Source organism: Syngnathus acus, chromosome 12 (assembly GCF_901709675.1).
Source record: "Syngnathus acus chromosome 12, fSynAcu1.2, whole genome shotgun sequence".
Taxonomy (NCBI): Eukaryota; Metazoa; Chordata; class Actinopteri; order Syngnathiformes; family Syngnathidae; genus Syngnathus; species Syngnathus acus.
In genome coordinates, this window is record NC_051097.1 from 5,200,714 (window position 1) to 5,344,892 (window position 144,179).

Here is a 144,179-nt window from a genome sequence, read left to right on the forward strand (position 1 = left end):
GTCCCTAGGACAAGCCGAGGAACCGAATACAAGCACAAGGACCATAACGTACTCTCAATCTTGCACGTAGTATGCAAATTAGTTTCTGGATGATTCCAGGAGCTCTGTTCAGTACAGCGATAAAATGAAAAAAAAAAGTCTGTTTCCTAAAACGTTGAGTGGCTCAAAATGAGATTTGCTGTGTGCCTCTTTGCACCAAATGAAGTAGCTTTTAGCTTTAATAGCGAATTGAACTCCCAATATTGTTCCTAAATATTCTCCCAATTTCACCATCATTCACAATTCATCCTCCTCTAAGAAATCCCCCTTCTTTCAATTATCATGCAAAACATTCTGGATTAGTTATAAATTGTCAGTAAAAGATAATTACTATTGAAGCTGGTTCTGCCTTTGCAAACAATGCTCAGTCCAGACTCTAACCGTGAACAGACCTTGCAACATTGATTTTATTCCCATCAGAAATATGCACCTTGTCAGCTCATAGCAGCAATAATGGATGTAGCAATTACTGCCTGAACGGCACGTCACAAGAAGTGTAAATTCTGTTAATTAGACGCATTTTAAGGAGACCAAGTCTATTAGTAAGCCATTCACAGCTCCTTCACAGTTGCAAATGGTTCTCCTGTTTCCAAATGAATCCCTCGTGGGTGGTTTGATATTGTGATTGTCAATTGATTTTCTTAAGACTATGATTGTTTTTTGATATTTAAACAATGACACTTTTTATTATGAATGTTGAACATTTGGTCGCCTTTGTCATGGTATTGTAGCGTGTACGGAATTCAAGGGTCATTAATCAATGTTCATTCATTAAAAGAAACACTATCAATGTCAGCAATATACAAACAAATATGAAATCAAGCTACTTTTTTTTTTAATATATGATCATAGGTCTAGTAATCTCTAATCATATTGCATGGGTCGAGCCTCATCGTACAGAACATGTCTTGCTGCCATCCTCTACCGATCCCCAAAGGAGACAAAAATAGTGAATCGCAAATTTGCCAGAGTCCACCACTTCATGCCACTAAATTACTATGTGATTTCATAATATTATTTAAAACTCATAACATCAAAGAATGTCAACATGGCCCTTGCACTCTTCAGTTTTTGTATGTGTATCCTTCGAAGGAAAAAGTTTGATACTCCTGCCTTGGGTGATAGCTAAGTTTAAGTACAAAAACACGACTGGCGTTTGCATTCTGATTGAGTAGCTGCTTGTTTGGACTTGCAAATTGGTAATGACAGATAAAAGATGTCCAGGGAGTTCTGTCCACTTGCTTCTCGAGACTGCTTTTAAGAAAGCCGTTAGTGTGAGTTTGACATGATTATGAGATGGGATGATGGCGATCAAGGCACATCAGTTGCTTTTACATGACAACACTCCACTCTGCCTGCATCACCGAGGGGAAAAATCCGACTTGCTCTGTATACTAAGCAGACCCGTCACCTTTCAAAACGCCAATTGTGACATCAAGGTATCGTTAGAGCTTTCATTGTCTTCATTTTACACATCCCGGGGCTTTATTTGTCTGCCCTTTTGACAGATTGTAGGATTTATCATCCGTGTTTTTCCCCCCTATTAGACTAACTTGGAAATTACGGCTTTAAGGGATGAGAAATGAGTGCCAACCTGTCCCTTGATAAGACAAGGCTCTGAGGAAATTCTTTCAGTGACATTTTAGTTTGAGCTGCAGGAGACCATGTTCTTAGCAATGCAGACTGGATTTTTGGGAAAAAGAAAAATAATCTTTGGGTGAGATTTACTGGATGGATATTACATTAGACCATTAAAAAAAACCAGACTGTTTACAGAGAGCCTAAAAACGCAAATGGGCTCTAAAATCAAAGTTATTAAAATTATAGTATTCCAGTTTCCATGGAAACAAGAAAAACATTCTTGAGTAAAAACAGTACCCTGGAGATCCAGACTCACTGTACCAGCGATTGAGTCTGCTCATCATCGCATCAAACACATTTCTTACAGTGTAGTGAACCAGTCTGTGAAGAAGAAGAAAAAAAAAAATCTTTGAAATAAATGATTACAGTGTTGTCAGCTGCTGGGGTTTTAATGACTCTGTGTTTCTGGACATTAAAACTGAATTTAGTGCTAAATGAAATGAACTATCACCGATTAATAGTGACGTTGCGGTAGGACTGGGTGATGAGAGAGAGAGAAAGAGATTTTTTCATTAATTGTTAAAAATAATGACTCGAGGGGGGGGGTCTGAATTTAACATGCAACATATAAAAAACAACATAAATAAGGAAAAATAATAAATAAACAGGAATGTATTTTTAAAAATGTGTTTAGTAGAACTGGCTGAATAATGTTTCTTTATGTTTGGAGGCAGAAACTGCTGCTTTGTGTTTGGAGGCTGCTGCATAATGCTGACGTTTGAAGTATGAAGAAATTAAGTATAGTAAGTTTCCTCATAGGTTGGCTTACCAAGCTATGAAAATTTTGTATGTACTGTGGTGTGTGAAGCATTCCATTTTTAAATACATTATGGATTCAGAAAAATGTTTCTCAGTAATGATCACAATTTTGGGGGGGATATTGACAACAACACGGTCATCCCATCCATAAAACATAGCCTAAAAACTGTTTCACACACACACACACATGCATTCACACATTTGTTAATGCAGTCCAGGAGTATTTGGACTGAAAATTGTTTTGCTCTGTACGCTACCATCTTTTTCACAGAAAGGTTTTGTCCTTGGCTGTCTATTTTATTTGCTGAATGCTGATTTGCTTTTGTTCATTGTCATGCTTAGAAGTCCCAAAAAACGAGCTGGTTTACCCCACGGGGTTTATGCTTATAAATAAATGCATCAAATGTTTTACTTTCTTCATGCAAATACATGTGTGGTCTCCGCATGCAAAATAGAACCGTCCGAAAGCGTGTTGTGTCAGATTGCCTCAGACATCCTCGGCCAAAGAAGGCAAATTGTGTTTCTGTGGAGGTTAAGCCCACCGGCTTTAGAATCAATCTAATTGAGAGAAAAGGCCTTTGCTGTCAAGCCCCTTGGGCTCTTTTAAACATTGCTCCAGTTCTAGCATTAAGCAGGCTTCCTCCCTGATGCCTTCCCTACGACCAATCCTCGGACAAATCCCTAAGCTGTGCCAATGATCTCGATGCATAGGTGTGTGAGTGTGTGTGTGTTGGGGTGGGGCTTTGCAACGGAAGGTCACGGTATTCTCAGACCAGCCGAGAGGTAAGACACGGTCACGGCTGAATTATGAGATGGCACGCGGCAGGGCATGAAAAAATTGCACAGCAGGTCGATCTCTTCAAGGCTTCATTGTTGGACGGTTCCACTGTTAAAAGCTCATCTAAAGCAATTGCTACAGCATATTACTTATATCATTTGTGATACAGTCTCATACATGAATCACTGGCAGTTATGGAAAGATTAGCAACATGATCCACAAATCCAAAACCTCTTTTATAGTACCCTGCTTTCCCCTTGAGTATATCATGATAACATTCTATGAAAAATCCATGCTAATTGCAAATATTAAAACTAAACAAGCATTCTTCCTTTGAATATGATAATCCTTTGCATGGCTCGAGGAAAAAAGGCAATTTGGACGTGAGCTAAAGCAGAACGACCTATAATGCCGTATCGGACTGCTGGTATTTGCAAACATGTAGAAGAATTTAGCTTGTGAAATGTTGTACAGTAAACTTATGATGCAATATGACATTGCATTTTTAAAAAACTTCCCCACAACTTTTAGTTGATGTACAAGGATGCCTGGTACTCCTAAAACTGTGCACTATTTATTGTGGGGCTTTTCAAAGTTTATTTATCCATTAGTGTAGTAATGATGTGCTTTTCCTCTGCAACGATAATCTTTAATTACTGCAGCAGAAACCATCAACTTCATGATGGTAGCTTGAGGGTAAAGACCCTTGCAGATTAAAAATGAAAAGTCTGGGGACCACAAATGTGACACCATATTTATGTTGATTTAAATGTTAGCAGAAAGAATGCAGCTGAACACCACCACAGTGCTAGGACACAGTTTGTGCTTCATTCAATGCCACACAGTATAAAATCAGCTATGATAGAACATAGCTTCTGGGATGCTGTTTTGGTTAGCAACAGAGTTCCACTGTAGTTGGTTTAACCTTAGATAATAACAACAGCAGCGGGCCAAATAAAATGATGTGGCGGGCCGTATCTGGCCCCCGGGCCTTGGGTTTGATAGCTGTGATTTACAGTATAGCCACCTGGGATTACTTGTGACTTGGTGGTGAAAAGGTCTATTGCTTTTCTCTCAAAGATAAAATGCAAATATGGCACAAATTCCAATTAACGTCATGACACCAACTTCAAATGGATGCATACTGATGATGCGATGAATCATTGTTTGGCGCCTGATATTTTCTTCTAAATATCATTGCTGTAAGAATCGCATCCCGATGTGCCGTAATTATTGTGTATTGTTTATATGTGCATCAATAAAATACATATTTGAAATAGATTCACTCCCTCTAACCAAGATTGTGTGCACCATAAGAGAGTGTGAACATTCAATAAATAACAGTACAACACAACCATTCCAAGCTGTGCACTATGCTTTTATCTTTAAGACTGCAAAAATCTTACAGCTTACGAAATAAAAACAGGCTTTACTCTTTGAACAACAATGAAACCAAAATTCATTTCTGGCCCACAAGAAATAGTTTTTTACTTTATTCCTTTTTTCTGCGAGTTGGCTACTATCCTTTAAGCACCTTCACCTTCATTGACAATAGTAGTAACTACGATGTAGGCAGGAAATCTTTGGGTACAAAAAAAAATTACCTTCACTCCTATGACCTAAAGTGTTAGTAATAGAAAGCATTTTATCAGAACGGTAACTGGCTCTAAGGTTGGAGAATTCGGAGGACTCTCACCAGCAATGAATGTACAAGTATTTAGAATGTTTTAGTTTTTGTTTTTTTTGCCTGCCAAGAAGAGGTGATATGTATTTCCCAGAAAATAATTAAATAAATGATGAAATTTGTCAATGACCAAAAGTGTGGTCTGGGGTCCAAGCTGCCCATCCCTTATACTTTAACAAAAGTTTATTAAACTTCAGGCTAAGCAAAAAAAAAAATCATATACTAGATAATTATTTTGGTATTAAAACCTTCTCATGTACCAGTACCCCAGTATTCCTACTTGCCAGTACCCCATTTTAGTCAGACCTGCGAAGGACTTTCATAGCCGCTCAGGTGTATTATTATGATTATTATGATTATTATGATTATTATGATTATTTTATAAAAGTGATTGGGATGTTTCTAGAAGAGAGCACCCCCACAATACTGAAAATTAAAAAATGTACAAGGCTTCACTTTTTATGAGAGTTTGCAATAAGTGGATTCTTGGACTCTTTCTGGCGGCCATTCAGGGAAACAAACAGTAGCGTCGTCAAGGCAAAAGCTAATGCACTTAGGCGAGGACATTAGAAAGACATCCTATTTTATTAATGCGGTCAATACAGTCCATTAGGCCACGGATTTAGCTGCCACAAAGCTCTCGCTCCTCCATTAATATCTTGCTCCTCCAGCTCATTCTAATCTGTTTTTTTTTTGGAGTGGGAGGGAAGAAGGCTGAGCAACATCTCAATAATTTTAAGTTTTGAGCCTTGATATGTGTTCAAATATTCGTTAACCCTGGTCAAATAACTAGCACTTTTACTTGAATTAAAGTAGTTTAAGTATTTCAGTTTTTTATAGTTTTTTAAGGTGGCACGGTGGGGCACTGGTTAGCACGTCTGCCTCACAGTTAGGAGGGTGCGGGTTCGATTCCACCTCTGGCCCTCCCTGTGTGGAGTTTGCATGTTCTCCCCGTGCCAAAAACATGCATGGTAGGCTGATTGAGCACTCCATATTGTCCGTAATGTTTGGGGGTGGGGGCGAGATTGGATAATTGGCATTTCTATTCACTGAAATGAGAAAACAGTTTGAGATATGAGTGTTTTGAGCTGCAAGCATGCTCAAAGAACAACTCAAACTTGCATCTCAAGGCACCTCTGATAAGCAATTTCCAGGTCACCTAACTTCCCAATAGACCCATTGACCTTGCAAAATGGAGGAAAGGATATTCATAGAATGCAGTGTCAGTTAATCGTTAAAGCTCCAAACATCAATGAACGTCGACCGCCGTGTCCGTACAGAACCTATAGAAATGTGCATTGTTCACAACGTTATACGGTAGCATCTTGAAGGTCAATTCATTTTATCGATAGGAATATTCATCCATTTTCAACCACATTCGTTGTCATTAGGGTCTCGGGTTGTCTGGAACCCAGTTGATTTTGGGTGTATGAAATCATATTGGTGGTTGCGGCACTTGATACACAACATATGCAGCACATGGACCCATCCCCAAAAAGGAATGACGTAAAAACACAAAACTTAAGACGTGTCCTTGTGCCATTCTTGCATAACCATGCAGGTCCACAATTCCCCCAAGATTGTGGAGGCATTCCTTCCTCTAAAATCAAGCTCCATGTGCCAGATATTTGCGTATGACAGTAATGACTCTTTAAGAGCTCAGCACAAGTCTATTTCCTTCGCTGCTTGACAAGGTCGAGGAGAGAGAAAAAAACGATTGTCTAGCGCTTGGAATCAACACCACTCTCGCTCTCACAATAGTGCTATTTCTGATAATCCCGACAAACATCATGGCAGCCGTCATCCCCACAATAGAATACATGTTAGAAAATGTGTTTGGTGAGAAGTGAAAGGGTTATGTCTTCTCTCCAAGCTGAAATGTACCATGAGGTTAGATTTTGTTCGCCCGAGGTAATCTAACACTTGTGCTGAATGATGCATTCAGGTAAATATGTAGTTCATGGACAAATTTGTATCGAGGTACACTTTTTTTACTTATCACAAGGGGAAGAAAATAGACCTCGGATCCTCACTGAATCTCATCTTATTCGGATATTTTGTATCAGAACAGGCATATTCGAAGCAGTAGGAGTAAATCAAAATATTGCTTGAATAATGTTGAAGTCACATATTTTTTGCTTTTCATCCAAACCCAAATACCCCTTTTGACTTTTCTAACAGAAGTTTAGCAAAAGTCTCTCACTGAGCAGGATATTGCCAATCTTGCAAATGAGTGAGCTCATACCTGGCAGCATTGAGAAAGAGAGCTCTGGAGATCCATGCAGCAAGCAAGACTTTTCCAATGAAGCATTGGCCGCAGAGGAAGTCAATATTAGGACTGGAAAGACACTGCGCTGTGAAAAAGAGAAAGCTTCTGATTGTGTTTAACGACTTTGGGACCAAGGAAGAAAGATTGTCCAGGACCGAGGTGGTTGACATCTATAACGCAATGACCCCACAAGGGAAATCACGGGATAGAACAACTTTTTTTGGACTCACCTGAGAGGTAGTGGGAACAAGACTCTTGACTGCTGACTTTCGAGGCTGGAGATCAGAGTAGCGTAAGCCCCGGCCAAGCTGGGCAATCGGCGAGGCTGCAAACTGGAAGCCAACTGGCCGGGTGTCATCTGGGAGATCTCGGCGACAAGAAGAGCCAAGATGAGAGCTTTCGGCTTGGGGAAATGGTGTTGGAGGAGAAGATTTGGCATCAATTATAGTGACTACCGCTTTGACTTAATTGTGCTGAAAATGTGTTACTTACTTTCTTGGAGCTCATTTAGTCCTTTGTCGACGGGTGCTCAGTCTGCTTGGTCTTGGGTGGCCTGAAAATAATGATGGGAATGCTCATTGATGAAAAACAATTACCGTATTTTCCGGACTATAAGGCGCACCGGACTATAAGGTGCACCTTCAATGAAGGGCCCACTTTAAAACTTTGTCTTATATAAGGCGCACCGGACTATAAGGCACACCATTTATGCATCATGTCAGATTTTTAATCCAAATCAAATCATTCTCCATTTTATCTTTTTTATTTCAACTTCAGACGCAACAAATTACTTTATAATCACAAAATAATGATCCATAGTCTTTTTGATTCATGATTCATAGTCTTCAGCGGGCCACTTATGATTGATTTCGTGACACAATGCTTCGGGACAGTTTAAATTTAGGAATTTGGTCCATATATAAGGCGCACCGATTTATAAGGCGCACTGTCGGCTTTTGAAAAAAGTTTAGGTTTTTAGGTGCGCCTTATAGTCCGGAAAATACGGTACTGTCACTAGCGTGAGTTTAGCTCTTAGCTTTCTCCCACATTCCCAAAACATTTCACTGACCCTAACTTCATAGCTTCAACTTCATTTATGTGAAAGGTTGCGCGAGCTCACCCAAAACATGCCAATCAGCAGTATAGGAAATTGATTAAATTAATTTTTCATTTGAATTTATAAGGGACTCCAAAATATGGGTGAATAATGCCAAGATGAAACTTGAGACTTTACAGTTAGAGGGCAGGGCAAACCCCTGGTCCATTACGTTCCCTGTGGACGTATTGACTTCTAGACAATATTATAGGAATATCAACAACCCACTTAGCAAATAGATATTTGTGTCAGACGAGATCAGCAAAAGTGGATACTGGGATGCGAAACGAGAGCTAGAAGCAGGAGGTAGGCAGCGTTCCAGGCTGCGGTAACCTTGATGACACCCTTCATTATGGGTGTGCCGGCTGACATCCTGACAGCGGCGTCCGGCACCAGATGGAGGGGAGGGACACACACACAAGCATTCGCATCCTTTCGCCTGACCCATCCTTTAAAGAGAGCCCACGAGTTGCCGGTCAGGAATGAAGCGGGAGAGTTGTGTCGGCGCCTGGGCTTTTTGACCGGCTCAGCCCGCCAAAGCCGCCCTCGTCCTTGCGCCCGGGCAGCAGGCGGCCTCCATCGCCGCTCGACCTTGCCATATCAAAAAACCTAAGTCCCACTCTACGTGAATACATGAGAACCCTCCTTCCAACAGCCTCCGAACGCCCCCCACGGAGACGTCAACTTTGGTATGCTTCATCATAAATTTAAATTGTCCCTGTAGGGAGAAAGCATGCTCAGTGAAGATTGACAGCTGGTGCAAAAACTCCTTTAAAGGCAACCCGTTTAATGTTGACTAAAGTTTAGACAACTCCTACAGATGATGGCAATTAGGGAGATTTTTACACAAGTCAAGGGTTGGATTGCTCTTAAAAATTTCAAGTTGCTTTCTAAGCCACATTGCAGAGAAGCTATAGTATCACTCAGTCATTCCTGACAGTGGTGCAGTGCTGCAGGAAATAAAGTCATGGTGGACTGATCAAAGGTGGCATTGCCAGTTAAGTCCCTTTTTGAGGGCATTTGGAGCCAGCATAGGGGGCTGCCATGCTTCTTTGTCTCCCTGGCAGCCACTTTGATGGAAGCCCCCCTGGGGTGGTTCACTCTTACTTACACGAGTGAAGAGTCACATCAAAGCGCATTGAAAGGGGGTTTAAGGGGAGAGCGGAGCATGAAAAATAAGAGCTGATCAATGGAGATGATAGAAATGAACGATGAGACATTGATTTAGATCTCAATGGACATGCAGTGTTCGGGAACAATATGGTACAAAAGGGTCGCTGCCAGGGTTGGGGTTTCAAATTGGATTTCAAGACACGTCAATGGTTCAAAATTAGTTTCGTAAAAGGGTTAGTTTTAATTTAGACATTTGAGCTCGGGTTTGGAACGAGGGTGGTAAACCAGGGCTTCAATCTATGGTTAGGTTTTTCAAATGAAGTTTCAAGACATGTTAAGGGTTTTATGAATAAAACATTTTGATGACCCAAGGAAAATACATTCTTTAAAGAAGTAGTTGGTTAAATTAGACTTCTAATTTCATACCAGAAAAATTTAACATTGGCCATTTCACGTTGAGCACAGGCAGCCTTGTCAGCATTGTTTTATTTTATTATTTCAATGACTGGCAGTGGTGCTGTTTCCTGCCTGTTGGTGCCAACAGCGAGAGGCTCACATTAAACCTGCTCAATTTTGGCGGCAGATGGCAAAACTGCGTGCGCTCCCAAGGGGGGTCTGATGCCAGCCTGGCTTCTGCGAAGATTGCCAACTGGAAAGTTACCGCTTTTTGTGTGCACTTGACGTCGGACATCACATCGATGTAGCAATACTAGCCAGGGTTAATGTTTCCAATTTGGTTTTAGTGTGAATGTTTAACAGGATGATTTCAAATTTCACAATTTCACAGTTCAAATTAGGCTTCAAGCCAGTGTAAGGTTCTCAATCTAGGTTTTAAGTGAGTGGTATTGTTTCAAAATAGAGTTTCAAGGCAGCTTTGGGATTTCAGGTCAAGTTTGATATTTCAAATAGTTTGGGTGTCAAATTAAGGTTTCAGCCAGGATAAGGGTTTAAAACAAAGATTTGATTTTAAGCCTGGGTTAGGTTCTCTAGACAGTGTCAGGGTCCAAATAAGGGTTCAGGTTTAAAATAAGTCTTTCAAAGCAGCATTAGGATTTCAAACCTGGTTTGGCGTTTGCTGCCTGGTTCAAAAGTTGCATTTCAAGCTAGGCATGTACATTCATTGGAATAAAGGATATGATAGTGTTTCACTTCCAATAATAATCGGGTAACACACAAAGAGGCCACAGCATCTTTTGTGTTCTATTTAAAATAAAACTGAGCTCAACGATTAGCATCGGGTGAACCGAGCACCTTTTGACAGCGGGGTGAGCGTGCCATCCCGCTAAATTCCTTAATTACCTTTAGCCATTCGGGAATCACTCAAACTTGCGAAAATGTGCCTGGGCCACATGAGGTTAATTGGGCATTTAGCACCCAAAGAGCTAGACTCAACCCCCAAGGACCAGCTTGTCCCTGAAACAGACACAAGTCCTTATTAGTAAAAGTAGCACAGTGACCCTTTGCAATATGAAATAACTACTTTCTTGTCTTTGGTTGCCCCTCCCACCCACTTACTTCCCTTCCAGATACTCGTAAACGGATGAATGCCTCCACGTAATCCTATTCCGCCCCGGTACTGTCCTTTGGAAGAGATGGGAGGGAAAGGACATAAAGGTGTCCCTATTTTAATAGTATTCAATTTTTAAGGAGAGCGGAAAAATAAGATATTTTGTTTGTTCGATTCGACTATAACGGCTTTTCCCTCACAAATGAAACCAAAATATGAGCAAATGTAATTATTGCACAGATGCTCCGAGACAGGATTGTTTACACAAAGGCATTAAGAAGCTAACTTCTGAGCTCATTTGAACTCCCTTCACGAGGAAAGCAGCAGCACCGAAGCCTGTAAATAGACTCTCTGAAGAATTCAAGTATAAAGTATTAAAGATTTAAAGATGGTCTTACATAATGTGGCGTTGGCGTCATTCCTGTAGATTAAAATGGTTGCTTCATCAATCAGTCCATCTTGTTTCTTGACATTTTTCTGCTTTTCTCATTACAATGATTTTCATTTTGTTTCCCTTCACCTTTACGTGACATAAATTGTATTAGTCTCATATTAGACCGCAAGGATTTTGTTGTTTTGGACAATCCGGACATAAGCTTTTATGATGAGGTAAGCACTGACACTTTTCCCCAAATTCCCAGCTAATAAAATTGAAAGCTTCCATTGTGATCCATCTTAACGTTCGCTAAGGTCAGTCCCATTTTTTCCTCCTCCCAAAATGCGATCCGACCATGCAGCTGGCGAGGCTCAGCACAAAGCAAAAACACACAATGGTGAATCCAATAACCTTAAAAGTCTTGACACCATTACACTTTGTGTGCACAGCTGTCTGCACAACCTTAGTTGACTTTTACAGAAAATGAAAGACAGAGAATGTCTTGACACATAATGCTATCGGAAGGAACTACACATTGATTAAAAAAAAAAAGTTATGAAGCCAACTCAAAACTTTTAACCTAAAATTTCAAGATCGCAAAAAATCTGAATTTTTCTTTTAAATTACCTTGATATCCCAAGATAACAATTTACTTTAAAATTGCATGAGATTAATGGCGGTATTATATTCTTCTAATTTCTAATTCCTGATCTTAAAACAGCCAAAATAGGACGGCCGATATCAGTATTGGCCACCGTCGAGAGTACCGATGTCACGGGAAAAAATAGATAAATTCCAAGCACCACTCGCATGACTATTTCGTTGTCAACTTTTTCACCGAGCAAGCAAAGTGCCTCAACATGCAAGCTGATTTGGGCGCGTTCAGACAATTGCCTCATAATGCTCCCACTTTTCTGGTTTGTGGCTTCCAATTACATCTACAGATGAAGAGCAAAGGATAAAATAATAAATAAAATAAAAAGAACAATAGAATTTTTTTTGCAATGCAAAAATACACTGGAACAAAAGTTATGAGAATATAAAAAAAAAAGATTTCTTCGAGTTTCCCCAAATTAGTCTCATTGTGTTGTGCTACTTTGCATTTTTGAAATGTTGCGATGGCCAATTTACTGCCTTTTGTCACAAATGGCTTAGTTTGCTCTTTGCTAAAACGTTAAAATGGGAGAAGGGAGCATATTTATCTCTTGCTAAATCAAAAATTGTTTACAAAGAAGAGACACTAAAACCTGAAGTCATTTGAATCCAGACAACACTTTGCATTTAATATACTTTTAATGCTCGAAATGTCATGTTGTTTTTGTCACCAAAGTGGCTCGTGTGACTGTCATACCAATTCATCAGACAAAAACAACAGCCTTAAGGTGTTTGTGTTGTGTGTCTTCAATTATCAGGAGAGCTGCCTGGCAGCAAGCTTGTGTGCAATTCCATTCAAGACAAATGGTAACTAACGAGGGTGTCGTCTGAGGTTAGTGTGCAGCAACTAACTGTTAACCCCAACTGTTCCACTGGTGCCCTTTATTTATTTACATGTTTGTCTTTTTCCCCCTCTACTCACTCGTTCCCTAACAAGCTGGGATGTGTCATAATTGCTCCATTGGCACCCGGCAACTAAGTGGAATATGGCGGATTTAAAGAAGGCATTTATCGGCCGGCGGTGGAAAATGGAGTTTACAACCACCCATGTAAAAACAAAAACAAAAAAGCATCTATTTTATATGTGTCAAAGACAAGGCTCGGGGGCCAGATACGGCCCGCCACATCATTTTATGTGGCCCCCGAAGACAAATTGTGCATCAACTTCATCAGTCAATACTAAAGTTACAAAATGTCTTCACTTTAAAAAAAATACAGATATTGCTAGCAATTTTTGTTACCATTGATCTTTTCAAAATATTTAAACAATTTTTACTAGTCTCCAGTTTCAAACTTAGTTATTCATCAGTTTGAAAACTATGACTATTGATTGATTGATTGATATCTTTATTTCGAACATCCAAAACAAAAAAGAAAAACAAAAAAAAAAAAACAAATAACACTCTAAAGTGCCACATAAGTCCATACAAAACAAAAAAAAATAAACCAACAAATAGAAGTAAATACATTAAATAAATTAATTAATTAGTAATAATAATACATAAGTAAATAAAAAACTATGATGCGGCCCGTGACAAAAATGAGTTTGACACCACTGATCTATTTGAATGGATTGAATGTGTGACACACACAGTAGGCAATTGTCCGAACCAAGTTGCAATCGTATAAGAAGTAGTGGAAAGTTTAGCAATTGATTTACTTAGTGCGACACATCCACATTTATTAATTCATCTTAAGTGGATGACGCACCCGGTGACTAATTCGACCACTGCGTCTATTCAAGGGATGGTATAAAAGCAACTAACTGTTTTGTCCCTGATGAGAAAAAAAGAGTTGTCTATCTGGGAACATATTTATTTAGCTTAAGCGAATGAAGCACCCCAGTAGGCAACTGAATGTACCATGATACAGTCAACTGCATCAACGGGGAGAAGAAAAGGGAGCAATTGATTAAAGCTCACTTGAGGTGCTTGGATAACAATGGCTGGTCAATTAGCTCAGTTGGGGCGGGGGTGTTAAAAGGCACAGTGGGAAACCTCGTGTGTTGTTCATTTCCTACTGACTGATGGGAGAAAAACGCTAATGCAACAAAAGGGCTCCACTTTAATCTTACAGATTTTAAAGACTAACAAAAAAGGCTTCCAGATATTGGCTAATCAAATTGAAGTCTTTGTTTTGCTTTAAAGGGCTTTCGGGCGGGGTGTGTGAAGGGGCTCGTTTCAGGCACAAGCATTGGACTGATGGCTTACATAAAAGGTGCTTTTTCTCCAACTCAAGTGGAGTGTTCACACAATAGGTTGCCTCTAAAGGCATTTTTCTTGGCTTTCTTATCCTTCCAGCTACAGGCTGAATGGACGTGTGACACCATGAATTGTGCCACAAAGAAATCCAAGCAGCCTTTTCCTAAAACCTGCTCTCTTTCTAAACTATTAGATTAATTACTCTATTCAAGTCACATTTATTTATATAAGTGAAACACAAAAGAGTTTCAAAGTGTTTCATAAATCCACAGTTCAGAGATCAAATACATCCCCTGGTTTAAGTCCCCCACTGGGCCGAGCAAGGAAGAATTCCAAGAGAAAACATTTGAAAAAGGAAGAAACCTTGAGAAGGGAACACATGCGGAGCGATCCTATTCCCAGGACGGCGTGACTGCATTGAATGATCACATTATCCTGCATGATAAACAAATGTGATGTAATGTTAGTTTCAACAGTGTGAAAGTCCATTTGATGATATGATGGGCCGCAGGTAGATACCGCTGGGGAAGCGGTCCTCCTCCCTCAGGTGATCAGGATGCCGACAACTCCGCCACCAGTCACCTAGCCCTGAGTGACAGAGCAGCAAAAGGTTGAGTACCAATCCCTGCGGGACTCCGCAGGAGACGTTACAATACTCGCATTACTCACAAGCCACAATGACATGAATTACATTGTATGTCCTGTCTGATGCATGAGATCCCTAACCCTTTTAGGTCTTTAATACCCAGATAAAATTACAACATAACAGTTGGTAAAATTTAGTCAAAGATACTACAAAAAGTCTCGGAGCAGATACACAGTACCGTATTTTCCGGACTATAAGGCGCACCGGACTATAACGGGCACCTTCAATGAATGGCCCATTTTAAAACTTTGTCCTCATATAAGGCGCACCGGACTATAAGGCGCACAATTAATGCATCATGTCCGATTTTAATCCAAATCAAATCATTCTCCATTTTATCTTTTTTATTTCAACTTCAGACGCAACAAATTACTTTATAATCACAAAATAATGATCCATAGTCTTTTTGATTCATGATTCATAGTCTTCAGCGGGCCACTTATGATTGATTTCATGACACAATGCTTCGGGCCAGTTTAAATTTAGGAATTTGGTCCATATATAAGGCGCACCGGACTATAAGGCGCACTGTCAGCTTTTGAGAAAATGTTTGGTTTTTAGGTGCGCCTTATAGTCCGGAAAATACGGTACATTTTTACATACCACCTAAGTACCATGTAAGGCTGTACAGTGTTGTGTTGTGATTACAGACAAATGCCATGACCAGATATTACTTACGTTCTTCCATTTTCTATCACGCTTGTCCTCATTAGTGTTGCAGATGAGCTGAAGCACTGCTTGCCATGAGCCAAACACAGGGCGCATATCCTTAAACAAGCATGCAAAATCTCTGAAGAAGGAAGATGAAAAATAAAAACAAGCATGCCAAATATTATTAAATATAGCTTTTTTTTAATGAGAAATAGATTATAATATGAAACATTCATTGAAAGAAGCTGATATGACCTCAACAAAACGGAGGAAAAAAAAACATTTACATTGGCAAGGTATTAGATGCGAAATTTTTAGGACACATTTAATGGATACATGTAAGCAACACGACATAGCATGATGCAAGACGCGTAAATGACTGCCGTTAAATTTGTTCTACTGTATACATTGCAAGTAGCGGAACATTTGCAAACTGTTCTTGTCTGGGCGCAAAATTCAAAATTAGTTTCTCATTCATTATGTATTAGGTGCATTTTGAGGTTCCCCTTAAAAGTTTTTAAATTCCCATATATCACTCACCTTAATCAAAATGACTAACTTCACCCCCATAAATGTGAAAAATAGCCACATTTTTAAAGTAGGTTGGCGTAATTTCACTGTATACAAATGGTTTTACGCTGTCAGTATATGATATAGAAAACAAAATAAACACCATAGACGTGCATGTTTTACGGACCTTCCTGTTGCTCAACAACAAAAGTTAAATGGTCCCGATAACACAAAAACATTCTCAAAGTGTGATGGGCCTGATGAGAACCACTCTATACTTTGCACTAATACACTGGACTAATTAGGTTACTGCAACAAGCATAGTACTGCAAAAAGTATCGTGAATAACTGGGGATAGAATTTAATTTAGAAAGCAAAAGCTCCTTAACAGGAGATTGTCATTGAGAGATATTTTGACCAGTTCTAAATATGTTAAAGGGATAAATAACAGGCACTTAATCATAAGAATAATCAATTTAATAGAATTATAGGGTATAATTTCTTGGGAATTGTCCAATGTAGTGCCAATGAAACAGGGACCAACAGTATTTACCGCGTCTTTTATAAGCCTCGACTTTCTGATTTGACATCCACTCACGGGAGGCAGTCAGGCACAGTTTCAGCAGTTAGCACACTCGCGTATGAAAGCATCTGCGAGATTTGAACATTGAACACAAAAGCCAAAGAAAAGTAAAAAAACAGCATAAATAGTCAAGACGCCTGCTTTCAGTGTTGGAAGAGTCAACTAATATACTATATAAGAGATGATTATTGTTAGCATGCAAATGCTGCACTTGGGATGTTTCGCCACATTTTACCATTTCCATATTAGCATGCTACTAAGCTGAAAATTCGTAGTTGAGTTGCATAAACTAATATGATAATGACACTAAAATGTTAGTTTGTATGGGGCGGATGGAACCTTTTACATAACAGCTTTGTACGTTTAACATTGAAAACTTTCCAAAGTCTACCGCGTGAAATGATAACCGAGTCAAAGTGGAATTTGACTCACGCAAGCCGATAACATAAAGCAATTATGGGATCAATGGGATATCACAAATTCACATTAAAGGAGACATGTTTTTTTTTTTACCACTAAAAACAGTTCGAAGATCGGCATCAAGTATCACCAATTTTCTCATCCTTTTTTTTTTGCAGCCTTGATGACAAGTTTGGAATTAGTCTCATCTACCTCTCATGTGTAGCTTCGGTTAATGTGCGGTAACTTTCCTGCTCTGCTTAGCTTTTAACTTTGACATAATAGTTATGTTTAGTCCATCGTAATTCAAAAATGTTATGTCGTCACTCAGCCTACTTGCCAAATCATGGGAAAAAAAAAATCAGTGTGAAGGTATTATTTTGCAAATTCTACATAAAATCTTGCTCAGACACATTTTAGAAATAGATAGCTCACAAATGATTTACACTTACCAAGTGGACAGGCACATCAGAAAACCAACTGTGTGTATACAAGTGATTAAAAGGTCAATTTTCCATGTTACGTCCACTTTAAATACTGTTAATTGCGGGCAAAATTAGGAAAAAAAACGTCACTAAACTGCAAATCTAGGTATGGATTTCGGAAATTTGTGCCTCTGCAATAGCCACAAGACTTTGTGTCTCATTCACAGTGAAGCAGCAATATATAGCAAGATCCAACAACCAAATAAAATTAAATCTCAAGAGATTTGTTTTGCAATTAGCTGGATCTCTTTTTTGTGCCAATAGAATATAATGACACCAGGTCACCAGGTATATCAACCAGCAAAACACATGAGAGAAACAATATAATTTCCATGTCCAACAAATGGGATTAATACATTAGTCATCTGGGATGGAATAAAAACAAAAATACAGGCAGTAGTGAAAATATTCCAAATTAAAATATATGATTTTACATGTGAATATCTTTTTTTGCAGCACATGTGGCTCGCCAAAATACTATTTGCTGGGTTTTTGTCTCAAATCAACTGAGAGACAAGTAAATCGTGTTGTGATCAACCCTTATTCTAGCTTTGGGGTGGAAGGGGTGGGGGCGTCTATGGCTTTTAGTCAGCGTGCCTCATGGATGAATGCTAACATTTTGGTGCTCAAGAAAAAGCTTCACAAACCAGCAGTCACAACATTGTTACTATTTTTTTGTTTGTTTGTCCGTTTTACGCAAAGCAGTACAAAATTAGCATCGACTGTTAAATCCACGACAATGATGCAGTCACGCAGCGGGAAAGTTACTGCCTTGTGAAAACACACCAAAACAAAAAAAACACGCAAGAATTGAAAAATTGGACACATTCAATTAATTATCGAGCCCCCCAAAAAGTCAAAAGGTATGTGCTGACAAACACACACCATCACATCCACTGTATAGGTATATATATAAACAGCTGGCTTTTTGTTATTTGACGTGACTATCCATTACGGGCCTGCTGCGTGTGCCTTACATGTCAGAACGATGACCGAGTGCTTCATAACTCACCGACTCGCCGAGGGTTGGAGAAGTAATAAAGACTCTATAATAAATGCGTTGGTTACGTTACACGCTATCGAGCTGTTTTTAAATCCTTAAGGTGTATAGAAACATTTTTAATTTGCATGTTAGCAGAAATAAAAGATATCTGGTCTGCCCGCTTGATTATTATTTTTTTGTTAAAAATGTTTTTTTTTTTCTTTTTTGACATCCCAGGTAAAGAAGAATGGCAGTTTCAGATACAACCTTCCGATCAAGGCCTCTTTATCGTGAGTATCCTTTTTTTTTTTTAAATCTCTCTCTCTTTGACAAAGTTCTTTGGAGGAATGACAGACATGCTTGGACACGTATGTTACAGTCCTATAACGTTAGTTCCGATTAACATCGTCCTTTCATAGATGCCTTTTTCGTTTCCTCCCCCTCTTTTTACGAATTATGCTTACAAAGTTTGAGTTACATCAAAAAGGCAGAAAAGGTCCAAAAGAGGAAAAAGGCAAAAGAAAAAATGAAATAAGAGCCCACCCGGGAGGTTCAGTTCATTGGCGGGCATTTTTTCGGTGTTGTTCTCCGTCCTTACGTTGGACATCTTAAAGTGATCAACACAATTTTGCAGTCAGATGATCTGATTGTTTTAGTATCTCTGTGCTGTACATGTCCAAGGCATGATTGACCCTGATCATTTCACTGTTGTTGAGCTTGAGCCGATGCTTCAGCATACATGAAAAGAGGTCCAGCTGGGGTTTGCCGGGTGCAGAGGGAGGGGCGAGACGGTTAATCCGATCCCGTATGTCCAGTAACAGGAGCATGACGGACGACGCAGAGTAGAACTGACTTCCTTGCGTGTACGACTGGTTGACCTGTTGGACGGCGCTGCGGAGGAGGTCTGCGTTGAAGCGCAGGCTGTAGCCAAACACTTGAATGTCGGATATTTTGATGTAGATCTGCCGTTTGTTTGGGTCTGCCAGATCGACGGGACCCGTGTCGTTGCGGAGCCCGGTGGGGATCTTGGCTCGGCTCCTCAAGTAGATATGGACGGTCTCGAAGAAGGTCTTCCAGCGGTTGCCCAGCAACAGGGTCCAGTTGAAGCACTGGGTGTTCTGAAGGCGCACCTTTTCCCAGCGGGGGTAACCGTGCTCACCGAATGGCATGCTCCAGCCTTCCGAGTGGCTGCCGCTGAACGGGTTAACGTAGACGAAGAACATGGGGTCGATGCTGCTGTTGCGCATCTGACAGATCTTCATGGACAGGCCGATGATCATGTGGAGGTAGTCCATGCGGTTTTTGTTGCTTTTGAGTGTCAGGGACATGCGCTTACGCCACCGAGGGTCAAAGAAAGTCTCCAGGCGGATCTCGTTACTAATGAACGTGGTGTGGATATATAGTCGGGAGTCCATTTTTTGCAACAGGTACTTAAGTTCCAGATCCTGAAAGTCCAGGTCCGTTTCGAAGCTGATGAACTGCTCGCTCCGCTCTGAGTCCACATTTTGGGGCTCGCAGCGGCCGCGGTACAACTTGTAGCCCTTGTTGCATGAGCCGCACTGCGAGATGTTGGCCAAGCTGCACATGGCGCAGCTGTTGTTGCCCCCGATGACGCAAGGGATGGGTCGCTGGCACAGGGTGACACCCGTGTGGCACACGCACGTTCGCTGGCTTTCCAGGAAGGTTCCCCAAAAGCCGTTCTCGTTGCAGTAGAGGAAAGACTGGACCCTGTTGAGCCACTGCATCACCGACCTTGTTGGAAAAGACATGAAAATATATAGGGTTAAAATTTTAGCAAGATGGAGGACAAAGTAACCAATTGTCCCTTTCCCACTAGCCATGTGTGTGTACGGTGCGGACTCAGGATGAAAAATCAGAGTAGACCAACAATTTTCTAGTTTCCAATGTGTTAATGGACTCGTGCATGGTTATATAAGAATATGGCGAGTACCAGTAAAATTGTTTTATGCGCTTACGGTGTGGCCTTTGTAATCCAAGGCCAGCCTGTAGCCTGGAGTCGTAACAAGAGCGTGAAGTTTAACACCCGAGACTCATTTCCCACACCCTGTTGCGTTTCAAGCTGCCAACACTTATTTCATACGTCACACTAACCAGGAAATTAAAATTAAAAAGCAGTGATGCTGAAAAAAAAGTAGTGCCAATGAAATTTTTAAGACTGACAATGAAAAACGCTTCCTTACATTTATTATAAACAACGAACATTTAATATTCATCTGAATAGCCCATGGCAGTGTTCTGACTCCACGCACAAGGCATTTAATTTGATCAAATATGACTAGATTTCAGGACAATTTTCCAAGCGTCTTAATATTTTGCAAGACATCTATTACTTTTTTTTGTGTGCGTTGAATTGGAATCTCTTGTGCATTTAATAAGGTTGTTTTTTATGAGGTGGATAATGGAGAGGGTTGAGATTGTTGGTGGTGGCTGTAAAATGCCAAAATGATACATTCCCTGGAGAAATTTAGTCCGCCTTGTCTGTGAGGTGGCAATTCTGCGGAAATTCAGCGTGATGGAGACGAGAGAGTAGGACGTCCTTTCCTTTTTACAAAAGGGAGGAGTTTAGTTATTTCCCTCAGGTGGAAGGTAGCACTTGCTATTCTTAGTTCGTCTGCGCTTCCCCGCAGGCATCTTTCCATGTCATCCTGACAGTATTGGAACTTCATTTCTGATTATAGGAAGTGAATTCAATTTTTTTTTTTGAGAGAGAGGAAAGTTGGTCAAGGTTAGCGTGACATGTTAATGAACCCGAGTTTCTAACTATGATGGATGACATTGCATTGTTACTAGAGCGCAAATCCCACCCGAGCTATGCGCCTAAATGAATTTGCACCTATGGAGGACGTTGAGCTGGCTAACTTTAGAGCCGACGTATCGGTTTAGGAAGCACTTCAAATCTGAAGCTGCCTTTAAGAAGACAAGGCAGTTCAGTGACTGACTACCACTGGGAAAACTTTTGAATCCGGGTCAAATGGTGTCACAACAACTTTGCCAAGAGGCAGTAAAGTGAAATTACACACAACAAACTTATGCTGACGGGTTAAAGATGTCAATTACAGAAATTATTCCTACGAAAAACACCTCTTGGCCACAAATATAAAAAAAGTAGATATTGCCAATGTGAAGGATGTTAAATAGTACCGTATTTTCCGCACTATAAGGCGCACCGGATTATAAGGCGCACCTTCAATGAATGGCCCATTTTAAAACTTTGTCCATATATAAGGCGCACCGGATTACAAGGCACACCTTCAATGAATGGCCCATTTTAAAACTTTGTCCATATATAAGATATATACATTTGGCCCGCGGGCCGGACTTTGGACACGCCTGCTGTAGCGGCTCAATATTGGTCCATATATAAGGCGCACCTGATTATAAGGCGCACTGTCGGCTTTTGAGAAAATTGGAGGTTTTTAGGTGCGCCTTATAGTGCGGAAAATACGGTACAATGTCTTTACAAAATGATCAGTGAGAACTGAAATGATCAGGTTTGTTGTCTCGTCTCTTAATTACTAACTCCCTCATTTGGCAAAATACTTTGCAGCACTTCCTCCGACCCGGGTAAATGGCACAACAAGAGACCGAGACGGATCACCCGTAGGAGCTTTGCAGGTCTACACAAGATCTCTTCAAGAGCTACCAAAGATGACGACCGCATCCCATGTTTAGGCCTTGTTTGTGTTCGCTATGTGCTTTTTTTTTACTCACTTATTGAATTTGAACCTGTAAATAAAGTTTTGATGCATATAAAGTCAGCATTCACACTATTCCTCCTCTTCAGCTTTCATAAGTATTCTCTATCATCAGTAGAGTCCTGAAGAGGATAATACATTTTGGGAAAATCCAACTAGACTGGAAATATTGTAAGTAGGTCATATCACAGGAGCTGTATTACTGTGTATTACCTTTTATTTGCTTTCTTCCTCGTACCTCAGCATAATTTTACAGTTTCAATTCTAATAATAAGAGCGTTTTGGCCTGTGATTTTTGGCTTCTTTGCTCTGTTGGTTTTTACTTTAGACTGTACTTGGCGTCGACTCAAAGCGCCTTCGAATCAGTGAAGTGAAAAAGCTTTGCCTTGGAAAATGTTCATATTATCATATCCACATCATTATCATTTTGGTTCTGGGCAGACTCAAACTCTCATGCCGCTTGCCCTGGCTGTATGTTTATCTGAAATTAGGGTGTGAGGGGAAAGAAAATACCATAAAGCTCCAGGCAATACTTTGGCCAAAACCATACAGTTGTTGCACCAGGTGTTGACAGATAGAGCGGGAGTGTTGGAATAGATTGTCGCGAAGTGTTAATAATGCCGCTCTTATTTGACCAGCGGTTGTGTACAAATTTCAACCACACACTTGTTGATTTGTATTAGAAACGGCACCCAAAAATGTATGCTAATTAGCAGGCAGCAGGTTAAATATGCACATAAGCATGAATGTGTCTTTCTGGTTTCTATTCTAATTGAGCATTTGCATGAAAGTCTTAAGCAGCTGATTTGCATAATGGTGCCATGACAGAGCGCAGCACCGCTCCAATTAGCAACTGGAAATGGGAACGACGCTTGCTATTCGGAGTACATCATGTGAATGACAGAACTCCCCAAAACAGTCATTTATTATGATAACCACTTTATGATTTCTATAGCAGATCAGATTGAGCTCTGAACCGGTCTTAATTGTCTGTATCTGTGACTTGACTGTCGGTCAAAATAATCCCATGATCAAGAATTGCAGCACATTTTAAAACTCGCCTGGCTGAAGTCGGCTCGTTTTGAGAGTTTGGTCCTGACTATCATTTGAAAGAACGTCATAAGTTTAACAGTCTTATTTACGTAAGCTTTATTTCAAAGTAAAACGCCCCCGAGAACTGACACACATTAACTAATAGACATATAAAAGTAAGCCATGGAAACTTAAAAAAAAAATGCAATCATTTCATGTCATTATTAGGTTGAAATACCGAGATAAATTGTTTTCACCGCGTTGTCTGGCTTGCTTAGATTTGTCGTAGGAATCAAAAAACAATCAAATGGAATAGATGTTTATTTCCACTGAGAATACTTAGCGTCTGTGAGGGGCTTCAAAGTTAAATGAGCTCAGATTACATGCATCATAAATTCCTCCCAAAGAGAAAGTCGAATCAACAGGGGAAAAAAAACACATTAATTTACCTTTATTATTTTGTATATTAACAGCAGACTTTTGTTTTTATATAACAGAGATTGATCGTGTGTGGGGATTCTTATTTCAATTGTTTAGTCACAGTCGTGGCTTATTGGGGAAGTCAATGCCAAGTGAGGCAACGTAGAGAAAATAAGCGTGCAAAAGTGAATTTAGTCTAAGTGAGTAAGCTTTGTAGTTAAGATATCTTATTTTCACTTCTTTTTTTTTTTTAATGTCTGGAAACAACATGTAAGAGATCAGCCTGTTAAGGCAAATACCAAACGATACAATAAATTTCATAAATAAGTATAAATACAGTACATAAGACATAATTAATATACTATATGTTATATAAATATAATACATAAATAGCAGCTCAATTATGTAATTTTATCATCATTATTTTAAAAAAAAATCTTTCTCTGATATGAGATATAAATATTGACTCTTCATTTTTGCTTTTTTATTGGGTGGGGCAGATTTACCCAATAACACTTTTACTATTTTAAGAAACATAACATGAGGGTCTAAAATGTAAACATTGAGCATTTACCTAACATCATGTCATTAGAGAATGCACATTATGTTTCCTGGGTACATTTATTCACATACTGTTTTGCATTTCCACGACTAAAATAACCTTGACGTTGCCAATCAACGTGAATTATCCTTTGCCAAGAACATTTAATTAGTCAGAAGAACTTTAGCATTAAAGCCTTCTTGGACTGCTTCAGATTGTTTTGTTTATCCTATAAAGATGTGTTGCGAGAAGCGTTGGATGGCCACTGGTGATGTTTGCACTTTTGGGGAGCTGAGAGGACTGCAGAGGAATCTGCAGGAGGCGCCACTGAACATAATTTTCACAGCGGCCCTCCGAGTGAAAGCATGCAACATTGGCGGCTGTGTGACAACATGCAACCCCGTTGTGGGTTTTGATGTATGAATGGCGGCAGTCCCACGCTGGGGATTGGCCCTGTGGTGCATGTTGTGGGCCTGAGATGCTTTCACAGCATCATCATCAGCTGCTGCTGCCTGGCTTGGACGTGGATGTTAAAATGCCTCCCTGAGGAGGTGCCGTGGTGGTGGTGGTGGGCACACATTTTGGAAACACTTGACAGATAGATTTTCAGTTTTGCTGCAATTCCCTCATCTATTGATGAGGGCTGCCAGAAGTAAGGGCAAGTCCCACTTGGTGCGGGGGACCTATGTTCTAACACCACATACATGACAGCACATTTTGAAACAAGCTTTGGGACTGGGCGTTTACAAGCTTTACACTTCAGCCTAGTCATTTTGAGCTTTATTATCAGTATACCAATTTTCAATTGTATATATTTTCAGTATTGTGAAATTTTTTCTGCAATAAAAATAATGCTGGTGAAGTACTACCAACCTTACTAACTCAGAGGAGTTAACAGTTTAACCATATGCAAGGAACCAAACCCTGTTGCAGGTAGCAATCTGCCAGCAATCAGCAGAAATGATACATGCATTCTGTTTTTAGCATGAAATGTTACAAGAGACTTAATCAAATGAGCAATAGTCAGCAACACTAAATATGGTAAAACATTAACCCATTTATTCAAACATTTAGGTTACACGTTGGATCTGCATGCTAGATTCAGACGCTGCTGAATAGACGCGCAAGAAACATGACTGCAAATATTGGATGCAGCCCAATAAAATAATTCTATTTTAACCAATATTATCAATCTGATCCAATACTGTTTATTTATTTATTTATGTATTTATTTATTTGGGGCGGACACTGATAGTATTCGATAGCATTATCACATCGGAACACTCATAAATGCTGCATGCTAGCTCGTTATCATCTAACTATAACTATCCCGGTTTAAACAAATTAATGAGAAAGAAATGTCTTGAAAAATGCGAAAAACTTGGTATTTGGACAGTGTTGTTGCATGACTGGAATGACGCTTTGGCAACTGTTGATGGACTCTTACCGAAAGAAGCTCTAAGTAGGGGAAGCGCACGCTATCTTTGATAACACTTGAGAAGCCAACTCAGGCGAGGGACTAGTGACAATCTAAGTGCTCATTTTCAGAACGCGTAAATCAATATTTCATCACTTTCAACTTGTACAGTGACGCCCTCATCACAGAACGCCGTTTTATATTTTGGGGTATTTGCTGTCATGTCAGGCGTCGGCGCCCCGGCGTAGTGGAGGCTCTCAAGCTGAAAGAGCAGGGAAGTGGTGGCAGATGTGTGCAATGACCTTTAGACAACACTCCCAGAGCTGCATTTGCTTTTATAGACGGTGATGTGGAACTACACAAGTGAGGTAGGCATGTGCAAACCTCGGCACTAAGTTGACGTGATGGTCACAAATAACGTAGCCATAATTTATAATGGATGACGTCCTTTTAAAGCGCGCAAGTGCGACGCAGTGGCTGGCCCCCCCAAAAAAGTGGACATTTTTTTCTTCCGAAATAAGTAAGTGCATTGTCACTTCGAATCTTGGGATTTTGAAGCATAAAAGTTGAGCGTGTTCTGTCAAGATTGTATTTCTACCCACCTTTCCCTGGGCATCTGGTGGTTGGGATTGTGGTGACAGCGGATGCTGAGGCCAAAGAGCTTGCGGGCAGTGCGCTGGATCTTGATCCGCTGGACCTCTAGGGAGCTCTGGAGCAGCCTGTAGCGAGCCTGCAGGTCCCAGTCGCTACCCCACAGCAAGTGCACGCTGTTGATGGGCAGGAAGTGAGAGGGCAGCCTCTTCAGGAAGGACTTGAACTCATCTGGAAAAGCAGAGAGGCATGGGGGGGGGGCATGTATTAGTTTATTCTTAGACCCTTAGTTTTGTGGAGATTTGAAAGTAGTTTTGTCATGGACTCCTTCTCACTCCATGTCAACCCTTACGTCATTCAGAAGCTCCAAAATTAAATTGCTTAATACACATTACATCACTATTTTTTTTTCTGGGATTTCAACTGCTGGCACTGCTTGGCACGACCTTCAGTTAACTACGATAACCCAGCAAGCTGAAAGGACCGAAAGTTCGACACCTTCCACACTCGCTCCTCTCCATACTTCAACAGAGTTGAACAGCTTTTTTTCTTTGCCCCAGCCTCGGCGGAGACGTCTCTCAGAGTTTTGCCTCGTCCTCCCGAGGCTTGTCAGATCCGCTTTGCTCGTTTGCTTCAGAGATATCAGAATCCTTCTCCTCCACCCAGTGTTCACTGATGTCACACGCCACCCTCAACGGGAATGTCGGCTCACGATTAAGGAACGTCTGAATCCGACGCCCTTAAAAATACATTTAACATGTCACTTTCTCCTGCCGGGTCGACAGCTGCTACGTTATGTATGCGACGGAAACGAACAGATCTGCTCCTTAATAGAAATTCCTAGAAACACCAAAATGTAGGGATGGTTTATCAAACCGAAAACACGACGAGGATAAGTTCTTCCTGAAGTGCCTCATTTGCGTGAAAATGTTGATATTTACTAGAACAGATGTGCTCAGATAACGTGTTTTGACTTGGTGAAGCAGCATGTGTTTCATTACATACGGTTATTTGCATGCTTGAGTAAACAACTGTCAGCGAGGCGGGTCATGTCTAGTTTAAATTTGACAGTAGCTGGTGTGTTATTCAGAACACCTTGTAAACTGCATTCTCCGTACATGCCATATACAATCTCTGACCTTACTTGAGAGATTTGGTCCTAATGTCTTACCTAATTGTCCATGAACCCTGAAAGTAGCTAATGACTGAAATGATGAACTCAGTTTAGCAACTACAAAACTCCGTTCTTAAAAAATAAAATTCTACTCACCGGAGTTCTCAAATTCTTTGTAGGAGGACGCCCACGACTCAGCCATGCCCAGCATGGTGTTCTCCATGATCTGGATGTCGGTGATGGGACAGTTGCACTGGGGATACTCGTCGCCACATTGGCAGATGCATTGGTTGTTGCTGCACAGGTACTCTCCTTCGCCGTTGCACATAATGTAGCTCAGAGCTGACTGGACAAACTTCTCCTGAAGGTACTCTGGGAAAATCACCTGAAGACCTAGAAAAGACCAACATAAAAGTCGATGTATGGGAGATTATCTTATATTATATGGCAATGGGAAAAAAGTATTTACCAGTATTTTGATGATTGTGAATGTTTTGCATGTGGGGAAATAAATGGCAGTGTCCTTTCAGGGCACTCAATTATTTGTCTAAAGGACGTGCTTCAGACGTTCTCAATGTTCAACAAGAGCTGACACTTTTGTACAGGCTTCACTCTCAGTATGACAGCTTTCACTTGTGATTGATGCCTCCCGTTGAGTGTACTGTCGTTTTATTTGATAATTACCACACAATCGTCCCCGCCCCCTCGCCATTGTAAGCAAAGTTTGTGTATTTCACAAAATTAGTCAACAAATTTCTGTGCATTGCATATCAACATAGGAACCAGATGACTCACACAAGTGGAAGAGGCCATTTGCACTGTCTCCATTCCCTATAAAATCAGGGCGGTCAAGGCATACACAGTGCTTGACATTGCAGAAATTGACTCTCCGCGCATGACATTGGCGCACATGAGGTGCATATAAACTGCAAGATCTCCCCTTGCGGATGATGTAGGGAACCACTGGCTGTCTTGTTATTCTTGAAAAAAGATCCTGATTATATTTCAGTTGTATATTCATTGTCATTTATTGCAGTTATTTTCTTTCTTCCCCAAAAAAGTATTGCAATATTATCTTTACTTAATGGAATATATGGACAAACTGCTATGCTACAGTACTGTAATAAAATATGACTGCACTTGAGTCCTGTTCATATTGATCCATAAGTGTCTTTTTAGTTTGGTATATAAACTAAAGGCGAACAAATGGAAACAGAAGTCCATTTCGACCCATCTTACCATCTCTCAACATATCATTTCTGGACTCTGGGCCAATTGATGTCTCACAGGAGATCTCTCAGAAATGAAGGCTGTGTGGCAGTAAAGCCTTTTTCTTCAATCCAGTGCCTGAAAATAAATCCCCGGCTCTACAACCCAGTGGACTGGAAAAAAAACTAAATAGGTTTTTTTCTTGCCCTTTTTGTATGGAACATTGGGAAAGCAATATATATATATTTTTTTAATCTGTTTTACTTGAGCACAAATGTCGCCTCAGCAGAAAATATGCACGCAGGAACCACAACATAACATCGCACTGATGAATGGTTTTTTTCCCTCTTCGATTTTCCACTCATGCATTATTTTCACCGAAAGGTGAAAAACTTAATCAATTTATGATGAATCAATGTAATGAATGGGGAGAGCAAAGGCTTTAATACACTTGCATAATTTGCCGATAAACTGTCAAACAGTGTCTCCGTTGTGTGCACACTTCAATTAGAGCTACTTATTTTCACTCGCTAAAAAAAATGGTAATGCAAAAACTGGGATGGCTAAAAGTTAATTAGAATGTTCATATTCAACAATATTAAGCATACGCCGCATATTGTGCATGCTGAGATGAACATTTAATTTCCTGAAACCTGCTTGGAACACTAAAACACCAACTATAACCAGTCAGCGGTGAGTTAAACGGGGCCAGCATAATTGGCTAAGTGTTTTTATTTATAGAGGTTCATTCGGTTCATCAATTCTGCGAAGCGTCCTGTACTTTTGCGCTATATAGTCTGCTGTATGCACACTTGCTCCATTTTTGCTTCTCTTATTTATTGTTATTTGTTTATTTATTATTTATTCATCACTCATTTATTCATTGTTTGTGCCTTCTTGTTTTTATTTTTTGTGTTGTTTACTTGTATGTATATTGTGTACTATGTCTTGTCACCGTGGGATAGTGGGAACGTAATTTCGATTTCTTTGTGTGTCTTGGCATGTGAAGAAATTGACAATAAAGCAGACTTTGACTTTGACTTTAGAGTTGCCGGTGAACTCCAGCCTATCCCTAAAAAGTTAACAATAACACGTCCCCTTTATTACGAGAATATTTAATAAAGATGTTAGAACAGCAACACTAAGTCTATTTTAATTATTCCCTATTGACCAAAAAAAACATTATCGCCAAAATAGGAGCAAGATTTACCAGATTGTACTCTAATTTCTCCAGTTTGTTTTTCTATACAGTAAAAGCCGCTTCCCCCAACCACACAATGATTGTTGCCCGTCAGCCCGATGGGGTGGGGTGAGGGGGAAGGTCGGGTTCTGGAAATAGCAAAGTGGATGGATAACTCATGGTGTGACCACAAAAGACTCAAATTGCACAGGCCTTTTTCTTTCTCCATCAGGCCTGTCTGTGGCCCCCAGATCCAATATTCATTTAGCTTGATGTATTCCTGGACTTGAAACTTTAATGTGATTTGTGGGACAATCCAGATGGCAAGTTCACGGATCAACGCCGCTCACTGGCGGAGTCGGGGCCAGCGGGGGCCCACCGCACAATAACACAGAGTGCCTACCCTTCTCCTTCCTCTGACCATACTTCACGAACGCCGAGCCTCACGTCAACCTGCGTCACTTCAGCTGCTGTCCACTCTTTTCTGCTCGCCGACTTTGTCTCTCCTCTTTGCACTTCTGTCTGACTTCATTACGCTCACTTTTGCTCCCGCCGCGCACCTCCATGTGGCCTTTGGTTCACTCCATCACTCACTCCTGTTTCTTCACCTCTCGCGCTCTTCCCCAACTACACTCGATCACTGTGCATCGACTCAGTTACTGGAAATGTGATGTCTTGTCCTCACGCCCCCTTTCTACGAAAATCTCTCGGCAGCTCTTGTTGCTGCAGCGTGACACAGACCGCCGCTAAGGCTTATACATTTGTCACGATCTAAATCACCTTCAATGTCATTGCGCTGTAAAAAAAAACAACAACAGAATACTCTTGTATAACCCTAAAAACTTTGCCCACACTCACCCTCGCATAATGTCGACATAGTGTACCTAAAATGCTCATAAATATTTCCAATAGATGCTACCCGTCATAATGCCAAAACATTCTTTTGCCGACAAGGCATCTTTTCTCAGTTTGTGACTAATATGCGCCTCGGCTCAAAAAAGGTTGAGAACCATTGTTCTAAATCGAAGGGTGGTGTTGAATTGTAAAGCATTTTTGCCTATGCCATCAAATATGGGTGTAGTATGATGTCAAAGTTTTTATGGGATTTGCATATAAAAGCGAGCGCAAGGGTTCCGCGCCGCTTTATTTTCTATTATTTGCAAGAGGAAAATATTGACCTTAGAGGCCCCATTGTAAATAGCGCTGAAGTCAATAAAGATTTAATTCTATCCACTGAGTGATGACGACCATGAACTCCATTGTGACTTTCCATTCTGTCTCCTTGTGGCGTGCACTATTTTCAAATGTTGATAGATAGGGGTGAGGGGGAGGGAAAATGGGGGGGGGGGGGGTCAGCGTTGTAACTGCAAAGCGGGTGGGGGGGGGGGGGGGGGTCAGTGCTTGTAACTGCAAAGCGGTCGCCTGCTTATTGCAATTCCACGCTTCGCCTCATAAATCAGGGTTTCATTACAGATTAATTGACCATTGTGCGGTCCGCAATTTTGCTAAATAATCATTGCTTAATCCACTGACGCAATAAAGTGCATTTACTTGAATGGGAAGGTGAAGAGGGTGGTGGGGGAAGCATATAATGAAGATTGGGGGTTATCATTATCTCACCCAAAGACCTCGGATGTGGATTACTGCTTCTTGCATTTTTCTAGGTTGACGAGCAGGCACTCTGGTCTGCCAGTGGAAGCTTTAAACCACCAGAGGGGGGTGGGGCATATCATTGGAAGATTTGCTGTGTCGGCTCATTTTGCACACATCTGTGCTGCCAAAGCTGCTATTTATCCACTTTTCATTTTTATTCTGTAAGACTCTCTCCGAGCGGCACCGGAGCTCAGAATAGCACTTTTGAGAAACTTTCAGAGTTTCAGCATTTAGGTATGCTGAGTAAATTGAAGATTATCATAAATGTTTTCAGCGAGCAGCTTGTGTTGTCAAACGAGGAACGTCCAACCACGAAGATCTTAACCTGAGAGACTAAGAATTGCACCGGACAGTTTTGAAAATATTCCAAGCCTTCATTTTCAGTACAATCATTTCAAGTGGACATACATAGATGAGGAGATGACGTTATAGCTTCTATTAATTAAAAAAGTAAAATATGCTCTTTCCCACACACACACCAAGCATGCACACTCCAACATAGTTAGCCCAGATTGCTTATTAAAGCAATTGTGAGATTGGAGGAGGGCAGAGCTGTCCGTGGTACTTGATGAGCTGTCCGCACAGCCAACATACGAGTCACACAAGCACGCAGTAAATGTGAAATAGTGAAGCCGCCTCTCGTCTTTATTCTACGTGCACCATCTCAGATGGTAATAGAAGTCTTGGTCATTTTTCTCCAAAGGAACAACAGTGAGCCATAAAAGGCATGTTCAGACTGCATTACAAAGATAATGTCAGTGTTACGCATTAGCCAGAAATAAATGGCAATTTAACAAAATTACAATTGGGATTGTGTGGGGGGGTAGCAATATCATGAGGAGGAAGTTTCAAATTAATAAACAGAAAAGGGCATAAATAGAGTGATTACTGCTGAAATTACTGGAGCAAGTGCTCGTAATAATTTCTTGTTTCTATTTAATGTGACTAACATGCATTTTGGCAGCAGAGTGTCAAGTGCTTGGTATATCTGCCTCTGAAGCTAGTCCTTTTTAGGTTCAAATGATCTGAAATTACAGTAAATTTAGAGGAATACGAGAACAAATGTGAAAAAGTCGTTATAACTCAAAGAAATAATGTAGCACAAGAATTTCAGCGAGACTAAAGTAGCAATGTGGTAAAAATGTAATTATGGCAAAACCGTAGTTCTGGTAGTAACTTCTACACTAAACTATTTTATTACAAAAAAAAATAGAAATTAATACAAACAATAAAGGAACTACGGTATATTGATGGCCTGCAACATGTTCATAGTTTGAGCAGTTCCTTGCCACGTGTCCCTGAACAGCTGTAGCGGCTCTAGCGCACATGCGTGTCAGCACACACGAACATGCACACTCACTCGTCAAAGGTCTTGCAGAAATCACACGTTTAACAAGTACCCCGTAGAAATGGGGGGGTGGGCTCTTGTCCGATGTCAAGCTTTGACGTTTCCGCTACGCCTCTAAAAAGATATGTCCGCTCTCAAAGTATCACGATTATGCTGGCAGATCAAACGCTTATACTGACTGTGGACATTTATTGGGGGAACTCAACTTTAGATGCTCTCCAGTGCACAAATCATTTGGCACATTGAGATGTTTTAAGCCAAATAACCAACTGTGATGTACAAATGACAATTAATAAAGAAGTTGATTTGCTAATTTAGGCATTCTGTCAGGCCTGATGATCATAGGGGCAAAAAAAAAAAACGCTGCAAGAAAATATTCTGTCACATCTGTTATGTCAAATCAAAACTAGTTCTACTACGACAGTGGGCAACTTGCAAAGGAATTTACTTGCTTCAGTTTTGGGTTGTCTGCTTTTTTTATTGCAATTAAAAATGTGAAGTGGGCAAAACAACAGAAGATCGTGGAATCTACATAATATGGTAAATAGGGTATATTGTTTGTAATTGAAGGTTCAGACATTTCTGTCAAGATTTTAATTAGGAATAATTCAATCAGTAAGTACAATCTGGTGCCCAGCCTTGGTGGAATATTTTTCAAAATATTTTAAGAGGCGAAATATTTCATTTGATCTCAAGTTCAACTAGTGTCAACATTTCTATTGCTTCCCTTCAACTGAGATTGCGATAGTAATTTGGTGTGGCACATTAATGTGCGCTTTGTTTGTTTCTCCTGACTCCAGATTGACCCTTGAGAAGCGTTCTCAATATCAGTTGGAGTGGAATTTAAATTCCTCCAGAGATCTAAAAGGTAAAAGGACTCCATTGAAGCTCAGATGGAATTTGCAAGTAGTTAAGTGGTCGGGATTTTAATTGTACACAAACGTTTTGCTGTGTTGGCGAGAAAGAAATCTCATTTACCATTTAACATCATACAGAAATGCAATACGGTAATATTTCGTCACAATTGAGCGATGCAGAAAATTTTCAATGCAACTGTAAAAATGCTCCCTCCATACAAGAGAGTCTGTTCCAAATTCAAAGTCGGGTCCTCTCGACTGTGAAGCAGACGTGCTAGCCACTAGTCCCTCGTACTGTCCTGAGTTGAAAAAGTAATTGAAGAAAATCAAAGGGGCATGAGTAAGGTAAAAAAAAGCCATTATCCGACAGCAAGCCAATCACTGTCAATAAGGCCGTCATAAATTAGAAGCACAACAAAAGCAGAGTAGTTTGTCTTCCTTGACACGTGCTTTCTCTCAACAGGCTCTTCTCTGCATTTTCTCAAGAGCCTATCTCGGAAGACCCATGAGCCTATCGCGTAAGATTTATGAATATGTTCCAATAGCCTGAGCCAACAGTTTTCAAAGTGGTGAAGTGAAAATAAATTAAAGTGGCCCTGTAGGCTAGTCGTGAGCGGCGTGATGAATTAGATACTCATTGCACTGTCGCTCCATCGCCGTCCCTCCTTTTTATTTTTTTTTCCTGAGGAAGAATGCTGCAAACACAAACATAAAAATTAATTTCTTTTACAACGGACGTGTTGAGAAATTGATTTGTAGGCTTACTCATGGGGGAAAATAATTAGCAACTTGTTTTCTCTTGGAATTTTTCATTTCATGGAACCAATTGCTGAGGATTTCTTCCACAAATGATCATATACAGTAAATCTTGAGAGGTATTGAAGCATCCATGTAACCGAACCACCGTATTGATTTCCATTATTAAAACATGCGACCCTTTGCCCGGAGAACTGATAAGAACGGGATCATTTACAAGATGGATGGCTGCACCCGATTTCTACTCAAACACGGCAAAAGCCCCTCCACTACCTGATGAAATCTTCTCCGACTGACCTGCGGGTCAGCCTTCAATTGGAAGTGGTCAATCAAGGGTAAGTTTCCATTCGGGCTGGCACGGCCATAAATCTCCTCCTCCTGGCTCACTCTTGCCAAATGCGGGCTGTCATTTGTGTGTAAGCGCTAGCTCACTCTTGTGTCACAATGTGATGTAACCTGTTCGTGGTGGTAGGTCATTCTTTTATTTTGTTTTGGTTTTAGAAAAGCACTTGCGATAAGCAGTTAGAGTGATGAATTGTTCTTGTCGGGTTTCAATCTCATGTTTTATATATACGGTATATATTTTCCAAATGATAAAATACAATCTACCGTATTTTCCGGACTATAAGTCACAGTTTTTTTTATAGTTTGGCCAGGGGTCCGACTTATACTCAGGAGCGACTTATGTGAGAAATTATTAACATTATTATATCACTTCACATGTTAATTTTACACTAAACCGCAAGAGGGCGCTCTAGGCCTGTGGAATAATTGGAACTGCAACTGACGATGAGTCTGATGTAAGCCACGTAGAAGAGGAAAAGCCGCATCTTCTCCCTCTGGAGTTAGCGAAGTTGTTCAAAAGTGACACAGAGGATGAAGATGTCATTGGATATAGTGATTTGGAGTGACACGGATGGATTGGTAAACTTGTTAGCATGTTATTTATGCTATAGTTATTTGAATAACTCTTAATATGTGACATCAGGCACGCTCACAGTTCATTGTTTGTGTTTATGTAACGTTTGCATGCCGTACAATTATTCATTTTTTATTTTAAATTGCCTTTCAAGATGACATGTCTGTTCTTGGTGTTGGATTTTATCAATGTCCCCCAAAAATGCAATTTATACTCCAGTGCGACTTATATGTGTCTTTTTCTTCTTTATTATGCATTTTATGGCTGGTGCAACGTACTCCGGAGCGACTTATAGTCCTGAAAATACAGTAATTCTTTTAATTTACAAATGATAATTTTTTTAGATTACTTCACCGAACAACATTTCTAATCAGGAAATCTGTAGGCAAATGGAAGTGAAGACACCTTGTTTAAAGCCACTACGGTCCAATTAAGAACTTCGATCGCAAAACATGACAATGGGGAGTTTGAGATTGGCAGATTGAGAATCATTGTAATTTTAAAGAAATTTGCTGATTTTTCTTTCTTGGTGGTTACAACCAACTTATTTGCATTAAAGCTAAAATGCAAAAAAATATTTTTCTCTTCTTGCAAATTTAGAAATGTCTTAAATAATTTAAAAATGTCTCCGAAGATTATGTTACGGTTTTGTTGGTGCATTTTTTCTTTTTAAAATATATGAATAGAAGTAAATACTTGTGCGTATTTAAGTGTTTTTATTTATGTTGAATGTTCAGAGCCTTGGAAAGCTGCTGAGTCATTCTCATGACCTATCACGAAGCAGCAATACGTTCTCAAAGTAGTTTCCGCGTGATAACATGCTCTAATGACCGTCTGCGTAGTCGTTACTGAATGTCGAACAAGCCCGAATATGAAAGAAACTTTTTAGCGGCCACATTAAGCTGACATCAATAAAAATCTTCAGCTTGAGTGATCAAAGCTGCATGAAATGTATTGTGAAAACAAAAAAAAGACACACTTGCAGCGTCATCCTTAATTTGGATGATTTGTTGAGAGGAAAAAAAAGCAGCTGTTGGTTGAATATGCCAGCTATTTTAAATCTGCAGAGGCATGTACGAGGACAGTGTGTTGGCTTTGATAGACGGCGCCATTTATGTTTAAGTCCAAGAGCATATTCTCATCTATATCTAAGTGCAGGCAGGAGGCACGTCCAGGGAGTGTCATATCCGCATTGTGTTATCAGTGGCTCGCAGCCGAGCCTGCTTCTAAAAGACCACAGAGACCACCAGGGTGAGAAAAAAACACATTTCCTTTTGAATATTCCGATGCTTTGTGTATGATGTTCGTCTGAAATGTCTCCGGGGTGGACTAAAAAGTCATTTTCTTTGCTATGTTTGATTTTCATCTTGCACCTGACCTTGTATGCGGCTTGAATGTTTGGTTAGAACGGTGGCATAGTACATATAGTGACTTCCAGTCAGGCCATTTTTCTCCATTGAATGAATGTCGGCTTTGCCAGGCGACATCCACTTGAAAGAAATATTACAGTTGTCATTTCTGTTCCTTAAATTAGATTAAAATGGCAAAGCTACACAAAAACATAACACGTATTCCTAGCCCATTGAAAAGCACTGAAAATGTATCTTTACATAAACTAACGCAAAGATTTCAAGATATCATTATAGACGACGCTTATCTTTTATCCCTTTTCAAAGCATTCACATCCTTTCACATCCTTTATTTTCACACACGTTTTCTGCTAAATGAAAAGATGAGTGTGTGTTCCTCTCAATTACAAGAAAGTGTAGTGTGTCTTTCATGGCCAAATCCTCAAAACATAATCGGGGAAAATGAATTCAAAATGTAATTTATGATAGCGTATGTTATTGCCAACCTTTATCTTCACATTTCAATTTGGTCTTCATACGCATCGTGTCTTTTACCGATTCCACGCGCTGGTTTCTGAAACTAATTCAATTGAAAACTTTCTCCATGTCCAAAATATGTTCATAATGATCAATATGACACTTTAACACAAACTGTTCTGCTCTCAACCTTAGTGCAGCAGTTGGAGGTTAAAGTGCTCACTTAAGGGGCATCCCAATGGTGTTAATGAGGAGGTAAAATTCTTGTTTTTTGTCTCCAATGTTCCAGAGTCCATGAGGCTATGACCTCAAGATGGCTAACCTTTGGGTCGACCGTTGCTGCTCTGAACGTAATGTCATGATACAAAAAGATTAGATTTACTCCGAACGTATGCTGAATAATAACTTGCTGTGCTCCAAAATTGATTCCAATGATTTTATTTATTTATTACAAATGAACCTTCAAAGATGCCATGATCTCGTAGCCTGTTTGTAGGTGCATGTGGCTTGATTTTTTGTCTAAATGGCGCTTGACTACTTTTGCATTCAAACTCAAGAAATATAGACAGATGTATTATTTCTTATGAGCAGCCCAGTGTCATATTTTTTCTTTGGGATACTTTGCTTTCCTTTATGATGTCAAAAAAAGAAGATGCCTTTGAGAGCTTTTCTAAAGGGGGAGCATTAACTATAAAGACCAGAGACTCATTTTTCCTCAAAGAAGAAAAATAAACGTGAAATCGCTCTAAGGGGTTCAAAAGTTTGTCCAGATGGTCAAAGCTTCCACTTTTTTTTTCTTCTAAGCCAAAGAAATAAAGCATCTGTCAGTTTCAGTGAGATTAATCAAACTCTTTTCCGAATTGTACTGAGAGCGATATCCAAGAAGAGGCTTGTAACCTTTCTTATCAAAGTGTTAATTATGCGCGAGCACACTTTTGGTATTTTTATCCAAGCCCTTCTGACATAATGGAAGGCAATGTGGAAATGTATTCCGGCACTTTGTTTCATGGAGTGGCCTCATACTTCTTGGACGAGAATCAGTCATGACATAACATCAGCTTTTTCGCCTAGACCTTCAAAATTAAGAAAAAAGTACTATGCTCATCATTTATTGCTTGTATTGTTGTAGGAATCATCACAAAAGTGAATTTTGTATCGCTGCATTTTCATGTTAATAAAGTAGAAAAGAAATGTTTGATTTGTTACCTAAAACTTTTTTTTTTATTATCTTTATTCAGTAAAAGGGTTTTGGTTAAGATGACTACATGTGATCACAATTTCTTGTAAAAATAATATCGCTGCCATTTATTTTTATAGAATTCTTCCTAACGTAAAGTATGTTCCAGTAATTTCCACTTGACCAAACAAAGCACACTACGAGAGCATTGGCAGAGGAACTCTGTGATCACAGCCTGAAAGCAAACCTGGGTCGAAGCATTTATGTTTCGTCTTAAAAGATTTTCATTCTCTTCCTGTTGGAATCCAATCTACTGTTGTGTTCTGGGAAGAATACAAAATAAAGAGTCTGTCTAACCTTACGGATTGAATCACCACATCATAGATCACACAGCTGTTATGAAACAAATCCATCCAACAATAGGTCAGTGCAAAGAGGCCAAGAATATTGTCAGTGACCTCCTAGTAAGGTCAAAATAATAACACAAGACAAGGTTAAAAAAAAAAAATACTGTCCAAAAGCTTTAATCGGATCAACATGTGTTTAGTTTGGGCTAAATTAAACTTGAGTCAAGTGAACTGAGCAAATGAAAAGCTTTACAGATTTGATGTTCCCAAGAGAAGAATTTGCTGAGGGATGCACACGCAAACAATATATATAGTCGGGATAAAAGAAGACTAATTGCTACACGAGCACTAGCGCTCATGACAAAATGGGCGAATTAAATAAGTGGATGTCATTATTTCAGCAGCGCATACCTTCAAAGTGCTCCGCTGGGAATGGGCCTCTTTATGAGCTGTACAAAGTGCCATCGTGCCAAGCTTGTTGATAAAGTCAACCATCCACTTTTAATGAAGGAGGCCTCAAGCAAAATTTCACTCCTTTAGAAAAAAAACTTTTTGAGGTGAATTAGTTTGAATCTCAACAACTTCAATAGGAAGAGTTTAGATACAAATTGTTCTCGTTTCTTATATCACGCAAATCTGCCACTTTCAGGCCTCTTTCAGATTCGCACTATTTCCTACTTTATGTTTTTTTCTCTTCACTCTGCCATGACGCATTTTCAAATGGCGCCAAATGAACTGCGTCAATTGAACAATGTAACGTCTTATTTGAGATACAGATACCGTCAAGTCTGTCAACATCTGGGTAAAGGATGCCTACAAAAAAAAGGAGGCTCATACTTGAGAGCAAGGCTTTTAGATGCTATTGAGTGAGGGATGACAAATCATTCCTTTCACAAATCTACCTAATTCTCTGGTTTTTAAGAGTACAAATAACGATCTCTCTGTGGCAACGAGAGGGGCTGGTCATGGGCGCTACAACGACAAAAATGCACCTTTTGAGAATTTCCAGCTGCTCGTAATCATCTCGGTAAACTCGGCAAAATCAAAAGAAGCAATCATGCTGTTCAAATACTTGACCGCAGATTACGTGGCACTCCATCGTTGACTTCAATTGCATTTGTCTGCCCCCGTAATTACTTACGATATTATTTGAGATCTTCAAAGACGAAAACCGCTGGAGTATTACAGTTGGATTCATTTTGAAAGAAATAGCACAACCGTTCCAGGGATATGTTCTCCCGAAAAAGGTTTCTTTGACACTTTTATACTTTGATAGAGAAGTAGATATTCAGTAATGTAGCAGGGGGTTACTGGAGTTGAATCACAATTTAGCAGTGGAATACAGTAATCAAGTCAACCGTAGGTGAAAGCTCCGATGCATCACTGTGCTCCATTTTGAAAGACAAAATGGAGTTTGCCCAGGCGTGACAGTGTCAGACGGCATCCCCGACAGTTCATACAGACAGGCTTGTTGTTTACCTTGCAGATGAAGCTTGCTCTCGGGGCTCTGCAGCAGGACGGAGCTGACCGAGTCCAGATTGTCGTAGCTGCTGCATCCTAACGGGCCGGTGCGCGTCTCTGTCACCTGACAATAAGATTGAAAAATGTTTTGCATTGATGCGTATCATTTTGTCCAAGTAGTTTTGTGACGTGCTACACAATGTTTTGGAGAGGTTCATAGTCTTGTGGTTGACTGAGTGTAACCATTTTATTTATATTGCGGTGCTTTTTAGAGCAAAGGAAAAATGGAACGCTAACAAAAAACAAACAGGAAATATAAAATCCATTGGGATGCAAGAAAGCAGTTTGCGCTTCTCTGTCCTGGCTGCTTAATGCATTCTGGCTAAAGGATTAAATAATGCAAATAAAATCTGCATTCCTCCTCTGTCCTCTTCATTTTTTCACTCCTTTGGGAGTCTCATTTAAAATCGAACCACTGACTCGATTTACAGCAAAACAAATGAAGATTGTCTTACTCGATTGTTATGTTCAATATGCTCAAGTGACAATGTTAAAAAATACATAATATTACATAACAAAAACAAAATGTAAATGAATGGGCTTTGTTAGAGGAACCTTTTTATTTTTTATTTCATTTGTTGATGTTCGGAATGTGTCTTTAAAATTGCTGACCCTGCAATTTGTTTATATGAGACAGGAGTACCTTATTAAATTTCAGCAATACAGTAGTCGGCTGTGCAATGAATTGTCCCATCAGGTGTTGCCACAGTGAGTGACTCGTGATTTGTTTGGCACAGTAGCTGGGAGTCGAACCCGCTCGGGCACGTGCTTCGACACAACCGGTGCCCTTCATAAATATTCCTCGACAGTCGTAAAAGTTTTATCGGGGTAACAATTTGGAACAAATTACTATCAATACACTAAAATGAAAGTTTTTGTTGTGTAAGCGTCGAGAGGGAGTGTATGGGAATTTTTTTTTTTTTTTGGGTGGGGTGGCAAATCCATCTATGTTTAATGGCTTTCCCAAGCACATGTTCAAGAAAGTCTACGGGAAGACTGAGAAACAATGACCATCGTTAAATCTTACAGCGTACATTTAAGCGCCGTTCCAGAGAGATTTGAGAAAGATGAACACATTGTTTGACATTAAACTGCTGGCGACGGGCCCTAACTCGTCACTAAGGATGGGCTTAAAACACTTTTATGGGGGGCATCAATGGACATTATTCTCGAATAAAAAGCCAGAGTCAATGCCAAACAGCCGCACCAAGACATATAACAATGTCCTGACCCAGAAATGCCGTCAAGAAGAAATAATGGAGCGCTTCCGACGTGAAGAGGCTCCTTTTAATATACGACTTTCACGTCCGCCTTGGAAAAGGTTGTCCTAAAAAACTTAAGGGAGGAAATACAAAGTGAAGGACTATTAAGTAGTCTCAAATAGTACCTTTGAAAGGTTTGAAGGTAAATATATGTGATTAGAAACAAAAGTGCAAATTCACTGCACTGTAACGTGTGAATTAAATTCAACAAAAAGCAGACTGTAATCACGGGGAAAAGTTTGAAAGGAGTTGATCACGTTGGACTTTTCTTTTTCTTTCATGTCGATCGTGCACCAGATGGTGTGCTGACATGCAAGAAATTAGACAGACGTGTTTCTTAGCCGCCTTATCAGGTCGTTAAGGCAGGCAAGGGGAAAAAAAACGTGCAAAAAAAAAATCTGATTGGGAGAAACATAAAGCTTGTATTTTGGCATCTGACGATCGTAAGACACACTGTTGTAAAAGGATAGCGTTGTAATATTTAATTACGTTTGCTGGTACTGGGATGCCTGAACACATTGTAGTAAAAGGGATGGATGGCTCGTCTCAGGAAGCTCGATTGGCAGCATTTTAAAAACGCCGCGGAAATTGAACACCTGTCTATTGTTGCCTTGTGCCATCAAACCAACTATCCAGCCTTAATTTCATTATCAAACCTACAAATTCAATCAAATGTAGAGTAACATTTAATAAAAATGTTTCCAATTATTTCAGCCAGTCTACAACAGGAGGGTCAGCATTCGACAATCAAGGAGGAAAAGGGGTCAGTGGCCTGTATTTTGTTTCAAAAAACCTTGATGTTTACATCCCGCAAAGGGTAATGTGACACAAACTAGGCCATTAAAGCTAACAAGCAACAAATGGTTGGTGAAATTGCATTTTTCCGTAAGGTCTGTCGCTGTATTACAAGCGTCTCCTATCCTTATTTGTCCACTAACAAAGGAGAAAAACAAACAGTGTTATTCTTGTAAAATTCAATATGATGATTGATTGTTCTGTGTGATTCATGATGAGATGCGAAATCACCAAAACGTTTTTTGTCTTCGGTATGAAAGTAGTCTTTGTCAGCATAACATTTAAAAAGGACATTTGTCATTTCAACACTTTATGACACTGAATGACTGCAAGCTTCATCTTCTGTAGCAAATTTTGTCTTGATCCAACCATTGCTTCACAAAACACCATCTCATCTTTGCTACGATATTTGTCTTTGTAGTATCATTGCTTTATGATACAGAATGGCATTACTGCAACTTTCCTGTTATTTGTATTTGGCAGGAGATCAGTTCAAGACAACAACCTATTCTGAATGGTTATTTGTCTTGTCACAGCATCACAATATGTATACACTACCGTTCAAAAGTTTGGGGTCACAAAATTGTTTGGGTGACCCCAAACCTTTGAACGGTAGTGTAAATATTATTATAATAAAACATTATGAATTAAATATTATAAATTATATCTTATATTTGTATAAGATTATATATAATCTATGAATATAAGTAGACATATATTATAAGATTTTTTACACAGAAGATTATATATAATCTATAAATAATTATCTAAATAAATATATACACTACCGTTCAAAGGTTTGGGGTCACCCAAACAATTTTGTGACCCCAAACTTTTGAACGGTAGTGTATGTATATCTATGTATATCCTATATAACAAATATATATAAGAAATCCGATCTTTGCATTTGGCCCACTGTGTCTCTTTGATACCACACATCTCAAATAAAATCTTTTCCATACAACAGATTTATGACAGTTTTTTTTTTTTGTCTTTGTCACACATCCCTGCACGATGAAACATGACACTACGGAACCTTTTATCTTCAGTATGAAGCGGTTCAGAAAATGGATGGATGGACATCACGCATATTTCACGGGACCACATTATATGACATCATCTTTCTCCTTTGCTCATTTTATCACTTAACGATACCATACGACTTATTTACATCTTTCCTCTCTGGTACGATACTTGTCTTGGTCACATCTGAGCTTCACGATATGACATCATCTACCAGCAACTTTCCTCTTTGTTACACCATTATTTAATGATAGACACTTCGTTATAGCAAGTTTCCTCTTGGTTATGATATTTGTGACACCAACAGTGCATGATATGACTCTGCTACTTTGTAGATTATTCCGGGAGGTTAATTTTACAATTACTTGTGTCCTTTAAAAAGTAATGTCGTGTGGCAATGCGTATATTTATTTGTCCCTTGTCGCCTGCTTCCACCAGTCGGCAGAAACATGTTTACATTCATTGTCACCCACACGCATGCAACGCTAATACATGTGCATAAACATGAGCACGGTCATACACAGCTTTATGGATTAAAGTGCGGCCCTGATAATCTGCGGGACTTTTAGGAGAGCGTATGCGCCTCACTTCCTCTCTGAGCACACACCAGCAGATTATGAAAATGTGGAGTCTAAAGTAATAAAAATACAAGGAGCAATCAAACGACTGAAGTGGGCCTTGGGGGGGGACAGCGGAGGATTTGGATTATTAAGCGGAACACAACAGTGGAATCCCACCGGGCCACCGCTACCCACCACCCCCCGCCCGGCTATATCAAAGCCCACCGTTAGACAGAACGCAGAGTTCTGGAACAGCCTCGATAATTGTCATCTGTCGTCATGAAAGTGATCTTCACGCTGTAAATAAAACGATGCACAGGAGATCCAAAGTTTCCTCTGCAGTGAAGTGGCAAGATAAATAGCGCCTCGTATTCCCAGCTCGACAAATAATGACGAATGCTAAATTAATTCCAGCACTGTGCAAAAGTCTCAAGCCCTGGAGAAGATGCGCTCTAATGACCCTGTAAAACTAGAATGTCAGTTTATTTTGGGCAGACCTTGACTAAACATGAGAAATTGCCCATCGTCATCTGTCCTTTCAAAATTCATCTTCGATAGCCAGTGTGTGAGCGACTACTAAATTTATTTTCTTGATGGCACACATATTACTTATTCTCAACTAAAAAAGTGAATAAGTGTCACTATTTGATTAGCCTTGGCCTACTTTGACCTACTTTAATGAGCACACAACTCGTACCAACAAACTGATGCCAACGCTTTTCAATATCCCCCCCCCCCCCTCCGCATACATCGGCCTATTCACTCATACGCTCAACCTTTCCTGCGCGCATACTTTTAATTAGATACCAATTATAAATCTCATTAGGGCCTCAGCAGCTTGACAGTAAAAAGTGAACCGGGCACATTTGGCGGGGTAAACGCACGGCTCACGTCAAATCGCAACAAAGTGAGGATTCGCACAATTTCGACTCTCGGCGGCGCCGCCGCATTGTTTTGACAACCGGACGCTGCGGCGCACAGTGTCGTGGAGCGGCGCAAATGATACTCCATAATTGAAGTCTTGCTGCGCGAGTGTGAAAGATCGCAACCCTTGCGCCTAATTAGTAAGTTATATTCCATTTCTTGTCAATGTACGAATTGTTAGACTGCATGCTGTAGGATTTCGGAATACAATAACACATTATGAGGAACAACATGGGGAAATGTGAATGTTCAAAAAATGGTTGCTGTTAAATTACATCCTTGTCAGCGCTTGTAATTAAAACTGCAAGCAACAACAAAAAGGCTCCATTTGAAGAGGTGAAATAACGCTAAGCGATCATCAAACTTTCTATGTCATGTTTTGCTGCCCTTAGAAGGCTTTGGCTAAAACAAAATACCTTCACCATTAGTGTTGCTCATTCTGTGCACAGAAACAAAAGCAGCTGGATTGACCTCAAGCAGTCATTGTGAATAAAGCAGAGGTTCAGAAAATCATATTTTAAGAAAGTAATTAAAATGAAATGAATATTATTCCAGACTGGTACACGGTTACTTCAGCGTGTCACCAGACTACAACCCAATAAAAAAAAAAAAAGCAAATACAAATTATAGACTGTTCATTTCTTTGTCAGCAGGGGATTACATAATTATTCCTCCCACTGGATATAGGGCTCCTTGTTGGCATAGCTTCTTTGATTTCTCATCGTAGCCGTGTTTTTAATTGTTTTAATATTTCAGCTTCAAGTCAAAGAATTAAATGCCAATGGTCTGGTGGGACTTTGGTGGATTTCACACGGCCTCTACCGAGGCCTCCTAATCTGCCCATCACTTGCCATTCTCTCCTAATGACTTGCTATTTCTGGCCAACGTAGAAATGAAGAGATGTGCTCCAAGCTAATTTTTTGCACATGGTGATGTTGAAGATCTCGGAGGACATTTGTCAAAAGTTGATCTCTCAGACACTTTTACGGGTGAATTAAGCCACTATTTTTACCTGGGAGTCTTTCTAGATGAATTTGGTTTAATATTGACAATAGACATTGTGTCAAAACGATTTCCTCACCAATTTAGTGGAGGAAATATCGTTACGGATTTATCCCAAAATGGATTTGTATTGAGTGGTACAGTTTTAACATCAGTGGACAACTTGCATAACTACTGGTTTTAAAAAATAACATACTATACTATTCCTATATTGTTTTTTAAGATCAATTTAATTCTTTGTAAATAGGTAATTATTTATTTAAATAAAATCCAATGTGAGTTAAAGGTCACTGAAAGTGGAAAAATTATTCAATTGAGTTTGGAATTGGATCCATAATCAAACTCAATTTAAAGTCACCAAAATGATTTTGAGAAAAAAAATCATCTGCTTGAGTCGTATTTCAATATTTTTGGAATACAAGAAATTTTATTTGGTGATTATTTTTAGAATTTTTTTACTGTGTCATTTTATTTCACAATTACTTGGCATTTAACAGGGGTGTGTAGACTTACGGGTATCCACTGTTTCTCCCTACGTACCATAATCCCATTTTCTAGACAGTCACATTTTTCTTTACTAATTGCTAAAAGCATCTGTTCCAGGCACACGCATGCTCACGTGGTTCCTGCTCCTCCACCATCGCCCACACAGCAGACGCATTAAGGGAGGAAAAATGCATATTGAGCACTGATGTAAATCAATCCGTGGTAGCTGCGCGCATAGGTGACCTTGTGAGCGATGCAGTCAAAACACTGCCTGGCAGCCATGTGCAAACCTCACGCCCAAATGCATTAACAACACACATTCACACGGTTTTGCCATGTGTCTTCTCGGCACCAGTGAGTGGGAGCCCACACGTTATTGTTCATGCACAACCTGTACAGGAAGACACTTACAAATGGAAAGAGTGGTCTTTGCTTTTCATTAAAATACTCGGCTGGGCGTCTTAATGTTGTCACTAAATGTTGGTCCCCACGACTGGAGTCCTGGGCGGCGCAGCCACCCAAATACAAACAACTTGACGTCGTTTATTTTAGCGAAAAATGATATTGGTCACAGTGGGAAGGGGCTTTTCATTTCTTTCATGGCTGCACAGATAAAGCCTGTTTTTTTGTTTGGTATTTTTATGCATGTTCTTTCAGTGATTTTTTGGGGGGTGTTTTTTATTGTTTTTCTTGACGTATTTTCTGGAAGTGGCTTTTTCTTCGGCTTATCGATTGGCTTTGGACAGACAATTGCATTTTTATTCTCGTGGAGATGGAAGTACAGTAATCCTCATATCATGGTCCTTTGTGTTCATTTGCACATAGTAAAAACTGTCTATCATTCTTAGAAATTATTTCCTAAAATCTTTCAGCTTTACGGATTTCATCTTTTATTTAAAAAAATAAATTCTATTCTTAGTGTAAGTGAAAGGAATTATTGATTCAAGTAGCAGGCATTTATTTGATGTGAGGTGTTTGATTTAGGTCAGTGTTGAGATCTTTAGCATCTTTTACTTGCTCATTATTTTTCATTTCATCGTACTGAAATCTTTTTTACCTCGACAGATATCAAACATGGTGGGTCAGTTTAGTGTGCTTATGTTACTTTTTTCATTGACGGGAGAGAAATAAGTACATCATTAGCGGTATGGCTTTCATTTATTGAAGGGAACAACCTCCATCAGAACAGAGGTCAAATATAAGTTTTTTAAAATGTTAAAATCAAACTCTGCTTACAGCTTTACAGATTGTGCAAGCATTAGCCAGATTTTTTTTTAAGGTTTCCAGGCGCATTTAATGACGCAACTTTCTTGAGTCAGTGTACCAGGCATCTATTTGGGGATAGGCCTTTTGTTTTTGGGTCAGCGTTAAAACAGCTTTCACTCCAAAATTGGCTCATTAAACTTCAATGTGAACATCACAGCTTTACAGAAGCCACGTCTGTTGTGCAAGCTGTGTATTTGTTCAAGACGCTACCACATGTCATGGTGGACATCGTTCATAGTAGTCATTCAAGCACGAGTCAGTGTGCTAGCACTTCATTCATATATTAATGAATGCAGGCTTTGGCTGCTAGTATAAGGCACGCAAGCTGTACTGTATAGTTCAGTCCATTCTTGTCAACGTAAAAGCTTGGGAGACATGAATGGAGTCGCACGACCAGAAAGAATGCCCGTACTACATGATCTCATTATCTCCTAACCTCAGGCTAGCTTGCTCGTGCATTGTTGATTTACTGTGTTTGTCTCTGTGGAATCTGCCTCCTTGCTGTCAATGGTGAACACAAGCTGAAACAGGTGAGAGAAAAAAAACAAACATTTTTCTCATCATTTTTTTTTGTCGTATAGGACATGTAGTGGAGAAGCTGTGAATGTTTGTTTAAAGTGATGTGCTTTCTGGAGAGTGCAGTAAACAACTCAGCGAGTGTGGAGATGTATATGTCTTAAATTTTGATTCATGGTGTGATGACGGTTAAAACCTCCTCGGATATGCTGAGAAGGATAGCGAGAGAGCCTTGATTTATGCGGCTATCGCTTCACACGTTTAGTGGCAAGCAATTGGATGAGGTTCACACATGCACGCATACACAGAGACCGGTAAGATTAGAGATTTGCCACAAGAGGGTTTCACTTAATAAACGCTTCTCACATTTTCACTCAACTTTCTAATATCCTGTAATGACTTTGGCGGTCGTCAAACAATTGCGGCAAGCACAGCACAGCCGCAATAACGATCCCCAAAAATATTGTTTGTGCTTTTTTTTCCCACAGAAAGAGATTAATGAGGAAGCACCTGCGCAGATGTCTGCTAATACGTGACTGATTGTTATGTCCCGCTGGCCGTCGTCATGCTTTCTCATGTTGCATCGTAACGTTGCCTCGTTAACAATTTTATAATGGCGCGATTCTTCAAAAGGATACACAGGGGGAAAAGGCATATGGAGACAATCCGACTACTTTCCACTGATTGATCATGGGGAAAATCAACAATAAATGAATCAATTAATTGATATTTTGCAATGGCGGTATCCGACTGAGCGGAATGATTCGACCCCGAGGAGCTGTTATGGCATCGATGGAGCTCATTGCCCTACAGGACCAAATGTAAACTTGTGATTTTTCTCTAACAATATGTTACATGTAAATTTTCTGACAACTTCGGTAAATATGCTATGCTTCGGTTCTAGGATGACGCATGGATCCATCATCAGACACACTTGTGCAGTCTTAGGCTGACAGCCAACAGCAAAGCTGGCGGCAAACCATCAGTGACCATCTTGCTGAAGGGGATGGTGCAGTCACCAGCTTGGAATATGCATTCATTTCCAAATGAGAGCATCTGCTGTCTCCCACATCAGATGGAAATAATAGTTGATGAATTTACATCAGCTTCTGTGTTTGGTCCAATTTATAGAACAACTAGCTCGACGTACAAGGGAATATTTTACATTATTTGTGTGCATTTATTTATTTATTTAGTTAGTTTTTTTGTTTAATTTATATTTATTTGAATCGGGACGATGCACATTAATAAACATAAAAGCAAATGTACTTATGGTAGATTATAGCTACAAATCTAGTTTGTTAAGGAAGTGGACGGCTGATATCGACGGGCTAATGTGGGTGGAACGGCCTATGATGACCATTCCGCATATTTTTCCGCTGCTGTGAGAATGTAACGGTGATTCAAAATGGTTATACAACAGAGTGGACTTTTGATCAAAAAGGGTTTTACCAAAATAATATGAATAGCTTTGCTTTGCGAGCATAGTGCATCCCAGTGGGGCAAAAATGACTTGCTTCAACTTGCTTCCGTGTCCACAGGAAACGTCTCAAACATTTCGGCCGTATTGACACATGCTTTTCATCCTGATTGTAACTTTGCACTGCATAGCAGCTCTCACAGCCACACTGAATCAATATTGGAGGAGCAAAGCCCTTGTTCCCTGTGTTTATAGATCCGCGGGCTGGACTTTACTTCCCCTGCACATTGGCATCACTTTCGCTTCAATCTACAACGTGAGCGGAAAACAGCTATTTCTGTCGTCGTTATTCATAGTCAAGAGGTTTATAAGGCATATAAAGTGAGATTAAATTTGGCTTATGTTATGTCTGCAATAATACAGTTGGCTATGCACGTTTTATATTCACGAGGCGCTCGCTCACCGTCATCTGCTGCAAAGTGTCTTTTTTAGAATCGATTGTATTGTATTATATTGTGCAGTTTGTAAGTGAGCCTTTCATACAGCCATTTTTGAAAAGTTGGTTGTTTTCTCTCGTTTTTATAGGTCAAACTTGAAAATATCTAAAAATCCTTATGTACGAGGTTTAAAAAAAAAGCCTTTTTTTAAACTAGCATCAAAAATACATTTAAGGACTATAAATCTACCTCTTTAAAATGTACACATGCTCATTTGTTAACAATTTGTGAGCTATCTCACGTTAAAAAACATAGAAATCGAACCTTGGACTACAGATACTGACTACTTACTACTTTTAAAACAGGATTTGTCGTAATCCATTTTTCAGTGAATAAAATAAATTACAGCTATATCTATTTATTAATATCGATGCATTTACATCCTTGATCTTTTATTTCAACAAAACGGGAGTGATAACATAAGAACGTAACCTTTTAAAAAATCTGCAGGTGGTAAACTGTGGTTTTTAATTTGCCTCTATTCAAACTGGCAAAATGCATCTTAAAGGGTTTTGCAATAAAAAATTTGGCAAAAAAGGGCTCTTGTTTTTTTTATGACACCAAAATCAATTTGGGAATAATCTATTATCAATATCCTCCGACACATGACTCAGCCAAACTTAAAAAACAACCCAATTTAAAAACGACTGGCTTGAAACGAGGCTCCACAGCGTATCTTCAGCTTTTGTCTCTGGTGGTGAACACGCTGAAAATATTTGCCAATCTACAAGAAACCTCTCGTAAAAATCAATCTCAACTGTGTCTCATGCGAACCAGTCCAATGCCCGCTACTGTTGCTCTCTCTGGAATTAAAGCAGAAGACAAAACACACCATAAGGAGCTGCTGTGATCTATGCACAGCTGTGTTTTGTCTATCTGTGCAGCAAATCGGCATCACTGCTGCATTAGAAGGGGAAGAGATATCCAGCAGGAGTTGCAAATGAGTCATTATGTCTCAACAGATGTGATGATATGTGGGATCTCCATGTGCCGTGTACTAAATCGCAGCTCTAGGCCCTCCAGCAATTGTTCCTAAAAAAAAAAATCAGACAAGCCTCACCTCGTGACATATGCCGCATGTCCGTCACACTTGACAGACAAACACACTGTCCACTCCACGTCTTGTCTAAGAGGCATCCCAGCATTCCCTAGACACCGCTCGCGGTCTTGCCTTCCCTCAGAAACTGACTCAGCAGCCACTGTCAGGTTTGCTTAATTTGGCCACGCTCGACTCGTCGCTACCTGCACTCTCATCTGCCACTGCGCCTTAATCCTCTTGTCACTCACCAGCCCCCCAAAAAAGATAAGGATGTGAATGAAGTGCCGGGATGAGGAGTTGAGGAGGAAGCTCGTAGTGCAGTCGCAGACTAAGCGACTAATGGCATAGTAAAGTCTTCTTCCGTGAAAAAAAAGAAATATCAAGCCCCGGTGAAGTGAAGTGCTCTTCGATTTGTTGACAAGGTCACATTCAAGCACATTAGCAATTTTGTCCGCAGGGTACAAAAGTGAAGATTGCCAAGGAGCAAAACATGTAGTGCAAATGTACAGAGGTTTTACTAATGGGAAATTAAGACGACGAAGTGTAAGACAAAATATATCCCCAGAAATCAGTTTTAGTCAGGCTAATCACCTAAAAATTGGATGCACGAAAAATTAGGACATCATGCCTAAATTTGAACAAATAGAGAAAAAAAACAAAATTGTGAAGCTAGTACAATCTGCTACTCCGGAAATAAGTTCCAAACAAGCAAACTAAAACATAATTTTAAATATTGAACACTTGTATGATGATAAAATCCGCTTTTTCCAACATAATTTAAATATATACCGTATTTTCCGGACTAGAAGGCGCAGCTAAAAACATACAATTGTCTCAAAAGCCGACAGTGCGCCTTATAGTCCGGTGCGCCTTATATATGGACCAAATTCCTAAATTTAAACTGGCCTGAAACATTGTGTCATGAAATCAATCATAAATGGCCCGCTGAAGACTATGAATCATGAATCAAAAAGACTATGTATCATTATTTTGTGATTATGATGTAATTTGTTGCGTCTGAAGTTAAAATAAAAAAGATAATGGAGAATGATTCGATTTGGATTAAAAATCTGACATGATGCATTAATGGTGCGCCTTATAGTCCGGTGCGCCTTATATAAGGACAAAGTTTTAAAATGGGCCATTCATTAAAGGTGCACCTCATAGTCCGGTGCGTCTTATAGTCTGGAAAATACGGTATATTTTTATATACACAAACACCATCTGTCATCAGAAGTGAAAGAGGTCATCCAGCATTATGAAGCCTTTATCATTTGGAACAGGAAAGAGGGATTTCAAGCCGATGTTTATTTTTTGTGTTCAGCAGCACCCCATTTAGCCCAGCGTTGGTGATTGAAAAATTCCAAGTCATTTACATTCGCAGAGGCCGATCACAAGTATCAAGGAGTGCGACATTTCATTTTCTCTAGCGCTCGGTCTATTTCTACTTTCATTCCATCTAAGAATTGCGGGATTGTGAGATTTTAGAAAGCCGAATAAGTTTAAATAATTTGAAGCGCCAGGGCTTGAAATAAACAGCTTGTTGTTGAGCTCTTGTATGAGGTCATGTGATTCCATCTGGCACTTGATTGTTTGCGCTTGAAAAAAAGAAAAGTGTGTTTGCTAGTGATTTCTCCCTACCTCAAAGTAATTCTTGTTTTAGGTCATATCTTGGACACATCTTTAATAAAAGTAAATTTGTACATGGTGAATTAAGTAAAAATGAAGAAAAAATTGCCGACTGATTGTGGTCAAAGAAACACGCGACGCAACCCTCCTAGAATAATTCATCCTACTACAGTGACACGAGAAACTTTAATACTCAAGGTATTGCTTTTCAAAATAGTAAAGAATGAATAACTAATGTACGTGCCGGCAAGGTCATTGGAGAGAGCCGGACTGTTGTTCTGAGGGCCCTGGGCAGTATTATTTATTCAACATAGAGCCGCATGCATTGTATAATAGGCCTTTCTTCACACTGAGCTTCAACCTGTAAAAAATGCGTGATGCATGTGAAGCGTGATACGGTTCAGGCTGGTGTAATAAATTACAAGGTGTTATTTGCTCCCCTCCTGTCTTGAGATTGAGTGATCATGCAAGTCGTTTCATATGGAAACACGAGAACACCAGTAACTGCATTGATGATAACAATACTCGTTACTAGTGATCCATTCCACGTAGAGCTTTCATTGTAGTGGATTGTATTCTATTCTTAGACACTGTCATTTAATCATCAGGTTATTATTGCGGACAATAGATGGAGTGTGTTCTCTTGTTGTTATTAAGTGTTGAGGACAGTAATGGAGCTTTAAGCGTTGGGTTAGAATGGTTCTGCATCGATTATTGAGTGCATTCTCTAGTTCAGCTGTCACCAAGCAAACCGAGAAGTACTACTTTGGTAGTGATTAATGTGAAGAGCTATCAATTTGCCAAATGCAAAAATAAATTTATTTAAATTATTGTGAATTGTTATTAATTATGCTAATAAGATCTATGCCAAACACAAAAATGAATTAAATTAAATTATTGTGAATTGTTATCAATTATTTATGCTGATGAGATCTATGTGAAGAGACGGATGCTGTTTATGATTTCTCAATATTGTCAGCAATGATTGCATAAGGTAGGAAATATCAATACGTAATATTTAATATTTATACATTTCTGCAAGTCAAGAATGATCGCTGTAAAAAAATCACAATGTATCATTCCTAAGTAAGATTTTTTTGGTTACTCATGTGATCCATAAAGGCTACCAGTGCCTGCGGGTGACTACTATTGTAATCGACAGATTTTAGACGAAATTCTGTAGTGACTATTCATGACTCGCCAACCTTGATAGCATTGGTAGAGATCTGGATCTCGTGCAGCTTCCTCATTGTGCCATCACGGTCGATGAAGTAGGAGGAGGCCAGCTGGTGGAGGGCTTCCACATTTTGAGTGGCATTGGCGAGCTTCCTGTCCAGCTTGTTTTTGGCCAGGTACATCGTCAGCGCCTCCTCCCCTACAACGGAATATATAACATCGGTTATTACCAAGTATGTGCATTTTTTTACATGACATGGTTCAAGCGACACCAATTAATTTCTTGTACAGTATCCAGTTTGTAGACGTGCCATGCGAGCTTTGGCATTAAAAAGAAAACATGGAATAGAGTCATCCATCCATTCTCTATCGAGCTGGAGTGTATCTATTATTAAAAAAAGGAGAAAATCAATGAAAAATAAAATATAAATAAATAAATAAATACATTAATTAATTAATTAATTAATTATTAGCTGGAGAAAGCAGATGCCCCACTTTTTCAGGAAAAAACTCCAAACGTTTGCTGCTTCAATCTCCGGTTGGGATCTACACAATGGCACAAAAAGACTCTCGATTTACTCTGTTGCGATGGAATTACTTCTGTGAAAACAAAGGAAGGTCTTAGATACATGTGCTCGGGACAGAAATAGCAAGTAAACTGAACACAGGACTGTACTGTTCCTATGATGTTCTAATCACTTGAAACGAACTGGGCGTTAGGAGCATGTAGTGTCTTAGACTTGCTGAGCTATTTTGTGTGCCATATACAGTAGGATGTTTTCACATTATCATTGCACCACAAGCTTCTGTTTATGCTGGCACAATCGGGACAATAATCACATTCTTCTTCTTTAAAACTAATCCAAGGTTAGGTCACTGCCATTATGAAAAAGCAATTTCATCTCACGTAAACGTTACCAATTCGTCATCTCATTGATAAAGAAAAAAAACTGCACACAATGATAGGAAGTATAACGAATGTGACCTTGTTCTTACAGGCGGTTGCTACTTTGTCAGTATTGCAGGCTGTCTACCAGAATGTAGCCAAAGGCCCCTAATGAGCAGTCTTGTTGTCTCACTGAAAACTCCCGCAAACATTTACAGGTAGGTTTCTTACCTCTAACGAGAAGCAGTTTCAGAACAGTTGAAATAAGGTCACACGTTATCATTCGTTTCGTGTATTTTATGGGCATTCTGAATAACCAAATGGCACATTTGAAATACGCTCTGAATTTTTGAACAGAAGTCATAATAATTTAATGCAAAAATAGCAATAAAACAACACCCTGTAACTGCATTACACACTGCCTACACAAAATAACACATTTATCAATAAACACAGTCACACGTGTTAATTATAACTGCAACAAAGCATTCTGAGAATGCCACTTCTCTAATGGATGGCTGTGAAGCCCAGATGAGGCAAAAACTACCAATCCAGCAAAGTAGAAAAGGCCAAAAAGTGATTTATTCCCACAGATGTTAAGCTTTTTATGTTTTATTTGGGTGGTTCGACCTCAGTGTTTTTCTTCTACTGTCTAAAAATGAGCATGGTCACACACAATTTGCACTGGTTCAGAATCAGCTGTTAGCATTCCTGGAGTGTGACCGAACATTGAGCTGAGGAAGAGTGTGTGTCCTGCTGGGACAGAGCTTTGAGCAAAGAGGAAATGATGTCAAACTGTTCTTGCGGGGTTTTTTTTCGTCATGGGGGATGTAGAGGTAACAACGTTAAAAACTTAATATCAGTAGCAGTATCTATAAAATGCCACTAGGCAGCGGTGCTGTTCTGGATATATTCTGTCAGGGATTAATGACAGGGTGAGTAATATTTGATTTTTATTCTGTTAGCTTCTTTTTACACTTAAAGACATAGACAAGCATTCGACATTTTACTATTAGCCGTTATAGAATATGATGCGTGTGACAGTTAATGATCCAGTGCTAGTTGAAATATTTTTTATAAAGGGTGGTTACCGTATTTTCCACACTATAAGGCACACCTAAGAACCTCCAATTTTCTCAAAAGCCGACAGTGCGCCTTATAATCCGGTGCGCCTTATATACAATATGGAGTCGTGGGTGAGGACTAACTTATTAAAGTAAACTTTACGTGTTTATTTTGCGTGTTGTGTGATATTGACGTTTGAGCAACGTTGAGTTATTGATATATTGTTATTGTTTTCACTATTTTGGGTGTTACTATATTGTGATTGCATTAACGTTTGAGCAACGTTGAGTTATTTATTCTATGCGCCTTATAATGCGGTGCGCTTTATATATGAACAAAGTTTTAAAATGGGCCATTCATTGAAGGTGCGCCTTATAATCCGGTGCGCCTTATAGCGCGGAAAATACAGTAGTTGCTTTTACCATTGCATGCAACACACACAAAGAAGCCCAAGGGAATTGTTTTAAAAGGCAAAATCCATTCAACTTATTTGCATGGTATATAAAAATAAACATTTGTTCTTCCAAAAATTTAGTATGGCTTTTAGAGGAGTGTATTTAACTGAATAAGAAAAACGTAGTAGACCAACAACACCTCAGACACGGGCGGGGGAGAAATGTGACTGCACTGAGCCATAACACGTCCAAATATTTACCTGCCGTGCGGCAATCGCTGGTGATTTGCATGTCATACATTTGTGTGTTGACACATTCTCAAAAGGTTTGCGCTATGCTCATTCTATAAAACATCATGTTTATCCACATCTCATTCCGACGAGCGGAGGAGCAAACAAGCAAACGGCCCCGATTCAATCCCACGGGCTCACGTGACCTCGTCTTTCCAAGATTGCGGTTCAACACAAAGGCAAATGCGAACGCCCGCAGCCGGGCTGGAGTGTGTCACACATGCTCACATCCGCGGTGCCCTCCAACGCTTTATCGTCCCTGAGCGACGCATGTGAATTGGTCACTTAACTTGTGGTGACCGGGACTTGCAGTCTGGTGCCTGGTTGGAGTACAAAATCACCTCGCCCCCCTCGGGGCCAGCCAGATGACTGAAACGGAGTGCACACAGACTGACAATTTTTTTCTCCCTTTCGCAATCAGTCGGCAAAGGCCCGATTATTGGATGTTTCTAAAAGATTATCCTAAGCAAGTGTTAAATGTTTAGAGCAGAGGTACCTGACTTTTTTTTTTTACTCTACTCCCTACCTTTGAGTATGAAGACCTTGGGGCCTATTCGTAGACACGCGCTGGTGCGTTCAGCATATCGATGAATCATCTTTATTTTCGTACTGGGGCAATTCTAGTTTGGCGTGTTTGGGTGAGGTGAAACCAGGTGAAAACAGGTCTAAGTTGTGGCGCAGGTGGTGTAATACAATTTTGATGGATTTGTTTCAGGCGATGTGTGGGTGGTGTCATATTTCATTCACAAATATGACGCGTGCATCAAACCCTCTCAGTCATGGTTGAAAGAAATTAATTGAATGGATTATTATTATTATAATCTTTATTATTTTAAAACTACTGTTGCGGGGTTGATCATTCCACCTGGATCTGCTCGTAAAATAGGTGTTGTAGAGAGATGACGACAAATTATTACCATTACCAATTCGGTCAACTTTGGTGGGAATGAGCTGCTGGTTCATCATATCTTAAATCAGTTAAGTCATTTACCTCAAATTCAAATAACCAAGTGTGCGAAACCAAAATGTTGCGAATAGATAAGATAATAGTAAGCCTTGCTTCCTCCCGTAGTTCTTTATATTTTCCAGGGAGAGGAGACACATAATTGCCAGTGGAGGTCTTCTCTGGATTGAAAATCTTGAGCCACATTTATTCCTTGTCATTTATGATCTCTTACATTTTACAAATCTGTTTGGATGTTAGAAATCCTCATGTATGTGCCCCGCTTCAATGGCACTGCTGCACACTAATATTATTCCCACATTTAAGTTCTTTTTCTAGGAAGCTAGCGTTGCGTGAAGCTTCATAAATATTTGTGGTTATTGCCTCTACTCTGGCAGTAAATTTCTATCACAGACCACCCCGCTTGCCCATAATCACAATTAATGCGCTTTTGTTTAAGCCGTTTAAAAAACAATGTAGTGTATCACCTTGAAAGCCCCCCACTAAGTAACTCCTTGCTTATTTTTGCAAATGTATGCATGCTATCTACGGTGATGTCCACAAGGGTGTAGAGTGCAAGTAGACTTTTACAGTAATGGGAAGGATGGAGCCCTCCATCCTGTGTTAATGTTACATGTGTGGATCACTTTATGGAGAAGCATTAAACTATACAATGTATGGCAATCACCCAGCAGCCAAAGGATGCTTTTTTTCCATTCAGTCACAAAAGAGATGCTTTTAAGTATGACAGGCACATTGATTATGAAGACGGTAAAGGGGAGCATGGAAAAAATAATTCAGTGTATAATTAGGACAATGTAAAAGTCCTTCACAACAGGCAACCACTGCAGTATGTTATAAAAAACCCTCCTGATTCTATTGACGTTGTGGTAACGGTCAGTCTTGAACTATAAGACATGTATTTTTATCTTGGTTTTTTTCATGTATTTATTTTTCATGTCTAAGTAAACCAATTATTTATTCCAGTGAAACCTGCTCCAGACTAATGCAGTGTTGGTGAAAATAAACGATATCATGAGAAGATATTATTTGAACACAAACACAGTTTGAACACAGTTTTTAGATGAATGCTTCATAGTTTGTTTGTTTTATAACTCCCGTTAACAACCCAAGCTAAACCTGACTCCCGCTTGATATATTATCCAAATAACTTAGCCTCAGAGCTGAAATGTATCATACTTCTTTAACACCAATTATTACTTTCCTATTAGCCAGGGTTTGTTATATCATGTGGCATGTTAAGGCATTACAGAACGACCACAAAAACAATGGGTTCTGTACTTTTCTTCTTCATATTTGAGTGGATTAATATCTACTTGGATTAATTGCTCAATATTAATTCAACACACAGTGTGTAAAACACTGTTTGTACATGCCGGAGCATAAATGAGACTTTTTCACAAAACACCTTGAATTGTTGTCATACAAATCAATCCTAAATATTCCACCATGTTTTGAATGGACAGCAGAACAACACAAAGATTTGAAAGCGGTGAGTGATGTGACAAAAAGTAGCAGCACGGCCGCTTTTGCTAGATTCTCTTTCACATCACAAAACAATCCCCCGCGACCCCGTCCGAGTCATTTCAATAAACCATTTCGGTGAGCGTGCCACTGAGCACAGAGGACTGTCGCAACGAAAGCACCTCGGATCCAATCACAGGTTGTGCATTTACGAGGGGGAAGCGGAATGAGCTCTCGCGCCCGCTCTCTTCCCCCTCAGCCGAAATCTATATTGCACTGCTTGTAGACGCTAAAGGAGTAATCTACTTGACAACCCGCTCGTTCTGTTCAACAGGTTCGGTGCTCTGAATCAATCATTTACGTTTAAGTTCCACTGCACGTCTTGTCAGATAAATGCCCCCTCCTTTATCTCTAGCAACCCTTAGGCAGGAGAAAATGTAGTCCAATTGTGCCCCTTTTTTCTTCCCAAAACTACCTGGAACATTTTGTACAGCATCACATGTGATGGTTGGTAAACAGCATGATACTGTAGGTGACATATGGAAGATTATAATGTACCGTATTTTCCGCACTATAAGGCGCACCTAAAAACCTCCAATTTTCTCAAAAGCCGACAGTGCGCCTTATAATCAGGTGCGCCTTATATATGGACCAATATTGAGCCACTACAGCAGGCGTGTCCAAAGTCCGGCCCGCGGGCCAAATGCATATATCTTATATATGGACAAAGTTTTAAAATGGGCCATTCATTGAAGGTGCGCCTTATATATGGACAAAGTTTTAAAATGGGCCATTCATTGAAGGTGCACCTTATAATCCAGTGCGCCTTATAGTGCGGAAAATACGGTAGGCTAGATGGCGACATCAATTTTGCTGAGGTGGTAGCACACATGCATTCATTTCATAGTATAACGATTGCACAATATATTACAACAGATTTCCCAGGTAGGTGCTGCTGTTTTGGTTAGTAGCAGGATTGAAGCAGGATCAGATCTTAATGTGACAACTGAGTTATAATTGTTTTAGTGCTGAGAGCAAAAAGGGAGCAGTCAAAAACTACAATGATTGCCAAGCCAGTGGCTATTTGATGAAATATGACGTATCTGAAACAGCTTTAGCACAATAGCCGATCCGCCCTCCGCGGTAAATTTGATAGCAGTAGCAGCCCCTACCATTTATGTACCGGCCCAGTTGTGCAGTAAATCCCTCGCTATCCAAAAAAACACCGTGTGGGGCGCTGGAGCACATGAAATGAGCGCTGTAAAGTACATTTTGAGCTTCTGTTCTCAGCCTCTAAGTGTATACAAAAGAAGTGAGGATATTTGATAGTTTTGTCAGTTATGACAGTCAACTTACGTTTTTGTTGGGGAGTCTGAAATGTTGAAATTATTTCAAGTTCTTCCCCTCTCACTCAAAGCAGTCGTCGAAAGCTACCACCGTCTTTCTGTGGCAACTTTAAAGCATTCGCACCTACTTGAACCTTTGCTTTGGGTCAAATAAAGTCCAAATGTTCCAATGAAGGAGAAACACTCAGTAATTCATGAGTATTGGGCCAGAAATCTTAAGCACACTCGCATTCATCTTAAACGGTGGTACCTGACTTTCAAATTGAATTTGTTCCTTGACCAAGCTCATGTGAATGCTTTTAATCTTGGTTTTCTGTTTACCTCATATTAACACTGCTTAACTTGTTACATGAAGAGACTTCATTCATCCCAATATCATTTAAAAAGTTACTGAGGGATATAACACAGCAATGCTGTGCCGGTTTTGAGACATTTTAGAAGCGTTCATTCACCATGTGCTACAATAATATAATGTAGCCTATGAAACTACCTTTCTTTCACTGCCAATTCAGTATTGCAAAACTTCTCAAAAGTTTCTCCTTTGAAAAGTTAAATAAATGAATAAAAAGGCACTTCTTCAACAATCAAAATAACCTATGCTGTCCTGCAGTTTTTTTTGGGGAGCCTGCTTGCACTTCAGACTTGAGGCTTGAAAAGAAAAAAGTAATCAAGAAGAAATGAAAAAATTGAACTGTGTACCAAAAACAATGTTTGGGAGTCAAAATTCAGCAGGTAAAATATGATGGAAAATGTCTTAAGTCGCAATGGAGCACAATGTAAATGTCAAATTTTATATGGAACAGGATAATAGCTGTCTCCAAAGAAATAGACAGCAGCAAAAGCATCATTTGACTTGATAGAACAGGCCCAGAAAAGTGAGGATCATTAAGTAAATATGCACCCAAGAATGTCAATGTATTCTGTAGTTCTTCTTTTTCTATTTGGTTCCATATTACACTCAAATGGGCCAACCACTAATGGCACTCTTTACAGTTGACCGGTGAAATTTAAGTTGCCTGTGAAAATTCACTTCTTCCCTACCCTGGTGTATAATGACTCTTGAGAGCATAAAAGTGTTGGTGGTCACGCGGAGAATTAGCCTCTTCTTCTTGATTACTAGCCTGCTGAGCACCTTTATTGTCCTCTATAACGGTCTTCTTTAATGGGCAATCCCGAGAGTCAAATTGTAACAAGTGTATTGACCTGCAACTTGAGACAAAAAAGCCTCAAGGTTAAAAAACAATGTTAGGATTGTTAGGGTGTAAAAAGAAGTCGAAAATATGAATGAATAGGAATCGATCCAGTCCAATATTGTATCAGTTGGTAGAAAATTACATTGTTAAGGTACCGTACATTCCGCACTATAAGGCGCACCTAAAAACCTCCAATTTTCTCAAAAGCCGACAGTGCACCTTATAATCCGGTGCGCCTTATATATGGACCAATGTGGATTCGTGGATGAGGACTAACTTTTTAAAGTAAGCTTTATGTGTTTATTTTGTGTGTTGTGTGATATTAACGTTAGAGCAACGTTGAGTTATTGATATAGTGTTATTGTTTTCACTATTCCAAGTGTTACTATATTGTGATGGCATTAACGTTTGAGCAACGTTGAGCTATTTATTCTATGCGCTTTATAATCCGGTGCGCCTTATATATGGACAAAGTTTTAAAATGGGCCATTCATCGAAGGTGCACCTTATAATCCGGTACACCTTATGGTGCGGAAAATACGGTATTCTTTTTTTTCTCCTCCGTCCTTAACTATTATCCAAAGCAGTGAAGCCGTTTTACCTCCCAGCGTGGCCGAGATGAGAATGTGGGTCCCATATTTCTTAATGATGGTATGGATGAACTGCTGCGTGGTCGGTCTGCGGCCCAGCAGGCGGACGCTGCGCTGGAACTCGGGCATGAGCGGCACAGGGTTCCGGATCAGGTCCCGCCTCTCGATCGCTGTATTCCTCACCTTCCAACGTGCAAATTCCCTGAATGCAACACAACGAAAACAATTGCGTCAGCAAATACCATGGTTGTAGTGAATAGGGAAATTTTTCAGCAAATAGATGATGCCTCACCAACGCCAAAAAAACCTGCAAACTTTCTGAGCTTGTATAATTCAAGATGTCAAAGAATTCTAAACATTTGCGGTTCCGCTTTTGTTACAGAAGGTTAAAGCAGTACATCAGCCTTTTTCATTTCTTCTTTGCTAAGTTTACCGCTTTCACCATCACTATTTGCTGAACTTTTTCCTTAAGCTGACAACAATCTTCTTCGACAGGAGCAAAAAACATACAAATGTATCTGCCAGATTGAGCTTACAAAATATTTGCGTGGGAGCTTTCGCGACGTGTACTCATGAGACCGCCGACACGCACGTCAAGAAACAAGAGATAGAGAAATCTCTCTGTTACTCTGTGGCAGAGCACCTTTAAGCCTGAGGATAAAAGTGCCAGGTTTTCTACATCAGTCTGCCACGTTGAAGCGCTAAAGCAGACGGACTGTCATTGAGTCAATAGCTCGTGCCTGGCATATTCAAGAACTAAAACGTCTAAGCGTGATTAGGCATTCAGGTAAAAAGCCGCCATTGGATGGCGCATTATCTGCCGGGAGAATGTGTGAAATGGCACAGACCACCTGCATTTTTTATTTCCACAGAAGTAAACAAAACTGAGCTTTGCTGTTTTTCTAAGCTCAAATTTATATCATTATGTAGTTTGTGTCATTCAGCGAAAATATGCTAATCCATCACTACCGTGTCGCTATTCAAAGGCTTCGCATTTTCGCAGGTTTCACGTTTATAACTAAAAAACAACGAATGCATTTTGACTGGAGTTCGCCAAACTTGATTTACTGCCATTTCTAAAATAATACTGAATGGAAGATACTCTCGCAGCGTGTCATGAACTCCTGCTTTCATGATCTTGTTGTATTGCGCAGTGTGTGCAGGTTCAATGGTTCCTCAGTTCCAATCTGAAATGGCTTCCCAGCAGCCAATAGGCTTTGTGACACACAACGTGATGCAAAGGTGCTTTTGGAGTCCAAACTTTACAACAATGGAGGAAGAAATTATCACTGCGGTCTGTTGTCACTCAGAGTTCTACAACACGGCCAGCTCTCAATATTACTTCACAGGACACACGTACACACACAGCATGGTGAGAAAAAAATAAATACGAATGTGGGACAATGCATCGAGCTTCCAATACTTGCTGGGATGGAGTCAAAAAGGAGCAGGCGAGGAAGTTGTGTACTGATTTGTTTACAGCTGACCAACTGTCAATCAACACTGACGACCAAGGTTGGAAACTCAGTGACTGCTATTTCTATTTTTACGAGTTGATCGATGACTCAACCGATTAATGATTTCTTCATATCAGCTTTTGTGCTTTTTGAAATGTATAAACCACAAACAGCACATCCAACTCATTATTTACCATCGCTGCATTATGATTTGACTAACACATGCTGCTTGGTGTCTGCGCTTTAGTGGTGGAACAAGGACGTGACTAATTAAATACACAGCAGTGAGCACCATTAGAATATTGTAAAAGGACCACAGAGATTCAAAGGAAAAGGCATGCTGTGACCACCACTGCGTGAAAAGAAGAAGCTGAATATATAAAGCAAAGGCAAAAAAATAAACAGTAATTGAAAAAAATACAAAATAAGTACAAAAATAAAAAATAGACCCCCAAAAATCCAACAATAACATTTTCCTTTTCACAATTTAAAACCAAATGTCTTGATCAAATGTTCGACAATCTTTGATGAAAATACTCAAGAGATAAAGATTATATCCACTTGTCAAATTCAAAATACTGAAGGGTGCCAACTTGGCAACAATTTCACTTTACTTTTCTGACACCTCTGGTGTCTGTCCCCCCTCGTCATATTATATGATGAATAAACAGGCTGAGCCACCATAACGTGGCTCATGGTAGCATATGGCCACTATTTCAAAAGGCTCAATATTGAGCCCTGAGGTACTCCTGAGACTCAACCATTTGCTTCCCCCAGCATTTTATTTTTATTTTTTTTTAAATCTTAGACAATTTTATACTATACTCTTACTTTTATACTATTTTTTTATACATACTTTATCCCCGAGTGAGATGACCATTTTCATACATCCATGACTTCCCCTGATTTGCTCCCTTGCATGCTACTGTACAGCGACTGCCAAGCCAGTGGCCATATTGGGCGATGTAAATTATTCATTTGAGAAAGCTTTGCCATCCAAAATGTGATACGCAAGCTCTCTTGCTAATTGAAAAACACAGAGAAAAGCATCTCTCACTTCCCAATTCCCTATGGTGCTACGTGACAACTTTTGCTATTTATTGAAGAGTATGGAAAATGATGTCATCGTATTCCATAGTAGATTTTTTTTTATTTTTAAAAAAAGCAAATACTAAAACGATGTATTCCTTTGATGATTAATAGAACTCAGACGCAATTTAACATCAAACTCCAATTTTTTTGTGACTTTCAAGGCACATTTGGCCAAATTCCACAGAGAGGCTTTTGGTTGTATAACATTAATTGTACTTCACAGTTATGAGCCAACGAAAGCACTAAAGGCAGCACATCTATAGCTCACTGTCATCACAATCATTTTCAGTGAATCCCATTGGCTGCCAGTTGTTATATAAAACCTTAAAGGGCGGCCATATGCGCTCCAGCCCTTGCGCCCCAGATTACGCATGCCAGCAGATGGAATGGGGAGACATGATTCAGTGCTTTACTTCACAGCTCCAAGACTACTTTAATGACCTATCACAGCACGTAAAGGGTAGACGAATGGTACGGCAGGCTGCATAGGAGGGAGGAAATTGGAACACAGGTGATTATTGCTTTATGGCCTTCCTGTAACTCACAGGGCTTTACATTGTGTTGGCGTGTCACATACAAAATGACAAACGTAAATAAATGAAATTGCTTAAATCTCACTGGCAATTTTTGTCACGGAATTTAATGGTAACGCCTTTTGCGTTTTGCTCTGAGGTCGTTTCACAAAAACAAGAATAAGATCAGAGATTATTCACTATGTGTTTCTATTCCGGCCTACAAAAAACAGGCAACATGCAGTATTTATATTGTAGCGATGTGCAGGCATTTGCTTCACTCGTTTCAAAACATCTAAACGGCACGCCAAAAAAAGAAACGCACGAGTCCTCGAAGTCACAAAAAAGAGGAAGGGCTGATTAGCTAGGAAGTTTTGAGCATGAAATATTAATGCGGTGTCTCGGATCTTTTAGCCACGTATGCGCTTGTTAACGACACGCTCGTCAACATCTCATAATGTGGACTTACAATTAGCCAAATGTACTTAACGGCTAAAATGATTTAATGGAAAAACATTTGGTTCTGCATTATTGATGGCTATTGGACCAATTTTACTTTACCATTTATGAGGATTTTTTTTTTTTTTTTAAATGCAAGAAGACAAGGTCTTAACATGGATGTTCTAAATTATTGTTTGAATTCCAGTGTTGTTTTAGGAAGTTTAGAGTTAGCATGGATGTAGCTCAAGTTAAGTTATTGTTCCTGTTAACATTTTTTTTTTTTTTCCTAATCGCAGCTTTTTTTAACCACCATCCAGATTTGTAACTGATCTCTTCATGTGTATTTGTACTTTGCCGAGAACATCTTGTATTTTCTGGGATATTTTGTTCATGTGCAGCTTCTTTTAACTCATTCTTTTTTTAAAAAAAGAAAACTGTGACACCGTCGCCCTTGATGACGACGTCTTGTCGGCTTCAAATAAAAGTCGGTAGATTTCTGATAACCCTCACGTTTAAAGCGGGATGTCACTTTTTTTTTTGTTTGCTTTGCTTCATCATAAACGTTTGTTTTTCTCGACTGAAAATAAAGTTGTTTTTCGAGTGCTCAGTCTAATGAAGCCCAGGTTAGAACTGTCCAAAATAAGCACTTTGATATTTTTATTATAGCAAGTAAACAGGAAGATGATTTTTTTTTTCTTCCTCCCCTTGAAGGCTCGTAACTCTTTTTCAGATGACTACTTTTGGGCTTCCAGAAACATGTTGTCTTTGAATCATGCTGAGCCATTTTTCCTTTTTAATTGCTTACAGATTTTCTTGCAGTTAAAATGTTTAAAAAAATTATGATTGATGTTGATGTCTTGAATACTGGATGATTTTGGGTTTTTTTAGGTTCAGGAGTATGTTTTGCGCTTTTCTCAGGTGAATCATATGCTGCAATGTGTTATATCGACCTAACGGCAACAGTTTACGTGTCCACACCAGGTAAAGATGGAGTCAGGATTGCCAGCACATTTATAATTGAAAAGTTGGCTGCATTGCAAAGGTGATCATGTTTGTGATCGTAGTGTAAGTTTACAATGCTTATTCTTGGGGGAGGATAATGAAAATAATAATTCAAAAACACCTATTATGGAGGAACACAAAAGGGCAAAAAACAACTAAAACAAAAACTGATCTTGGGTGGAAGCTTTGTGGTCCATTGGTTGAATTTCCTACCTTTGCGAGACAAACTATTTGCAAAGTAAATTGCTCGCAAAGGGAATTGTGTTATTTATTCATAATAGTGTGTTTTTACTTATTTCTGTATTGTAATGTTTTTATTTTCAAGAATACTAATAGGGTAAAATGAGTTCTTTGTGTAACCGGAATAAATGAATTGCATTTCCATTCATTTCAATGGGCTACACTAAAATCAGTCATCTTTTTCTTTTCCCCAACATTTCAATTCAGTAATGAACAAAAGAAAAGAAAAAAAATACACTGTTGACATTGTTTGGAGGCCTTCCTTCTAACTATGCTCACTTATTGTGCCACTGCAGAAAAAAAAAAGACGCAGTTGGCAAACGAGTCCTGCTCGTTGGCTCAGATTTGTTTTTGAAAACAAAAAAATGAGAAAAAAATGTTTTGCAATGCGGAAGTGGAAGAAAAACTGCGGAATTCAATGAAGCAAAGCTAAATGAAACGTAAATCCTAATCAAACTGGCCGTGCATTGTGTAGATTTGAGTGCATGTGTAGAAAACGTCAACTCATTTTGTCGCAAACAAGACAGCACCGGGTTTCATGCTTTGATGAGGGATGAACCTTTCATTTTCAGCCATTTGTTCCACCACCTATTTGTTCGGGATGACTTGACTAATACTTCAAACGTCGCAAGAGGCGGACACAATAACGACGATGTCAGCTCGCGTTCTTCGTCTCGCGTTCAAAAAGAAAAAGCGGACCGTCACTTGACAAAACGCTTCAGTGGGAGGGAAACAATTTCCGACGTGACATGTAAAGAGCGTTAAGTACAGTATGGATGTCAGATTTGCAAGAATACAGCAGAGATGATTAGAGACTATCAACAGTCTCGTCATTTGTCAAACTATTTTTACATAAAAAGGTTATGTTAATGGCACGTTAGTTTGATTAGTACAAAGTGTGAACGCTTGAAAGGTGACATCATCCATCTGAAATGCCCTAATAATGCAAAAGTCGGCTTTGTTTTTGCTTTCTGAGGCTTTTTTTATTGACACTTAATACAAAAGACTGCCTAACTTGATTTATTATGGCTCCATGTGACCTTTTTTTTGGTCTCTATCAAAAAGACAAACTTGCTCTCAGCCTAAAAAGATAAGATTTTCTTTTTCTTTGTTTTTCTGTTCTGGCTGAGTTTAGCTGAGTATAAGTTCCCGCTACTGTCCGTAGGGCAAGGACTTTGATCCAATAATGATAATTTGCCCCACGAATGACTTTGTGAAACAATTTAGTGTTCCCACACAGTATTGACTTGTTTGCTCCCATTCTGCACATGTCCTCGCCGTGAAGCAATACAGCGTGATGTCATCTAATTGGTTATTATTTATTATTTTTTTTACAAAGGCAATTACGGTAAATGTTATTAAATTCAATTTGTCGGATGGCCTGGCGAGGTCCACATTTGTGCGTTTGTGTTTCGTCATCAGCGGCTGAAGGACGACAAGTTGCATGAGGTATTTGACAAATATATTACATCTGCTCTACATTAGCTAGCACTAGTTCATCATCCAGAACAGTCCACAAAAATCCTTTAATAAAGTAGTCGTGGGTCTTGGATTTAAAAAGTACAGCATGTTTTTTCTCAAGCTCTTTTCAACAAGTTAGCTCACATTTTGAAAAGCGCAGATTTAATAACATGGGAGTGACCATTGCTAACTAAAAGAAAAATGAAACTGACTTCACTCGACAAAGACAATTCCTTCTTAAAGATACACTTTAAGATACAAAAGCAAGATTTTAGACTTTAATTGCAGCCCTTACACTGGCACTCCTTAAAAATGTTCTCATTTGACTCATTTTCACACAGTGGTTGTAGAACTGGTCCAGTTTCCGAGTCAAATGTCGCACATAACTGCCTCACAGGCCAACAGATGTTTTAGTAATCTGCATTATACATCTCTTTTGTCTCGCTAAATTACAGCAGATGAAGCAAGCTAACATCTGGCGCTTTCTCTCTTAAAAAAACAAAACATTGCATGATTATACTTTGTAACATTCCCTGAAGGGCAGTAATAACAGGTTTTGCTTAGGAAGCGACCGCCGTAATCGTCGACCTATGGAACTCTAGTTCCTGTCGAGGTAATATGCGGCAGCCCACGGGGGATGTGGAGGGTGGGGGCGGCGGGAGAAATACTTTTTCATGTTAATAAGAAAGCAAAGTCCAGCCATAAATCACACAGACAGAGACGCAATTGAAATGCCTTTGTGAAATCCCTCCGTGAAATTCATCTAGCAAAAAGTGTTCCAAATATTACAGAATGCATCTTAATCACACGCTACAGTGCACACTGGGGGGTTGAGGGGGAATGACAATAGGAAGACACACACAAACCGTGCAAGAGAGGTCGGGCGTGATTTCGCTTGACCTGAGCTGTTTGCTGGGGCTTGATTTATATATTGTTACTTTGGTTCTGTCATTGTAAAAAAAAAAAAAAAAATGGATGAAAGAAAATGCAGCGGTGGAGTTTTTACTCATTTATTGTCAGAGCAGCGGTGTTATAAACGAAGCGAGTGATAGCATCAGTAAACATTGGAGCAGGCGTTCAGAGTGACAGGCAATATTGCCTTGCAACTGTCTAACACACAGGTAAGTTCAAAGAAGCGACGCTCCAAGAATTTTAATGACAGATTTTATTTATAACCCACTTTAAATTGAGATGTTTATAGAATATTATATGGTGACAACTGTGTCATCGTTCGAGGACCTTGAGGAAGAGTGACTTTTTATCCTTTTCTATTTACAGTAAACTGAGGTTTCACGTGTGACTCTCCACCAATCAAGTATGAAATTGAACAAATCATTTTTGTCTTGGCTCACTATTTTCTCAAATGTGTATCTGAAATTTAGATCATTGCCACCCCTGCAACTGAGTTTCCTCGCCCCTGACTTGCTAGCGAAGCTGGAATTCACTATCTTTAACATTGAGTTAAAGCCAAAAGGTACGCAGAGTCGCACTGAGGATTGGTTCGTGTTGTTAACGTGGTGGAAGATGGCAAAACTTTTGTGTTTGGAGACGTGACCATATGCCACGTGCACACAGTTCAGTGTATAAACTGCCGACTCCACCGTTAAAACTACTTTTATTGAGTTATTATTTTTTCTGTGACTAATGCATATTCTAATGCATCATCTTGAACATATGATGGCAGTTTCAGAGACAATTATTGACATATTTTCATTGATTTTGTGGCCAATTTCAGAAATTGATGCATTTACATAAATACAAATGTGCCTATGCAAGTGTAAGGCAAGCATAAGCAAGTATTTTAGTCTTTTATGGTCTTAAGCCTTAGCCGTGAAACCAGCACTCTGTTGCAAATAGCTCCCTAGTTTTGAAGTAAACAAGTTTCTCATCTACTGTTTTAGTGTTCCTATTGCAGAAAATTCCCAGAGATAATCAGCATTCACCAAATTAACTGGACTTCCTCCTCTGTTCCTTATATGAACTGCATATATGGTGCAGAACAACTTGTAAACATCCTTGTTTTTAACCATTAGGTCAGCAAATGGAACATGATTACCAAAATGGAACATGATGAGGTAATAGTCATATTAGTGTGCTCGGCGGTTGTGATGAAGCTATGGGATGATAATTCATTGAATCAAAGCCATCCATTCAGTCATTCCAGTCTTAAGCATATGATAAGGGATAGTGCCGGAAGACAGAGTAATTTGCAAGAGTAATGCATGAATGGCATAACTGACTAACTGATGTATAACATAATGATTTTGACAAATTTCATGTCGATCCTATTCATGTTATCACTGGCATATTTTTTTTTTATATCTGACAAAGGGAAAGACATCTCATTCAGAATCCCCTGCATATTCGTGGTTCATTTTGCATGAATTCACTTATTTGAATTTTTGGGTGGAACATATCCCCAGCTAGTTGCTGAAACACATTTTTTCTGAATTATTCGGTCTAAATAGAAAAGTAGAAGTATGCTGAAGTGATATAGCTCCACTGAGAGACAAGTTTTGTATGTCAGGGAGTAGCTAGGTTAAGCCTGGGCTGTAAGGGGAATAAATGGAGAATCTTTGCCACATGTGGATGTACATATACACTTAAGGTGCATTTTTTGCTGTTTTTCTTTCCAAAATCAAATAAGTCATTTATTTTTATCAACAATGTCGCAAATGTGTTTGAAATGATATCATACTTTGGGGTACAATATATTAATGTTTTGAATCTTATTGAACAATGACAGTATTCATATACATTTTGTTTTTAAATAGTGTTTCAGTTGTGTCTATGGTTTATCTACTGTGGTTATGTTTTCTAATAGGACTTCAGCTGTTACATGTCATGTATGTATTGTCATCAAGGATACATGGTCGCTGTAAATGCACAATATCACAGCTGCTTCACAGGTTCTATTTTTGAAAATGAGATATATGTCGTATCTTGCTCGAGTCACTTAGCAGGTCTCTGCTGTGCGAGATATCGGGCTGTGTGAGATATACACACACATATATATACTATATATATATATATATATATATGTGTATAAATGCAAAATTATGTTGCTTTGTCTTTCTTTCTCTAAGTTTGAGGCTCCCTAGAAATTCATCTTTGACCAGTTTGACCTTAATACGGTTTTATGAGGCTCAGCAGGTCGACAACATTTTGTCTTTGCTTCTAACACGCATTCCCATTAAATTGCCTACAACCTCTGCCTTCATGAATATAAATGGGCCCAACGTCAGAACATTAAAAACACATTTTGGGGTCTCAAAGTCGCTGTAGAGCGGACTCTAAATACACATTATGCCCTTCTCTATGATTCTGGGATACATTTAAGTGCCACTGTTGGTCAAACATTCATAATTTCAAGGCTTTTGCTTCATCTTCCTGAGCATTATTCTGAGTTAAAAAATTCAAGCACGGCTCTCATGACATACATTGAAATTAAGACTGAAGTAGACTGCAATAAGCAAATCCCATGTCAAGGAATTATATGCAAAAATTGTATGAAGCCTTCCAACAACCTGGACACACACATCTGATGGTTCCATTGCATATAGTTGAAGTTTGAAAAGTATAAAACCTACTAATTACTCTCTTGTAAATATTGAGCATTTTTTGGCTACAGTTTAATGAAGCCAGTTTGCTTTGTTTCTGATTCTCTGCAACCTACACGAACAGTTAAAGAAAAAATAAAAGTTTATACTCTGAGACTCCTACAGAACATCTGACTCACTCGGCAAAACTGTGAAAATGTCAGACATTGTTATACTCGCTTCTTTATGTTAGAAATACAAAGCGTGGCAGGCTGCTTGGTGCTGTAAACACAGCGCTTACTTTCATGTGTGATCAAGCTGAATGAGTTTACCAGCTGCTACGCTGGGCTGACGGATGCACAGCCAGCTTTTTGTTCACTTAGGTGGCCGATTCCTATTAGAAAATGAAATGGCAAGGAAAATTAAAAACATGTTTAGTGCGAAATACATATTCATGTGTATTGAGAATATGTCAGATGCAAGAGACATAAATAAGATCATAAATTGAGATATGTGAGAAACAAGATATAAAAATACTGTGCAAAATACTGTTATCGACCAATCATTTTGGTCCTAAGCCAATCACAGGGCATATTTTGACAAGCATTCCAGTCTTAATGGAATGTGTAAAGAAGCTTGGGTAATTAAAGAAAATCCATGCAAGCAAGGGAGAAGATGCAAACTCCAAACAGGAGTGCCTGAGTTGAGATTCTTAGAAATAATTGTGAATTCTTTAGTAACTCATTCACTACCATTCACGGCTTTAGACGTCAAAGATATTATAGTGGTACCACATGCAAACCAACACTCGCAGGCATACATTCTTTCTGCTTAGTGGGTACATTGCCTATCAATGGGTCTTACCGGAGCTGGGGAGCGTTTTTTTGCCTCTTATTCTTGCTGTGAGCTTCTCTTATAACGGCACACTACAGTAGATAAAGGCACGCCACTTCAAATTCTGTGTTTACTCATTTTAGAGTTACTGCAACCAGTATGTCTGCTTTGCTCGCCTCGCCTTTTGTTGGTCACAACTCGGCACCTCTGGACCTCATCCCTGTCCAAAGTCGACAACTCGGGCCCATTCATCAACAGACTCAATAAACATTTGTTACTTAAATCTGCCTCTTCTTCCGTATCTGCTCTTTGGTCGGTCATCCTTCGCGCACTGAACCGTATCACTTAAAGTGTCACATTAACCTCAAACAGCGAGTTACCAAACTCCTAATGTCATAAATAGCATTTAAATATTGAAATGTGAACTCAGAATGGCAGAATTCAAAGGGCAACTTATACGGTTGCGGATTAAAGTGTCAGCGCCCGACACACAAACGCCATTAACACGGGACAGGGCGACAGCTTTTTAAAAATATTATTTATTACGTGTACATTTCAGATGCTCTTTCACTATATTAGACAGATTAAGCGGCTAATATGAGACGACGGCAGCGGCGAGACCGACGTCCCCGCCTTCGAGTGCTGTGTTGCTCTTGTGGAGATTGCCATAGTCTCACGGGGGTTGGCAGCAACCCACGCGGTGAATTAGTCACCACTTAACCCTGACACTTCCTTTCTCCCCTCCCTTCCCTGTTTCATCGCTAATTAGCCAACCCTTTTCCTTGCTGACGATTAGTCGGCGTACAGTTGGGGCTTTTTGCCCACAAAAAGGAAGTGGTGTGGATTGCATGGCAGATAAGCACAAAAGAGACTGTATAGAGCAAGGGATGCAGGACACAAGGTCTTCTGACAGCAGGCACAGCTGTTGTCTGCACCTTGTGATCACAAACTGAATTTTTCAGAGTTACTTGAAGCAAGGCGGACAGAGAAAAATATTGCCTAATGAACCACATTCTGCTTCACCGTGTTGCACAAAACAACTCTGGCTTTTGTGTTGTCAAAAATAGTCTGCTTTTTATATTTGTGTAAACTTGACATGACTTAAATGTTGCATGCACTATTACCAAAGTTTTGCATTGGACTTCTGGCCTTTCTTTTCTATGCTTTCACCAAAGACTTTTTTTTTTTTTACTAGTTGGTCGCACACCCGAGAAGTAAAAAGGGCGACGCCCACACCCGCCAATGGCATGTTTTTCCCGTCGGTTTACTACTGACAGGTTAATTGAAGATCTAAATCGTCTTTAGGTATGAATGTGAGTATTAAGGGCTATTTATATGACCTGCGATTGGTTGTGCAAGTGGTCCAAGCTGTACCCAAAGTCATCTGGGAAAGAGTCTAGCTAACCCGTAATTGATGGCTGTCTCATTTCAAAATTTCTTGTATTAATCTAGACTGTCTCACTGCAGTTTACCCTCTTATCTGAAAACAGCCATTATCTCTTTCAACTGTTAAAAATAGTCAGATGTGCGCGAGTCCAAAAATGACTCAACTTGTTACATAAGCCAGCTAATGTGTCCTTAAAAACAAAGCAATGATGAGATGACAGCGTTATTAAAAAATGAAAAAATGTTTTTTTGTGTGTTTGTGTGGGTGGGTGAGTCCACAAAGCCCATCCGTGCTCAGGCGCGTGACCTCACCGCCAGCGCTCATCTGTTTGATACTAAACACAGCAGACCTGCTTTCATGTCTCCGTCCATTACTGTACCACCCCCCCGCTCACCTTCCTGTCGCATCCCCTAATGGCCTTCTATGCCCCTCCTCCAAGCCCCTACCTTGCTCTATTTTGTGTTCTTCTATTCCTTATTCTGTTTCATCCATCCTGACTTCCTGTCACCTCTCCGTCGCTTTCCCCTCCTGCGGCTACCATGGTAGTACACCTCCTGAATTAAACATGGCCGTGGCAAAATTGCAAACTCCATCAAATCAGCTTTCCAATTACAAACCGCTCATCCCGGCTAACGCGAGACGCCGAGTCGAGACGAATGGCGCACCTTGTTGCGGTGAGTCATGAAAAAACAAAAAACGTTAAAAAAAGGACTAACTGTGGTTTAATAGAGATCTTGAAATTCGAGAGTGAGGCTTGAGAAGTTTTCATATGCAAATGACAAGCCCGGATAATTGATTCAAGGCTCATCTGCGGACTGATTAGGCATAATTAACAATGTCGAGGAAATGTTCTGTTAGCGCAATGCATAATGCGCTTGTATAACGGCATATGTCACGATATCAAGCAGCCGAGAGGAAGGAAGTCCATTTCAAATACATGCAATGCCATTCCTTAGAGATCCATAGTGAGAGTCGATATCCCAAAAAGAAAAAATATTGAACTGTTGTGACTCTTCGCAGAAGTCGCTAGCCTACAGAAATAACCCAAACAGCACAGCGCCAACTTATCAAGAAACTCTGGACAACATCTAAGATCTGCAAGTCTCTCTCAGTATTCATGACGCAACAATAATGACAAAAATGTCGTCTATGGCAAAGTTCCAAGGCGAAAACCACTGCTCACCGAAAAGCAACATAAAAGCTCATTTTACTTTTGCACTCAGACCTAACAAACCTTGAATACACACATTTATCCTTGAGAGCACTTTGAAACCCACAGATGGATCTCACCTTCTATACACCAAAGCAATGGTCAGTGTGGGCAATACAAAGCAGTACATGGAAATGAATGGGCAGTGCTGGCCGATGCAATAGTTTGGTCGACATATCCTTGGCAGCATACAAAAGAATCAACAAACAAGAAAGCAGAGAGAGAAAAAAGTGATCGGGTTTGAAAGTAGACGTTTACTTGTATGTATATCGTGTACTATGTCTTGTCACCGTGGGATAGTGGAAACGTAATTTCGATTTCTTTGTGTGTCTTGGCATGTGAAGAGATTGACAATAAAGCAGACTTTGACTTTGACAATCATCAGGAATGCAAATTTTGCTCCACTAAAAAAACATGCTCCATTTCTGCAATTTGGGTACTTGCCACTAAGTGATTTTAAAAAACAAAACCCTTTTTTTTTATCCCTAAATGGCATTTTATGAAGTATTAACAGACTCTTTACAAAAGAACATTAAAAAAACATTAATACCACTTATTGATTGATTTCAGTGGTTGCTTCTGAGAGTGGCCAAAGCTGTTATTAGGTTTCAAGGTCAGGTACTATTTCACACAGGGGCTAACTTTAAATAGTTCGCACATCATAGAAGGACGTAAACAACCAGTAGAGGCCGATTGGTGTGGACGTGCATCTTCGGGACACGTCAACGCCGATAAAAGTCGCAGGCAGTGACTCACCCGGAGAGCCAGCAATGTGCAAATGGGCAGCTTAACACCATGACCGACGGTTTATGCTAATTGGTCGCCACTGGCTTTAGGTTTTTGATTGTCATAGTGATCCAGTAATTAAGTCTGCGGCAACTCAGTTGCTTAAGGGGTATTTTTAAGCATCATCTTCATTCAATCATTTTATTGCAATGTTGAGTGCAGTTAAGTGGAGATTGAACAATTTATTATTATTTCAAAATGTTTGACTTTTGATGTACAAACAAATAAAAGTCAAATGAATGCTCAACCCAACATACAGTTAAATTCAAACTACAACTGCATAACTGACAAGAGTTTTTTGTGGCCTCGCTGTTGGCTCAACTCGGGCAGCATAAATATAAATCATCTCCAGCTCAAAAAATTAAATGGAGGGGGTCATAAGTCACGTTACCACTTCATTTTTCCTGGCTTTAACTTTTGCAGCTCAAATAAAGACATGGTCCCAATTTCCCAATTCTCAGCTTATCTTTAACCCCTCACCTTTTTAAATCAAGTCTTCACACAAAGCATTCAGATCAATTTTCAGATCTGTTCTACTCCTCATCCTGCTTTCGTATCACTGTGCTGTTTCTACTTATTTCTTCCTTCAGTAAAATTGCCAGCTTTGCTTTCCCCGCACATTTGCAAAGATTCAGCTCTCCCTGAACATGCAGTTTAATTTGGAAGATCGCTAGCAGTTATCCAAAGGAGAGGCCAAGTATTCTTGCTTCATGCTGTTTATTTGTCAGAAAAGTACTTTCCAAACAGCATCCCTGTGATTATCATTAACTTCAAGTAATAAGTCTACTAGCTTAATGATAGCATACAATGGGATTTTAAACCATCGAACTACAATTATTCTAGCATAGACGTAATAATAAGATATATAAATGGAACAATCCGAATTTTACAGAACTCAGTATTAATGAATAGCTATGCGACTTGTTTCTGTTTATACCAAGCTCTCCACACTGCAAGCGTATGAGGACTTGATTCGGTTAGCAGTTCAATCGCAACAGCCTGTTTTTGCTCAGACTAGCGCCGCTCATTCTCTCGCTTGTACTCCATTATGAGCGACCCATGTGTTTCATACTCTTTGTTTGTTCTATCTCAGGTTCTTGCTTGCCCCACGCCAAAATCCAATATAAATGCAAATCCGGAGGCCATTAATGCATTCTGAAGGCCTCGATTCGGCATTGTACTGTAATCAAAGACGAGGGCTGGAAGATGTTATTTCGACATGAAAAATATTTATGAAAACGCACCCTTTTGATTGATTGCTCTTTTTGAAGCGTTTCCCGTCCAATCTGCTAAATATGCGAGGGGCGTAATGACCTGTGGAGAAGTATAAAAGATATCCGATATCAAATAAAGTAACCAATCTTTCACTTTATTTAAAGGCACACTGTTTTCACAGTAAAGAAGGAGGAATATATTCTACTGGGACAAAAAAAACCTCATTTAAAATGGAGAATTGGGCCAAGGCATATTTTACTGCGCCATTTTCAGACGCTTGCAAATCCCTCTGTATCGTATTTATCATCGCCACGCTAAATTATAGAATGAAAATTGCCTTCACATACGCAACTATAGTCATGTTTAAAGCTATTATATGATTTTTATTAGGATTTTCATGCTCTGTAATAAGTTTCATGCCAAATATCGATACAGTGCTTTCTGCTTGTCAAAAGTCATGGCAAAGTATGGAAATACTTGCCTGTATTTTATTAGTATTTTAACTTCGCAGCTGTAATTGTTATTATTCTTATTAGATTTGCAGACTCCAGGAGTCCCAGATCTGGTAGAAAGCCTTCAAACTATACGACAAGTACTTACATTGATAGTCTAAATTATATGAATGAGTCAGAAAATGTTGTGCTGGTTGTACTATATGGCTAAAGTGGCAATAAGCAGACATTCATTATAATAATAATAATAATAATAATAATAATAATCGTTGAGACTTCTGTGATGAGCCGCATCAAATGCTCTTGCTGGACCACGTATGACCCGCAACAAACTCAGAATGTGGTCCGCAGCTTAAAGATTACAACAGCATTGATGAGTCGCCGTGGACTTTTTGAGACTCTTAAGTGCGGCGGGAGAGAATAATTGGTGCCTTGTGGCTCTTCGCTCCCGCCCTAGCCAAAGCCACTGACCTTTTCAAAGAACGAGACAAGAGGCTGGCACCTCCTTAAGCAGTGTTTATCTTCTGTATTAGGCGCCGCGCCCATGTTATTAGAGATGGGCCAGATTTGTTTGTCGCTGATCAATTTGGCTTTGTCCAAGCACTGTTCCTCGAGGGTAATCCTTTGCGATATGAGACGCCAAGGGGGAAAACGAAGGGGGGAAAAAAAAAAGATAGGACGTGTGCTTTCTGTCACTCTGCAAATCTGATTCGACCACTTTCCACCTCTAAATCGCCGTGGCCGACAAAGTCTCCGGGGAAATTTACAAAGCTATTCAGTGTTCATTGGCGCTTAGAAGAGAGCGCGGTAGGAGCGAGCGTTGTGGTCGAGGCTTCATTCCAACAAAACACTACAGCACCTGATGTCGCTCGTTTGCTCCCCCATTGCTGCTTGAAGATGCACTGATCTGCTACTCCAACACACAACCAGAGCCACCGGTCAATTTGTGCCGGTGGGTCGGCCAGTTTCGAGTGTTCACTGCAATTTGTCTCCATGGTGGTTGTGTGCATGCTGACAGCAGTCACACTGTGCATCAGTGTGTGAGACACATCCTATATCTTGTCTTTCCAATGCAAGTGAGTAAGTCCTTTTAGCTCCGTGGACTGCTAACCTAATGGTAAATTTGGCTTTGGTTACCATAATGACCAGCGGGAGGCCTGAGCTTTCTGACTCGTGAGGCTTGGTGGCTTGCCTTTGGTCATTGCGCTTACAAGTGTATGCGGAACAGCGGATTGGAGCGTAGGATAAAGCCAACTGCTTGTTTTTATCTCTTCTAGGTAACAAACATAGCAATAAAAACGAATTAAGTGAGCCACATTTTTCTCCCATCTCATTTCTAAGTTCTTTAGACTTAAAGCTGATAAGGCTCTATCATCTTATGTCTCCTTCTGAGAGCAGAAAGTATAAATTGTTTCCCCTATTCAGAATCATTGATGGTACAGTCCTACTGTCAACCTTTACCATCATACACGCAAGGACAAGCAAACAAATCGTTTTTTGTTAGAGGTAACATCCATGGTGGGGTTTTGTACTCTGCAATAGCATCTCTTCACTTTCAAAGCCATTTATAAAGCATCAGATCTTCTATTTTGATCGATTAGTCATCTGAACTTTTACAGCTAAAGATTAAACAATATATTACTTTGCCAAATGAGAAAATACATCAAACCTTTTTTCATGTCATTGTCTTATAAATAGGAAAGTCATAACCTCCAGTGATGGCTGAATTTAAAGCTACAAATGGTTTGGCAGGAGGGGAAGACGATACCGGGGCATAACAACTTCCCCCAGCGTCTCCCTCCGTGCAAACACAGCCTGCGTTTTAATAAACCCACGCAGCATGCTGCACCGCATCCACCGGACCTCGGCTAAGAAGTCTCTCCTCTGAGAATCGCATCCCCGCCGAAACAATCCCTGCTCCAGTCGAGAAACGTATTATGAAAATGTATTGTTTACTGTTACATTATACAACATCGGGGCTACGAAAACCCAAAGGGGAACAGGCAAGCAAAGTGGAGACTTTCCAAGAGGAGTGAAATAGAACAAACCCGGGAGGGGAACAGTCAAAAGCAACATGGCGATTAACTTGAGTTTTACGATTTGGGTATTTCTGCACTTCTGAGTTTAGAGGTGGCAGGAGAATGCAAGGAAATTTTTAAGTTCCACATGCACTGCATTTGAGGGGACAAAAAGAAAATACGTACAAAGGTCAGTGAATCTTCACATATTATGGGACTTAAATTTGCAAATTCATATATTCCGTTTCAACCAAATGACATGGTTACAGTTTTGTTTTGCTAGCCAAAGCAATACAAGTACTGGGGTAACTCGCTTTGGTTAGTTCCCAATGTCTCTTCATTCCATTGGCTCTTAAAATTTAGAAGACCGTCAGTGGAACTGGTGGTACCCTGTGGCTTCATGGGTGCACAGCAAGCACTCTAAGGGGGCCTGAGCAGCACTAACAAAGCCAGGTTCCCCGGGCTACTTCTCACTGTACACTATACTCGGATATACAGGTTGTTGTTTTTTTGGGGGGGAATACCGGTATACCTCCATAGTGATGAACTGTGCAACACGTGTTGTTCAAAACTCTGAAAAATATTTGAAATGTGTGGGGAAATTTAACTTGGTAGATTCTCCAAAAAAAAGGTGAAACTTTTTTATTTTCTACAAAAATAAAAATAGATAAATTCTTCAAAAAATGTAATTTGGTTGATGTGAATGCGCATCTCTGATCATTAACACAATATAGAAATTAAAGCAGCTGTTGTTGCTTTCTCAAGGGCCGGTTGGCTTTGGAGGTCAGCATGACCGATTTGTAATTCCAAAGTTATGCCTCTGCAACACAGCCCAAGTGTCCTTGCACAAGACTTGGAACCCTTAAGAGCTTGTGACGAGCTGCTTTGCACCTTGCCATCATCACCAGCGAGTGGTTGTGGGTGTGAGTGGCTTGCATAAGAGGCGATGCAATGAAATGCTACGAGGCGCTTTTGGACTTAAGGGCTATAAAAATAGAGCTATAAATGCCCTCTATTTATGGAGGGTGTTTCGGCGTGGTAAAGTCCAGCTACTTGGCGATTGTTATTCTGCTTGTCAGAACCCCCCCCCCCCCTTCAAAGTAAGCAAGCATCAGCCTCATCAATATCTAATAAGTCGCGACAACACGCCACGATAAAAAATGCATAGTTCGTAGGTTAAAAATGTACATGCAGCTTTTTGCAAGTGGCATCTGAAAATAGTGCGCGGCGTCAGCGAACACTCACCTATAAATTTTATATCTGGTCGTGAATCCTTGGCGGAATCTATCCACAAAGGACAGATAACTGCGTGAGTGGTGGAACGGTCCGCGGTCGGAGATGAGCCAGTCATACTGCTTGGCAACATGTTGCTCAGTGGCCAATGGGTCCTGGCGGGAAGACTGAACTGTTATATGGTCCCATATAAACAGGAAGCAGATGACCTCAATAAACCTCCAGTTCATGCTTTTTTTTCAGCCGCTCTCTGTTCATTCTCGCTCCATTATGTGGAGACCTGATGGGAGAGAGAAGAAGAAAGGGGAGAAGGGGAAAGGGGGGTGAAGAGAAAGACAGTCATTACATGACAATTTTGGCTATATATGAGGTTAATTGCCCTAGTACAAAGAAAAAAATAAGCGTAGCATGTTGGGGGGTTTAGAATCGTGGCTAAGGTTGGGGTAAATGAATTGAGACAAAAAAACACCAACTCATCCGGACAAGAAAAACAAACCAAAAATCATAAAAAGCACCCGAGACATACCCTTTACTTTACTGTTATCCATCACAAGCAAGTACCAGCCCTCATTTTTTCGACAAACTGCCGTCTGTATAAGGTATAAAAGATTGCATAATTAATTTTAGTCGGGCTACATTTTGGCTTCGGTTCACTTTGGGTTCAAATTTGCATTTTTATTCATCTCATCAAAGATGGCCCATTAAAAAAAGCTTTTGGTATGCACCAGGTTTCAGACGACAGTTTTCACAAAACAAAGACCCAATAATAATAGCATTCGATATAGTCATAAAAAAAATCTAGAATGTGTTAGCAGCTAACATTTCAATGATGTGACTCGAGGACTGTTTTCCAATCGTGTTACTTATTAAATAAATCAGTGTATCACAATCACTGTCCCTCAGGATATTAGCGTTTGGTGAGGTCTACAACCATCCAATGTCATTATAAATAAATACTGGCGAAAAACTAACAATCATCACGTGCGCAAATGCTCGCAAGTATTGGCCAGACAATTAACAAACGTGAAATTTGTGTTTACTAAGAGGCAAAACAAATGAATGCCCTTCCACTAAATGTAAAAATGAAAAACGCTAGAAAAACATGAATACATTTCATTTAAAAAATGAAAATCTATACAAAATTTGTGAGTACCGATAGAAAAGATACTAAATGTTCACTGAGCAGCAAGAAAACAATTAAAGACAGCCTGCATGACTGTTGAATTGCTCTCAACATGGTAACAAGTCATTATAATGGTAAACATGAATACGTTCCTATGAATTATTTAGAGGAAGACCTTCGGGGATTATCCTCAACTCACCCAAAAATAAATCTAAATAATGACAACATACGGTTTGCACATTCAGATTCAGAGAATCATGACTACAATGGAGACGGGATAATTCCTTGGTGTGTTCAAACTAGACTGCAATGTAATTCATAATTTACAAATCTTACAAGCTGCGAGTAAGACAAGATGAGAATAATATTCACAAAATCTTGCTCCTCAGAACATTTTAATACTACACTTTCTCTTTGCGGAGAATTCCTGCATTAATATTCTCTCGCAAGTTAAATCAAGCCATTTAGTTACCGATAAAAGAAATTACCAAAAAAGAAATTGTAATTGCGTTGGAAGAGCTGCGCCCCTTGGCCAAGGGAGGGATGGTCGACAGAGCGCAATCAAGTATGACTGTGTGAAATCTTTCCTATTTCATGCTTTATTACACAATAACATTGTAAAAGAGTCGACTAAATGTAATGAGGCTAATCTGTTCCTACTAAATAGATGATGTACTCGATACCTAACGAATATCACTGGTGCACATAAAATCGTCTTGCACAGGACTCTATAATATTCGTAACTAAGTTTAAAAATAAATGTTCTTATTATAGAAGAAAAAAACAATGATACTATCAATATGGGAATATTTTTTAGATATTTGTAAAAACCCAACATTTGGTTTTCCGCAATGTAAAAATAATGTTCTTCACATACCACTCCTACCGTACAGCAGAAAAGATAATTTTGCATTCATTCTGAATGGCCAAAGTATTTAATCGAGTCAGTGTTACTTCATTGACCAATGTCATATTGGAGAAAAAAAAGGTGTCAGTTCCAGTACCAGTATTACGAAATATAGCTCAAACTAAAAGTAATCACCTGGGAATAAAAACTGTGAACTCAGCTTTCAGCATCCACTGAACCTTTTGAAAGAATGAGCAGCGTAAGTGATGATGAGACCATTGAGATTAAACTTGCCAAAAAAGAATGATCACTGATAATAAGTCATGAATATTCGAGTACAACCCGGAGACCAAACAGCAGAGCCTTCAATTGGAAGAATTTGACGTCACCAAATACACTAGTGCTGGAACTCTGCTTATATAAGGCTTATATAAAGCAACTTTTGAGTAATACACGTTTCTAATGAGATAAAAACGTACATTGATGCGGCAATGTGAATATGTTCATTTATACAGCTCATACCAGTTGCCTACTGGTGATTTGCAAAACTACTACGCATTTTGGAAGTGGTGACAGATTCGTGACCTGTGCTGTGGTCCACCCGGAGGGTTTGAAATTTTAGCTACCTAGCGTGTCATTTCCCTCTTGAATCCCCAAACCTCCTGCCGTGAGTACATTTACATTTGTATCGTCACAGGATGAGAATAAACCCTCCGTCCTATTTCCAAAGACACGATTCTGTTGGCGCATTAAGATCTTTATACCTCCCGCTGCCATGAAATGGTGTTCATCCAATGCTGCGTTTTCTGCAGATAGTTAGACAGCGGGACTCTTTAAACTTTGCTTTACTGCCAGGAAAAATGGATTCCGATTCAGCTAATAGCAGCACGAATATAACATGGCTTCTTCAAGGGTAGCAATACGATAGTCATGTAAGCAATGAGTAACCAAAAGATTTGAGCATGGCTGTGTTTCTGATAATAATAATTTTTAGTATTAAATGGAAATCTCTGACAATTATTTTTAACAGAGAGAGGCAGTGCACACATCCAGCACTAAGTATGCCACATAGGTTTCCGGATTGTGCTTTCATTGCTCCTTTGAGGACTGTCGTCAGATTGTAGGAAGGGCTTTTCAATGCCATCCAAAGGACGACCAAATCATTCGCAGACCTGCAGGACAACTAGATAAAGGCTATCGAACTGAAAAGCACATTTACAAAACACAGATCAAAGCACAATAGAATGAGGCTGCAGGATGGTGCATCTTAATGATCAACAAAAAACACACAAATTAAAAAGGTAGGCCTACAAAGTTTCCAACGTACTTCCCTTTCACCTTTGAAAAGTGCGTGGTTGAGGACATAAAGCAGCAGAGTCAATCAAGTGCACTGCTGTAAATATTGACCCATCGATTCGGTGTTTTCTGTTGTTTTTCCTCTTCCGTTTACATCCCGAGGCCGGATTTGATATGCGTTTCACAAAACAGCCTGTTGGCATGTTGTAAATAATGGCCATCTTGTGCTGTTTGCAGATTACAGCTTTTTCCAGAGTGGATTAGCGAAGACGAGGGGAGACGGCGAAGAAAAAGTGCAAGCTCTAAGGAGTGGATCGCGTTGAATAAGAAACACAGGAGGGAGGATGTCTGCTTCAGGAAATCAAGCAGACAGGACAAGGGAGGGCTTGTTGTCACCATCGCCTGTCTTAAAGCGGCCCTATTCATGCGCCGGCTCCTCCTCCGTCATTCAGGTTCATTCAAGGGGATTCAATTTCCATTCTGGTCCCATCACTCGCTTTGTCAATCCCATCTTCTCCCCCTGTGTGCCTGCCTCAAAGCGTCCCTCTTCATTTCCAAAAAGTTCATAAGAATCGAGAGTCTTGTTCTATGTATCTGAATTTGGAATCCCAGTCGCGAGAAAGATGAATGGAGACAGAAGTGTTTTGGAGAAGACAGATAGACGGCAGGGATGCTTCACGACTCCCTTTGCCTAATTTTTAAACTGCATCTGATCGCCATTATTATCAGGGCTCATTTCAGGCCAAATGATCCGCCATTTTAAGGGCTTTCCAGAGTGGACCCACTAAAAACACAATACACAAAGCTTGAACGGACTTTATGAAGGATCAACCTGAAGAGACCCCGAAGCCAGAAATGCACACATTATCATCTCCTGATGCTCTTAAACAAATCATCCATCTAGCCATCCAACTTTTCCAGGAGTGCTCATCACTGCTTGCCAGTAGTTAATATATCGATGTTTTCTATTGAATTCTCCCCTCCTGACACACTCACATTGAAATCAAAAGGACACTCGATTGAAGGACACACCGTCGTCCAGTAATTGGTCGACAGAGTACAGTCTCAATGCTACTGCTTGGCAGAACAGTGCCTTTCGAAACAGAAAAACATTAGTCCCCCTCGATGGAGGTAATAACCTTGATGCATCACCTCTCAGGGGTCCAGTTGAGGGAATAACCCAATGTAAATCTGAATTCCGAGAATGATGATCACACAGCTTTCAGCCATGTGCAGAAAGCCGTGGTAATGGTCTGCCACTTGCAATTGCCGGGAAGTAACAGAAGAAATCGAGGACTAGCCGTGGCTAACTTCATTTGGATTGGATTCCATATCCCCCCCCACCACCACCACCACCACACATCACAGTCTCTTGACATGACTGCTACTTGCGGGGGGGGGGGGAGCTGTGATGGCACCCTGACCTTCACAAAACGTGGCTGAGCAAGCAGCACACTTGATAATTAAATTCCCCTATCTAGTCAGCAACCAATCAGCTCCGTTCCAAGATCAATGGCCGAATTTAAAGAGCAAACTAATTCAGTAATGGTCACAGTTATTCCAATTTACCTGTCGGTTGAATTATTGCAAAAATGAGGAGGAGCATTATATGATGGTCCCCCCCCCCCCCGTATTAGCAGCAACGGCACAGAGGCAGTTTATGAGACGCTTCTTAAAGCGAGGAACGTCTCTGTCATAAAGCAAACTAATTAATACGATTTCAGAGATAGCATGAGATCAGTCGCTATGTAATGTTTTCTCACTGTTATGCAGGTAAATTGGCCACCAGAATGGCCGTAAAATACAGCATGGAATAAAGAGGAAAAAAAAAAAACTAATTCATTTGCTCCGTGAGGGAACTGGCAACGAGGGAAATAAAAACATTGCCAGCCTTTAATTATTTTTGTTCCTCAAGTCTATTACTTAAAGAAAACGGAGCTTGTGAATGAAAGACACTCAACATTATTATTTGGAGCTGACAATCAGAAATGAAGATCAAAGTCTGCAGTGACTGTGAAGTTTATAGAGTGACTATGGATTTTAAAGAGCACCATGAGAGCTCATACAGCAACTGGAATATGGCCCTTATAGTGCAGCTATAGAACTTCAACAACAACTATGGAGTTTGTAAGTCTTTTATTGACTACATCCATGCAGCATCTATTGTCTATTGATTTTATACACCAACCAAGATTCAATTCATAAGACTATCAAGGCTAGACGACAAGAAGAGGCTCATGGAGTGACAATGGAGCTTTTGCATACAACAAAGGGGCTTGAACTGGAGCTATGGAGCAGCTGGTATACAGCAATGTCTACAGGGCTTGTATATAAAAAAGAACTGGAACATTCCTCCTGTGGTTGTAGGTTTGAGCGATTTGTCACCAGATTTGTCCGTGCTGCCGCTTCACGCGACCGTGGCTGCCTCACAGATGAAGATTGATCATTTGTCAAGTCACAAATTGGCTTTCAAGTGCTTCCTCTAATTACCCTGTGGTTTTATTGATGAGAAACCGCTGACTGTTTTCCTTGGATTTACCTCAGTAGGCACAAGCTTTTTTTTTTTTTATTTTAAATACGTCTTCTCTCGCCAAAAAGACATTAAGGGAAGGGACATTCAAGCGAGCCACCCTGACAGATTGCACTCATCTGTTCTGCTGGAATAATATATGACGAGAACGTACGCGAGCAGATTCCCTTCCCTCAGTGGCGTCCCATAATGCACCGAGAAGAGCTCCCGACACGATTCCAAGCAGCTCAGAGGCTGTCGATGACAGGTGCTCGCTGTGTTGCTCCGCCGTGCTCGCACATGTAAATGTCAAGCGATGTTATCTAATGTAAGCTAGCCCACTGACCCAAAAGGAGTCCATTGTGGGAGCGCGTGAACACAGAGATGTGATCTGACAGTGAGAGCATTACAATACACTAACTAAAGTGGACATAAAAAAAACTAAAGAAAAATAGCAAACTGGTGAATACAGGACCGTATTTTCTGGACTATAAGGCGCACCGACCCATTTTAAAACGTTGTCCTTATATAAGGCGCACCGGACTATAAGGCGCACCATTAATGCATCATGTCATATTTTTAATCCAAATCAAATCATTCTCCATTTTATCTTTTTTCTTTCAACTTCAGACGCAACAAATTACGTTATAATCACAAAATAATGATCCGTAGTCTTTTTGATTCATGATTCATAGTCTTCAGCAGGCCACTTATGATTGATTTCAAGACACAATGCTTCGGGCCAGTTTAAATTTAAGAATTTGGTCCATATATAAGGCGCACCGGACTATAAGGCGCACTGTCGGCTTTTGAGAAAATTTTAGGTTTTTAGGTGCGCCTTACAGTCCGGAAAATACGGTATATTACTTCACTTACAGTGCGGTATATCCAATTTCATCAAATAAATATACTTTATCTACAATGGGTCAAGACAGCAGTTCAGAACTTTCAGAAAGGGACTATTCAACTATTTATCTGGATCTCTGGATTTATCTGGACCTCCTGCATGTATGAATGGGTCTCCGTAGGGACTCAGTTCACCTCAGCACCCATTAACACTTTCCAATTGTTATTACCTGACGAATTAGACAGCGTTTCCAGGGTATCTCCCCACTGCGACTGATCTGTCACCTTTCGTTCATGTCATAATGAATTCATGTCTCACTGCGGGTGTCGCCTCGTTGCTTGTGATCAAAGCGTTGCGAGGCGACTGTGAAGATTGCAGTTGAAGTGAGGAAAGATGTACGCAAAAAAAAAAGAGAGTAACATCTTATCAGGCTGAGGCCATGTTTTGCTCGTCCTATTCCGGTAACGGAGAGCGAGGGAATAAATACGAGTCGTTTTCCCATTCCTGGGGGTTTATCGGAAGATGACGCTTGAGCGGAATCGTGTCGTTGCCCCCTCCGACTCGCGCTTTTACCGACAGATGTTCATATATCACAAGGAAACATACGTAATGAAAAAATGGAGAAGAAAATGAAGAACAGCTGCTGCCTTCTCAAGGGATGCGACCGGCCACATAATGCGCAGAGAGGTTTTTGTCCAGCTGCAGCAGGTTTATTTTTGCACTTCCTCTGATGAGGTGCCATCCCTGAATCTAGCAACCTCATTTCTTCCCAATTTGCTGTTTACTTTCCAATTCACCCGCCTGACGAATTACTAATGAGCAGACTTGGGGGCTGACGGTTTCCTCGGCGGGCAGAGCAAATCAAGTGTTAAGCCGGTGTTTTGCCGCCTCCCACTCTTCCTACATTCAAAGTCATACATTTTGTGGAAATGAGGGGGAATCAGAAGAACAAGCGAAGAGACTCACAGGGTTCCATAAGTTGGCTAAATCGGCCGAGACGCCCAGCAGATGGTTTCTTCCGAGTGACTTCAGTCTCGATTCCTTTCAGATTAAGAATTGCAGAGCGAAAGGGGCCCACATTACCAATGCCTCGTGTCACCAATATCAATATTGTAAAGGCTCCTTTGTATCTTGCTGAGCTCAATCACAACCACAGAAGGTACCAGCCTATCTTCTGCCAACCAGCATTTAGAAGCCAACTTTGGAATCACACAGATGTGCTTTGTCAGCTCTGCTAAATAACGTGACATCATGGCACCCGCCAATGACTTCGCCCAGAAGAAGAAGGACAACTATCCAGAAAAATAGAGGACATTTGTTGCCTTCTTTTTAGAGCTGCCAATTTTTCAACATTGTAAACATTCCATTAGACTAAACAACTAGAATCATATTCTCTGGGCCAAGTCTGTTAAACACACAAATAATTAGTTGGCGGGAGTGGTCTTTCTTAGTCTTTCTTATTAAGAAAAGGGGATTGCAGTCAGTAAACAAATGGTTGCATGCTTCAAGCAGACCAGGAGAATCACATCTATGGTTTTAATATCTCCAGTACACTTGAATATTGTAATAGTCTTTTAATTGGACTCCCTTGAAAGATCATCAAACAGCTGCAGCTCATTCAGGATGGTTGCATCAAATATGTATTATCAAAATTACAGATAACCAAACAAAAACTAGAAAAACGACTGTAAATATGCTGTCAAAAAACAAGACATTTAAATGATATGACGTTTGAATTGATCTTCCAGCCCACCCTGACAACGGCACACTTCATTTAAACGCTCTGAATAAATAGGAGGAAGGAGCTGACTCGTAATGAGAGTGCCGCGGCGGCCTAATTATAAATACAGGTCATGTTTTTCCTTCTCACGATTTTTCGATGAAATGGCCCTGAGCAGTGAATGGAACAGAATTACAAACCGAAATTGTCTGTCAGGACATTCGGCGATTCACACTGAAGGCTGCTAACCTTGTGAAGCAAGCACATACTGGAGCGAGAACACCGCAATAATATTTGAGCTTGTCTTGCTAGGCTTCAAACTCGAGGTGGGTAGAGAAGCCAAGAATTGCAATATTTGAATATTAAAGTCAAGTAAAACTAAAAACTTTCCTTGCTTAGGTGCAATTAAGGTTTTGCAACGGAACAACTTTACATTTGTTTCCAATGTAAACATTTGAGATTTGAACAGCTTGGAAGTCAACAAACCTGACAAATTGAATTAATTTAAGACTTCCACAAAATTTGCTTCTTTCATTATTTTGTCCTTCATACTGAATACAAAAATAAGCAAGGTATCCAAATAAATAAAATATAAAAATGACTAATAATTCTCACACTTTTAAAAATAAATGCAAATTAAATTGAGTTCAAAATTTGGCCTTCGTTTCATTTTTTTCTTAACAGCAAATAGAAAGTCAACTTGCCACTTTTGGAACCGAAGCACAGCACTAAGGATTGTTCATGTTACAAAGATTTGTCCACATTTCCGAACCGCCGGCTCACTGTAAGTAGTTTACTTCTCGACTTGTCTGCAAATGGATGTGATAGACGGAACGCAACCTTTTTGCGAGCTGCTTCCATTGTTTTGTTCCCAGATGGCAAAACAAACAACCCATCTGGCGCGTCACTCTCCGTGAGCCCTGCAAATGTGTACTCCATTGAGTCGTTGAGAAGTTGCACAATGCACGTCCATCTTGATTGCGTAAATCCGCATACCACAAAGAAATCTCTTATTTCTGCTTCCCGTTTCACCTGTTCTTCCCTGCGGTTATCCTCGGCAAGAAACGCGTTCTTGATACAGGTTAGGGCCGCCATTCCGAGTGTTAAGATTGGAAATAGAGTGCTCTTGACCTCCTGCCTTTGAAATTCTCCCACCGCCACCGTAACTCCCTCGAGCTGTCTTTTTTTTTTTCCGGCTCAGAGGCTTTTGCCACAGGGCTCGCGGTTCCAATTCTCAACTCCTTTCTTTTCAGGAAGGAAGGCAAAGACAACCTCGCAGTGGGCAACAATGTGATTTCTCGAAATTTTTCATACTCGCCGAAATGCATGACTGAAGGCCGATTGTATGTCTGTGACAAACTTGCAATTCTGTTCTAGTGCCTTTTAAAAGAAGTGTTATTTTTATTTAAGCTTCTTAAAGTAAACTGGAAAAAAACTCAAGTCCTTATCATTCTGCTGCCAAATTACGTAGCTCACTGGACGTGTCAGCAGAATATAAATAAAGTATTTTGAGGGGGTCCTTAGTTTAGAAGTGAGTTGTGCTCCCATATTGTAAACTTGTATTTTGGAGTACTGAAACAAATCATCTAAGTTGGTTCTTCCAAAACAATTTGCTGAGTTACAATACAAGGTACAATCGATTCTGCAAACTCTGGTGAAAATGAGGAAACAGGAAAGACAATGTTCACATTGTCAAAACTTAAATATTTGGTTGAATTGCCCAACTTAAATTATTTTCCAAGTTTGTTACATTAAATTTTGAGTCGACTACTTTTTTTTAATGTACAGTTTTTGTAACCTGAATTTGTCCAGGAGTCAGGCTGGTATTTTAGCACTAATAAGTGAAGTTACAATTGTTTTGTTATAATTGATGTATTCTTAAGTACGAGTACTCGAAATATTTAAATGACAATTTTTACAAATTCACATATTTTTCTGCTGTTGGATTTAAAAAAAAAAAAAAAAAAAAATCACATGATTATAAATACACAGTAATTTCAGTACAAGATCAAGTCTTTCAAGAAGCAAGATTCGCATGTCAACTAGTCAGCTCTGAGCATTCCTGTAATTCTGCAAGCCTAGTCGTGACTGGATTTATTTTTAGCCCTAGCAGGATCAAGATTGTTGTGCAGCAAACTGTGCATTTTTTTTTTCTGCTAACGACTGCACGAAAGTGCTGTGTTGCCTTTTCTGCGCCCTACATGGGAGACGTGGCGGCATGCTGAGTGTGCACGTTGCGAGAACACGATACAGTGCCGCTAAGCTTCACCTGGGCCGTTTTCTCTCTGTCATTACCACTAACAACAGTAGCTCCATCAGCACAGGCTGCACTCACAGCATCTGTGGGAATATAATGCTCATCAGCTCCTCGTGGACTTGTGTCAATGTACAGCGGCCGCCCTCTAAGAATTGATTGTTTGGAATCCGCACTGTAAATGCACAGTTTGTGTGCATCCACATACGATCGGCGAACTCGAAGAGATGAGACTAACTAACTAACACTGATTCCAATAGCAAAAGAAACTGAAACTGTCAAACAAATAAAAAAGGAGTGTTAATCTACTAAAACTGCACATGAGAGAAAGTGTTGATTAGTTTACAGCTAGCCAAAAAGGAAAATTATGGACAAATGCGGCAAAAGGCTACATACGTATATAAATACATAAAAGGATAAACATGGACATGGCTAAAAGCTTCTTCTTTTTTTAAATACATTTTTGCGGCCTAAACATTGTCGTTCTACGGTGCTGCTGTTTCGGTGAGCAACAGAGTTCAAATTGGATTGTTCAATTTTGCCATTTATGTGTTACAGTATGTACAATAATTAAAATATTTCTGTATAGCATTGTGTAAAGTCTATTTCAGCACAGAAAAAAAAAATAACGGAACCAGCGACAATAAAAGGCCCAATGTCAATTGAATCATTGGAAATATGATTTGAATCTATAATCATAAATAGCTAATTAAATGTTAGTGTCTACATTTTCAAGTACACATTACTATGTCAGCAATCAGACTGAAAACTGAAAGAAATACAAACCTTTTCTATCATCTGCTTGAAAAGCGCTCATAGAACCGGCAGGATACAAGTGCTAAAATGACATTTTTTTCAAAAATAGGTTGATTTGGGTTTCTTTATTCTGAGTTCTAAGGGAACTGTTTGTCTCCTCTTTTTCCCAAAGAACAAAAAATATATAAGATGATTGAAACAGCTCCACTTGAGTTATATGCTAAAATTAGAAAAAGTAGACTGGCAGGGTGTGCTAAAGGTTTTCTGCATATTCAACAACTTATTGTGTGGGGGGGGGGGGGGGGGGGGTGTAAAAGCACTGAAGCTTCTTGCCTGGTGGAAATCAAAAGAGATATTGCAACACACTCTCCAGTATTGGCTTTATTGCCATCGGATGATTTGCGATGCGCAAACATCCCAAAAGCAAAACAATTCATTTTTTTCCTGAATGTGTTTTATAATTGTTCAAAGACAGCCCATGGGGTGAAAAATAAAAGCCTCGCAATTTCACGTCAGGCAAAATATTGCATGTTTCTACAAAAGGAAGAAGCACTTTTGGAGCAATATTGAACATTATTACCAGGATATTACACTTTATTTCAAGTTTGAGTTTGAATATTATGGCCAAAGGCAATGAAAGCTGGCACAACATAACCTGATGTTATTTAATACTACTCAGGGAAATTTATTTACAACCTGAAGTAAGTATGAAAAAATAATGTAGTCTGTTGAAATACAGATTGAGGCATGTTATACTTACGGTACATAATGAAAGAACTTCAGAACTGACGACACAAGGACTTCATTAAGAGCTGATCACGTTGCACTATAAAGAAAAAATGGAATGTCGATCTAAGGGAAAGGATTATTTGTTCAAGTGACGACTCTCAGAAAACGAATGAGCCTTTACGTTTCCTAAGTGCTCAGAAAAATGTGACTTTTACAATAACACACAACTAAGTAGGAACATAACGTGTACGAAGAACACCACTTTTATATTCTTCTGTTCACGTGTTATGGTAGGTGCTGCTGTTTTGGTTAGCAACATTCTTCACATGAACTCAGCAGTTAATTTTTTGAGGTCCAAAATGTTTTTTTTTTCTGAGGGGTAAAGGGAAGCGTCAATTTATGATTTATTTTTGTCCAGCTGTTCATGGCTCGCCGTTGGGATTTTAGAGGTCCCATATGTTCCCCTTAAAAATCATTGGACAAAGCCAGTGGGGCTTTTGAAGTCATATAATTGCACTCAACTTTTATCCTGTGTCAAATTCCATTCCTCCTTCGGGCTCTAACTTCCCCCAACACTCTCCATCTCTGTCACCCCAATTTCCCCTGAAATACAATTCAAACACTTCGGACTCGTAATAGGTGTGCTACATGATGACCATGTGTCAAGATTAAAGAATGGCTACTCCCCATCCTGACGGGAGAAAATAGCATTCCTATAATTACTGATAAAACCGGCGCACTTCCTGCTTCCTCCCTGTTCGCCTGGCCTTCGTGTCAATGTGCAAGGCTGAGTGATTTAAACTGAAAATGGCCCTGCTTCCTTGGCACTGCTGATATTGCAGTTTAGTTTAGGGAATTCAGGGCCAATTGACCAGCTTTTATTCACCTTCCAATTGCCGTCTCCTTTGAAGTGAGACCACGCCGCACGCGAGCCGGGCTGCCTCTTACCAAGAGGAGCTCGCTCCGCAACAAATCTCGTTGATAGTACACGTCTCTGAACATTCAGTACAGCTTCCGCCTCGACATTCTGACTGTGTTGTATAACCCGCAGTGGCTGCTCAACAAAGCACAGCGGGTCTTTTTTTTTTTTTGCTCTCTCTCTATCTTTATGCGGAGTGCCACGAGCGTGCCATGCTTTGCCAAGACCGAACTGCTGCGATTGTTTTTTTTTAGTAGCCTCAACAACCCAGGATGGAAAGCTGCGCATCCTAAATTAGAACGAGCAATTTAGAAAATATGAATGAATGAATGAATGAATGAATGAATGAATGAATGAATGAATGAATGAATGAATGAATGAATGAATGAATGAATGAATGAATGGAGTTGGGTTAGATGGGAGGGATGATGCCTAATTTGGTTGTACTTGCTATTCACTATGAGTGAGTATTTGACCAAAGATCCTTCGTTGATTAAAATGTATAAATTAATTGCTATCACTGGTCAACAATTTCTTGCAACATTTTATAATCAGCAATGAAAGTAAAGCTTTGCAGCTTTGCTTCAGCGAGCCTCAAAAGTTTGAGAAGTAACTAGGGTAGACCATCCAGCTGGCCTCCATTGTTCCAGGGAGTGGTTTTGCAGTGTATCATTGTGCTTTTTGTTATTCATAAATTCACTTATTTGCATTTTCTCTGTAGACCCGAGCCTAAATTATTTGCGGTTTTACTCCTTCTGTAGTACCCTAAGATGACACAAAATCTCAATGTCTGTCAAAATCGAGCTAACAATCGACCAAAGTCTTTTCACACATTTTTAAAATGGCATACACTTGCAGTTCGGGTGCCTGTTTTCCAAATTAAAATATAAGCCATTTATTCTAAGGCTAATATGAGTTGAATCTGAAATGATAAAAAGTTTTTTTTGGGAGGGGGGTCATATTTATGGTATAACTACAAATGAGACTACAGGAATTTATTTAAAAAAATGTGGGGCTAAGTACTGGAATTTTTCTGCCACTCACAGTAGGGCAAATTGCAGGAGGTTATTTTACTATGAAGTGGAACCAAATACAGCTGACATTGGCATGATAATGTCTACTTCATCTTCCTTGTACTTTGCCGTCTCAACTAGCTGAGCCAACATGGCGGTCCTCTGAGCTTTTGTTGAAACATGTTCATTTATTCAAGAGTTGTTGTTTTTTTCCACTTTCCTAAGAGCCTGTGCAAACGCATGACTCTGCATTTTTCCTGTTATGGTGGCTATTTTTAAATGGTAAATGGGCTCTACTTATATAATGCTATAGCGTTTTTGTACCTTTGCAACTCAAAGCGATTCGTACTGGATCCTCATACCAGCAAGTGGGAGTTCAGTGTCTTGCTCAAGTACACTTCGACATTGTCACAACGGCTGGGGATCAAACCCCCACTGCATTGAAGAATGGACCTTCGAAAAATCCGACTGAGAACGGTAGCGGCCATCTCAAAACATATTCCCACTGTGACACTCTAACCTTGGCGCAGCGAATGATCACGGAGAGAAAAAAGGAATTCAGCAGGGAGCCGTTTTAAATTAAGAGACTTCAAAATATTTTTATAATCTTGCATTAAGTCATAAATTTTCCCAAACCGCATTTATAATTCATCGCATTGGGCGTTTGCTCCATCTCCAGCTTCAAGTTCTATAACTAAAATATTCAACGCCATTTCCTTTTTTCGCAGAAACCATGCTGACAGCTGACCTCACCCTCGCTCCTGTAAGTAAACCAACTTTTATGATTCACTTTTAAATTATGCAGATGGAAAGCATATTGCTCGTCTTCCTGAGGGTTGTGTCTGAGATGGAGTCTACCCCAGCTGACTAGGAGCAAGAGGCGGGGTACACCCTAGACATATTTCCAGCATAAACAAACATTCACGCTTACACCTATTGGCAATTTACAGTTTTTTAGAGTGTGTGAGGAAGGCTCAACTTGCACACAAGGCTGTAGATGAGTCCAATCTAGGCCCCAATGCACTACTTTTACAATGTTACCTTAGAACCTTCAAAACGTATCTTGTAACATTGTTTTTCTCAAAATAATCATTCACGTCTGAGCAGTTATTTGTCGCTATCGCTGAAGTTAATATGTGCAATATGTCCAAATATTGGGTCCCATTCTTGTCTTATTAGATTTGTCTCACATTATTCTTTTAATATTATTATATCATATCATATTATATTATATTCTTATTTTAATGGCAAGTTGTATTTGACGCTTGAGGCATATTTTTGGTTGAACTCCAAATAGTACCACTTTGAGAAGGTTTTTTTTATATTATAGCAAATTCCCACAATAATGCAACAATGTCGTTGCTTTCAGCTCTTTATTTTATTTGTTTTTATATAGGAAAATCAAATTTGAATGTTTTGGTCACCATGAGATTTATTTCACAAGTTTAATTATGGTAATCGCATTGTTATATCAGCAAGAATAAATCGACAATTTAATACTTATTTTTTAGATTTTCATAACATTCTTCACCCTGAGGCGAGTCTTGTTTGAATGCAATAAGGCCACAACCTTCGGGTTTGTTTGCAAGCGTTTTAATTTACATCCAAAATAATGAAAAATTATATCAGTAGATCCAAAAGAGTCGAGACGGGGTTGTCATGGTACTTATTCTTAAATAAGCAGATTTACACCTCATGATAAAGTACGAAATTAAGGTAGAGCTGTGTGCCAAGTGGGGTCGGTATTACCATAGCAACAAGCCAGGAAGTAACATGGGCTGACCACAAATGCGTATTAATTGCTATCAAATCAATGTTTCCGACAGGTTGGATGTGACAGGATGTGGTTAGTGAGCTCGAAAGATCTCATCCACATGTTGCTAATGGGAACTGCTGACATAAGTGACAGCTTTTATTATGGCAGATTTTTAACCACGGCCTCTCTCAACATGCGCCGAGTAATTGACAAACACGTGTTACGTGATCGGGGGTGCCCAGCTGCATTCAATTCTACGAAAAGTAAGTGATACTGCAATTCACGCTACAGACGATAGTCAGAGAGGTGACTTGGTTACGGACACTTCCTCTCTCGTCGCCTACAAACATCAGCGCCTCTTCAGGCTGACAATAAATCCTCTCCCGTTCCCATTTCTGTCTCCCAAGTGGTTGTTTTGGGCTCACCTGTGCACAAGCTGTGAGAGAGAATGATTTATCTGCGGCACACAAAAAGACGTTTTGGTTCTCCGCCTCTGGAAATGTCGTTTTAATTCAACCGTATAGTGTTTTTTACCTGGAAGGAGTTATGAGAGATAATGTGAAATGCAGAATTTAATACAGATACTTAAAGCTGCGAAGAATATGAAAATCAGAATCTTATCTTGAGGCGAAGCAGCATATCATCGCTGTAATTTATAGAATTCATTTCAAGCTCGCCCACAAATTAAAGAATTAAAATAACCACAAACCTCTCTGGAAACGTTTCATTAAAGGGAAAAAAATGATTAAAAGCCTCACAAAAGCAAGATTAATGGCATTATTTTTACATTCCTAATTAATTGGCAACTGAGTTGATCACTGAATCAGCCACATAATCAAGGCCAAATTACAATCTCTTTAGTCTTTCTGCATTTGAAATTGTATAGGCCAGAGCCAATTAATATGTAAAAAGATCCAGCTAAAACCCAAAATCTTGCAGTCGATACCAAGTGAACGCAGCAGCCCATTAGGCTTTGGCCAGATTTAGTTCAGCTGGATAACAATCCAGACCAGGAAGGTTTTACATTTTGCATTAATTGAATCAGCACAATCATTCATTTTGATTGGTTGGCTAGTTGTGCACAATTCAAAATGCATTGAGAAGAACAACAGCATTTGAATTGACGTCCAGTGTACAAGATCTTACGTAACAAAGTGCAACTATTCCGATTGCAAGTTCAGGATTAATTTAAGGCTTTGGAAGGGATCTGTAACAAATACAAATGCTGCTAAGAGAATGAACAAGAGTATAGTGGCAGAAAGTGAAAGATAGAGCTAGTGGGACCATACGTGAGTCTTCAGAGGAGCAATTGTGCAGTCGGGAAGCCTCAAAAATTTATAAAAATAAAACGTCTCTATTGTGATAATTTCCTGTGCCTGCCCGGGCTCCCAAAAGGCTCAGTCGGCACAGACTTCAGTTTTCAAACCGCCTTTTTACTTGAATGGTGCGCACAGCTGCAATTAAGTACCAGACTGAGAGTCTTTGTGGTTTAAAATTATTCATATGCAGGCAAAATTTTGAGTTCAAGTAAGTTCTTTACGCGTGAAATGTATATTAGTTCTATTTATCCTGATAGGCATAGATTCGTCACTGTTTTTTGTGCGTCTATTCATGATAGACATGCCTACAAAATCTCATGTTGCATAGTGAAAGTGAGTTCTTGGTAAAAGTGGTAAAAAAACTCTTAAAATAGAAAATTATTCTTTCTTTACACCAATCATGACCTTTGTTCTACTCACAACGAATATGCGACAGCCTTGCTATTCATTAAAAATGAAAATAGCTATTATTTTTTGTCAAAACAAAGCCGGAAGCCGCTCCCCCCCCCATCATTTTCAAAAGATAAAACAGATAAAAGATAAAACATTAGGCCGGGGTGTGAGTAATTCCAGTCTTAACTGGAGGTGACATGGCTTCAATGACTCAGCAGCTTTTTTTTTCTTTCAGTTGTTGCATGTCATTATGTGACCCAGATATTTTGTCTGATATTTTTCTCAGAAGATACAGGCAGCTTTATGGTCCAGTGCAACTGTAAACAATTAGATTTTTATCACTGTCCATCACCTGGAGAAAATATTAAGGTCAGAGCAGTTCAGTGCAAATATTTTCTTGTCATGTTTTATTTTGTGTTAAAATTGGTTCAAGAATTGGCATGTGCAGCAATTTTTGTGAGCAAGAGAAAATGAATTAAATTTAGGGGCTCTGGACACGGTGCCCCAAATTTCCAAAGAGATGTACTTAAATTTACTTGACAGAACATGGTCACATGCTAAAATCGCAGGATTTGAACATTTTTGCGATTATTGAAAAAGTTTTAATAATTAATTAGTTATGAATTTGTCAATTAATTTTGATACTTCTGATTGGAAGAAACTATTTTGGGTGAATTAAGGGCTTGTACTTCGAAGAACTCTGACAAAGTGTAAACATTTCATTACCATTTTGTGGTTTTGCCAGGATAAAGCAGGCACAAGGGATCGTTCAATGCTGCCAGCTTTAGTCATACTTAGTTTTAAGCCTGAATTCACACCCTTCTGCAAAATCACCACTGACCAGTGCTGACAACATGACTTGAAAGAAACCATCCACACTGGGTCATTTAAAAGCCAAAACGCAAATACAGCTTAACGCTAATGTTGGCATTTTCTGTGACACTGGGATCCTTGCGAACACGATTACGGCGGATTGCAAATGAAAAGGCCACCAAATCGAATGAGGCATTGCAACTATAAGGCAGCGGGGTTTTTTTATCTGGAGGGAGACCAAACTATAATCACAGAATGTATTTACTCTGCTGTAAATATAATGCCGTCTCATCACGATGGGAAAAAAACGGAGTGGGGTGGATGTGGGGCGGGCGGGTACTCGAGTCTGGAATCGCTCCAGGGACCCATTTTTCCCAACAGAAGCCGATTCTGTGGAGTTGATATCGGAGGATCATTAGCAGCCATCTCGCCTTGGGCCAGAAGCGTGACACCTTTAGTGGAAAAGAGCATGAGCTCCCCTCGCAGTGTGCTGGTGGAACAGCACAATCAATGTGAACTTTTAGGTCAAACAACTTTGTAGTGACATGCTAGGTTTTACTTCAGCAAGGGATTTCTAGTAATTTTAAAAAGAATGCCTGGAAAATGCATTTTTCTTTTATGGTTTTAGATTGATCCTATTGAAGTATTTCTTTGAATGGGAAAATCATCCTAACTTTAACCCTCACCCTGAACTCGGAGAGTGTGTATTGATCATAGACGTCCTTGGTCTGTTTTGGGTGCACAGTGAGACGTTTCGAAACTTGCTCACATGATTCTAAACACAAGAACATGCACACGCCACTGAGTACTAAGTAGACTCTCTTGCGCACACATGTATGTAAATAAACACATAAGCAACCAGCTTGGCTTTCAACCTATTTCTAACATGATATGCATGGTTTACAGGAAGCAAGCCTTTTTCCATATCCAATAACACAGATGCGACACACGTGTGCGGAATGAAAAATCTGTCCTGGAAACACAGATACACTCAAGTCATTTGCATACATTTATAAAAAAGAATCAGCGCTCACTGCACTCCACAATAACCATGCTGACCACGCACAGATGCATACAAAGAGCTCACACGGAGCACTCACCTAAATCAGATGCTCCCCTCCGAGTCTCGGCCCCCCTGTGTGACTTGCGCGGACAACAACTTCTGCTGGAGCATCCGGTGCTCTGTGACGGCGATGCTTCTGCTGCTGCTGATGCTGGATTGCGGCTAATTGGGCAATCCTGGCAATCCTTTTCATGCTCGGGGGGGGGGGGGGGAAATCCAGGGCTCGGTCGCTATAGTGCACACAGAATGACAAGAAGAAAAAAGTCCGTCAGGAAGGAGCTCTCTCAGTGTATGTGTGTGTGTGAGTGTGTTACTCGCTGGGTCTATATCGTTCCTGTGGCTTCCTGTCACACAGCGGCGGGCTTTGCGGTTGGAGAAGGTGTGTGTGCGTGTGATGTGGAGGGTGGGAGGGAGAGGAGGCTGGGATGCTCAGACTGGAGGCGAGAAAAAAGGGGGAGGTCCATGCAGACGGTAAAAGGGGTGGGGGTGGGGGGGGTGCGGACCGGATGAGGTAACCAAGGGGAGGGGTGGGTGCTTAGGGTGGATGAGGACAAGAACCTTTCGGTATATGGTTGGGAATGTTGTTTCAACAATTCAAGTTGAAAATAAAACAAAATATTAACCGCACATATATATAAGAGTACGTTTTAATTCCAAGTGATGAGCATATGGCTGATGGCAAATGAGTTGGAAAGAACATCTACATCTCTCTTCAGTGTTCTTTTTAGTCAAACAGCACCAACAGATTGCCTCAAATGCCAGTCAAACAAGATCCAAAATCAAAGGACAAGCAACCTAACTAGCATACAAAAAAAAAAAGCTGATAGTTCGTTACTCGCTCTCGATAGCAAGTTTAAAAGGATGGACTCAGATGCTGGACACCATTCGTACAATTTAATTGTCTGAAAACAATTCCCCTGGGTTGACCAATTTTCAGTCAAATTCCCAAACCGCCATTTATATTTTCACTCATCACTGACAGATGGATAGACTCAAATGCGTAACAGATGAAAAAAAGTTCCTTGTTCTCAAAAAGTTGGTGCAGGTCCATCTGAAAATTCCGTCAAAACATTTACTTTTCAAACTGTCCATCTGTGTCCATGCTACAATAGATGACACACATCTGGATTCCCTTCTTGCTTGCTGAAGTCCACATTAAACTACATTGTCTTATACATTTTAAATTCAAGTTAGTTTTTTTTGGTCCAACTCACGTTGTAAAGATCACTAATTAGAGATCCAGAAAGCAGAAGGTGTAAGATGTTGCAGAGGCGGGTAGGAGTCACACACTCCTGTGACACGCGTGGGCTGTGTGGAGCAGCAATGACAGCGAGAACATCTGAACATGACACGCTTTAACAAGCCACGCACTGAGTACCAAGTCAAGAGGGAGTGGAAATGAAAAGATAGTGGCTGCTGTCCTTGGTGCTGAAGACAACTTTTGAGTGCAGCTGAGTCCACAAGCCATAACATTAGGTACACCTGAATGAAGAGCTAAATTATTCTTCCTCGGCTCACATATCTTTGTGAAATCAATTCAGCCATGGGCCAATACGACATTGTGAAGTGCTATAATGCAGAATCTTACATTTCAAATCCAAAATGGCATCTCTAGTGAGTTTGTTAAGCACTGTAATGTCTCAGAGTTTGCAAAGGTTTACCTTGACAGAACATTTCTTTCAGCAATCAAATTAGCGTGGAGTTTCTTCTCGTCTTGACAGCAGTTAAAATAAAAATCAATGAGACGCTCGAATAACTGGAATTTGCAGCGTTAGATAAAGCTACCCATAACTGACATTGATTTCAAATTTTATCAACTCCAACCCTACCAGCAGATCAAAACACATTTCAAATACTGTCTGCCGTGAAGATTTCACAGCATTATGCTGAACGTGCAGAGATGTGAATTTCTCGTCAGTGATTTATGAGCAGAATATTTATCATTAATTAGATGCGTAATGGTATGCATGCAGCTAGCTCTTAAATCTAGTTTATTAGTCTTCTCCAAAAAAAAAAAAATAATCTTGCCTTGAATGTTAAGCTTGAGTGGTCAAAATGTATTTTTCATTAATCGATGCTACAAGTTCTCGTGAGGGTATTCATTAATTAATTCATAATTCACTGCCAACATTAATATTCATAATGTCATCCATATCTAGGTTTCAACATAAAATAGAATTATGGCGTATAAATATATGCTGATGTAAGTAGTATTTGTTTGACCAAGACAAATAAAGAATTTAAATAAGAATCTCGGGTCCCCACAAAAATTACTTAGATTGTTTATTTGTAATTTTTAAGGCTTTCTCGAGAGCATCAATGCTAATAAGGATCATTAATTTTCAGCTTCTTGCAGACATGTACTGCTATGTTTTGATTAATAAAATATAGGGCAATATTTCTGAGGTTTATAAGGTTGTGGAATTATTTAAAATATTGATTATATTTTCAACTTTTTTAATTAGAAGCCAGAGAATTGGTACACTGAAAAGTTTTGTTCTATTTATTATGCACATGCAACATAAAAATATATTGGCATGATTCTCATCTGAGCGGTGTTGTTGTTTGGTGGTAATTTTATTTCTCCAACCTAATGGATAAATTTATGGAATATGTGGACAAGGTTTATCGTCAATGTAGATTTGTCATTTTTATATAAAAGACTAAACAGTTTTGCATTTTTATTTCCTAATTACATTCCATTGCAGTTCTCTCGGGCAGCTGTCCGTTGTCCAACTCTTTTTATGCACCACGGACCGATTTCACATCAGAATATAATTTGACGGACCATTGAAACCGTGGCGCAGCGACAGAGATGACCGTCTCGCCAGCGGTTCTCCTGTGAAGAGTTCAGCTACTGTCTCACGGCGAATTGATTCTCGTGACTTGACAAAGTTAACAGGGAAAACTCCAGTAGGTAAAGCGCCACATGCTGCTTCACCAAGTCTAAAGATTTATTCTTTACCCAATCACATTTCAGCCTGCTCTGGTAAAGTTTCCTTCTATTTGCATTTCCAAACAAGCAAGCCCTTTGACGCCTATGTCTTCCTCCACAAAACTACACAGCTAGTTCACTTCTGACTTTTTTTTTCCAAACATTAAATAACTTCCAATAATTTCCATATAAATGCATTCTAAATGTAATTCTATTAAATGTAATAGACTTACAACAGGGCTGAGCAAGCCCGAGTAGTTTTCCATCACTTTTATATCCGGCACTCTGCGACCAAGCGTTACATTCCTGTGTTTATCCTCCACATTTAAACGGCCAATATTACTTTTAATGACGCCATCTTTAAGGTGACGGATGCAGTCATTTGTGCACGTCTTTCTTTGCAAAGCCGACCACCCGTTTCGGTTGACGGAGTTCTTGCGGTGTCAAAGGCAGGCGAACATTCCAAAACCTTTGATAAGTTGATGTTTTAAACTAAAAACTGGTGGTTGACTAAGTCTGTTTCAAACTAAATGTAGTTATAGCAACATTGATGTACAAGTAACCATTTAAAATGACAATATGCCTTTAGAATTATGTATCTAGAGGAAGGTGTTTTATAACATTTAAAGCATGTAGCTGTTTAAAATAACAATTGATTGATTGATGGACGGCGGCTCGGTGGCGCACTGGGTAGCACAGTTAGGAGGGTGCGGGTTCGATTCCACCTCCGGCCCTCCCTGTGTGGAGTTTGCATGTTCTCCCCGGGCCCGCGTGGGTTTTCTCCAGGCACTCCGGTTTCCTCCCGCATCCCAAAAACATGCTTGGTAGGCCGATTGGAGACTCCTAATTGTCCCTAGGTGTGAGTGCGAGTGCAAATGGTTGTTTGTCCCTGTGTGCCCTGCGATTGGCTGGCAACCGGTTCAGGGTGTCCCCCGCCTACTGCCGGATGACGGCTGGGATAGGCTCCAGCACTCCCGCGACCCCCGTGGGGACTAAGCGGTTCAGAAAATGGATGGATGGATGGATGGATGGATGGATGGATGGATGGATTGATCTTCAGATCCTTGTTAAAGTTAAAGTCCCAATGATCGTCACACACACATCTGGGTGTGGTGAAATTTGTCCTCTGCATTTAACCCATCCCCGTGTGATCTTAATCCATCCCCTGGGGGAGAGGGGAGCAGTGAGCAGCAGCGGTGCCGCACTCGGGAATCATTTGGTGATCTAACCCCCCAATTCCAACCCTTAATGCTGAGTGCCAAGCAGGGAGGCAATGGGTCCCATTTTTATAGTCTTTGGTATGACTCGGCCGGGGTTTGAACCCAAAACCTTCCAGTCTCAGGGCGGACACTCTACCACTATTCCACTGAGCTGGTGTGATGTAAAGTAAAATATGACGCAAAGCTCGACATAAGCGGTTCAGTCACTGTTCGCGACATAATTTATGTACGTTGCCCCACAAAGGTCAGCATTTACTTTTAAGCCATTTGTTGACTTGTATTGCATGTATTTATGTTCATCAAATTTTAAAGACAACATACTTATTGATATAAATATCTACAGCAGTCTAAGATTTTTAGCTATTTAAAAGTCTATTTTTTTTTCAAACCCTTCTATATAAACCTATCTATTAGAATACAGTTTTATTTTTTAGTCATTATTACTGTCATTTTACACTTTATTTTCGCCTCATATTTATTTTATAATGATACATTTAGTATTCTTTTCATTGCTCAAGCGAACTTTTAATTTAACAATCCCAAATCGTAAGACTAAAATAAGTTAATACTTTTCTGGTTTTCCCTCTCTCTGCTCATATACACTCAATGGTCCACTTGTGCGAGACTGGCAGAGGAAGCTGGCGAGTCCTGTGCAGCATTAAAGCCAATGAGGCTAAATGGACAAATGGTGTCATTACTGAGTCATTAGAGCTCGGAGACAGTGGTGAAACGTGACAATTTGACTTTGCTTATCACCCACGTCGAATATTCCAGGGATCCTGGCATTTCATATCAGTCCATTTCTCATGCATATCCATGTATTGCGCTCATTTGGAGCCAATATTCGATTATACTTCATCATCATTGGATTCGCATTAGAAGGAGTGGCGGCTATGACAACATTCGATATGATTGGGTTTTAATTTCTCCACTGAAAAGGGTTTTGGCGTGAAGAATTCAAAAGCATGTAGTTGAGGTTGGAAGGGTGTGTAAACATGTTCATGCCTCCAAGAGACAAACATCCATCATTGCAGCAGGCGCTATCAACACCTGTCAAAGTGTTTACGTGTATGTTGGCACTTGAAAAGGTTTTCCTGCAGCTCAGGATGGACTATAAGCGACAAGGGAAAGGGTGTCCAAAAATATATATTTTTTTTTTTATCTTTATTGCACTGTAATGGACCGGAACTGAATTTAGGAGCCCCATTTCCTCATATAGTGGCCCAGAAAATGAAGGATGAGATTTTACTCAACAAAAGTCAGCATGGTCAATTGTCTAAGGCTTTAGTGATGTGCAGTGCTGTACTTTTAGAATTATGGCCAAAAAGTCAAACCTTGGATTCAACAATAATGTATTTAGGAGATTTTAATGAGAGATCTAAAGTGGGACGATATCTGAGCACCTGCAAATGGCATTAAATCTGACTTTCGAGAGAGGTAAAGTAAATTTGCGGCATGTTTGAGGACACAAATGTTGAAATGACGTTGAGAAGCGACTATATTTCTAAATAATCCAAATTTAAATGAATTAACAGAAGATTGTACTCAAGTAAGCCACAAATAAGTATTTTTGTACTAATGGAAGTATTTTTGTACTAATTTAAAAACATTGCCTTTTGTCTGACTTTTTCTTCAAACTTTAGCCATAACTCATCTACAAAAATCCAGTTCCCAGCCAACTTTAGTAAGTAGCAACACTTCTCTGCCCAAAGCGGAAAACCACAACATTATTTGACCAATAACTTTCATACAAACTTTAGAGCACACCAAGAAACAAGTTTTTTTTTTTTTTGCCAGTCCATCATGGTTGCCAAGTGTTGTGTGCAAAGCACAGTCACATACATCAAATTCCCTCATCATTTCTAGTTAGGTGAATTAACGAGGCATAATACTAATTTACATAACACAAGATTCTAAATACAGCTTTTATGTATTAAATAACGTTAAATATGAACATATGATGTGGCAACAGGCGTTACGAAAAGTGATGTAGGAGCTTCACAATAAGTTTGGTCTCACGTTTCTTTTTTTTTGACACCCAGCCAGCTGGTCAGGCATCAACAGATTTAGAAGTTGAGCATTCTCTGACGTTGATAGTTTGCTTGCTCTTGTCCAAATCAATTGATGAGTCTTAAATATTGATTTGGTTTCTTTTTAAGTTGGATAAAATCCAAGAAAACCAAAACAAAATACAGCTCACTCCACTTTGCCTCATTGTATTCAAAGTGAAATCCATTGACAGAATTCGATAAATTGTTTGGCAGGCTACATCTTTAATGACACAGCTGCAATTTCATTTTTTTTACTATTTTTTTGCAACAAAGTGTTCCATCTTGCATCAATAGCTTCAAGACACGATTGATAGCCGTTTGCAAACACTTTTCAGAATTCTAAACCGTTAATAGATATTTTTCAAATAGGACAAACAAAAAGAAAAAAATGTATTTTTAAGCTTTTGGAGCAAGCACACGAGACCTCTTTCTTTGAAGAGACGTTCTTGATGTTTCCCTGAATTTGTGAGTTGGAGTGCTAATAAGCTAAATGACTACTGAATTAATTTGTATTATGTTCCCTTTGCAGGAATAGAACACGGTCGTGAACTGAGCGCCCCTGTACCCCACCCTACTGAGAACCACAGGTCTTCAGTACATTAGTAATTTAACAACTGGGACAAAGTGCCGTACAATTTCAGCGGCTGAATCAATCTGTAATGATCACACTTTTACCTTGAGGCGATTCTTCCTCCCAGCTGGCCACAGTAGCATAAAGCCCATCGCTAGATTGACAGGCCCTTAATGGCGGCTCTCCGAGGCCCAGGCCACGAAGGTGTCTCTACCCAGTGTTAATCCATGCTGTCTCAGGAAGCCCGTGACATTGTAACCGGACCTTTTCGCTGCCTCGGCGACGAGGGAGAAGACAGATGTCCAAATAGCCCAAAGGTTCATCACTCACAAGGATTTGTTTGTTGCGCAAGGGTCGAGGAGGGGCGAAGCGCGGATGAGTAAAGATGGCACCCTTCTAGCATCTTTGCTCCTCTAATGAAAAACAAACTCATTCGAAGGGGGCCCACTGAGTAATGACGGCCAACAGCCAGATCTTGAACTTTTTTTGAAGTATTGCCTTACTTCTGAGGTTGACCCATTGCTTTGTCAATGTCAAGAGTCTTCTCGCATTAAAGCTACAAACAGGAATGTTTGCTAAATCTCATCACTGTCTATTGGAAACCCTGCATGTCCAAATATGGCCAATTTCATATTCACCAAAGTTCTAATGAGGAAGAAGCTCTTTTGTAAATGGATCGATGGACTGAGAGAGACATCTATTTTTCCCCTCCACTGCCTGTCAACCAATCAAGGTACTGTGGTGTGTCTTCCGACCTTTAGGTACCTCACCCCTATCGTGATTACCACAGTAGCAGTGTGCCAAAACAAAGAAAAAAAATTATTTAATAAACTGAATGAGGATTTACATAGTGGATGTAAAACAGAATATGTTTTGCATAGTAACAATAATATTTTAATGAGAAAAATGCTATTTTTCCTACTGTGCACGGTTCAGTAATCACATTTGAACATACAGATGCAATTTGCATAGCAATGTGCCAAACACATCAATTAAAAGAGTTTTATCTTGCAGCCACTTTTAAATTTCCATTGTTATTGTTGTTCTATAACATCTCCCATTCACAAATCTTTTAATTACATCACTTCACAATTTTAGTGCTTATCTAAAAAGGCTTTTTTTTATGCAGCGCAGCTCGCACAAAAAAAAATATGGGGAAACAAAAATAAACCCCCTATTCTTCATTTCATGTTTACTCTCAACCTGCGTACAATATTTTCCACCTAATTGTCCAATGGCCAGATGCACGCTTCAAGCTGTAAACGTTTGTCATGAGGGGCAATCACTCATGGTGCTGGTGTTTACCAAAATGACATAACTCATGCTAAATGTATCAGCGGCCTGGCAAAATCCCAGCACAGGCAGGTGTTGAGGGAGGGGGGATATGAGGGGGCGGGGGTCACACTAACTCGAGATCGGTCTTATAACCGAAGAGCTACAGAGCGGCAGCTGCTATCGACAATCGACTGAAATCGGAGTACTTCCACTAGAGATAACGCGTGCTGAGCCAATCGCGTGCGCTCAATCGTAAACAAGCCGACAAAGGCCACACTTCACAGACGTGATGAATCCCCACGGATACAACGTTTTGAGGCGGAACGACACAAACAGCTTATGTTAATGTTTACGTCGTTATCGCCGATTATCTGCTCGAGCTACCGTGTATGTTGACCGTGGACCTGCCTGCTGTCAGGAGAGATAAAACTGTGATTATTTCACGTTTAAAAGAATTGGCCACTGAATTAGCTGGGTACTCCATTGTTTTTACAACTATCACCTAATGGCTCACGATAAGGCGCAGGCACACACGCTGACAATCGGGCCGCATTTGAGTGGATGCCGTGATTGTGTGAAACAATAGCCAATTACAAAGCTCACTGAAGCTTTTGCTCTTGTCGAGCACAAATTGAGGAGCAACTGGTAAGGCTGAGTGTTTGTATACCGTGTCTCAAAAGTCATTTACCACGAGCTAAATGAAAAGGAGAAGCACTTTCACCTGCAGCCTGTAGTGTAACTTCTATTTCTTCTCGTGCACCACTCTTTGTTCCTCTCTGCATTTTCTGGCAGTCTGGATGCCTTGTGGCACCATGCTGCCTCTTACAGGTCAGTCTTGGTATAACAAATATCTGTCCAGAAACATTTAGTTAATTCCTCAAAAAAAAAGAATGTGTGCCAAAATGTAGTGTATCCACAAGATGCGGTATAGACGGTCTTCTAAATACTATCATGGCAGCTGCTGTCGAACTCACACTAAACCCGAGAAGCCTCATGATCAACAACATACAATTGTTTATGTTGTTGGCAGACAAGGATAATCTCGGACAATAAACCACACGCTGCTATGCCAATTCAAAAGATATAATCTGGTCACATGGAGCAGCTTGCGCTGGTGTATTTCCATCTCGAAATTTCTGTGCAAATAATTTATTATTAGTAGTAGTAATAGTAGTAGTAGTATTAGTATTACTGCTACGTCCTTGCTTTAGGAATTAATTTTGTTAGGCAGTCGTATTGGATCACCTGTCTTTATAGAAACACATCTTTAGACTAAGCCTTTCAAAATCCACAAAGGCAAGATCGTAGACTTCTGATTTTTATCAACAAGCTCAGAGTTTAAGGACAAGGAGTACTTTTTTTTCTTGTAGCTAAGAAAAGAAAAAAATCCCTCCGCATGTGCTGTTGCACCAAGCGCTCTGCATGTGGTTGGCGTATTTCTAATTTCTCATCTGGCACAAAAGGTAGCACAGCTTGAATGCATGTCATGTAACATCATTGAGCAAAGCATCTATAGTTACAAGTTGAAGAAGCTCCTTGGGAACATATGAAAGCTGGCTGAAACGTAAAAAAGTTTGACTAATAATGTTAGAATGGAATGCTACTTGACTCAAGTACTGCCTCCATCACTGATAATATTGTCAACATCTTTCTTAAAGTTGTGTACTTTCAATGGGACTAGAGTATATTTTAGATTAAAGTAGTAAAACTAAAATAAAGGTCAAATAAAAATATATTGTGTATTGTGTGGAAGGGGAAAAAGCTTTTCTATGATTAAAGAGAGAAAAAAGTTTTATATTCAAGAATAACGTCTATGCTAGGTATCGAGAGAAAAGTGCTCGTCTCAGACGAATGCCTCACCTAAGTGGGCGGATTGTGAAATACACTTTAAATAGCTTTTTGTCCAGAGGAAATACTTCATATAACTCAAAAGACTACACCTTTTTCTCTCTTATTCTTCAATTTAATTATTAAAAATATCTTTAAGAGGAAGTATATTGTAATATATTACAATGTTTATAATTGAATAATTAAAAAGTAGACAAACTGGACATGAATTGGTGATCCTTGTTGGCTTTAAGGTGCAATTTCTTATGTGAACTCTTTAATTGTCTAATTTTTATTCTAGAGAGTGTTCTCTCCCTATTGTTTGTTTGTTTGTTTGTTTGGCTGCACAGAACATAATCCGCAGATGCAATATTAATAAAGAAAGCTCTCAAAGCAATTATTGAGTAGGAAACCTGTGACAAGGAAACAGCGGCTGAAAACTACAAGATGGCTTCATTACACCGTTTGCTTCAAACTGACTTTTTATTCCTTGTCTCTGCCACCTTTCTAAAAATTATCCACCCTCTTTTATCCCTTTGTGGGATTTTTTTTTTTTTTTTTTTAATGAGCGTTCGTAACGTTTGTAATCATTATTTAATGTGTTTTTGTATTTCACTGTGTTCCTGAGCTCTGGGCACTTTGTGAAATATATTCCACTTGTGATACTTTGTTTCTCCGCGCCTTCATGATCGTTTAATCCGTTTGACAATTAATGTCGTTCGTTGAAACCCTGTAAATTTTGTTTGCAGAGCAACCAAGCTTGATAAGTCAACGCTTTAATAAGGATGTGATTTAAGCTGTGATATTTTAATTACTTGCTGTTAAAAAAAGGTCGGGAGATGTGAGAAGGACAGAAGTTGAGTGTTCAGTACAATTTAAAACATGGCCTCAAGTACGGGTTCATTATTTTTTAAAGAGTAAAAGAAACGTTCGATTTTCTTTACATCTTTGCATCAGTGACATTCTTGAGTCCTTAAAGGTGAAAAAAAAAGAGTTTCTACCTGAAAAGTGCTTCAAGATGATGTGCTCTCGCTTCGATTCATGTCGTTGGCAGTGGAGAGCAATTCAATTACTTTTATTGGCGAGGTTTGATTTCTTCCTCAGTTATGTGAGCTGTTGCCATATTTTGTGTAGCCAGCACGACTGAGTCAGCACACAGCCAAACAATGGGACCTAGAAAATAAAAACAATAAATTGAATGCTCGAGGCCAATTGAAAATAGTTGCAACGTATATTGACCCTAAATCAAACACTTAAGTCATGATACGAACAAAAGATACGCTGATTCAAAACATGAGGTACACTGAAGAATGCCAAGGAACACAAAATTTCCAAAGTCAACAATTTGCCCCATGGTCAATCAATGAAATTAAATACATCTCTGTCAGCGTGAAACGGTCACAACTGTAAGCCATTATTAAAATGTTTAAATATTATTTAATTATTTGGTGGCCTGTTGTATTAGAATTATGATAAAACCAACAACTGACCATTTAATAATAATGTGATATGTCCACATCGGACTTGTACTACGTCACATTGTGCGACTGTTCTTGTTCCATCATTCTATCACTCCCTTGGCATAACATAAAATGAATAAAGCATACACATAAAGTATGTCATAAATATTGACATTTCCTTGTGACAGCTGCAAACCGCAACGTTCTTCAACAGAACCCATCCGCCACCGCCTCGTCCTCCCTGAGGCGGATGCAGAAGTAGACAAACAAATACACACACACAAACAAACACACAGAGGCAAAGAGAAGACTGTTGAAAGGGTATACAGTGGTGAGAGCGACACTCAACTCAAAATAGTGACTGTCACAAAGAGACGTTTGAGCTGGTGCTGACGGCTTGAGAGGCAGAAAAACACAGTGTAGTCATAAACCTCAACAACGGGACAACCGCATACAGTATGAACACAAAAGAAATGCTGAAGGTTAACGGCAGTGCGGTCAAAATGGCTAAAGGATTCAATGAGTTAGGAGCCAAACAAAATCTAGCTGTTGTATATTTGTGGTCTCAGCAACTACCAGCATGCAAGCTAACCCATCCAGTGTTTGTCGTGTGTATAATACTCAACCCAGATTCAACAGTTGGCCGCAATGCAATACGAGCTTCTACCATTAAACCATTTGGAAAAAACAATTACCGTATTTTCTGGACTGTAAGGCGCACCTAAAAACCTAAGATTTTCTCAAAAGCCGACAGTGCGCCTTATAGTCCGGTGCGTCTTATATATGGACCAAATTCCTAAATTTAAACTGGCCCGAAGCATTGTGTCATGAAATCAATCATAAGTGACCGCTGAAGACTATGAATCATGAATCAAAAAGACTATGGATCATTATTTTGTGGTTATAAAGTAATTTGTTGCGTCTGAAGTTGAAATGAAAAAGATAAAATGGAGAATGATTTGATTTGGATTCAAAATCTGACATGATGCATTAATGGTGCACCTTATAGTCCGGTGCGCCTTATAGTCCGGAAAATACGGTAGTAGATAGAACAAAACTGCAGCAATGCGTCTGCTTAATATAGTATTTACAAATAAATGAATATCTGGCTGGTTGTTGCCACCATAGTTCTTGCTTATGTACACCAAAACAATCCAGAGTAGGCATATTTAAATTATTCCATCATTTTTGACGCCTCACGCAAACATCTTTACGAACAGGGACTCTTAAGTCAAGGACTGATTCTTTCATATATTTTTTTTTTTTATCCTTCAAGGCTACCAATATGTGCAACATTTGAGGCATCGTTTTTATCAAACTGTAATTTTGAAGACAGGGAACAGGTTCCACTTTACTGGATGAATAATTAATGTTAAACTATGTGCCATTGTGGTCCTAAAAGGAAACCTGTTTGGATTTTTGCCTGAGGCTCTTTTAATCAGAGTTGCTCCGTAATGTCAAACTCATCACCTCGGCCCCTGAGCATCCCTTGTGAGGTCTCCGCGATAGAGACGATGGGGGCAGTATCCTAAACGTGAGTGATGCCTCGGACGACAGCTCAATCTCATAAACGACCGGGCACGGCTTTAAGTTATTGAGCTCGGTCGACGGGAGCGCCAACGGCCAAACCACTTCATCACGCCGGCCAATCTTCCTCCCGCTCTAATGTAATTAGTGTGGATCTCCTCAGCGCCGCTTTGGTCTTGTGCTGTTTGCTAAATGTAATTAGAATAAACAAGCATTAAAATTAAAAGAAAAATGGAGGTCTGAAACAAAGTGACAAGACCGGCTTCGTTATTACCAGAGTGGTGGAAAAATCATGCACACTCCAATTATCCTTGAAGAAAGGAGATTCTATATAAGCGAGAACTTTTAAGGTGATGCTGACAACTTATTGACTAAATGTTGATGATTAGAGCAGAGATGTTTTTTTATTTAAAATCACAGCCATCTGTTGGAAACTAAAAATCGAATGTGCACGGTGTCTACCAATTGATTGAGGGCTGGTTTGAAACGGCGACAACGTATTGAAAAGAGGCAGCGAGGCTAAATCATGCGGCGGAGGCAGGATGTGGCAATTTGTACAAGGTACAGTTGCTTCAACCTCAGATTGAACCACTGGATCATTCGTCTCTCAATCATTCAAGCAAAGCAGAGACTGTTTGGAAAAGGGTAAACACTCGGGCAAAATTGTATATATACCATATTTTCCGCACTATAAGGCGCACCTAAAAACCTCCAATTTTCTCAAAAGTGCGCCTTTTAATCCGGTGCGCCTTATATATGGACCAATATTGAGCCACTACAGCAGGCGTGTCCAAATATATGGATTTATATATGGACAACGTTTTAAAATGGGCCATTCATTGAAGGTGCGCCTTATAGTGCGGAAAATACGGTAGGTATATATTTGTATACACAAACTGGTATGTTTAAAAAACTGTCAGATGTTCTTGTACATTGTTAAGACTACTTTTAGTCAAAAGCTTCATCTTGATAAAGACTTACTGCCCAGTTCTGACTTTTCCGACTATATTGGCACTCAAATCTCAGAGGCCGCCGTTGTTTACTGCATCTGAAACACCCCCATAGCTGCCGCCTCCATCACCTCAAAAGCTGATTGGTACGCACTCATTTTTTTTTTTTTTTTTTTTATATATAACTGCCCACAAATGTATCAGCTGACAGAGCGGCGAGATGGATTTAGAGGATGACATACCGTACGTACCCTTGCGGATTCATCTACCACACAAGGTCAAGATTTTGAATCATTCGCCGCGCCCGCTGGATGAAAGAGGGTGGCAATATTGAGGGCAATCAATAAGCGTTACAAGAAGATCAAGGGAGTCGAAACGACCTACGGTCGCAGCGTGTGAAGGGGAGTGCGTGAAAAGTGTTGTGTCAAACTGTTTTGCATGAGAGGCTTGTGGGTATTCTGTTGCCATGATGCTGGAGGGAGCTACACTTTGCGAGGTTGTGTAAGCGATTAGTCACTTCATACATTATACATGCTCAAGCACAAACTCACTAATGGAGAAAAAATGTAACGCTCTGGCATATATTGAGTGAATTAAGTTTTTTTTTTTATAACATGTCCTAGGGATTCGTGTACTTGGGGAAACAAGATGCAATTAGTACACTAACTGGTACGTTCGAAAGAACAATAATGATGAGTGAGTTTATGCCTACGTAAGTGAGAAGCTAATGACTGGAAGTATTGTTTGTTCACTAATTGGCATGTTGGCATGAGAGTGACAACTTTACAGGAGGTATTTTTGCAAATTAATTACTTCATAATAAGTGACATGAACTGTGGAATCCGATACAACGGAAATATAAATATCGCAGATATGATACCAAAAACGTTTTCAAAGTTTCAAATATCAACTTATAACCTTTATGTGTTTTGATGTTTCTGGTTTTTTTGTACTATTGAATAGTTAAGCCAAAACATCATTAGGACATAATTAATTCATAAATAGACAATACTACTTATTTTTCTTTTACCAGAAAACTAATTATTAATTTACTTTTTAATTATTTTTTTTTTTTTTTACTATTGAATAGTTAAAAGCCAAAACGTCATTAGGACATAGTTAATTCATAAATAGACAATACAACTTTTTTTTCTTTTACCAGAAAACTAATTATTATTATTGACTTCCCTGAACAACAAATCATGCAAAACATTTAAGAAAACAATTATTTTGCAAGTGCAATGTATGTTTGGGGAATCAAATACAAAATAAAATAAAAAACATTTCTCCATTTCAGTGCAAGTGTGTGCCTGTGTGCGTGCCTCAGTTCAGAGTTACAAGAGTAAACATTGTTTGGTTACAGCGTCCCGCTGGGAAATGCACACAATTTACACGGCCTAACAAGCACCGATTACGTTTGGGACCATCACCTGTTAGACTTTCCAGCTTTCTCCATTTCCAACAGAAAGCGAAAAAAGAACAATGTAAAAGCCTTTCAACAAATTCATCTTTTCTGCTTTTTGTGGACGCCATACCTGCTGACATCAAACATTCCAAGTCGTCTCATGAGAAACTTCAGTTCTTGCCAAAATAATGAACAAGGTTAGATCTGCCACATGTGGAGTGTTTTTTTTTAGTTACCATTAAATCAACCTAGGAAAGAGAACCTCAAAGGAAATCAATGAATGTATACTGCATTTGCTTCTATGGTATTGACCAAACAGAGGAACAAGGTCTTTAAAGACTATTGGCATTTTCTTGAGCGAGGCCAAACTGCTCAGCAACATATCAAAACAAATCTTGCACCAAGACTAATGACTGACTACTAACTAGATTGGATAATAAATGAATGCCGGTACTAGTCGAAGTCCGCCCTTTTCATCTGGACTAGCCTGTTGAAGTACAATCGCTAGCAATAACTATTGTGTCTTTGTTTCTTGTTGTGAGGTTGATCTCAGCTGACTGGAGCGTTCCAGCCGGGATGCGACACTTAACACCGTCTGACCCAAACAATTTGCAGCTGTCCTCGAGTCCACACCGGAGCGTTCAGGACCCCCGCTACCAATTCGCCTTTGCGGTACGAATCGATTTTTATGATCCATCCCTCCCGCACGCCTCCCTGAACAATCAGTCTTCATCACAGTGAGGTGCACGTCGTGGCTCTGCGCTTGACAGATTAAACCTGGCACACTCAGCAGAGATTGTGCCTCCCCCGCCTCACATCACGTAGAGACGGAGAGGATATTACGAGTGTGATTTACGAGGCAACATAATTGTTATTGCATTAGTTGAATCATATGTTGCATCGCTTCATTTGAATCACAGAATGGAAATCATCCGCACTTTCCATTTGGTTTAGATCCCTGTCAGATCCTCTGACTTTCTCAGAAGGGTTATCCGTGGTTACTTAATTCAATATATTTAATTTTCAGCATACATACCAATAATCAGGCATCCCCACCGAAATGGACAAAACAGCAAAGGCTCACTTGTCAGATATATCCTGTGGTGAGTACACAAAGCGATAGTCAAGCCAAATTTGAGCATTTGTTCGTCTTTATGATTCAATTATGGATGCTAAGGTTATCTTGAGTGATTTTGTAGTGAGGGTTATGATGTAAGCGATAACCCCCAGTTTTCCACATCTAGGGGACCCGTTGAACCCGATCAATATTTACAACCGGAAATAAGTGTCAGGTCAATACGATGTTTAGTCGATCTGAAGACTATTTACTAGTTTGCTACTGCAATGCCGTTACCAAACAGAAGCAAAGACATTATGAAATCAGTGTAGAATGAAAAGCTAGATAAAACCCAAACATACAAGCAGTATAAACAAAAACACTGTTATCAAGTTCAATCAAAAAATAAGCAAGATAGTGAAAACGAGACGTGAATTTCCTGTTTTTGTGGGGTCGCTCAGATTTGGGGGAGAAAATGAAGGTTGAACAGTGACAGTCAATTTGTACACAAGCTGCCTAAAGGAGGGGCTTTGGCACGATGACATTGGACCATGTGTGCTATCTCCACAGCAGAGTACAGATGGACAGACGTTCTGCCCGAGCAGTAGGAGCTGCAACAATGACGACGCCCTCATTGCTCTCTTCCATCCGTACAACGTTTTGAAGCATTTCAACATGTCGACCTTGAAGTAAAAACGCCGTTGGAAATATTTGAAACTATGCCCTCAAAGCTTTTGCACTTTGCATATAAAAATCAATGGACTTCAAAATGGATCACTAATGTGAACAACGATGGCAATTTGATCTTTCCCGAAGTTTGGTATACGTACGAGAAAATGGGAGCACTTTTCTGTGTAGTTTTGACATGTTTGTACTGCATGATTCAGTGACTGATGTATTTGGTGTCCTTTTAAGGGGAAAAGAAGAATTCAGGTTGACAGTTGTGAGAGGGTTTCAGCACCATCAACTCTCTGGAGAACTCTGATGCTTTCCAGCCCTGAGAGCACACTGTCGCATTTTTAAGAGAAGCATCTGTCGTGAGCTTTATAACTCACAGCAAAGCACCTAAGCTTTATCTGCGGTCTCTTCCTCGCTTTTCAACCAGGAGGATTCTGCCTTCATGGCGATTGCTCCGATGGACACAGTGGAATGCCTTTGGGCTATAGCCAGGTGAGCCGCACGCATGAGCATCTGGGAATACGTGAATATTCCCCAAAAAATGTTGACTGAAAGGCAATGCAACACTGTCATCAGTACACCTTTGGTAAATGGCACAGTCACAGATTAGAATAAACCCTTTTTAGTCTCGCAATAGGTTCAGAACCTCTAACATGTACACTGATGACATACAAGAATGATCAAATATAAGATCAAAGTAAGAGCTATGCACATACGGTATTTAAATGAGACAATGACATCAATTAGAATGAGCACCAACAGTGTATGCGGCAACTGTACATGAATAATGAATCATATACTGTACATGAGAATGTGAATGGCAAACTGAAATATTAATAATTGGAAATTAAATCCAAAGAATAATGATTCATTAATGTATCGCAATACTTCCTACCTACTTTGCAATTCAATACCGATTCAGCAACTTTCACCCAGAATTTAGTATCGATTCAGCAAATCCTTTGAATCGCGAATCAAATTGAATGGCTACGCTCATATTCTTTGAACGCTATAATGTAGCTTGTCGGGACGATTTTATGTAGATCCGAAAATATAAAAGAAAAAAAAATGTACAAATACAAAAAATGAGACCATGAATACTCCAGTATATGCAAATGTGAATGTTAAAAACTAGCCAGAATAGGCTGTCGCACGCTGAGACAAATACAAAAAAAAACCAAATGGTGGCTTTGCTTGGAGCGTTTTTACATTTGCCATTTTAAAAACTCTTATGTTTGGATTCAAAACGTTCGACAACCTGTTATGCATAATTGCAAGCCGTGCCCTTTAGATAATGCGGGATGCCCTTTTCGTAACCAGTGTCGGGAGTAATCCTACCAATCAAACGTTCAAATCAAACAGGTGCACGGCTGATAAAGCCCACTTATAGCTTTGAGGGCACCGACAATTTGCAGATAGGCATCAGAAAATTATTTTTGGGGGGGTAGGAGGGGGCGAGCATTAGTGCCAATAATGTGTTTTGCTAGAGCAAAGAAAAAAAATCACCACGCTTCATATTGTGAGTTTTTTTTTTAATTGAAAGGAAACTAGCATTTAATTAACAATTGACCAGAAGGAAATGAGTTTTATTGACTTGTTTGCCAAGGGACAACAGTCATCTATGCTTGTGCGCCTCACCGCTTCACGACAGCGAGGCGACTGGTTGGTTATCGGCAAATATTGCACATGGGAATCGATGGCGTCGGTCAATACGCGGACTTCAGGGGAAGGGAATGAGCGGAGGCAATAATGGTTCCAAATGACGGCAAATTTGTGGACTTAACACGATGACACCAGCAAGAACACACGGCTGTCCATTGTATTTGCTAATGGTTGAATAGTATGAACATGCTGACGTAAACCTGTCAATATCTTTTAGTCATTTTCACAAGTCTCTTTGCTTGTGAATGTTTTGGCTGTTCCATTTGTTAATACTGTTAGGTTTTAGGTTTTTGTCTGTGTGAAGCACACTGAGATGCCTTTTGGTTTATTTGCCTTGCCTCACCAACGGCTTCATCGGGCAGAATCTGTCTCCCTGCACCTCAATTACATTCGCCCAAATTGCCTTAAATGCACTCCCTGTGTGCATTTTAGAGTACTGCGCCATGGGGTGCATTGTTTTTGTCATCTCTCACAAGTAGATGACATGTAATATTAGTCATTTATTTAAAGAAAAAAAAAAAAGATGTCTGCCTCCAACTACGGAGAACCACCAATCGATTTATAAGTCAAAATCAATCAGGCTCTTGCTTGGACATAAAAATCAACGATCCCTAAAGGCTGCTGATTGGTTGAGCCATGTCTGGTGACTTATGAACTGCTTTGACCTTTTTAAGACCGCGCTTGTGACGTGAAATCTTTATACAATCCTTGAAAACTGACAAATTTGGTTGCCGAGTGTTAAATGTCCTTTAAAAATGGTTCTAATAACCGAAACAACCCTTAAGTAGCCTGTTTTGGATAATAGACTTGATGGGTCCTACGGCTTTCCTGGTTTGTATGCTGTCAGCTAGTAAATGCGATCACGTGCAGCCAGACGTCAAATGGAAAATCCGAGTCACCCAAACACAAGTGAAAGCACCTGAGTGCTGTCAATTTTCAGTTTTTCAGCGCCTTAAAAATTGAAAAAAATAAGGGTGCAGGAGGGAGATTTCTTTTTTTTTTATTGCATTTCTTGGAGACAGAACAAGAAAATAGCTTTTGATTGCTGTTGTTGGACAAAAAAACAAGTAGCGACTGCTGCTGCTGATGCAGCCGCAAGGTGGGCGGCTAGTGGACATTTTGCTCGCTTGCACAAGTGTGCGTGGGTGGGGCGCAGCTAAGGTTGAAACTCACAAGAGTGTAAACACACACACACACACAAGCGTATATATATATATATATATATATGTATATACTATATATATACAATTTAACTCACATCTCTCATCATTATTCATACTGTAGAATTTATTGTAATGCCCACAGGGCTACAGCTAATTGTCTTAGACATAAAACATGTTGACAAGTTCACTAGATCAGCTTGAAAGTTTGACTTTGAGCAGATGGCGCAGTTTTACAAAGTCTAATTGGCCATAGCATCAGTCTTTGTATTCAAGAGACTTGAAATGTCTCACACAAAGAGGCAATCATAATGCGGTCTCCAAACACATCCTCTCAATTTCACAAGATATCTCCGCATCAATTTGACTGACTTGAAATTTCTCCCTGAAGTTTCTATTTGGCCCTCTACTAAATAAATCCTTTTTTTTTTTTTTTTTTTTTTTTTACCAGAAGCTATCAAGCTGGGAGATTCCAAAGTCTTAGAGGCAAAGCTCTCACTCAAAGAATCCAAGTGACTTCTTATACAACTCCAGCTGAGTGTCCTCATACAAAAATGACAACCGCACCCGATTAAGGTTGAAAGGTACCAAATTCAACAGGCTAAACCGGTCGCTCAATAAATCTGACTGACTTGAAATTCCTCACAAAAGTTCAGATCAAATATGATCTATAAAATTATACGTAAAAGTTCCAAAGATAATTGTTACCAGTTTTGATAGGATAAGCCCTCGTTGAGTTAAACTGAATTTTAAATTGATCACACAATTCCAGCTCGTTATACTCCACAATAATCTTTTCACTATAACCAGATTAAGAAAAAACAATTCCTTCCATTCCTTCCTATCTAGGTAGTCATGTCATCTTGCCTGGGCTGCCTCGCATACATTCCATGGACATAATGAAGATGAAAATAGTCTGTCAGCCTTAATGTCCCCAAAATTTCAAGAGACGTGGCTCATTAATAGTCCAAATGACTGATCTCCCATTTCTCTGCTTGTGAAGACTACTGATGTGATACTTTTTTTTTTTTTTTAAACCAACTTGGACTCACAGAAGTGGCTTCAAAGCCTTCTTCGTGTGTGCATGTGTCTTTCTTATTGATGAGTTTTTGTATTTGCATAAATGAGAAAGTCCGTTCATTCATCAAGGCTTCCCCGCTCACCTTTATGAATAATGTCAGCGTTTGTGCATCCCGCTGATGCTGCTGGTACGTATGTCGGTGCAAGTGTGCACAATGCAATGGTGCTTCAAAGTTGGCCATTTGAAAGCATTTGCATTAAAAGGAAGTCACGACTGCCGCAAAACAAACACTATTAAAACACTAGTTCAAATATGCTCCTTGGCAGTATATTGTATACAGTATACTGTACTTTATACAGTATAAAGTATATCAAACTTTAAAGTTGGAAATGTTTCAGTTGGCTTCCGTAATGAAATCTGAAAAGGCCAGAGAGACCGGAAACCTTTGCTGCAAGTGCTAGCCGAAAAATACCACATGCTAGCCATAACATTATAATTTACTTATTCTGCATTATTATTTTTTTTAAACATGGCTGTGACATGCCTTCATCAAGATACTTTGAGAGTCAAGAGTTATCACACAATTATGCTACTTTTTTAGGGATTAGCCAAGTCTCATGCAAGTATTTTGTGTGTGGGCATTATGCAAATTACCCCAACTGTTAACTCGCAGTGAGGCCGAACGACTCAGACATTTGTTGTTATCTGCCTGTTTAGTTCTGCATTTAGTCGCAAACACACCATTGACCAAAATTTATGTGGATTCGACCTCACAGAGTCCACAGTAGGCATTTCGAACTGCATAATAAAGTGAATAAGAAGTGGTTGTCATAGCAATGGTTATGAGTAATCTAAAAACAAATATAAATTGTCAATGCAGGCCAGATGTGGGCCAAGCAGGCAAAAACAAATAAAAGTGAAGAGTTGATTAAACAAATTCCCCACAGAGGGAACAATTGAGTAATATGTTTGATAGAAAATTGATATATAATTTTAGAGATACATGAATTGAGAGAATTAAGCAGATGTGTAAAAAGGCTCTTGTTTATAAAGGCCCAATAATTGAGAATAAATAAGTCAGTGTTTTTGAGTCAGTGATTAAAAAACACGCAAGCCAAGCTCGAACGCATTTTATGTAATGGCTATTAGCCACAGACAGGAAGCAGTTTTAGCGCTCCTATTTCCCACTTCGCTGCCCGTCACTGTTGCCAAATCATGGCAGGGTTTTAGCAATCTAGCCGAGGCAGGCTGCCGGCATTACGGTGATAAAAGGATTCAGCGTGTCCGGGAAACGCACTTGCAAGCAGCACGCAACTTTGTAATCCTTTTCCGTTGAACTGCAGCGGTAATTAACGGCATTTTCACGGACAATTAATACAACTTTTTGGGATAATTTTCCTGAAACAGAAGCCATGTCCACTGACAGGGATACGCGTTTGGTCTTTTCATCCAAATGTATTTTGGATAATTAAAATAGAACTTTAGTGTATGATGTCACAATGTCCACCAAATTGTCTTGCTTGTTTTATTGCTTAACAGTGGAACCTCCAAAGTTAAACGCTAAACTTTTTGGGATGCTGCTCAACCTCTGATTCCTTCACACTTGGAAATGTTTATCCCCATTAGAATTGAAAATCAGTTTAATAACTTTATAGATAATGTTCATTAATCCTATCAAACGTTTGTCTTCTTTTTACAAAAGCAAGCCAGCAAATGTGTGAGAGGGAGGGCTGTGCCACTGTGGGAATGGTCGCAGCCAATTTTAGTCATGACCATCAAAGCATCGCTTTTAGGTAATATAATATAGCTATAGCAATGTGATCATTAGACTGATTGATTTCAATTTGTATTTCATCACATTAGCATCAACTACAAAATATCTACACACGCATCCAACCAATGTTAAAACACTGAAATTACCATATTAAGAGAAAATATAGCACATATTACATTTTAACAACTAATCACAAAGGTGAGAGATCTCAGGTGATGAGGAAGTCTGACGCCAGAAGTCTGAATGTCACCTCTATAAAGCACTTTTCTAAAAACACACAAAAACCTTTTACAAACTGTTTACAAGGCTTGTAGATTGTTGCAACCAGTTTGCAACCATTTCCAAAAGCAGGTGTTTGCCACCAACTAAGACTGAGCATGCCATATGTTCTTGGCAACTTTCCTCCGACAGCCGCAGGTCAAAGTGTACAAATTCACCAGAAACTCTCTATTGAATGGAGGCGGCTTGCCTCTTTACCCCTACTCCAGCTTAAGGATACGTATGGTAGAAGAGCAGCTCAAGGATGCATGCCAGATGGACAGTCGGGAGGCAGCGTTTGCCTTTAGCTGTCGTAATTAAATTGCGTAATTGCACAGATAATGAATCATTGTGCCTTAGAGTCAAAACAGTCCACGACACACAGCAGGGAGTTTTTTTTCCTCCCCATCATCTGCAGGAAGAAAAGCAACTTGTTTCAATGTATTACCAATGCAGAGTGGTAGCAAACTACACTGGCAAGCTGGTTGATGCAACACCATAAAACACATCCATGATGGCTTTAATTCAGCTTCGCATTATATTAGAAAACATAAAACATTATAAAAATCGCCGCCTTTAATAGGATGCGGGGCAGCCAGGCGGCGTAAAACCTCCTTTATGGACACTTACTAGCCAATAAAAAAAAAGAAAAGAAAAGAAAAAGAATGCAGTATTGCTAATACTGTAATAAAAAAATATATATATATACAGTAAATGAGAGTTTAGTGTGGATTTGTGGAGAACAACTAGTCATAAATTGCATGTATTAACTCAATGAACTTGCAAATGGTAACAAAGTACATTGTAAATGCCAAGAGGGCGCAATATTATCTTTCTAAAATGGTTAAGACGGTCTCCTTTGGAAACTTCACATGCATGACAAGAGTAAAATGTTATTATCTGTGCTGGTGGACTTTTGCATTGTTATGTATTTTATTTTGTTTTACAATGTTTGTATTTTGCTCCCTGCTTTCTGTCTTGCAGGAATCTTAGTGGGACCGTTGTTCCTGTTATGGTGAATATTTTGTTTCCTTGTGTTGTATATACGTGCATACACTGGTGTGTGTGTTCTTTAATACGGCATCATGCGCTTCATTAAAAATATGTGTTGGGATGCCAAACTCTTGTCAGCGTAGGAGTAGACCATAATAGGGAGTCTGCCAGATGTTTGTTTTTGTTTATTTTCTTGCTGCTAAAAGCCAAATGTGTCTCATTAACATTGCTTGGGGTGTTAAGTGTGTTTTGTGTAATAAAAACACTTGAATTCCAATATTGTGTGACGCATGTCTGTCATCTCATATCTAAGTGATGGATACGGGTACAATTTTTGTGTATGGGAATAAGATAAGATGAGTAACCTGTTCACTTTTCACCGGCCCGTAACTGTCACAGCGCTGGCACCTGGATTATATTTATTTGACTTTTCACTTGACTATTTTATGAGCACCTCACCCACAGAACGGTGAAGAGATGGGGTGAAAGCGATAAAAGTGCAGTGGAGATCCCTGTGGGTCACTTTGGATGAGATCCAAATGAGTCCCGACATTTGAAGCAGGGTTCATTCATACGGATTTTTATCATCTTAACTGTATTTTAAAATGTGGCAGGTCCGACACTAAGGGGAAAACATGGCTGCTCTTTGGCATTCTCTGTTATAGTAGCAAAATCTGAAATCTGTATGAGGCTGCATGGCTATCCAGATTTCTAGAAAATACTGTCACTTTTCCCAACAGAGTCAACATAACAAAAGTGAGATAATGCAAATATGCTTATTTAGGGAACCTGCTTTGGGATCTCATGCTTAAAAAACGGTGTGGTGATAACCAGGTTTGGGAAAAAATTTCACTGCAAAAAGGCAAGATGAGACATATCTTTTAATTTGGATAGGCCTACACAAAGCGTATTAAATGATAAGAGGGCTGATAGCGGGAGTCTCATATCCAGCAAAGTTCTCTGAGGAATCAACGATCTGACATCTGCTCCCAGATGAAGCACTTGAGGACTAATACTCGCAATGTGCCATGATATCTGAGATCACTTTAAAATAAACATTGTTTTGCTCAATACAAAAAGGGAACCGCATCCTAAGAAACAAAAACATTGAGTCTGAAGGACAGTGACGAAATCACCTGCAAGGACATAACTTCTTAATATTCCATTCAAATGTTCTATGTATCCATGGAAACAATGACATCCTGAGTGAAATTTGTATTCAGAACCTTATTTAAACGTGACAGGATTCTTTTTTTTAACAACAAACATTATAAACAACGACAAAGACAAGTGTCACATGCTCGTTAGCGACAAGTTTTTTTTAGCTACAGTACGTAGTGACCGTTTACATATAGGCAGCAACATTCTCATATGATCTCTTTGAAAACAAAACGACAACGCCAGCAAACTTACCCCATATCCAGTTATTATTGTTACCATTACTCTTGTTGATTGTCAGTGACATTTCCAGCTTTTATGATTCGTGGACTATAATCCGCTTGAAGGGTACTTTTATCACAGTTTGTTTACGGCATTAAGCAGGAATAACTCATAGTACTAGTCCATGGATGAGTGAGATATGGATGACAAAAAAAAAAAAAAAACTGAAACGTGACAGGAGCAAGTGGAGCTGTGGTCAGAAAAGCAGGCGTGAAGTCAGAAAAAAGAGCAAAAGATTATCAGATGATTTTGACCGAGTGTCAACAAGAAAAATCCTCTGTGGTCAGTTTTGGGCAAAAAGATTAGAAGGTTTAATTTTTGTTAAAGGAATTAAAACTAAGATACACTAGTGCTGTAGTTGAGTCCCCCCCAAAAAACAGAATAATTCAAAGAACTTGGTCATTTTGATACATTTTTCAAACCATCCAAACATCAAGCTTTTGCTCAAAATCATTAGTTCACCTCTTAAAAATAAATATCAGGTAATAGAAATACCCCTAAAGAACAATTTGACTTAGATGGGCGCTAAAGTAGAATTGGTTGCACTCACACCTTGAGCGATAGTAACCTTGAGTGCAACAAAACAGACTCAGTCCCTCATTAAAGAGCTGTTTCCAGTTTGAGAACCCGATTCTTAACATTAAACACACACAGCACTGTAGTGTAACTTTTAAGACTGACACCCAACTTCGACGCTAAGCATCTTAGTAATTCTAGACCGCTGTCAAATCTCCCCATCATCTTCACAATTCTTGAAAGAAATCGAGGCCCAACTGATTAATGATCATATGACCTCTTGAAATCTACTTATATTATATTTAGGGCAAATGAGACGGTCCTCACAAAAGTGGTTAATGATCTTTTAACTAGCACAGTTAACAAATACCTTACACTGCCTTTCGTATTTCATGTTAGTGTATAGGCTTGTTCTGGGTAAACTCTTATAATCCCTTTTCACACTGTACTTTGCAGATCATATCTTACGTCATCAAATTATTCATTGTGTGTGCAATGAGGGTAACCTCAAATTATTTTATCTTATACAAGGACTATCTGCAAAGATGGACAATTTGGTGCTTGCAAAAAAAAAAGGGAAAACGGAACAGCTCAAATTTCATTCAGAAAAAGGACCGTAGCCGGGTTATTCGAGTTCATGTAAGAGAATATCAGAATGATACATGGGACCTGAGCTCCTGGCACCACGCCTAGCTAGAAGTCAGAAGTGATACTACAGGTTAGACACTATGCTAGAAAAATCCATAGGGGAACATTTTCAAGTTCACTGCATAGACTCTTCATGAACTAACTTTAGTGGCTACAAGAGTGTCTGACAGGATGAGGAAGATTTTTTTTTTTCACCTGAGGAAACATTTGTGTGTATTAAAGAAAGGCGGAATGTAAAAGACAGATAAACATCACGGTTGGTGGATTTGCGCACATTCTGCAGCCAGTCGCGCTGTCATAACACTGATTAATGTCGCCGTTTGCACGTGACAAAGCGAGCGGCTGAAACAAATGATAAAAGTAGCATATAAATCTGTATGGAAGAGGCTGTCTGGGACTGTCACGCTTTGTGAAGGGTAAATACGGCGCGGCATGGAGGACTCAAGATAGGAGGGAAGTGAGTGACAATAGGCCTGCAAGAAAAGGAAAAGTGGCACATTTGTCTCTGGCTGTAGAAAACAAACAAAAAACTGCAGCGGAAGTTAGCAGCAGGGAGAAAAAAAAGAGCAATAAATTAGGAAGACATTACAACAGGATGTCTCACCTAGCTTGGAATCGCTCAACCGTGATCCACAATTTTTTTTCTTTTAAGAAGAGTGCAAAAGCCAATTAATCAGGAGTTTAGTGGCAAAAGACTTGATTTAATCTCCCAGAGGAGGCTATTTCATGTCCGGCATTGAAACATGTCAGAGTTCAGGGCTTTAAGGGATTGCGGAACAGGCTTAGCGTGTCTGGACAGGGACAGTTATTGAGTGAGCTCGTCCTTGGGGGTCGGACAAGGGCTTTGCAGTGACGAGAGTGACGGTGGCAGATGTCCCCGATTGTGTCCTATGGTGGGTCGTGTGGTAAAAGGAAATGGTGTCCTTTAAAAAGGTGCTAGTTGACTTTTACAGTTTGGGATCTTAGTAGTTACAGGCGATAGATTAGAGTCGGACTTGCCCTCCGGCTGATTTAATTACAGTACACAGGAATTTCAAATGGTTTGGTTCAAAAGCTTAAGGCAGCATAGTGAACATCCTCCCCATATGTGTGGTGCCCAAGTTAGCTTATAGGATGCATCACAACTGAGGAAGTAACATTTTTATATGGCAAGAGAGGAAATAAGTTTAGCCTGGGTTGGAAATTCAGGAGAGTCTTTGCCACATGTACCTCCAGTGCATTTTAAGGGCAATGTTGCAAGATGAGTAACAAATATTAAATAAAAAATGAAAAAATATTGCAGAGTTACAATTTTAAAGTATTAATAAATTAAGGTAACTATCAATATTTTTCTTACACATTTTTAATGTACCGTATTTTCCGCACTATAAGGCGCACCGGATTATAAGGCGCACCTTCAATGAATGGCCCATTTTAAAACTTTGTCCATATATAAGGCGCGCCGGATGATAAGCCGCACCTTCAATGAATGGCCCATTTTAAAACTCTGTCCATATATAAGATATATACATTTGGCCTGCGGGCCGGACTTTGGACACGCCTGCTGTAGTGGCTCAATATTGGTCCATACATAAGGCGCACCTGATTATAAGGCGCACTGTCGGCTTTTGAGAAAACTGGAGGTTTTTAGATGCGCCTTATAGTGCGGAAAATACGGTAGTTATTCACGTTCTTGTGCTATTCACTGTAGGCCTCTCTCCCCATCTCCCAAAAATGAGGGTTGACTATCCTGAATCCAAAACCAATGCATGGCGCCTCTCTAATAACTTTCCTAAAGGTCTCAAATGATTTTTTTCACAAATGTTCTTACCAATTAAACAGTATTGCACAGCTTTTAATAATGCTCCATTCATGATGTATTGGAACATACTCTACTGAGTGCTTACTTGGCTGACAACTGCAGCTGCTGTGATCCTATCAAACAATATACATTTTTTAACATACAACAACTGGTAAGCTGCACCTGTTTTGGTTCATTATTTTTCCGCCTACACCACAAACAGACAGTTTTCTTTTTTCCGGTCTTCACAGCATCAATTACTTGAGCAGCGAGGATGCGACGGACAACAGAAGTGCTGTACTGGTGCCATCAGAACTCCACTGATGTCAGTCCATGTGGTTAATGCATGCACGGATCGGCTCCATATGCTCACCTGTACAAGCACATGAATACTGTCAAATGGATGCTGATGATCGTGCTTCTGGTTTTGCAGTTGGAGATGAATACATCTCTAACTGCTCTCTTACAGCTAATTCATCTTTTTTTTGCTTTGGAATGAACTTTTTTTCCTGACTTTGTTTAGATTTATATATACTTGATATTTACTGAGATAAAATCCGAGCTAGCAGTGAGACAAACTTGCCAGGTGGAATAAATGAGGCTAGAGATACCCCATGGGTCACTGAAAAACAAAATGGCCACATCCACTCGCCTGTTTGAATGATAAATTAGGTGCTAAAACAAAACATTTATTTACTGTCCATGCAGGAATTATTGATAGACTGCCTTGTGTGTATTATAATATACACATTGCTGAATATGTTGGAGAATATTTCATCCTTCACCCCTCATGGGAGTTTGTTGTGGTATAAGACAAACATATCTACTTTTCCTATTACAATAAAAGTCGAGCTAGCTCACAGTTGCACAAACAAAAGGAATGGATGAGATTCTTTCTTTTAGGCAGACTATAGGGTTAGATAAGATTAGACAATTTCCTGCAAGCCCCATTCGGACATTTGATAAAGTAGGAGCCAAAACTACCTGATGATTACTATGAGAGATGATTATTTTATACATAGCAACTATTAAACGACTACCCATTGCGGAATCTATTGGGGCATTGGTGCTTCTGCCTTGTTGTCATAATTTTTTTATTTATTTTTTTAATAAAAGGCATATTTAGATTTGCAACTGAAAATAAATTACAGACAGACACTCCGATCTTAAAACAAAAAAAAACGATGAGAATTATTGAAAGATTTTTATATAAAATACATATTGGGAATGGTTGGGGCATTCCATCGCCTGCCCCAATCATCGCAGTGAATCTTTGTTTTTGAGTTTTTTTTATCCAAAAATAAAAAGCATTCTGAAGAAAGAAATCTATTTCTTTCCTGTAATAATTTACATCGTATTTCTTGTTATTAATTTGAAACAGTATGCAGCGTCAGCCCTGCGTAGCAACCAACTAAGCAAGAACGCGATTTACTTCGAGTAAACACAAAACAAGTAGCCAAGTCAACCACAATGATGTCAGCATGAAAACTAAATTATTTTAGCAATGGACACATTATTCAATTATTTTACCCCGTCGTATTAATATGCAGCCAAGAAATAAAAATCTCAAACAAATCATAAATCTAATCATTCAATGCGGGGCCGGGAGGAAATTAAAGCTGCCTGGAGATAATTAACAGAAGCTGAACAGGTCAGCGGGCTATCACAGCGCCATTAAATATACCTGACAGATAAATAAAAACATTTACACAAGCACTCTCTTCTTTTTATGTCCTTCCAGGAAATGATTCACGATTGCTCAAATGTGCTCTTATGATGCGTCGTTAAATTTGTTGCTGTGTTAAGTACTTTTTTGTGATGCAACCGTGCTAGCTGACTGAAGTATCGTGCAATCGATGTCAATGGGAAACCGTGAAAATCTGTTTTGCGAAGCGGGAAAATGAGGCTTCCTCGAGGGAATGTTTCAGGCAACAAAGGTGGTGCTGTGATTTTTGCTGGCTCTGCACTTTGCCCTCGGTCATGAGTTAGCGGTTTTCCTTGGATCAATAATCCAGCCGACCAAGGACAACGACAGATCCTTGGATCTCGGCACAAAACCAGACTCCAAACGGAGAGTTGGTAGAACAATAGGGGGGTATGCGCGGTCACGATTGAGCGCGGGTCCAAGAGAGGGCGGGTAAACAAGTCCTCATTAGTCGCACCGATTCCCTGGTAGTGTTATAACGCCAGGAGCGCCTCCGGCTCTTGTAGTACATGCTTGGAATATTTGCCCGAACCTGTGAAGACCTTCAACCTGGACTTTCAACATGAAATTTTGAAATATAGTGGACGTTAGTTTGATTTAATGTCACGACTTTTTATAGGTGGTCACGATATCATGAAAACAGCCGTTGTGGTTATGAAAATGAAATGAAGATAACATTAAGAATGTCACAATGTCGCAATATTAAAATGGCCATGATGTTGTGGTCGTCAAGAGCTGATTTGTTTATCGATAAAGCATAATATATACTCCAGTCCTGAAAACAAAACAGAAAAAACAACCCGCATTACATTTATTTATCCCTGCCGTCCATGTCACCCCTTAGAGGCAAGCGTCGGAGTTAACATATTACTAAACTATGCTCCTTCTCATTTGTCTGTTCATCCCCAGCCATTACCGTAATTAGCTTTTTGAACCAGGAGCCGCATCGATTTTAATAAAGATCCCCGTGAAACAGCATGTGAGGACACAACGACGGCAAATTGGAGCAACGCAAAAAGTGAATCATGCGGGGCAGCCGTCTCGCTGGAGAAATAAGTCGTGTTCCTGCCAGTAGCCCATGTTGTAATTGCTCCCTTCAAAAGAGCTCCAGCTTGGTCGCAACACGATAGACTGACCTTTTTTAGTTTTTATTCATTATTTCTGTTGTTTGTTTGTGAGTGTAAACCTCTATTAGCGCTGTGCTGCTTGGTCAAAAGCCGTGACCTTCTAGCTTTGGCTGCCTTGGCAAATATTCTAATTATGTCATTCAAGAGGCTTGTCATTTCACAACTCGATCTTTGACAAATGCCATGAATGTTCCTGAATGCAGCAGTGTGTAAAAGGGAAGCCTGAAATAAAAACACATTCTTCATGTGCTACGCTAGCTTACAAAAGTGCGATATCGTTACCATGGCAACAAGTCAACGAGTCTCTGCTATTGCATACAATGTGCTAACTACTATTATAGTAATTCAGTACAAATAAAAGCTCCAAAAATCTGACGTAATTGAACGAAAGAAAAAATGTCCAATATTGTTCCAGTGAATATACAAATCAAGACATACTTCATGGTATATGACCTTTAACACTAGATGTGGTACATGCTATCGAGTGGCTACGTAGTAATACAAAAAGGTAGCTAAGAAGTTATGGGAATAGTGATGACATTACCATGGTAACAACAGGACATTTATATCGTCTGACTCTGTTTATTCCCAACGGTATATAATGGCTCCGAAGTGGACTGCGCTTGTTATTGTATAGTTTCAAATGTTATATTGTCGGTTTCGTCAAGATTAGTGTGTCTGACATGCTCCTGGATTAAATTTTCCTTTTCTCTCTTTGAATCCTAGCGGTGGTCAAAAGACGCTTCATCGCTTTTTTGTATGCTTCCTGTTTGCCGCCGTGCAATCGGGTGGTGGAGTTACTCCAAATAAGACAGCCTGTCTGGTTTTGTGAATTTTACGTGAGAAGCATTGATGCAGCATTCCCAAGACGCCGACTCTGGATTTCTTATTCAGCAGCTTGACAAAGCTTCTTAGTGGTGGGTCATCTATCAGAAGATCAGCAGCACCCCAACAACCATTTGTAATTTTCTCCCCGCTGCCTGTGGCCCATTAAAATCTCTTCCGTTCTTTTGTGGTGGACACCTGGGTGAATGCCGATTCAAAAGAATTTGACTACCGAAAAAAACGACGTCATTTTGATCAGAAACGTTTCACGCAGGTGCTAACTGTAAATTTTATTAATATTTATTCTCAATATACATTTATTAACTACTCTATAGCTTCAAGAATGATCAAATGTTTTTCTTTAACATTGCCTGTACATTCCATCCTAATTGTTAAGGAGGAGCTGTCCATGGTACCAATCGGGACACAAGGCATCACAATGGGCAACACTGGCACTTTCATGCGCATAAATATGTCACTTGTAAATACATTGTGTCTTTGTGACATTTGGAATCCGCCTAGCAACAGATGATGACTCATTTGAAAAACAGAGTGCTGCTCCCACTTAACTATACAGTGTATTAATACTAACAGCTTTTTCAAAAATGATTAGTGCACGCTCCAGACCCTTTTTCTATTTTCTTACATTCCAAGCAAACATTTTTGCATCATTTGCTGTAAAATAATACAGTATGTCTTCAACTGTAAGTGACTCTTAGCTACAGAATAAGGCAGCTGGGTTGTTTACTTGGCAGTTGGCTACAAGCTTATTGTTTCCCCTTTACAGTGGGTTTAATTACATGGAAGCTAATTTGGAATTAGTATCACTTAACGGAACCTTAATTACAGTCCTTTCTCCCACAATTACTCTGGATGTTTATTAGGATTTTATGTGTGTATTCTCCCACACTCCCCCTACCTACGCAAAAAAATCTGGATATCATATTTGCCTTTGCCCAAAGCGCACCTTCAGCTCTTCTCTCATCACTGTCACGAGATGAAACGCTCATTTTTATGCCCTCCCCGCCCCCATCTCAGCCTCACCCCTTTATTTGGCGCATCTCTTCGTCTATTTGACTGCGCTCCCCCCCCCACCCACCTCTTCACCGCCCCGTCCCCCGCTAACCTTCATCTTGGAACAAGCAGAGACGCAGCCAGCGACTGTTCAAACAAAATGCTAATGCCCTACTAATGGATCCCCGCTTCCCTGATATCTATATAATGTACACATTGGATTTCTCCCATACAGGCGGTTCTCTACACTGCAAAGAGACAAAGACTCAGCCTTGTGACAGCACTCTTTTATATAACTGTTTCTTCTCTCAGAGTTATTATAGGAGCACAAGGACTAGCTTGAAACACATTCACACAGATCTATATTATGTGTGTATTAGATTAAATGACCGACATGGCTGAATTTGAGACAAGATATTGGGACAGAGAGGGATAATTTTTCAAAAAGATAATACGAAAAAAAATATATATATATCTTTTAGTTTATACTTGTAGGGGATTAATGAATGTTTCTGCTGTTTGATTTGATATTAAATTACAGGAAAAGAAAGATGACAGATCATTTCTTTTCAGAACTTTTGGACAGGTTGATCCTTATAAGACTTGTTTATATAATGCGCAACAGGATAAACATCCGAACAGCTTTTAAGGTCACTGAACAAAGACAGCACGAGAGATTGTAAAAGCGGGACACTCCATTATATCAGGAATAATTTCCATCAGGCCTTTGATTGACCAAAATTACCTTATTAACCACAATTTAGGAAAAAATGAACTTTTCCCCTTATATACATTTTCAATGAGAATAATTTTCTGGGTTGAATGTGAACATATATTTCATGCATTTCAGAACATTTGTAGGCTTATTGGTGGGATGTGCTCAAGGTAGTAAGATTTATTCAAATTTTATTCACACATTGTGAAAAATAGGAGTTCATAGTTGCAGTCAAAATATCATCCGAAGCAATACGTAAAAATAGGCATATATATACATACATATACATATTATATAGTTTTTAAAGAGACTTCCGAAGTTAAGTTGTCAAGTGAAGGAGTATAGGTAAAGCAAGACTCGATTAACTTGAAACGCATCAGCATGGAGGCTGAGGTTGAGAATTAGAACAAGAGGCCCCCCTTGTGAAGGTGGGCACGAGTCCCTTCCTCCTCCTCCTCTGGAAAGCATTTCTCAGCATTATCGATTCATTCCCCGCTCGCTGAACTGAATTACATTCGATCCAATTTGGTTCCCCCCACCTTTTCTCCTCTGCAGGACCTGAGAATGATTTGCATGTAAGGGAGAACCCGCAATTGTAATCCAATACTTTTTCTCAGCAAATTGTACTGTCAAGGAAGTAAAAAATGCTCTCTAAGAAAAAAGTTAAGAAGTACGCAGCAAGCAATACTAATCGGGCAATGCAACATCCTCCGATTCAACAAGTATGACTGGGAGACCTGTCAAGCTGGCTTCTTCTCCTTCTTCTCTTAGGTTATCGACGCATTACAGCTCTTTGGCTGCCACCTACTGTACGAGATGTGCAAAGCGTTTCCATAGATAGCCGATGCAGTCGACTCAAGCAAGGCCCCCGTGAACAAAGTCATTGACGGACTGACGGACCTTTGGTCAGGATGGATTAAATGCCCACAAGTGTGCAAAACAAATTGAAGCGTATATAAAAAGTTGGTCACTAATGTCCTTCCAAGCCAGCTTGCTCGTCGCTAGTCCGAGAAGCTAACACAGATGTCTCATCTTGACTCAGCGGTCCAACATGTCAAACAACACAAATAAATGGACTCCAATTCATGACAGCAGTCACAGAACATCCAAATCACAGCTCATGAATCTAGTGAAGCTTATACTAGAAACAAAAACAGGATGTCACCTACCAAAACACAACAGTATGAAAGTTTTAAAATTTAAAATAGATTTTTCTTGGAAAACTCGACGCTCACGTTTTATAAACACTATAGAAATGTATCGTTCAAAATGCTACAGCTCTTGCTAAGGACCAACATGTCCCATTGATGACAGATGGCTGTCTCGGTAACGTCTCAAAAAACCTTTAAATTGGATGTTTTTCGGCGCGGTGTCATGCGATCCGTCATTCTTAAAAAGGTCACCTATCTGACTAATGGAAACTGAAAAAAAGGGATGGCAGTTAGCACATTTCTCTTAAACTAAACTTAAGCTGGAAGAGCTCATAATGACATGGTGGAATACATGAAGCTCCTGCGCCCCATCCTTAGTGTCAAACCCACATCTGGTAAAGCCAAGCGGGGGCCGCTGACAGGACAGCAGGCCAATTAATGATTACTCTTCAGCAGGTGTCCTATCGCACCGTATCCTCTGACCTTTCCCGACAAATACAACAGTCGATTGATTGCAACAGCGCCCAGTCAGATGTCCTCCCTTCCAACTAATGGCCCGTCAAGCATATCAGGAAGGATGATTTCATCATCATTTTACATTGACTTCATACGCACACAGCCAAAATTAGCCACGAAACGGAATAAAATGTTCATATCACGAGCCCGCTGCCCAATTCGATCATAGTTATCACGATTATGATGGTCGGATACTTCCCTGATCTTTTTTGTCACAGTTGTTTCAGTCAGTGGTGTGTTTTTTTTTTATGAGACAAAAAAATGGCGCATCAAAACAAGCTGGTTTCCACAAAGGTTTAAAAAAATTAATTGTGTAATGTGTTCTGGAAATCTTGATGAAATATTGAGACACTTTTTGTAGTGAGATTGAAACACAACAATGATCAATACTTCAATAAAGTTAGCTGATGTAGCAAACAGTTTTAGGGAGCAAAATACATTCTACGAGATATGAATAACGATTGGTAAGTTGTTTTTGTCTCAGTAACATTATTTCACATTATGCACCGAACCGTTCAATATTTCTGCGAGGAAAAAAACGTGAACATTAACGCTATAAATGTGCAAATTGTACTTTTAGTGTTTTCTCATCACATTAAACCCCACTGTAATTTGTTCCTACTATCATTCCGAGCTCTCTGGTGTGTATGTCGCCGTCGCCATATCCCGAGGGAAGAGCCGTCATCCAATTAAGGCGAAATTTGATTTGACTAAAAGGCCGCCATCATTTAGATCGCTCTTTGAGTCAAGAATCACAAAGATGTATCGACACCGATACGAGCTTTGTTTTGTGTTCATTTACGTGGCCGTTAACGCCGTTTAATCGGTGCCATCTTTGAAACAAGCTGCTTCTGCGTCATGCCTCCTCAAAACATACGTGATGTATGATTCAGTTGCTTTGTAATGAATTAAAAATGATTGTAACAAGAACAGAATGCACCAAAAGTATAAAGTTGACTTTTCAGCAATATATTGCAAAACACTAACGTGTGGCTTTCTGATACATGGTCAATTAATTCAACTAGTCTTCTTTGCAATCAATAGATTTGTTTTTTCTTTCAGATTATATATTTTCTTACCTGTCGACGTGAAACTGCCTCTAGTCCTCCAATCACTGTCAGCTGGCAATACCTGCAAACATACTCAGTTAAGCTCCTCCCCTTTACTTTTGTATTCAACTTTTTTCTTCATTCAGACAATGAGCTTCTTTAGGTCAGAGGTTAAAAGAAGAACCTAATTGTCTGAAAGAAGAAAATACTTGAAGGGGGTCATTAACGATGCGTGCACAACACTGCCCCGATGAGGCCAAAATGTGCATAGCAGGAAAAGCGTAATTAAAAGCGCACCCAACTGGGCTGTGTGTGTATACGTGCATGTGTTTAAAAAAAAATAGAATTGTTAGAGAGAATTGGCGTAAATGTGTGTTACTTGGGACATCTGTAATACACAAGCACACACGCCTTAAGCAGGTGTGCCAATAGTTAAGGAGGGCAGTGTGACATGTAAAATGCAGAATATTTCTATGATTATTATTTGAGTAGCATTCTAGAAATAAGCTCCAAGTGGCCTCCAACATGTTTAAACAGTTGCAGGATTAAATATAATTTCTCTGTCTCATATCTGAAAAGCTGGGTCCAATTTTTTTCTTTTTTTTTTTTTTTAAACGTGTAACCTTTTCAAAACGAAAAAGCTAACACCTTTTTTTTTTTTAAAGTGGTGCATGGGCTAAATTAATTAAAAGTAAAGGGCAAATTATTTTTTTAGGTACGTCGCGGTCATGCTCTGCACTGCCAAAGGCAAGTTGTACCATATTGTGTGTGGGTTGCCTGCTGTGACATTACAGGAACTTTAGGTGCCTGAGAATAAAACTATTTTGGACTGTAAAAGGAAGAAAGTCTCCAAAATGAAAGAAAGTCAAGATGATGAATTCCATTTCTATTGTCGTCACGGACCTGGATCAATATTCATCCTAAATGCGACTTTTACAAGTTCCACATGTGCTTTAGGAGTATAATAACAGAGGTCAGAATCCTTCGCATCCTCACCTGTAATTAGCCGATTCACAGAGTGCATCCAGACACCGACAGCTGGCACAGACTAATGAATAGTTCAAAAATGAGCTTTGTGCAAGATGAATGGCACTTGTGCTGGAAACAAAGACCCAAACACCTGCCAAAACCTCTGACTTACACCCTGGTACGTTACGAGCGCTTGATGAGCGCTGCCACCTTTGATTTACGTCGGCGTGCACTCGTCCTCTTTTCAGCTGGGCTCGTTCTCCTCCATCCTCCATCAACCTTCACGCCACGATTCTGCTTTTGAAAACGACTCGAGTCATTCGCCGCATTTAATTACCTTGCAAGTTCTTATTAGACGCTGCTTAGGCCAGCGCTCTCTTGGTGCGTTTTGACTTCTTTTTTTGGCCACATAGATCCTGTTAAGTCACTTAATCCGCCTCAGTAGAACAGAGGAATGTATTAATTCTGAAAAGTGCCTCGTGAAAGAGTATTCCTGTGCAGGAAAAGGTCAGCGAGAAGGGTAACCTGTCCAAGATGGTGTCAAGTTATCACGTCCAACGCACCTTTGTATCCCAGGAGATGGTCAGGATGAGCTGTAAAGATCTCGGTTTGGTTCATTTGAAGTATTTATTAGTGCCTGACCAATATAGATTTTTGATGCCGATATTTGGCAGGATAAAATCCCAAGAGCCGATTAATCATCCGATTAATTAAAAAATATGTAATGAATAAAATTGAATGAATGAATAAAACTGAATGAAAAATAATTATAATAAAATTATTCTTTGACTAGCTGAATATTTTATTGTTTTATAATACTTGCTCTTTGAGTACTTAACTGTGCAGCAGAAAGGAAAAACTGCAAAAATCAGCAGATTTGTGTAACTATTATTTTAAGGGTGGTTTGAATGTCATTACCTTTTTCTTAATCTGCTGTTTATTTCATTTTAAGAGCTAATAATGGGGGACTATATCAGCCAACCGATTAATCGGTCAATCCAGCTCACCATGACCCGAATGACAATAAGCAGTAGAAAATAGATGGAAGGATGTTTTGGTTTTTGGAGGTTTGTATGCAAATGTCATATTTGAAATTCAAAATATTATGCTAAATATGGAGTTCGCATAGCAAAAGAACAACTCTCACCCCAACTCAGACTTCATTCCCAATTATCCATGACAACTTCAACTTTCGATGTTCCTTGTAAAATGTATGAACAAGACCTGGTCCAAAAAATTGTTTACAATTCTGCTCAACACTTTCACCTGTGCTTTTTACCTTTTAAAAGATAATAGCTTTTTGCTTTTTGGAGTGTTAGTTTAGCGCAGAGCATTTTGTTTGGGTCTGAGACAGGAGCTTTTAAAAGCAAGCAAGAGTGTTGCGGGTTAAAGAATGTGCATTACACAATAGAAAAGCTCTCTCTCTTTTTGTGGCTAGTTTGCCAAACTGGGTAAAATTTCTTAATCACTCCCAGAGCTAGAGGCATAACAATCCCATGTGTGGAAGAAATACAATAAAATATTGAACATGTTGGCATACTATGGTTAAGTGAGACACATTAAAAAAATAATACATTTTGTATATTTACATATGTATTACATAAATAATGAGTAAGAAATGCTCTCTGGGGCATTATATGGCCCGGGAACCATAGGTTGCTCACTCGAATCCAAATTATTGCCGTTGCTGTCTGCTCGCTAGGTTTACTGCATGGAATTTGAGTAGTGCTACATTTTTAAAGTCAATGCGACTGATACGCCTTCTCCTCCTGTGCAAAGGCAGATATGGAAATAAGTCGTGGATACAAGAAAGCAGTAAGTGCGGCTGGAGATAAACCAGCGACTGGCTTGAAAAGTCGAAGGCGGCTCCGTGCCCGGAATGCAGAGGTCGCTTTGTAAACAAAGCTGCCGCTATTTAGCTGCAGTTGGCTTAATGAAAATGAATGATAGGGCATGGGGGGAGCTTGGGAGTCTTTGTGGATGGTGGAGGTAGCTGGCCTGGACAGATTAATATACTATAGTGGCCACGTGGGCAATTACAAAGGCAAGAAGAATAAGCGTGTACCAGAATTCAGATAAACAATATTTTTTTACTTCATACATTTCACTTCATAAACAATTTATTTAATCAACTGTTTTAATTTCTTAAATTCACACTGCATTAGGGCAAACTTTGTATGGTTTAGAAACATTTTCAATTTCAAACAAAGTTCTGCTATCAAAAGGCATTAAATAAAACAAGTCTTTGTACAACTTCTCTTGAGGAGCGAGCATATTAGCATGTCATCGTTTGGATATTATTTTTTTAATTATTGCCTAATCTAAAGTGTTGAAAATGGCTTGCATATTTCTAAAATACCATCAATATAGAATAGTAAAATCTAAAAGAATTAATTGTAGATTTAAAAAGAACATAACTTAAAATAAAATAATTATTTGCTAAAAAAATGAAAAATTATACAAATGCAAACATTAGATATGATATAGATCCGATTAATCAACATTTGCTCTTCAAATGACCCACCATAGTTTCCACAACATAAACAGCACAGAGTTTATGTTTCCAAACGCTGACCACAAGGCCCATATTGACTTTGTGTCAGACAACCCACTTGGCCTTTTATTTTTGGAGGGAATGGCCTGTCACGGTGTGAAAGGAGATGGACAGGGGGTTCGGGGGATTTCTCTGAGAGAAGATGGCCGGTGAAAGGTCACGGTGAATAAAAGCCTTTTAATCCCGCCACCTTGGTTCCGGTGCCCAGGGAATATCAAAGTCATCCCAATCTCGGAAGGGATTGGAGGGGGGGGATTCTGTCTGTTAGCCTAAACAGCCAAAAGGTTAGAAGCAGCTCGGGTGTTTGTGTTTGCTCTCTCTCTCTCTCACCCATTGTTAGGAGATAAGAGATGAAACGTGGCGGCATGCAGTTTAAGGCTTAGCCATGTTACATGGAGCCAAAGCAAGGGAAAATACTGCAATGCAGTTACTTTGTTACAAAAGAGAGCAGTGCAAGCGTCTCTGTCGTGGCTGCTCAGCACAATAGGACAAAAAAGCAGCACAAGTTGACAAAAAAAAGAGTGGAAATTAAGCTCATTTTACAAAACAGACGCAGTCAATTCCCAGTCTGCACTTTTTCCCCACCATGTTCTGTGTAAACACGGACATCATTTTTTTGTGCATTGATTTCTTCTGTAGAGCATTTTTGCCACAGCTCTGGTTGTTGTTTAAGTGGTAAATAAATAAAGCTGAATTGAGATGAGTTATGATCAATTTTGCCAGCTACCTTGAAAAAGTAACTTCTGATTTTTAAAGTAGCTTACTGATTACTTGGGTAACTAGGTGTTTTCCAGCTGTTGATTATTTTTATTATACGTTGTAACTTTATTATCCTGTTTATTTTAATTGGTACAGAGTACATACAAAAACATCTACCCGGAAAGACCAGCTTGCTGCCCTGATTTATTCATATTTGCATCTTTTTCTTGATCTTATATATTTGGTATTCAAATTATATACTGAATTATTATGTTCAGTTATAAATAAATGGGTGTTGAATATTTATTTTCCTTTTGCGACATCTATGGGAAAAGAGGACAGTTAAGAAATATCACCATCTAGTGGTGGTCACCATACGCTAAACACACTCATGCACATAAAGTGCATCCTGTGTAATCCCAAAAGTCAACTGAAAATGGAAAATAGCATGACATTTGTAAACATGCACTGTTAGCATGGTACACACATGCTTACCATTTTTGAAAAGGCATTTCAATTTCAAAATAAAAGCCTGCAGACTTTCAGCAGTACGTTTGTGTTGTATAATTGGAAGTGGGAAGTACATAACCCCGCAAATTCCAAAACAATGCATGACACAAACATTTTGGAGTTCCGAGTAACACTAAACACGGGGTTCAATTGTTTGCAATAACTCGGAATAGGCGGTTCCCTGTTTGGAGAATAATTGAATGTCAAACATCTGTCCACATGTCATCAGCTGTGTGTAAAATAATGACATTTGACAAATAAAGTCATTATCACTTTATTCATGTAATTTTCATAAAAAATAAGTATTCCTTCACAAACATAATACACAGTCCCTGGACTACAGTCTCAACAAATGGACATTTTTGTTAGTCTTGATGCCAAGTCAAATGTATACAGTAACTATTGAGAAAAAGTACATTTACAAAAAATATTGTGCATTTGGTCAGTGCCTTCATTGAGGGATGGTCCCAATTGTTCAAAAGGAGGGGGACAAAATTGATAGACATTACATATAAAAGTCTAAAATATGGTGATGATACATTGATCCTGTAATTCTCCTATGATACATATTAATACAGGATGTAATGATTCATCAGCAGCACAATTTGGTTTTGTATAAATGATTTAAATGAAGGCAGAAACTCAAACAGTTTGATTTTTAAACATTAAAAATGAAGAGACAAAAGTGTGTCATCGCTCCTCCATATATTGCACAAATACTCAAGTGGTGATTTGTACTGGCCCTTCTGTCATCCACATACATACAAAAATAGAGAAAGCACAAAAAAGTGGGGCAGAGAGAAAGGAGAAATTCACCAAATCAACACGGTCCAATGAAAAGTTGGTGACTTTTTTTTGGGGGGGGGGAACAAATGACTGTAGAGAAAGAGAAGTCTATACTTTCTTCTCCCGAAAAACAAACACTTGGACTTTTGTTCGTTTTTGTTGGGGGGAAAAAAAAATATGACTCGTTTAGAAAAGTGGCAAAAAAAACAGATATTACTTTAGTTTTGATGTAAAACAAGTGACCTTTCTAAAAAAATAATGACTTGTGTATGAAAATCAGCAAATTAATCGCTTTTCATTGGACAGATGATTAATTGAACATTAGACACAAAATGCAGTGCTGCTATAGAAAGCACTGATCAAGAATATTGATTATGGAGAGTGGATTGTTGAAAGAAACCAGCTGGAAATTATTGCTTACATCTACTTGATGAAAATAAGGCATTAAAATCACATTATGGCTGTAACAGTAAGAGTCGACGATAACTTTTTTTTCCTACATTGCCAGCAATTATACATTTCTGCAATACAGGAATTTTGAGGAAAACAAAAAAAAAAAAGTCTAAAATACATCGTCAACAATCCGATTTGCAGTCCAGCAGCTGATTTGGAGGCAACGTCAATGTTCTGTCCTTGTTGAGACAGTGTTGTGCTTACTGACAAATGCTACATTTCCTAACGTTGTCAAACAGATTGCTACCTTCAAAGCATTCAGAGTCCTTCCGTTGATGGTTCTTGATTGGTTTTCGGGCAAGAAAAGCTAATATCAGGGCTGACATAGTGGTGGCGACAGGAAATTAAGGAGACTGTAACCCCGTCGTAAGAGAATATTTTTGGCAAGCCTAACCATTTCCCTTCATCTTCCACTCTTGTATTAACAAGAGCTTTTGTCATTTTTTGTAACATCAAATGTATCAAACGGCGACACAAAATATGGCCATAGATGTGTCTTTCGATGTTTTGCTAACTGTTTGGAGACAGGTAGTAGGATGCTTATTTTACATCTCTCTCTTTTCACTTCATGTTAGCATCATATTTGTCAAAAATGGGAACTGGAACTAAGGAGGCAAAAAGTACAGTACAGTTTTTCAAATCTGTCTTTGCATTACCTAACTTGTCCGCCTAATACAAGAGCGATTAGCCATAAAATTTATTGAAAAGGACAACAGGAACTCTGGGGACTGATTCCACTTTCGGAGAGAGTTTCAGATGTTTTGCTCAATTATTGAAGACCGCTTGATAGATTTTTGTTGGTTCTTATGTTAACCGTTTTTAAGCAGTAGGCTTGCCTTTATCCACGTCTGTCGTTTGCTTCATCTCCCGCCGCCCTGACTTTGATTGTGCAACCGTCACAATCGGCGGAGGAATGCAGTGAATTTCCTGCTGGCTCCCAGGGGGGGACAGGGTTTGTTTTTCCTGTTGCTGGGAGCCAATTTGTTTTTCTTTTCCTCTTGCCCTCTTTAACTTCCTGTCTGGAAGCCACACTTTAAAGGGCGACCACAGAGGTGAGCGTCACACGCCATCCATTAGACATTGCCGCCAGCCGACAGTACAAACAACGCAATCGTATCAATTCCAGGCTTGTATGTCAAAGATGGCGAGTTTCAATTTTAAAAAAAATAATAATAATAAAAGGGGCAGGGGGTGGTTGGGCCTCTTTATGAAATAAAAAAAATTAAACCCATAACTGACTCGAAAAGGGGTCGGCAATTCCCTCGCCCTAATCTCACGCCATGCTGCTGGTGGGGGTGCTCTGGGTGCTTCCGATGCTCGCGTTTGCGCTGCTGTTCTCCGAAGCGGAAGGGTTCGACGATACGGGCTGCTGCTTGGCTCCTGAGCAGGGACAACCGGACGACAAGGAGGAGGCCATGTCCAGTCCGGTCGGGTAGCCTGAATCAAGCAGGATGACACGCAATTACCTCTGCCAAGCTCCAAAAACAAGTGAGCCGGTGGTAAATGCTTGTTTGTTCATGGAAAGCCTCGGAAAGACAAACTCAATTCGATTTAACCTATCCTCCAGTATTCACCGAAAAAATTCCTCTCTGTTTTTTGTGCACTCCGGCCAAAGCTCTATCTAATATATGGAATAGGATTGCCTGTGGTGTCTTGGTGCCAAGGAACAATTTTGAAGTGAGAGGAGGAGCTTTATTTACTCCAGCCATCATATACAATTGAAAAGTAGTGCTCTTTCACCATCCAGTAGCATCCTTAGGCAATCATAAATCTTTTGGGGTTGGTGTCAACATGTTTTTTTTTTTTCATTCACTGCAGTGCTAGGTAACAATTCCCCATTAATAGACTGCGAAAACTTTTTCTTGAGGAAGGGTGTA

At 39.6% G+C, this 144,179-nt stretch overlaps 2 protein-coding genes across 3 annotated transcripts in view; both read right to left on the reverse strand.

Annotated features, from left to right (window-relative positions):
* Window positions 1–15,619: 15,619 nt before the first annotated feature.
* Window positions 15,620–100,435, reverse strand: brinp1 (bone morphogenetic protein/retinoic acid inducible neural-specific 1). Its single transcript, XM_037265313.1, has 8 exons — window positions 100,059–100,435; window positions 80,677–80,944; window positions 61,797–61,987; window positions 53,622–53,791; window positions 39,956–40,061; window positions 27,361–27,597; window positions 26,102–26,321; window positions 15,620–20,125 (listed from the first exon to the last, which is right to left on the reverse strand). Exons 2-8 carry the CDS (start codon window positions 80,892–80,894, stop codon window positions 18,991–18,993), a joined length of 2,277 nt encoding a protein of 758 aa, XP_037121208.1. The 5' UTR covers window positions 80,895–80,944; window positions 100,059–100,435; the 3' UTR covers window positions 15,620–18,990.
* A 42,523-nt stretch (window positions 100,436–142,958) lies between these two features.
* The window catches only part of eng (endoglin), a 25,724-nt gene continuing 24,503 nt past the window's right edge, over window positions 142,959–144,179 (reverse strand). For both annotated transcript variants that reach the window (XM_037265298.1, XM_037265299.1), the window contains exon 13: window positions 142,959–143,739. In XM_037265298.1, the coding sequence (XP_037121193.1) occupies window positions 143,576–143,739 (164 nt within the window). In that variant the 3' untranslated portion in view covers window positions 142,959–143,575. The remainder of the gene's footprint in view (window positions 143,740–144,179) is intronic.

Excerpts from the sequence above, each read along its gene's own strand:
- brinp1 (XM_037265313.1), bottom strand. The coding sequence starts at position 80,894 with ATGAACTGGAGGTTTATTGAGGTCATCTGCTTCCTGTTTATATGGGAC. Across the intron at positions 40,062-53,621 it reads TCTCTACCAATGCTATCAAG|GTGACAGAGACGCGCACCGG; the intron begins GTTGGCGAGTCA and ends TCTTATTGTCAG. Across the intron at positions 26,322-27,360 it reads CAAAGAATTTGAGAACTCCG|ATGAGTTCAAGTCCTTCCTG; the intron begins GTGAGTAGAATT and ends CTGCTTTTCCAG.